Below are 144179 nucleotides of genomic sequence, written 5' to 3' on the forward strand. Positions count from 1 at the left end.
TTCTTCCTTCGTATTTTTTTTTCAACTTCTGCGTTCGTCGATGTTCTCCTTTTTTTTTTCTTTCTCAAACTAATTATGTATTAAAATTTACAAACCCTACTAACCTATTTTAATAAATATAAGAAAAGTGGTATAGGGTATTAAATAAATTAACACTTTAGCCCACCAATTAAATTAATTCTCTAAAATTATCTCTCAACTAATTAATCGAAGTTATCGAAAAGTCCAAAATTTTCAACTTTAATTTACAAAAAGGGTCTTCTATGAAAGAAGGAAGACTCGTTCTCAAAATTACCTAACGGGTCATTACATTGCCTCTATTATTAAAGGATGACAAAGTTAAATATTTTCACAAAATTTAATGATATATTTAAATTTTTTCCTTTGAACTTTTAGAGAATGAAAATTTGTCTTTTTAAAGAAAAAAATTATTTAGTCATGAGAAAATTCTACAACATTTTTATAAAGCTGGTGAGCAAACTGATTTTGAAAATTTGTGGTTTGAATTCTTGTGTACCTTGAAAACTAAAGTAAATGGTTGTCTTTTGTGGGCAAATTCATGTATCCAAAGTGTCAATTTTTGCTTCTTTTGTTTTTTCGATTCACGATGGGGTAACACTATATATTGACCAAAGATGATAATCAAATACTCTATTCGTGTTTTTCTTTTATTACGCGTTTTTAAAAAAGATATTTAAAATTGCTTTCAATTTTTAAACCCTTGCTATTATTAAAATCTTCCTCAAAGGGCATCAAGAAAATTGATTTTTTTATATTAACGGAATATAATTTTTCAGCGATAGAAAACTCAATTGAATCTTTTATTGACACCTAGTTACAACCCCTTCACTTCCCTTCTTCATGAGATTTTTTATTTATTAATTAATTTATTTTTTGCAAATTTGAATAGGTCTAGTTCTTTCCATTTCCTATATTCACTGATTTTTATTTTATTAAGCTTAATAAATTCTCAAATTTACAAATAAAATATTCCAATGACTTGTCTAAATTTTAAACATTGCACTTTAATATGACTACTATGCATTAAACATCTCAAACTTTACAAGTAATCGACCAAGTCTAAGAAATAAAATAATTATACTGCGTGGAATATTAGAGAGAGATCAGAAATTGATATTATAATTATTTAATCATGAACAATAAGATATCGTTTAATGAAACTTTAGGTAATGATCAACGTTTTATTCATTTGATAGATCTAATTGAGGGCATAAGAGAAAGAAAATAAAATGAAAAATGACTAGCTATGACAACAGTATTATCTAAGAAAAATTCTCTAAAAGCTATGTCTTGGACCATAATGAACAATTTTTATACATATAAATATGAACAAAATTAAATATTCAGTGCACAAAATATTCTGTATTCATGCAAAGTTTGAGAAAGGACTGTGTTATAGATATTCTATCCTAATACAAGCATTAGTGATTGTTTTTACGGCTTTAATTCGTAACTACATAACACAATTTTATTATTGCTCTCCCTGACTCCCCCTTCAAAAATAAGAACAATAACAACAACAAAAAATATTCAAAATAATATGAAGTTTCTTTAGTCCTCAGTGAGCAAAAATATTTTCTGTATTATCATGTATATATATTGTATCTGATTTTTCTTTTTCTTTTTTCAAATTTGAAAAAAAATATATGTAGAAACACCAAACCTAGATAGAATCTCTCTTGAATCACTCAAATCTACTAATTAATCGAGAAAATGTGGAATATTAGATATTTTATAAGACTCTTATTGACAAGTGACAACACATCATACCTCCAATTATAATCACGATTAAGTCAAACTTTATTTATTTAATGAAATACATTTGACATTTTCTTGTCAAGATTTGTAGATAATTTAAGGAAATGGTTTGTCTTTCAAAATATATGGATAAAGTTAAGTACTTATTATCCACTTTTACGTGAAAGATTCAATACATGCATAAAATTAAATGGTGAGAAATTACTCGTATCCGATATTTGCACTAAATTATATTATATTATTATGATTAAATAAAAAATAAGATTAGAATGAGTAGTAATTAACTATTCCCTCATTTTATCTTTAGTGGTTCTTTTGTTCTTGAAAATTAGTATCTCAATATTCATGATATATAAATAAAATATATATTTAATCAAGCAGGATTAAATCTTAAGACATAAAACGGGTAAAATAGTCGGACACTTCTTTTAATTACTTTCTCCATTCATTTTTATTTATCACACTTGACTAGACACACCTATTAAGAAAACAATGATTATTATGACTATTTAAGCACACTACCTATATTAATTTATGTTTAATATTAAGTGTCAAAAAATGATTTAGGGAATAAGTAATTAATATTAAAGGTAAAATATGAAGAAAAAAAATGTCTATTCTTTACATACTAAAGATGACAAGTATAAGTAAAAATTTATTTTTGAAATAGTGGATAAGTAAAAATGGACAAAGGGAGTAGTAATATTTTCTTGAGGGTGTGTAAATGAAAAACATAATAAATATTTTGAAACAGAGAAAATATAATTTAATAATAAAACCGTGTTTAAGATATATATCATGTATTTATTAAATTATATAAATATCGAGTGCGAATAATTCTTTATCAAATAAATTCATTATACTTTTCAGCCATTCCAAGCTACAATGAACCTTAACCTTCTTATATACATAAAGTCAAGTCAAACGTCAATATTTAAAGGAAGAAAAATGACAAAAACAAATATGAAGATAAAAGTTTCCAACAGCAGTAGTGCATATATGCTGGAACACTCTTTAATTTATCTAAGCGTTTAGTAAATGTCAAAAATATTTATATATCAGCATAAATTAAAAGTCATAAGTTGATGGACCTAAGTTATAATTTTGTGCAGCTTTAATTTTTTTTAATTCGATCTATGATTTTATTTCTAATATATTTTCTAATCTCTGAAACACTCTTCCTAAAACATACTAACTCTTAATTATTCGGCTATTTTATTGTTGTCATTCATTACTTACTAAATTTATATTTTTATGTATAACTTTAAGAACATTTTCAATTGAAAAGGTTTTTATTAACACCAAATACACAAATTATTTATTAGTATTTAACTTCACCATTTTTATCCAAACACATAATTAATTATTTATAATATTAGTTTCAACACCTAATTAAAAATGTACTTCAAATACTTGATGCTTATTAGCTGATTGTAACCCAAATGTGTACTTCACATTAGCTGATTGTAACCAAGAGAACTTAATTTCATGTTCAGTGACTCCAATAGAATGTATCATATATAAATGCTTGAAATGTCTAAAATTCATAACAATACAAAGCAAACAATGTAATTTACATATGGGAGGTTGTGGAAAGGATCATTAAATTGAATAGAATCCTAACTATTTTCACTTTGAGTAAACCAAAGGGGAATCACAAGAATGTGATAAGAATCACCAATTATGGCATTTGGAAATCCTGCAGAGCCTTGAGAGTTTGGTGGTGGCCTATTAACATCACCAGTTTTGGTGTTTGGCAACCCCATAGAGTTTACCATGTATGGTGGCCTGAGGCGTAATAGATGCATCACCGGTTAAGGTGCTTGGCCCTTCCAAGTAGTATCTATGGGAGGGCAGTCCGTCATACACAGTTGCATCACCATGAGATCCACCAACTCGACTCAGAACAACATTGGTGCCTGCTGATATACCTGCTCCAGGACGGTCCAGACCCGGCAACACTTCCCACAGGTCCTGCCAGCGAGCCAACAACATTTTTGTGAATCGAGCCTGCAACAGGTCCATGAAATACCAAAGGGTACATAGAATGATCATAAAAGTGGCCAGCAGTTCCACCACCTTCTAACAAGGTATTGCTTCTATCCACATGATTAACAACTCTCTGTTGTTGTGGCGGACATGGATTAGGAAAATGTGAGTGTTTCACTTCTTTGTTGTTCAACCACTCAGTTTCATCATTTTTTCTCTTTTGTACCATCCTTTGATCACCTTTCAGATTCTTCCTCAATTGAGCAATTTCTCTCTCCAAACTTAGTACTTTCCTACTGATTTGCCACTCAATGTTGTTACGTCCCAAACATTGGATGATAGATTTCAAAGTAGCCAAGTACCTCCTTTTAACTCCAATAATATCTGGAAGAACTGAATTTTGTGATCCTTTCATTTGTTCAAATCTCTGAATTTTATTCAATAATGACACTTCAGACTCATGTAGAAATGATGTCAATAGTCTCTGAGGGTTAAATCTGTCCTCAAGTCGAAAACAAAAGGTATTGCTTCAACATCTCTTCTATTATTTCAAGAATCTTTGCCATGAGAACATTTGATCTCCTGAGAGAACGAGAAACCATCTTGATGTAACTTCGGTGCAGCAAATCCTTGATATCCTCATTTTTAAATGCTTGTGGAATCCCGAAACATCCAATAAACAACAGCAAACCCCGAGCATCATTTTCCTGAGCCTTAAGTATACCTCCTTCGAAATTCAACCGCCTATACCATGCTAAAGCTGCCTGCCCTGCCTCTTCCTTCACTCCATTTTCAATCTCAACTACTCCTCCCTCGCCACCTCCCTCTCCCATTATCTTCAAGAAGCACTCCAACAGCAATACTAAAGCCCGTCTTTCCATGATCAAAGGTGAGCCCTCAACTGTTAACTTGGCAAGCTAACATGGTTAAAGTAGTTAGAATATTGTTAAAAGTAGTTAAAGGTTGTTAGTAAGTTGTTGTAGTTAGTTGAAATGTAGTTGAATGTATAAGTGTATAAATGAGGTATATGTACAAATGGAGAAAATATAAATACATATACTGATGAAAGTAACAAAATCATCAGTTCATTTTCTAAGATATTTTTCACTCCCTACTTCACCTCTCCTCCTTCTCTCTACAATTTCTCTTCTCTTCTGTACATTCTTCTTCATCTTCATTCTTGTTCTTCTTCTTCCGTCTGCTACTACTCTTTTGTTCTCTGGTTCAACTCCACTGGTGCAGTTATCATGGTATCAGAGCCTACAAGATTTGTAGGTTAGAAAAGGCGATCCAAACTCCAGTAGAAGAAGTCAACCGGCGATCTAGGCATTGAAGTTGTCAATAGAGATACATACAGCTGAAGCTATGTCAGGATCCATGGAAACTGGTGGCCCAAACTTGAATGGAGCACATGCAACTGCTGGTCCAACCAACTATGAAGCTCCGATTGTAGGTCACAATCATCCTTTGTATCTTCATCCCAACGACACTCCAGGTAGCTCTCTAATCTCCCTCCAGCTCACAGGTTCCGAGAACTATGCTGTTTGGAGTAGGTCTATGTGCATTGGACTCGTAGGTAAAGGTAAATTAGGTTTTGTGGATGGACGATTTCCTAAGTCTCAATTTGCACCAGAGCTGTTTGACATCTGGGAAAAGTGTAATGTTGTAGTTTTGTCTTGGATAATAAATGCGGTTGCACCTGGTCTGTTAAGTAGTATTGTTTATGCTGGTGATGCACACAAGGTATGGAGTGATCTGAAAGATAGATTTGAAAAAATTAATGGTGCGCATGTATTTCAACTGCACAAAAAAATACATAGTTTTACTCAAAGAACTTTGACTATTACAGAATACTACACACACCTGAGAGGATTGTGGGATGAATTTGATTCCATCATGCCATGCCCAGGGTGTTCTTGTGCTGAATCAAAAAGGTTCCAAGAACATTTTGAACACCAGAGACTGCTTGAATTTTTTATGGGACTAAATGAGTCATATTCAGCTGCCAGAGGTCAGATACTAATGCAGGACCCAATTCCTAACCTTAACAAAGCTTACTCTCTGATAGTTGATCATGAAAGCCAAAGAAACCTGGAAAGTGCATGTCATGAAGGTGTTGCCTCTAAAATGGTGGAATGTACTGCTCTATTCAGTAAAAAGGGGGGAAATGGCCTTAATCAGGGTGGTAGTTTTGGCCATCAACCAGGAGGTGATGGCAACCCAGGAAGAGGGCACTATGACAACCAATACAAGCCACAAAAATTCCAGAAGTCAACTCTTGTGTGCGAGGTCTGTGGTTACAAGGGACACTCTAAGGAACAATGTTTCAAAGTGAAAGGTTATCCAGTTGGGTGGAAGTCTAAGAAAAAGAGGGAACACTTCAATCCTAATTCATATGCCAATCAGGCTGAAGCCACTTAGTGTGGAGGTCCACAATCTGCTGGTGACATACCTACACCTACAGCTTTCTTCACACAGGATCAATACCATCAAATACTGCAGATGCTGGCCAAAGGAAGTGAAAATAGAGGAGAACACTTAGCTAAAACATGTAGTGCTTTATCTGCCTTAGTGTCTAAGTATGTAGATAGAAGCTGGATAGTTGACACTGGAGCAACAAATCATATGACTTCTAAGACTGAACTCCTAAATAACTTTCATACTGTACCACCATCTGAGAGAAGACAAGTAATGTTACCCACTGGAAATGTTGTATCAGTCTCACATATTGGTAACACACACATCCATTGGAATCAATCTATTGGCAATGTTCTGTTTGTTCCTGACTTCAAGTGTAATCTTCTTTCTGTATCACAGCTCACCAAAGAGCTCAAATATATGGCAGCCTTCTTTCCTGACTTCTGTGTTTTCCAGGATCTCTTCAGCGGTCAGGTCAAGGGGATTGGTAAAGAGGATCAAGGGATCTACATTCTGAAGGAAGGAAATTCAAAGGCAGCAGTCAATGGGTGTTCAACTCAGCTTCCAAGTGTAGCTCCTGCACTCTCCATAAGTAGCAGCGTCCATCCAGTTGGCAAACCTGTTTCAGCTACTATATGACATCTAAGACTAGGTCATGTTCCTATAGATATAATAAAGAAGTCCTCCAGTATTGAGGTTCTAGACAATGAACACTCTATCTGTACAGTTTGCCCATTTGCTAAGCAAACTATATTTGAACTAGTTCATTGTGACATTTGGGGTCCCTACAGGGTACCCACTCATGATAGAAAGAAATACTTTATAACTGTGGTTGATATTACTCCAGGTTTACTTGGACCTTTCTTATAGCCTCTAAGTCTGACACAATTGTGGTGTTAAGAATTTTTTTCACACAGGTTCACAACTTATTCTCCACAACAGTGAAGACTCTAAGAACTAATAATGGTAGTGAGTTTCTTAGTGCTGCATTTCAGATGTAATGATCTTGAGGGTGATTTTCAAAAATTTGTACAAAACGTGTGAACAGTAACACGTGTGAACAGTAACACGCGTGAACAGTAACTTTTTGGGCAGAAAATGCCCCTTTCTTCCCATTTCAATAGTTTTCATCATTTGTTTGAGTTCTTGAACTCCTTGAGGTGATTTGAGAAGAGATTTTCGAGGCAAAGTGTTGGGTAAGTGATTTTTGACCTAAAACCTTCCTTTTTCATTAAGTTTTTGACGATTTTAACTCTTAAATTTTAGTTTCAAACCCCAAAAATCCTTGTTTCTTCCCTAATCCGAATTTAAGGAAAATTGTGATTTTCAACTCGTTTTGAGCTCTATTTTTATGGGTTTTTCAACCATGAGTTCCTTATTACCAATAGAATGGGATTGTTCAATAAATTTCCAGATTTGACCCTTTTCGAAAATAGTTAATTTTTGGACTATTTTACCCCCGGTTCCGAAACCTATCAATATGGGTGTCATTGGACTCCTTGTGACGTGTATGTTTCATTGTTGATAGTGGGTTGTCATTCCGGGCGCTGAATTCGAGAGTTGCTTGTCCGGTGGAGGTATTCGAGTGCGGTTTCGGCAATTGAGGTAGGTTTGGCTATCTTTCTTTGAGATTGAGATGGGGTAATTAGTCATTCATATGTTATAGACTTTGGGATGGGGTTGTAGTATGAGTTGAGAATGTTATATATATTGTGATGTCTGTGTGGAGGCTTATTTATTAATGTGTTGCCGTGACGGGGTTTATTTGTATTACATAGCCCGTGTGGGGGCCTTATTTGTTATCTTATTTGCTTTGAGAGCATGTGAATTATGATTTGCCTAAGAGAGAGGCTTGAGTATATTATTTGACTTGTGATGCCGCCTGAGAGATTGAGTTGGGGTTTTGAGCATACTTGAGTATTGAAATATTGTTGAGAAAGGGGTGAATATTTAAATGAAAGTGTGTTCTTCCCGTTACTATTTATTGAGGGTGAATATCATGTGTAGGTTAAGTTTTGAGAACTTTGAACCTTATACCACATGTGAGTTGATTATTACTTCCATGCATATGTGTTTTGATGCATTCATCCTCATTCATCATATCATGAAACATGGGAAGTTGAGAAATATGGAAATTCCTTTTGAGAAAGAAAATGAAACACCTTTAAACCTTTGTATCTTGAGTCCCTGACCGAGGCAGTTTTCCGGCAGGGTAGTGGATGCATTGTGATCCCAACCTTTGTATCTTGAGTCCCTGACCGAGGCAGTTTTCCGGCAGGGTAGTGGATGCATTGTGATCCCAACCTTTGTATCTTGAGTCCCTGACCGAGGCAGTTTTCCGGCAGGGTAGTGGATGCATTGTGATCCTAACCTTTGTATCTTGAGTCCCTGACCGAGGCAGTTTTCCGGCAGGGTAGTGGATGCATTGTGATCCCTTGACCACGAGGAGGTGGCAAGGATAATGACATATTGTGATTGAGTAATATGGTCTGCAAGACCCCCATGTGCCTTGCTTGGTAGCACAGCTCAGCAGGTGTATACGACAGTCTGTGCGACAGTCTTGATTCCACCGTACCACCACATCATTGCATCATCATATTGCATTGCATTGCATTGATATTTGTGCTGCTTGAATTATCTGGTTAATTGTGATTATGAGCTGTTATTATGGGTTTACTTTACTCGCGTCAATATATATATAAATTGGCGGCACCGATGCCGGAGTGGGACTTTTCTGTATGCAAGTGGATGCGTTCCTTAGTTTATTTCATAGGTTTGATTAATTCCTTATACTCAGTCAACTAAAACCTACTGAGTACATGTGAATTGTACTCACCCCTACTTCTGTGTCCCTTTTTGATGCAGATACTAGTCGGGGTACCCCACGTGGCAGTTAATATTCTAGCGGATTGTGTATTCTCAGATTAGTGGTGAGGTCCCAGAATTCGGATCGTCACTAGTCTATCTTTATTTTTCAGTCTTTTGTATCATTCAGAGACTTATGTTGTATCTTCAGATTCGAACCTTGTATTAGATGCTCTTTATACTTATGACACCAGGTTTTGGGATAATTTCTTCATTGTTTTTTTTTCTTCTTTTTATTTAAATCGTGGCATCACTTTCCCCTTTGGGAGTCTTGTATGAGTTTTATTTTTAGGGTTACACATCAGATTGGGTTTTGAGATGTGTGCCATCATGACCTCAGTTTTTGGGTCGTGACAATTGGTATCAGAGCACTAGGTTCACCGGTCTTATAAGTTAAAGAGCAGGGTGTCTAGTAGAGTCTTGCGGATCGGTACGTAGACGTTCGTACTTATCTTCGAGAGGCTACAAGATACTTAATAGAAGAAACTCTTTCCTTTGATTCCTTTCGTGCGAATTATTCATATTAAGTGTTGTATACCTCTAATCTATTCCTTCCGCATTAAAAGTAACTGTCGGGTTCGAAATAGCGGCTCTTGCTTAAGGATGATTTAGTGATGCCCATTCGAGCCTGATTATGAGTATGAAGATGTGGAGCAACAAAAAAAAGTATGGAAAATGGTCGGTTAGACTTTGACGGTTAGATTTCAAATTTTAGATATCTAATTAGCCCACTTTGGATTCCTTTGAGATCTGTGGTTCCACCTATGTCTTCTAGCATTGCTATGTTTACTTAGGAGCAAAAGAGATTTGGAGAGATTCGTCAGGGTATTGTCTCCCAAGTTTGAGGTTATCACTGTTGAGAAGGCTTATATCTTTTTGACCAAGTGTCAGGACAGGTTGTTCAAAATCGGGTATCTTGAAGGCACAGTGAATGTCTTATTTCTCTTTATAATTGCGGGAATGGCTAAGAAGTGATAGAGATCTGTTCTTGCTCATAAACCTATCGGTCCTCCTATGATGAGTTGGGAGTAGTTTACTTGGGTTATTTTGTTATAGTGAGTTTGAATAAGGGGAAAATATGTGATTCTTCTTCTATTCAGCTAGGATCACAAGTTGTCTGCAATACACCAGTTTTAGTTGTTTGAGGTGCTTCATGGAGTACTCGAGGTGGTGGTTGTAGTGGTTCACAGGCTAAGGGTGACCATTAATTATGCTATGCTATACCAGGTAAATTTGAGGCAGAGGCCTCTGATGTGGTTATTACATGTATTGTTCTGGTTTGCCATCATTTTACGTTAGTATTATTTGAACTAGGATCTACTTACTATTATGTGTTGACTTATTTTGATGTGGGTATTGATTATATGAGTGATCTTCTTGCTGTGCCCATTACTAATTTTACCCCGATAGGTGAACTTTTAGTGGTGGATAGAGTAAATAGGGAGTGTGCAGTGATATGTTTGGGTAGAGAGACCCGAGTTGACTTGATCTTATTAGACATGCTTGATTTTGATGTGATACTGGGTATGGACTGGTTATCTCCTTATCATGCTATATTAGATTGTTATGCAAAGACCGTGACCTTAGCTTATCCCGGTTTACCTAGCGTGGTATGGAAAGGTAATCCGAGTTCATATCCTAAGGGGGTGATATCTTATATTCGTGCTCGTCGCTTGATGGATAAGGGTTGTTTGTCTTATTTGGCTCATGTACGTGATCTCACCACGGAGTCATCTCATATAGAGACTACGAGGGTGGTGAGAGAGTTTATGGATGTATTTCCTACAGACTTGCCGGGAGTTCCTACTGACCGTGATATCGATTTTGTGATTGATTTGGAGCATGACACTAAACCCATCTCTATTTCTCCTTATCGGATGGCTCCGGCAGAATTGAAAGAGTTGAAAGAACAATTGGAAGATTTATTGAAGAAAGGGTTTATTAGACCTAGTGTATCACCGTGGGGTGCACCAGTTTTATTTGTGAAGAAGAAAGATGGTACTATGAGGATGTGTATTGACTATCGACAGTTGAACAAAGTCACTATCAAGAACAAGTATCCTCCCCCTCGCATTGATGATTTATTTGACCAGCTTCAAGGTGCATCGGTGTTCTCAAAGATTGATTTGAGGTCGGGTTACCATCAGTTGAGAGTTCGGGAATCTGACATCCCGAAGACTGCATTCAGGACTCGTTATGGGCATTATGAGTTTGTGTTTATGTCCTTCGGGTTGACTAATGCCCCAGCTGCTTTTATGGAGTTGATGAACCGGGTATTTCGACCTTATTTGAACTCGTTTGTGATCGTGTTTATTGATGACATCTTGGTTTATTCCAAGAATGAGGCGGATCATGTTAGGCACCTGAGGACAGTCCTTTAGAGATTGAGAGAGGAGAAGTTGTATGCAAAATTCTCCAAATGTGAGTTTTGGCTTGAGTCTGTGACATTCTTGGGTCATATAGTGACCAAGGATGGTATTATGGTTGATCCAGCTAAAGTTGCAGCGGTTCGTGATTGGGTTAGGCCTACTTCGATTACCGAGATTTGGAGTTTTATTGGGTTGGCAGGCTACTATCGTCGGTTTGTTCAAGGATTCTCTTCTATTGCAGCTCCATTGACTAGGCTAACTCAAAAGACCGTGGCATTTCAGTGGACTGATGAGTGTGAGGCGAGCTTTCAAAAACTCAAGGAATTATTGTCTTCAGCACCTATTCTAGCCTTACCCGAGGAGGGTGTGGCATTTATTGTGTTTAGTGATGCTTCGGGAGTCGGCTTGGGTGGTGTATTGATGCAAAAAGGTAGAGTTATAGCTTATGCTTCTCGACAGTTGAAGGTACATGAGAAGAACTATCCTACCCACGACTTAGAATTAGCAGCGGTGGTGTTTGTTCTGAAGTTGTGGAGGCATTATCTCTATGGAGTGCATTGCGAGGTCTATACTGACCATCGTAGCCTTAAGTATATCTTTTCTCAACCGAATCTGAACATGCGGCAGCGTAGGTGGTTAGAGTTATTGAAAGACTATGACATTACCATACTTTATCATCCGGGCAAAGCTAATGTGGTAGCGGATGCCCTGAGTCGCAAAGCATCTAGCGTGGGTAGTTTGGCCTTTCTTAAGGCTGTGGAGAGGCCTTTGGCATTGGAGGTTCAGTCATTGGCTAGACAGTTGGTCCGACTTGATATTTCTACACATCATGGTATTTTGGCCTTTGTGGAGGCTAGGTCTACTTTGATGGACCAGATTCGTACACACCAGTTTGAAGATGAAAAGTTGAGGGTCATTCGAGACAAAGTGTTAAGTGGTGAAGCAAAATCAGCCTCTCTTGATTCAGAAGGAGTTTTGAGGATTAATGGTCGCATTTGTGTGCCCAAGGTTAGTGAATGGGTACGTATGATATTGGAAGAGGCTCATTGTTCCAAATATTCGATTCACCCGGGAGTGGCAAAGATGTTTCATGACTTGAAACAACACTATTGGTGGTGTGGCATGAAGAGAGACATTATTGATTTTGTGGCTAAGTGTTTAAATTGCCAACAAGTGAAGTATGAGCATCAGAAACCGGGTGGTCCTATGCAAAGGATGCCCATTCCTGAGTGGAAATGGGAGCGTATCACTATGGACTTCGTGTCTGGATTACCCATGGCATTGGGTAAGTATGACTCTGTCTGGGTGATTGTGGATCGATTGACCAAATCAGCCCATTTCCTTCCGGTGAAGACTAGCTACAATGCGGATCAGTTAGCTAGGATCTATCTTCGTGAGATTGTTAGGCTGCATGGGGTGCCTATCTCTATTGTATCGGATCGGGGTTCAGTGTTCACCTCTCACTTTTGGAAGGCATTACAGTGTGGTTTGGGTATGCGGCTAGAGATGAGTTCAGCATTTCATCCCCAAATCGATGGTCAGTCCGAGCGGACTATTCAGGTGTTGGAGGATATGCTTAGGGCCTGTGTGATTGATTTTGGTGCCCGATGGGACCAACACTTGCCCTTAGCAGAGTTTGCCTATAATAACAGTTATCACTCCAGCATTCAAATGGCACCATTTGAGGCATTGTATGGTCGTAGGTGTCGATCACCCATTGGATGGTTTGATTCTGTTGCGGTTGATGCATTGGATACTAACTTACTTAGGGATGCTGTGGAGCGGGTACGTTTGATTCAGGGTCGACTATTGACAGCTCAGAGTCGTCAGAAGAGTTATGCTGATAGGAGGGTTCGTCCCTTAGAGTTCATGGTGGGTGATTGCATGTGGCTTAAAATATCGCCCATGAAGGGTGTGATGAGGTTCGGAAAGAAGGGCAAGCTTAGCCCAAGGTTTGTTGGCCCGTTTGAAATCCTGAGGAGAGTAGGTGGAATGGCGTATAAGCTGGCCTTACCCCCTAAATTGTCAGCTGTCCATCCGGTGTTTCATGTTTCCATGCTTCGCAAGTACATACCGGATGAGTCTCATGTGATTTCTTATGATGCGGTAGAGTTGAGTCCGGATTTGACTTATGAGAAGGAGCCGACAGTTATTCTAGATAGGCGGCTTCGTAGACTCAGGACCAAGGAGGTCGCTTCGGTCAAGGTGCAGTGGCAGCATCGGCCTGCTGAGGAGGTGACTTGGGAGTTAGAGTATGCAGGCTCGGTACCCTCAGCTTTTTGAGACCCCAGGTACTTTATTTTATCTTATGTTCGAGGACGAACATCCTTTTTAGTGGTGGATATTGTAATGATCTTGAGGGTGATTTTCAAAAATTTGTACAAAACGTGTGAACAGTAACACGTGTGAACAGTAACACGCGTGAACAGTAACTTTTTGGGCAGAAAATGCCCCTTTCTTCCCATTTCAATAGTTTTCATCATTTGTTTGAGTTCTTGAACTCCTTGAGGTGATTTGAGAAGAGATTTTCGAGGCAAAGTGTTGGGTAAGTGATTTTTGACCTAAAACCTTCCTTTTTCATTAAGTTTTTGACGATTTTAACTCTTAAATTTTAGTTTCAAACCCCAAAAATCCTTGTTTCTTCCCTAATCCGAATTTAAGGAAAATTGTGATTTTCAACTCGTTTTGAGCTCTATTTTTATGGGTTTTTCAACCATGAGTTCCTTATTACCAATAGAATGGGATTGTTCAATAAATTTCCAGATTTGACCCTTTTCGAAAATAGTTAATTTTTGGACTATTTTACCCCCGGTTCCGAAACCTATCAATATGGGTGTCATTGGACTCCTTGTGACGTGTATGTTTCATTGTTGATAGTGGGTTGTCATTCCGGGCGCTGAATTCGAGAGTTGCTTGTCCGGTGGAGGTATTCGAGTGCGGTTTCGGCAATTGAGGTAGGTTTGGCTATCTTTCTTTGAGATTGAGATGGGGTAATTAGTCATTCATATGTTATAGACTTTGGGATGGGGTTGTAGTATGAGTTGAGAATGTTATATATATTGTGATGTCTGTGTGGAGGCTTATTTATTAATGTGTTGCCGTGACGGGGTTTATTTGTATTACATAGCCCGTGTGGGGGCCTTATTTGTTATCTTATTTGCTTTGAGAGCATGTGAATTATGATTTGCCTAAGAGAGAGGCTTGAGTATATTATTTGACTTGTGATGCCGCCTGAGAGATTGAGTTGGGGTTTTGAGCATACTTGAGTATTGAAATATTGTTGAGAAAGGGGTGAATATTTAAATGAAAGTGTGTTCTTCCCGTTACTATTTATTGAGGGTGAATATCATGTGTAGGTTAAGTTTTGAGAACTTTGAACCTTATACCACATGTGAGTTGATTATTACTTCCATGCATATGTGTTTTGATGCATTCATCCTCATTCATCATATCATGAAACATGGGAAGTTGAGAAATATGGAAATTCCTTTTGAGAAAGAAAATGAAACACCTTTAAACCTTTGTATCTTGAGTCCCTGACCGAGGCAGTTTTCCGGCAGGGTAGTGGATGCATTGTGATCCCAACCTTTGTATCTTGAGTCCCTGACCGAGGCAGTTTTCCGGCAGGGTAGTGGATGCATTGTGATCCCAACCTTTGTATCTTGAGTCCCTGACCGAGGCAGTTTTCCGGCAGGGTAGTGGATGCATTGTGATCCTAACCTTTGTATCTTGAGTCCCTGACCGAGGCAGTTTTCCGGCAGGGTAGTGGATGCATTGTGATCCCTTGACCACGAGGAGGTGGCAAGGATAATGACATATTGTGATTGAGTAATATGGTCTGCAAGACCCCCATGTGCCTTGCTTGGTAGCACAGCTCAGCAGGTGTATACGACAGTCTGTGCGACAGTCTTGATTCCACCGTACCACCACATCATTGCATCATCATATTGCATTGCATTGCATTGATATTTGTGCTGCTTGAATTATCTGGTTAATTGTGATTATGAGCTGTTATTATGGGTTTACTTTACTCGCGTCAATATATATATAAATTGGCGGCACCGATGCCGGAGTGGGACTTTTCTGTATGCAAGTGGATGCGTTCCTTAGTTTATTTCATAGGTTTGATTAATTCCTTATACTCAGTCAACTAAAACCTACTGAGTACATGTGAATTGTACTCACCCCTACTTCTGTGTCCCTTTTTGATGCAGATACTAGTCGGGGTACCCCACGTGGCAGTTAATATTCTAGCGGATTGTGTATTCTCAGATTAGTGGTGAGGTCCCAGAATTCGGATCGTCACTAGTCTATCTTTATTTTTCAGTCTTTTGTATCATTCAGAGACTTATGTTGTATCTTCAGATTCGAACCTTGTATTAGATGCTCTTTATACTTATGACACCAGGTTTTGGGATAATTTCTTCATTGTTTTTTTTTCTTCTTTTTATTTAAATCGTGGCATCACTTTCCCCTTTGGGAGTCTTGTATGAGTTTTATTTTTAGGGTTACACATCAGATTGAGTTTTGAGATGTGTGCCATCATGACCTCAGTTTTTGGGTCGTGACATCAGACCATGCTGTCTACACTTGGCATTCTTCATCAGAGTACCTGTGTTTATACTCCTCAATAAAATGGAGTTGCTGAGCGGAAGCATAGAACTCTCTTGGAGATGGCCAGGGCACTCAGGTTCCAATCCTTTGTACCCTTAAAATTCTGGGGGGAGTGTGTCACTACTGCAGTCTATCTCCTTAATAGAATTCCCTCAAAACTACTACAGTTCAAAACTCCCTTTGAGATGCTTCATCTACATCCACCTTCTTTAGCCCACATCAAAGTCTTTGGCTGCCTCTGCTATGCCACCTACCCTCATATTCATGACAAATTCTCTCCTAGATCCATCCCAGTTGTTCTTATGGGGTACTCCTCATCAAAAAAGGGGTATCTTCTTTATGACCTCCACTCCAAATCTCTCTTTGTTAATAGACATGCAGTATTCAAAGAGGATATTTTCCCTTTCAAGGATGTCCAGACCTCCTCTAATCCCATGTTTCCAGTTCTCACACTTCTAGACCCCTCTCCACATTTATATCCAGAATCCATCCAACCACCTCCTACTCCTGCAACATCTCCTGGTAGCCTCCAGCCTCCACCTCTATCCCCTCCTGTCCCTCCCAAAAAATCTTCCAGACCTAGTAAGCCCCCTTCTTGGCTTCAAGACTTTATCACCACCTCTACAGGCCATCTTGCTCATATCCTATTACAGCACATATATCTTATTCTCATGTCTCTCTTTTCTACAGCTTCTGTCTGGCTGCATACTCAACCATCACTGAACCCACATCATATAAAGCTGCCTCTTTTGATCCTCAATGGGTTCAGGCAATGCAGTTGGAAATTGAGGCCTTGGAGGCTAATCACACCTGGTCACTAGTGGATTTACCACCTGGCAAGAGACCTATTGGCTATAAGTGGGTGTACAAAGTCAAATATAAATCTACAGGTGAAGTTGAAAGGCTGAAAACAAGACTTGTGGCTAAAGGGTTCAATCAACAAGAGGGCCTAGACTACACTGAAACCTTCAGTCCAGTGGCTAAAATGGTCACTGTCAGAGCTGTTGTGGCATTTGCTGCATCTAGGGGTGGTTTATTCATCAAATGGATGTCCATAATGCTTTTCTCAATGGGGAACTACTGGAGGAGGTATACATGACTATCCCAGATGGGTTTGCTAGACAGAGGGACCAAATACCAAGGTCTGCAAACTTCATAAGTCCCTATATGGCCTCAAACAATCCCCCAGACAGTGGAACTTGAAGCTGACTGAGTCCTTACTGAAGTTGGGATTTCATCAAAGTCACTATGACTACTCCCTGTTCACCAGGCAAGTTGAAAATGACATACTTGTAGTACTAGTCTATGTGGATGACTTGCTGGTTACAGGTCGTAACACAAGTCTAGTAGAGGATACAAAAAGAGACTTACAATAGCAATTCAAAATAAAAGACTTAGGTGAGCTGAAGTTTTTCCTAGGCATTGAGTGTGCTAGATCCAACCAAGGGATCCACATGTCTCAGAGAAAATATGCATTGTAGCTGATTGTTGAATGTGGGCTAGGAGGAGCTAATCCTGCTGGAACACCACTAGAGCAAAATAAGAAACACACATCAATAAAATATGATGCACTCATCTCACATGAAGGCAGAGTTGATGATCAACCACTGCAGCATCCTGAAAGGTATCAGAGACTGGTGGGGAGACTCTTGTATCTCACCATGACCAGACCTGATATAGCCTTCCCAGTCCAAGTGTTGACCCAATTCATGCACAATCCTAAGGAGTCACATATGAAATCAGCACTGAGGGTTGTCAGATACCTCAATGAAGCTCCAGGTCTTGGGTTGTTAATGTCATCTCAAGGTACAAATACACTAACTGCCTATTGTGATTCTGATTAGGGTGCATGTCTAGAAACAAGAAGGTCTGTCACTGGATACTTAGTAAAGTTTGGTGGATTACTAATCTCCTAGAAATCAAAGAAACAAGAAACAGTATCCAGGAGCTCTGTAGAGGTTGAGTTTAGAAGTATGGCCAACTGTGCAGCTGAGATCACCTGGCTGGTGAGCCTATTTAAAGAGCTAAGAGTCCAGATTGAATTGCCTGTTGACATATTCTGTGATAGCAAAGCTGCTATTCAAATTGCTGCAAATCCTATCTTTCATGAAAGAACCAAACACATTGATATAGACTGCCATTTTGTAAGGAAAAAATTATGCCAAGGTATGCTGAGAACTAACTTCATACATACCAAAGATCAGCTAGCAGGTATACTCACAAAAAGTCTTGGAAAACCTCAGCATCAACAGTTGCTAAATCAACTTGGAGTTATGAACCTCTTCAAACCATGAGCTTGAGGAGGAGTGTTAACTTGGCAAGCTAACATGGTTAAAGTAGTTAGAATATTGTTAAGAGTAGTTAAAGGTTGTTAGTAAGTTGTTGTAGTTAGTTGAAATGTAGTTGAATGTATAAATGTATAAATGAGGTATATGTACAAATGGAGAAAATATAAATACATCTACTGATGAAAGTAACAAAATCATCAGTTCATTTTCTGAGATATTTTTCTCTCTCTACTTCACCTCTCCTCCTTCTCTCTATAATTTCTCTTCTCTTCTCTTCTGTACATTCTTCTTCATCTTCATTCTTGTTCTTCTTCTTCCGTCTGCTACTACTCTTCTGTTCTCTGGTTCAACTCCACTGGTGGAGTTATCATCAACATAAGGGTTGCTCCCTTGAGTATAAAACATGACGATACATTCCAATACAAGCTTTGCAGGATTAGGCGAGAGTTTCATGCCTTAGGGACTCTTTGTTGCAGCATTTTTAAACATGAGAGACGCCTTATCATGTACTTCCGCAGACCATGACTATTCATTGTTTCGCAGAGGATTTCCACCTCTGAACTAGGCAATTTCCGCTCAGAATGAAGAAGGGATTTCAGCTCTAAACTAGAGGATTTAGGCTCCGAACGAGGAGGGGAATTCAGTAGTTGTTCCTCTCCCTCTTTTAGAGAGGGTTTGGGCTTTGAACGAGGAAGGGATTTCAACTGTTGTTCCCCTTCTTCCTCCTCCTCCTCTCCTTCTTCTTCTTCTTCTTCTTCTTCTTCCTCCTCCTCGGAAGGGTCAGATGGTTCTAGCTCTGAGGCTGGGGCTGCTGACTGAGTGGTATTAGTTGGGCGTTGTAGAAGTAGCATAGAGGAGTGGAATGAGGTCCGAATGGTATCAATGTGTCGGTGTAGCTCACCTAAGCATCGTTGGAATGTGGAGAGGCCGTCAGAAAGTTTGCAGAGACTGGCATTGATCAATTCCGAGAATGTGTTGGAGATTGTTGCAATTTCAATCGTTTCTTCTGCCGCGAAGAGTTTCTTGTTTGATGCTTCTGTTCTGCTCGGAGTAATTGCGTTGCCAACGGTGGCTTAGCCCTGTAATCCGCCGGATTATCCATGGTATTCATTGGAGTAGTAGTGGAGAATGAGAAAAATTGACAATAGAGGAGGAAAAAAAGGATCGTGGCCCTAGCGGAGGAAATGATGTATGACCTGTTAAACTATTAGTGAACATGTCCGCGCTTTCTACAATCATTAAAAAATTAATATTTTCTCTCCGATCAATTTTAATTATATTATCACTTATTTAAATTATATTATAAAAATTGATTTCAAGCGATGAAAGAAAATAAAGCTTAATAAATTTAATATTTTTAAAATAGAAATAATATATTCTTTAACAACAATTTAATTTATTTTACCTTGTTAATGAATATCGATGTTGAAATCACCTAATAAATAGTTTAAAAAAATTTCCAAGCCTATCACCTTCTCGCCGGTTAGGTAAGAACACAAACTTTTTAAATTGAAAAATGAGAGAAAACAAGATAGTAGAACAAAAATCATTTTCAGCAATTAAAATATAATGATAACAAATTAAAAGAGATTATTGATCAGTTTTGCTTTTACCTTCTCAGCAAATAGCGATTTCGGACTCATCAAGTATATAGTTAAAATTCTCTTCCAGGTTTATCACCTTCTCCCGATTTATTAGTTAAGAACTTGTTTTCCTCATTCTAATATGCATTTGATGTTTTTCACTTGTGAGTTGTGATCAAATAAAAATTTATGATGAGGTGTCAAAATTATAAGCAAAATATTATTTGGGGGTTATGGACCTCAAAAGATATTTAGGAGTTATAAAGATGTGAATATCACCACAAGAAAATGATTCGACTACTATTGCCACAAAAGACAAAAAGTCGTCATTAATTATAGTTAGCAACGACATAAGGATTAAAAGTTATTTGTAACCTTCAAAAAGTCGCCACAAAAAATAAAAATATCGTGGCGACTAAGATTGATAATTCAAGCATTCAACTTTTGTAATCTTTGTCAAAAAAATTTCTATATGAAAATAAAAACTCCACTGTCTATTTACTATATTGAGCAAAGTGAAAACCACAAACTAAACTTGTAGCTGTTGTAATCTCAAAAACTAATCAAATCTAAGTAAAACTTAAAAAGTATTAATAAACAATAGCTCTTGACTAAAAAAGATCTAAAATTATAACACATCAACTTTAGACGTTAAAAATAATTATGATAACTCATAACAAATTTTTAAAAGGTAGACAATTTAAGTTCATCTATGTATGAATATTGTATTTGTACTTTCTACAATTCTACCGCCTCCTGCTTCCTCTTCTTCCATGATTGATTTTGCAGTATAAAGATATTTATTCTCTTAATGAAAAATCCATAACTTAAACAAAACTTCACACAAATATATCTCTCACCAACTAATCACAAAATTAAACTTGGAAACGTCTTCATGTTACTATGTAAAGGCGTCCCCTTTCCACCTCTTCCTTTCTTCTACTCCCTCTGTTTCAAATTAATTATCTCGTTTTGATTTGATACAGAGTTTAAGAAAGTTAATTTTTTTTGAATGCCATTATCTTAAATTAAAGATATATATAATGTAGCAAAAAAAAGACATTTTTTTTTGAAATAAACTAAAAGGAATGTATTACAAATAAATTAAAAGAGGAGAAGTTATCGTATACCCTCACAAATAAGAATTTTATGGTACAATAATAAATAAGTGAAATATGCAAACATCTACTGAATGCCTGTCATTCTCGTTGTATTGTGCAAGTAGATGAACTGCATCCGCTCCGACCAATGCCAGAACTTCATGCTCCAAATATTCACAAATTAAATAAGTAACAATATCACCATCGATATAATGATCTAGAAAACAGAAACAAGACTTCATAAGTTCAGGGACTTGAGAATGGAACAAAAAACAGGGATCGTTTCTTTATGGATTCCTATCCCAAACTCTTCGAGATGTGTTTCCGAGTATTCCTTGATTAGTCGCGGTATTTATTTCACTCAAGATTGGATTTCTTTACCAGGTGTTCTACCTGTGGCTTCAGAAGGTATTCACGTTTGGCGAGTAAGAAATTTAGAAACTGTCAAGTAAGAACACATATTCCTCTTCAAATAAGGAGTAATATTAACAATAAATAAGTAATCATAAAAATTATAATCCATCAATTACGTACGATAAAGTAGAAAACAAAATTTATTGTAAACTTTAAAGGTAACAAAATTTCAACGACCGCATTCGATTCTTGAAATGAAAGTATCAAAATTTTACCTTCTTCAAATGTATCCAAAGAAGCCATACTTTCTAAAGATACACTTTTGCAGCATCACCGATCAATTTTTTCAGAAGCGGTGCACAAGATTTCCCTATGGACCATTTCATCAAATATTATATATGTGGGCGTCAAAAGTAAAAAAAATAATCCACAATTTAACACCACTTGGTTCCAATCCTCCAATAACGTGTTTGTAATAGTTGGGAAGATGTGTGGTGATCATTTGAAATGACCATCTATTAACATATTTAGATGGAGAAATGTAGAAGAACCATTAACTTACAGATCAAAATGAAATCCATACAATGAAAAACACATGTAAAAATTAGTGGTAAGAACTATATAAATGCATATAATACATAATCCACTTCGAATACGTGAAAAATAATTGAAAAACACATAATGCATGATTTTGCTCAATTCAATTAATATATGAAATTTTTACTTTTATCTCTCGATTATCAAAAGACATAAAAAAAAAACTGTGTGTAAAATATCAATATCACTATACATGATTAATTTTTTTTGTATTCAACAGAGTTTGTATGAATTTTTAACGCTTTTGAATATGCCAACGAAATCTGATGAAAAAATACATTATTTCAATGCCATTCAAAAATAATACCACTTTGATTGATGCCAGTCTAAACTAATTGATAATGACATTGACGTTATGTGCGAATAAAGATGAAAAGGAAGTGGAGGAAAGAATACTTAAAAGAAGAGTTGTTTCAATATCTTTCACATATAATTTACAAGGCACAATAATGAATATTATCATAAGAGAAAAATACGAATTGACGGTTAGATAAAATTAATAGGAGATTAGAGATGAGGAATTTGAAGAGAAAAAAGAAAAGAAAAGAGGTGAGACGGATATTTATATAGTAACAATTCTTTTTATATTTAAAGTTTAAAAGATATATATAAAAGTATTAAAGATTAAATTTTCTATGAAAGGAAACAAGAATATTTATTTTTAAATGTACAAAGAAAAATTATATTTCAAATTTGTCACTCACATCCACGTTAAGAGATCAATTTTCTTTAAATTCTTCAACACTTTAAAAGTGATGAAAAATTAGAGGAAAGTATGTGTTACTTATTAGATCAAAATTCGAAATTTAATATATAAATTAGAGATTAAAATATTTTTATCATTTGCATATTATGAAAATATTGTTTAAAATTTTTATTAACGTGCGAAGCCCGGTTAAGTTCACTAGTTTTATATAATCTATAAGTAATTAGTAAAAAAATGAGAAAAAAATAAATAGAAATGTTAGCTTTTTAGAAATGTCACATCATCTGGCCTATATTTCTCCTTTATATATATATTAGGTAAAGTACCGACGCTTTGCGCGGTGGTGGAATACCTTAATAAGCTTACCCATAATCATTTGGTATATCTGTGTTTTTGAGTGAGTACACTAAATTATCTAGAATATTCTATCCAAAGGCGAATAGATTAGAGAAGATATTTATTATTTCACTCTATATTTATTGTTTCAAAAAGTGATATAGAGCCCGTTGGGCTTTAAGTTGGTCAAAATCAACTTAAAGCCTCTTTTTAGCTTTTGAACGTGTTTGTCTAATGCTATCTTTAAGCCATAAAGTTCTTAAAGTCAGTCAAAAATGAAAAGTTAGGATTTCTAACTCTTTTTTTCTAAGTGCTTAAAGCCATTTTGTTTGACCATGGAAATTACTTTTATATCCCTTATATTTTAACTAAATTCTCAAACTACCCTTTTTATTCTTTTAACCTTAAAATTCAAACACTTATTTTCAACATAAGCACTTTTATCCAAACACTCAACTGCTTATTTATAAAAATAACTTTCAGCACTTCAAAGTTCTAAAAGCACTTTATACATAAAAATTATTTTTTTTAAGCCTATCCAAACGGGCTCATAATCATTTCCAGAGTTTTTCTCTTGTTCAAGGGTTCTATATTTTTTATTGTTTTTGTTTCCATCACTACAGTCAAAAGTTCAATTTCTTTGTGAATTTTAATCTCATGTTTAGAATGAGATCTTTATTTCTTTAGGATTTGATTAATCAGAATTCTCTCTACATTTACGGGAAATTCGTTGATTCAATTTCCAAAATTTGAACTCCAAAGTTTCAAGTACATCACCTTGTAAATAAATCTTTTTAACACTCTGAACTGTACAATCAAAATCATTTATTTTATCATGACATCAATAATCTAATGATTAAACTAAACTATTAAATAACACATTCTTACTCCAATCTGATGAATAAAAACATCAACAAATATGTACACTGCTCTGCCAAAAATGTCAAGAAATAATTGGCTCAATAAATGCTCATAGCACAAGTTCATTTAACTTAGATAATTCTAAGCCATGATAGACAAACTCTTAGTTCAATTAATCAAGAGGGCAAATACTCGAATAAACGTCAAAACACTTACCACCTCTGCGTTTGAAACAAATTATGAAAGACATGTAATTTCATGTAATGTTGACATTGATGTATGTGAGAAGTGGAGACATCAAATGAATGGAAGTAAGGATACAAATATATTTGCTTGGTCATCAATGAAGTCAAATTGTAGTTGTTGGATACGTCATATATATATATATATATTGCCTTTTTTTATTAGGTAAAGTAGTCTTTCGTGAAAATTTGGGGAGCTGATGAGATCCAAGAACATAAGGGAATTTGCTACATTGAAAAAATTACACCAAGCAAGAAGTCTGACTTAATATCTAAACTTTAGAACATTTACTCGAGTTGTAACTCTACAAAGACGCCTTTATTTTCATCATCTTGCAACTTTTCTGGATTTGCAATATAGGATACAAAAAGAAATAATAATATCATTTTATGTATGTCTCAACTACATCAGATAACGGAAGTAAATCAGAAATACCTCACTCGAGGATAGTAAATTAGTCAAATATATATTCGTTATTTTCTCCTTTCCTTCCTCCTAAAAATCAGACTCACACGTTCAATGAGACTAATCACGCAAGTTCTTTAGCCCTCAGAATATAAGGTTGCTTCAAGCATGGCATTCACATTGTAGTGAACTATTCTTCTATTACCATTTAATTTAATTCTCCTGTTACCATTTAATTTAAATGGCAGCAGCGTTTATGTGAGTCTTTATTTGAATTTCTGACTTTTCTTTTCAACTTTACTACGTTGGATATTACTATTCAAATGTGTTCTTGATTCTTATTGACCCCAATTGCAAGAGGCAAGAGATATTGGATATGGGCCTAATATCAATTAATAGAGATGATTCATTTGTAACATACAAAAAAATCGCCACCAACTAAAAATCTATGCAAGACTTTACCATTAAATACCTTGATTATAATATTAAGTCATTGAATTTCACTTGCAATCGAAGTAAATTCCACTTGATTATGTAATGGATCATTCAATCCAGTGAATTCCACTTGTTATAATGTAGTCTTTGTGATTGTGAAAGATTTTTTCTTTAATGTGATAGAGAGATAGAGGAAGAAAAAATTAGTGGAACGTAAAACGTTGTACCTTCAATTGTCGTTCACAAACATAAGTGTATAAAGTTTTTGTGAATGAAAAAATTGGATACTTGATTGTTTGTAGGTAATTTGTGTCGAGTGCTTGTTATTTGCTTAGTGTGTGCTTGGATAAAAATTTGAGCTGGTAATTCTGGTACTCTAGCTGTTGCTTCTCGCAATGTGGCTATGCTTTTAAATTTTTAAATTTTAGTTTAGCGCTTCAAGTTCCTCATTTTTCTCAGCTTATATGCCATCAACTATTTACTTGTCATTTATTGTTTCGGTTGTTATCTTGCTAGTTTTTCCAAGTTAGAGCTCACCACAATGCTCCCATGTTTAACAAAGCCCCAAACTATGGCCTGCAAAATCACTTGTCAACCCGAACAATCTTCCTTCATAAATTAATAAGGTTCCAATGGTTAAAATTCAACCGAATCAAAGATAAAAAAAAGAGCAATCAAACAGAGAAATTTCAAATATTCTTCTTTTACTACAGATGCATGTTTAGAGATTTTGCATATGATCCTCATTAAATTTACCCATGATCATTCGGTATCCGTTTACCTTTTAGTAGTTGTACACTATTTAAAATTTTTTGTCTACACTTTCAGCTATGCACTTCATAAAAACAGTTTCAATGTAAATATTTATACTTTTATCCATATAACTATCTGTTATGAAGTAATTTTAATTAAACGTTTACAGCGATAGCACTGATTGAATTATGCAAGATACTGAGATCCTGAAATTATGTTATGTCGCACATACAGTAGGGACATCTTTCCTGTGGAATCAGAGCAATGTATAATAATGTTAAAATACACTTTTCTTTATATTTTCAATTTAAATATATTCTTCTCGTTATATTTTCTGACTAAAAATTTAGTTTAGGCTCCTAACAAGAAACGAAAAATTTTAGAATGGTAGAGGCAATCAAACCAACAATAGTTATGTGAGGCTCCATTGTTTGTTCGACACTTGAATAGTGGACCATTTCTTTACCTTTTTACCTTCTCTCTTCCACTCACTCCTCTTTTCTTTCGATTTTTTATTTTTTTTATTCCTAACAAATATCTTTTTACTCTATTTTCTTAAACAGTTAATGAAAATATTGATACATATTTTTTGTCAAAATAATTAAAAACGTTCTTAGGACCGAATATTAAAAATAATCTTATTATTCAATATTTTTAATAATATCAAATTAACTCAGAAAAAAAACAGTTCTTCACAATTATTAGATTTTTCAAATTAATTCAAATTTATTAGTCCATAGCTTTTTTTAATTCTGTTTTAGTTCGTATATCTACAATCATTTTCTTAACAGAGATTGTCAATTATTTTTATTTTTATTTTTTTATAATTTTTTTTAAAATACATAATAGGAAAATGTTGGTAAAAAATATATTGTAAGTGAATGTAAAGACTTGTTGATATATAGTAATAATAATAATAATAATAATAATAATAATAATAATAATAATAATAATAATAATAATAATAATAATAATAATAATAATATAATGAGTAGTTAATTTAAAATTTGTATGGAATTGATTCATTCTTGAAGAATAAATTAAGCATTTTACGTTTTAATTGACAAGAATTAAATTTCGCTGTGTGAGCCACCTTACCCCGCATAATTTTCTGAAAAAACATTTATGAACTGTCACACCCTATCCTGATTTGCTCGGTTGACGTTATTCTTATTTTAAAATATGGTTATGATGGAAAATATTGAACAGTAACCTTATTTTTAGTGTTAACAGTTTTATAAGTGTTTAAATTATTTTAACAAAAATGTTTGTTATCTGTATTTTTTTTATCAAATGTATTAATTATTTAATTATATATTTGAGAATTAGATACTTGTTAGGAGTAAAAAAAATTAAGAAAATGAGAAAAAAGAAGAGTGAGTGCAAGAGAAGTAGTAAATAACATGCAAAAAGTAAAAAAGGGTAAACTTTTCTAGTGTGAAAAGAAGAATGGAGCCTCACACAACCATTGTAAAAATTTTCACTAGAAACACAGGGTGGAATGGCTATGAGGGAATAAGCACAATATCAACAGAAGCAACAACACATTGTAAACAAACTACAATCATCTAATCAAGCAAATCTATCTTAGTACTCTTACTATATTAAGGCCAAACAAAAGGGAAAAAAAAAATACGCCTCAATCCCTGAGTTGGAAGTCTGTTATAGAAATCCTTACTGTTTGTATTGTTTTATTCAAGCTCATTTAAGTACGTCACATCAAAATATTAAACTTCTAGATAAATTTATCATTTTTTTTTATGATTTCAAGTTTTAAATTCTATAAACAAGTGAATTATTCAATTTTTACTTTCAAAAAAGACTGTGACTGACGTACTAAAATAGCTCAATGTCTAGTTTAGTGTCGTAGAAACAGTAGAAGAAAAGCATAATTTGAGAGACTTTCTACTAGTTCAAGATCGTTGATTAAGATCCAAAGACTCAACTAAAGAAGAGGAAGCTAGAAAGGAGAATGCGTATTTTGAATAAGAGAATTTTATTATGAAAGAAGACTCTTCGATTTGGGTTTTGGTTGAATATAAATGTACAAGACCAACCCGTATTTATAATCATCTACTAATTTAGTGTACGTGTTTTGCACGTGTGTCTCACATCGATCAATAAAATTATATATATATTTAAAAGCATGCAACTCTTTATGAGCGCTAACAATTGAAGATCTTAAGCAGGGGCGGCTCTATGCCTACAAAATAAGAAACTTGCCTTACGGTAGGACAAAATATTCAATCAATATTTTAAGAGTCTTCATATTTTTAATATAGTACAGATTAATAAAAAAGAAGTGCTAGTCGTATAATCTCCTCATATAGTTAGGACATAGGAGATTTAGGAGTAACCCAATTAGTTGATGATTTAGGAGTCTCTCGATACATATCCACGGGCATCTCCTCATATAGTTCGGATTAATTCTTATTATCTTTCAATATTTAATATCATTAAAATAATAAAATAATAATTAAAAAAAATAGTGAAAAAACGATATTGTCTAAAATGGAGAAGGGCAAAAAGTTCAATCAATATTTTAAGAGTCTTCATTCTTTTAATATAGTAGTAGTTTAAATTACGCGTTTTGCGTCATTTAATAAAAAATGTATATAAAATGAATAAATTATTATTTGTGTAGCTCATATATTGAGTACACAATTTTCAAAAAATTACGTAAATATTTAATAATATATTTGAGTTACAAGATAAATATCAAGGAAAATGTTTAAGTTTTTAAAATGAATTAATAAAATTATATAAAAAAATCAAATTATTAAAACATAGCAATTGACGTTGAAATCTAAAACCTAACCATAGGAGAGACATTAACCTAACCAGAATAAAGGTGGAAATTGGAAGAGAGGCGTTGATGGAGTACAATACAAGTATACAACGCTAATTAATGGGATCCCTTAATTAGTTTATTCTTTGTATATATATAAAAGAGTCCTAAACCTAATGTGAATCCTAAACCTAAACTTAAATCTAAAAAAAAGACGTACTTAATAAAAACAGAAAGAAATTATTAGTGTTTACAATTACAATTTTATCCAACTTAAATAAATAAAGAATAATTGAAGAAAAATAGTGAAAAGACGATTTGGTCTAAACATAATTCTTTCAGTGAAGAAAAAAAAATTCAAACAATATTATTAAGATTTTCATGCTTTTAATATAGCATAAATATTATAAGATAATTAAACAATAATTTGATAAAAATGATGAAAAGATTTGTCTAAAGCGGAATTTTTTAATGAAGGACAAAAAGTTCAATCAATATTTTGAGGGTCTTTGTGCTTTTAATATAGTATAGATAGATGAATGATTCTAGATACTACAAAATATAGACAAGCATGTGATTTTCTACAAATATCATCTCTAGAATATTTACAAGAAAATTCTAGTAACTTTATCTTTTAACTCTAAAATATTTAGATATTTCAACAAGATGCTTATCTTAGATACTATACTAGATTATTCTAGAAATTTTACTGAAACAATCTATGATATTTCAAAAAATCATCTTTAACTTTTTCATAAGTGGATATAAAATCAATATTAGACCAATTATATCACTCTATATAGTTCAACATCAAGAAATAATCATGCTATTAAAGAGAGAAAACAACATATCCAAAAAGAAGAAAAAAAATAATCTATTAAAATTTTTGCCAAAATATATCGAGAGAGATATTTGGCCTAAGAATGTAACACCATTAACAGGAACTATATTTACATCAAAATATAACAAAGAATATATTCAAACTATTTCTGGACATACTCCCAACCGTACCATAAAAATGACTAAAATGATTCTTAATGTATGAGTAATGCTTTATTTTGATCTTTGTTCTTCATGTATAATAAAGGGTATTCATTTTGCTTCTTTGGCTTAAACCTAATATATTAACCAAAAACAATAATAAATTTAACTATGGACTCTACATGATTAACAAAATATATCATTGTTATTTTCTTCGTTAGCTCCAAAGAAAAACTTCATGAAATCTAACAATAATGTTTTTACTTTCTTTAACAAAAAATGGTGAATTTTCTTAAAAGACCAAAATGAACACATTTTATTATACTTTAAAGACTATTTCAATTAATTGAAATATATGAAAGAGCAAAATAAAATAGTAGGGATACATTAAGCATCATTTTGGTCATTTTCTCCAATAGTAGGCGCTGTTTCTTTTCCCGTAAACTCCGTTAAATCACTCTTCTTTTCAAAATACTGCCTTCGGAGGGAGAACAAGAAAAAGCCCTAAACTTTGGTCTTCTAGTATAGGGAGGGTCTGGACAGTCGACAATGGTGGATGAGTCGAAAAACGTGGATGTGGAGAAGCTGATCTCCTTCAGTAAGGATCTTGTTCAGTTCTTGAAAGAAGATAAAGATGTCAGCTTCTTGAAACAGTGTAAAGAACAATCTAATGCCCTTCAATCACACTGCCACACTGAGTACCAGGCCCTTCACAGTTCCATTCAAGGTGGGGTTCTTGTATTTCCTTTTCAATTCTGTTAGTTTTAGCGATTGGGGGCTTAAAGTTTGATTCTTTCCCAGTTGGAGTTTTCCTTAATCCCCATAAATTATTATGTGAGAAAGAATAAGTTAGATTAAGTTCAAATTAACAATCTGCTTACTGTTGATTTTTATTTTTTTTGTGGAAATGGTAGGATGGTGACTGAGTGAACCTCTTTCTGTGTGTTACTTAAGGGGTCCTTTGGCTTTGTAAACTTTGAGTAGTTGAAAAAAAGTAGTTTTTGTTTTCAAAGTGAAAAATGATATTTGAAATTTTGGTGTTGGGTTTGGCCATGAATACAATTCTGAATTGTTTTTGAATTTTTGTGAGTTATTTGGAGTGAAAAAAGCTTTTTGGTGTTTTTCAAATTCCTGAAAATTCAAGTTAAATTCCCGAATCTTATGGCCAAGTGTGTTAACTTCAACTCCGGGAAAGGTAAAAAAAATTCATGGCCAAATGCTCCCTGGAGGGTACAATTTAAGCTGCAGATCTCACAAGTTAGCTAAGTAGTGCCTGACTGGACCTTCCCTACTTCCTATGAACAATTTGTTCGAAAAAACACAGTTGGCTTAAAGATTGCAACTTTAAATCTGATATAAGCAGAGTTTATGATGTACTTTGCTGTTGGATGCAGTTTTTTTTTCTCATAGCACTTCTGCTTTATAGATACCTCTTTACTCTTGAAAACTTGCTTTTTAATGATATCGTTATTTCTGGATGTTTCATTTAGTAACATGGGGGTTGAGTCAACTTCATCCTAGATTATTTAGTTTAATGATTCTTCCCAAGGGACATCCCGTTGCCAAGAAGCTATATATTCAACCACAATCCACAAGTTCAAACCTCAGGGCCACCACTGTGCAATAGGATCTCCTTTGCTCCTTGTAAACTATGTAGTGGAAAAAATAAGTTCTTTGCCTGAGATTGCATTTTTGAATCAACGTAGACAAACTGTACAATGTTCTTGCAGCTGGATGATTGTTTTTTTAAGTACCAGTTATTAGTGGATAATTCTTTTTAAATGCAACTGAAACACCATTTTCTGTTTGTTTGTGTACTGGAGTGTCAGGTCAAAATTGCTTCTTACAAAATTATCGTGATTTCTGGATGTTTCTTTTATTACTAAAATTTTGGGGATTGTGGAGTCTTGTCTCTGTCTTTTGTACTTTTACATGAGTACTACTGCTGGAATCTGGATGCTCTCATGCCAACCCTCATGGATTTTGTAGTATGTATTATATGTAGTGTAAAATTGGTGCTATTACCTACTTATTCCTGATAGTTTCGGTGATACTTTTACTTTTGGTATAGTTTGTTTCCGAGGTGAAGTCCTTTTAGCCAATTATAATGCAAAAATAAGTGCAGAGGCCCAGTATGTGTATCCGTGTGTTTTGTTTAATAGTTAGCTCAACAGACCACTACTTTGGTTTCTTTCGAGGTCCAAGCACTGCTCCTATGAATTCCCTCAGTCATGCATGTTCTTTTTTTGTTATATAAGTTGAAAATCGGAATTATGTTGCATGGTATTTAGTGGCTTCGTTCGAGCATTAATTTATGATTGTAAAGGGAGATGTCCAGATTTCTGAATTTGGAAGTATTAAATAACTAATTTCATGTCATTACATATACTCAGATTATGAAGGAAAGATAAATGCATGCAAGCAGAGAACAACAGAAGCACAATTTGAAGCTGCTGCAGATGCTGAGATAGATAAGCTGCAGACAGAGTTAGAGCAGGAGATCCAGAGAGAACAACTGCTAAGAGAAGAACTTAGATAAGTATATTTAAAAACGTTAGATACATGTATTTGTATTTCTCAGATAATTTAGAGTTATGCTTACTGATTTGACACTTTTTTTAAACACAGTTATAACCGATGAGATCAATGATTTAGATCATCAAAGAGACTCTATTGAGGAGCAAAGGAAATTGCTCAAGAAACTTGACCAAGATCAGCTTCGAGCAGAGTAAGTAATCAGAACCTCTTGTAGTTCTTTAATATGTTTATGATTGTGACATACATTTACTTCCAACATACTACTATAATATTTCATTGAAACAATCCCATCGTTACATTGATATGTTGACTCCTCCTCATCCTCTGAGTTTCAAACTATGCCCGCTGGCCCTTGGGGTTTCTCCGTTATCAAAAATTAAAAGATATTCATATGTTGACTCAGTAAGCTTTTGCAACTTTATGCTGTCAAAGTATGTCAAGAGGTTGCGAGGGTCTAACATGTTTACATCATATTCTGTGCATAATTTGCCAACTCAGTTCGGTATGGCTACGTGGTACAAATATTTGAATGTATCTGTCATACGCCAATCACTGTTAAGATAGTCCAGTAACATCCCATCTTGTGAGATCAAGCTCTACCACAGTACATCTTTGGATGTCTAGTTGTAACTATTGCCCAATTAAGAGCCCGTTTGGATGGGTAAAGTTGGTCAAAACCAACTTAAAGCCCCTTTTTAGCTTTTGGACGTGTTTGCCTAATGCTAACTTTAAGCCATAAAGTTCTTAAAGTCAGTCAAAAATGAAAAGTTAGGATTTCTAACTTTTTTTTTTCTAAGTGCTTAAAACCATTTTGTTTAACCATGAAAATTACTTTTATATTCCTTATATTTTAACTAAATTCCCAAACTACCCTTTTTATTCTTTTAACCCTAAAATTCAAATACTTATTTTCAACATAAGCACTTTTATCCAAACACTCAACTGCTTATTTATAAAAATAACTTTCAGCACTTCAAAATTTTAAAATCACTTCATACATAAAAGTTACTTTTTCTTAAGCCCATCCAAACGGGCTCTAAGTATTTCTACAAAGTGAATATACACATGATTTGGCATTATCTGGATGCAACAAAACGTATCTCTTCTTTCCACTTTATGGGATACACTTTTCTTTTTACCCTGTTCCGAAAGAAAGACACATTTCTAAATTTGTAAACAATTAACTTTACACTTCCCATTTGACCCTTAATGAGAAGTTTTTATGACCATCCAAATTTTATGTCATTTAAGACCACAAGTTTCGAAAACCTTCATTTCTTTCTTTAAACTCTATGACAATTCAAACTATATCACATAATTTGGAACTAAAGGAGTAGTATTTTTTAAAGTTTTACCTCTGCTGCAGCGTTACCTCGTGAACATCATCTGAGGATTGAAACTTATTAGCCGTGTTACTTTTTTTCATTAGTGGTTTACACTCTGTAGACACAGCCGCTTGCAGAATATCCTGTTGCAAGGATACTAGTGCTTTTATCCAGAAAGTTCCTTTTCCTCTTTTTTTCTTTAAAATGGTTATTATTAAAGTTGTACTCCCAGTGTGCAATTGATGTTTGGTAATTTGTTGAAACAAGCAACATTTAGTGATATTTTCTTGTCTCTGTCTAGCTACTACTATTGTTTGTAATGCTTCTTTAAGGGCTGTTTCATGTATATGTTTGATTTTTAGCAATTTTCGTCTCTTATTTTGTAGGATGAAGCTATCACTGTATGCCTCTGTTACAAGTATCATCCCGAACTTGGATGATCAATCCAAAATATCAGGCCGTATCCTAATTACTTTGCTTGCTAAACTAACATTTTCTGATTCTTTTCTTATTTCACCTCGTGTGTGTTTTTCGAGGTTGTGTATCATTCAGCAGCAATTCACTTCACCTTGACCTATCCTAGATATTGTGGAGAGAGATAAGAAGGTGGTTGAAAATTTCGAGTTTGATTCATCAAAGGAGACTGCCTTTGACACTTGTAACAACATCTGGAAGATGATTAATTTGTAAGAAGCATCATTGTTCAGGCTTAGTTATCACTTGGATTGTTAAAAGTACCTCATCCCCTAGGCTGATCAGATTTAATCTAATCATACGAGATTTCATTGCCATTTTGCGTTTACAGCATGTTTCATTTGAAGCACAATCTTGTATTTGTATATTATATTTGTTATTCCAGAATCCAAATCATTTCTAATGCTTTCACAAGTCTTAGTCTGTAACTGCTCAAGCTATGTTCCATCGATATACTTGCTGAAATCCCAATGTCAATTCATACATAATCATTGAACTGTTGTCTCTATTATACAGCTCATTCAAGCCAAAAGCCAAGAAATTAATTATAAACATTAAACTGCACTCCTCATTTGATGTTTCTTGTCACTTTTAAAGATTTATTTGGAATTGTTGCACTTCAGTATATTCATTATACACACATTTTCATAGAATTTTAATTGTTCCAACAAATCTATAAAAATTTACATGGAACACCCGTCCAGAAACTAGAATATACTAAATGTTAGAACACCTTTAGCAAAATCCTCCGACTTCAATAACAATGCTGGACTGCATAGAAAAACACAATTACCTTAATGAAGTCAAACTTCACCAAAGGTACGAAATACAGAAATAAAAACAAAGACAAATCGTAAATATGGTTTCCACATAATGTATATCTGCAAGCCCAGAAACTAAGATGCAAAGTTAGAATAAAAGAAATTGAATATAACACACTCGACCACCTACTTAAGCAACAAAGAAACAGACATGAAAATTGATCCTCAAATCCCAAGTCAAAAGGATTGATTCATAAGTCGAAGGTCAACTACAGAAAATATCTTCTAGACAATATATATGCAAATCACACAGGTTGAATGGCGAAAGATCAAACAATTCGCAGCAAAGCAATAAACTACAACCTTGGGTAGACTATCCATACAAGAAAATCTTGAAACTAAATGCAAGAAGACTATATCATTTCATAACATCAAGGGAGCAAATAAAAAGATGCAGGTCCAACATTTACACATACGAATGGAGAGACAAACAAGATATACAAGTGCGTGTGCCTACAGGGACTCCAGTCAACAATTGAGCAGATCATCAAAACAACAAACAACATATGAATCCTCATGCTCCATTTAATTTCATCTCAGGCGAAAATTACAAGAATGTCATACTTGGGAAAAGAGGAAGATGCATGTTTTTGAGGAATTGAACCCATGACCTTGGATTTTCCAAGGAACCAGTGTGACCTGCTGGACTGGATGAGGAAAGGAAAAACAAAGAAATGTTAGAAAATCATGCTCAGGAAGGGAAGAGAAAGCAAATGGAAGTTAATCAGTTACTTATCTCGTTTGCCTTTATTTTAAATATTGTAATTTTTTGAAATCTTTCCAAGCAAATGAAAATTTTTCAGGTTGAATTTAGACATCACTATGCTAAGCCTAACATTGGCCAGAGCTTTTTAGTAGCTAATGAAACACAAACTTCTCCAAGACCATGTGGGCGAGATCACTTCTAGACTGGGTATACTACAAAAGGGAAACTAAGTTAGAAATAATGCCTGCCCAATGCAAAACTATCTCTTCCAGTACAAGGAGGATGAAGGATGAGCAAGGGCAGCAGATGGAACAGCATCAACTGCTCGTGAGCCATTGCTTTGGTATAGTTCAGTTGCTGGAATAGTTTCAGTAAACTGATATGGTGCAGGTATGGTGTTTGGCAACCCCGTAGTGCCTTCCAAATATGGTGGAGGCCTATAAGCATCACCAGGCATGGTATTTGGCAACCCCAGAGAGCCAGATGCTTCCAAGTAGGATGACGGCCTATAAGCATAGGTGTGGGAGGCCAGTCTGTCATGCACAGCTGCATCACCATGCGGTCCATATAACTGACCAGTATAACTTCCTATTAGACCGTTTGTATGATCAACTAGAGTCCCTCCATGAACTCCAACACATGAACCTCCGTTCACTGATGTACCTGCTCCAGCTCCAGCCCCATCCATGGCCAGAACACCTCCCACAGGGCCTGTCAGTGAGCCAACAACATTTTGATGTATTGAGCCTGCAACAGCTCCATGCAATACTGTCGGGGACTGAGAATAGCCATAAATGTGGCCGGCAGTTCCACCATGTTCTAACAAGGTGTTATTGCTATCATAAACATGATTAACAACTCTATGTTGTTGTAGAGGCCACGGATTTGGATTTGGAAAATGTGAGGGTTTCATTTCTTTGTTGCTGAAACTACCGGACGACTCAGCCTCATCAATTTTTCTCTTTTGTGCCATCTTCTGATCAACTGTATGCCTAGTCAATTCAGCATGTTCTTTCTCACCTATATGCTTAATTAAATCAGTAATATCTTTCTCTAAGTTCATTATTCTCACATCGATTTGCCAACCAGGAAGGAGTTTCAAAGGATCAATCTTGTGACATTCCAAACATTCTTCGACAGATTTCAGATCAGACAAGTGCTTCTTTTTACCTGCACACACAGCAATACTTTGTTGTTCAAGTCCCTTAGTATTGTTCAAATATGACACTTCAGAGTTATGTAAAAATGATGTCAAGATACTACGAGGGTTAAATTTGTCCTCCATTCCAAAAGTATAGGCAATATCAATGGCCCCAACTACTAAATAGTTCTTCAGCATCCACTCTAGTATTCTTGGAATCCTTTCCATGAGAGCGCTTGATCTCCTAAGAGCACCAGATATCTTCGAGGCGCCACTTACTTGAATCAAATATCTAATATCCCGGTCTAAAAATCCTAGTGGAATCCCAAAACACCCAATGAGCAACAGCAAACCCCGGGCATCCATTTCATGAGCCTTTGATACACCTCCTTGGGATAACATCCTCGCCCGCCATGCTGAAGCTGCCTGCTCCGCCTCTTCTTTCACCCATTTTTCAATCTTAACTACTCTTCCCTCTCCCATCGTCAGCAAGAGGCATTCCAAAGCCAATAGAGAAGCCTTTCCTTTTAAGCTATCAACACGCTTCCTGGACCCCTTGTTGATACATTTCCATACAAGCGTTGCTGGATTGGGTGAAAGTTTCAATGCCTTAGGAACTTGTTCACGCAATCCATCTATATCTGAGATATGCGTTATAATGTACCTCTTCAGATCAACAATTTTCATTGTTTCACACAGAAATTCCAGCTCTGAACGAGAAGAGGGTTTCAATTCCTCCTCCTCCTCCTCATCTTCCTCTTCCTCCTCCTCCTCCTCCTCATCATCATCATCGTCGTCTTCGCCTTCCTCTTCCTCCTCCTCCTCCTCCTCTTCATCTTCAGAGGCGTCAGACTCGCAAGATGGATCTGGCTCTGGATCTAGGGTTGGGAGTGTCACTGGTGGCGGAGTGGTATTAGCTGTGTGTGGAGGTGGAGTGAGCAGTAGTAGAACAGCGGAGTCAATTGAGGTCCGGACGGCATCAATGTGTTGTTCTACGTCAGTCAAGCATCGCTGGAACGCAGAGAGTCCGTCGGATAGTTTGCTGAGATTGGCAATGACCAATTCCTGGGAATTTTTTGCTTGACATTCCGACTGTTGAGCTTGCTCTTCTACTAATTTGGTGTTCAGTGGTGGTTCTGACCGTGGCGTAGCACCGGCGGAATCCGTTGGTTTTTTCATCTTATTCATCGGAGTAAAATGGGGAGAACAGAGGAAAATTGACCAAACAGAAGAAGGGAGAAAGTGACAAAATAAGTCCTTTAAGTATTAGGTTAGGTTCAAAATTGTCCTTTGTATTTACATCTGAGGAAATTAAGTCCTTTTAGTTTTTTATATATATATTTTGGTGTTCGATTTATATAAAAAGAATTCAAATCAAAAAATTTAATTAAATCGGTTAAATAAATTAATTTTTTTTAAAAAAAATAGCTGAACGGATAAATATATATATATATATATATATTTTTATAATTATATATATAATATAATATTTTTATAATTAATTATATAATATATTATTTTTATAAATAATTTAAAATATTTTTTTTATATATTTTCATCAAAATTTATTTATGCTTGAAAAAAATCAAAAAATTGCACTTTCGGCAATGATAAAGCGGAAAAGTTTACATTATTTTTTCTAAATGGTATAAGAACGATGTGTTTTTTTTTAAAAAAAAAAAAATGCTATATAATAAACAATGTGTAAAAGCTTATACACTTTATTTTGTTTGTTTTTTTTAAAAAAAATGCTATATAATAAACAATGTGTAAAAGCTTATACACTTTATTGTTAATATATCATTTGAATAACTGAAATTATCTCATCACCCCTAAAGATTCTGTAGTTACACTACCTTATTCAGAAATTTGTATGTAGCTAGAATTTTAATTTTATGGGTTCTTAAATTTACAATAACAATTTTAAGTGATAATAACTGAATTTTAAATTTAATATTTATTGAATTTATTAGCATAAATATATTATTTGAGTAAAATCTACTAAGTTCGTCTGAATTTGCATGTGGGATACTAGCTCCGCCCTTGGCACTAACATCTTCATACATTATAATTTTTTATGCAGAACTCAAACTCGTGACGTTTAATTAAGAGAATGGGGATAAATAACAGATTGACTTCCTTTTGCTTTCACCTCTCATTTCATTTCCCCACCTTCCAACAAACATTATTTTCTGGTTTCTGTAATCTGTTGCTTGAAGACAAATGCAGAGTGAATTTGTGTATATTTTATTTATTGTTGTTTCTCTTGTAACCATGTGCATACATATTATCTTATTATTGATATTGATATAGTTGCCATGATAATTTATTTTAAATTAGTTTAATTCATCTTTCAAGTATTCAAGAAAGACACAATGTCTCTTCTTAATTAGTTTAACTATACAATAAGTTAAACATACTAAGTAAAAGCCGACTTCTTTTATCGAGTGACTTTTTCTATTAGTCATAAAAGAGATGATTTGAGCGGAAGCTTTCTGAAATATCGTAATTTATTAATTTCTTTGTAAAAGTAAAAATTAATTATTATTTATAAAAATTTTGGTGGTGTTCGGCAATGCTTATGTCCATTATTCAAAGGTTACTATTCTAATTTTTATTACATAAAAAATATTTTTGTTTGACTATTACAAAATAACTAATTGAATTGGGTAAAGCTCCACCCAAAAGTGAGAAAAAATGACAAAAATTTGAGGTAGGTTTAAAATTCAAATAATTTTGTATAACGATCTTAATTGAAATGATTAAGAAATATCAAGCAATCTTAGAAAGAAATATTTGTTTAAATTACATTAGTAGGCATTAAACTATGTTAATTTGACTTCTTTTTATTGTTATATTCAAATTATGTTATTTGATTGAAATTGTAAAAATTTCAGGTATTTGTTTTTTAAAAAATCTCATACCTAAATGAGTCATTAATTTTAATAAAAATAGAGAAAAAGGTCTGGTATACTCTCCAACTTTATCATTTAGAGATGATATAGAACCATTAAATTATTGGCTTATTGTCTATCAATTATTGATTATTATCAGTTAGATTATCGATTTAATCATTAAGATTTGATACAAAAAATCATTTAAAATCATTTAGAAACAAAGTGACAAACCAAATGAACTATACAAATGAACTGACAGATTGCATCTTACTCAAAAACAAACACCGACACATTGTATAATAACCGAAAGTTTTGAGACAACCAAAAATGAAAAAATGAAACAAAACTCTAAGTCAAGAACTATATATACTGCATGACACATACACACACATATATATATAATTTATTAATTTACTATCAGGTTATAAATTAACTTATTAAAAAAATTTAAAATTATTAATAATAGATAATTCGATAATAACAAAAATCAAAATCATTATTAACATCGCTAAATTTATAATCCTATCATCGATTTTGATTCAAATTTCAAAGAGGCCTAATTTCATGGGAGTATCTTCTTGCCGTACGGACATAGAACCATTAAGTTATTGACTTATTTCAAAATGGTCCCAATATTCACAGTACAATTCGAATTTCTAATAAAAGAAACAAACCAACTACCTCTTACAAAGTCAAATGTAACAATTTATCATTAAAAAATCTCAAGTGAAATTAACTTTTTTTCTTTTTTCAAAAAAATAAAAAAAAAATGAAGAAAGAAAGAAAGAAACAAACAGAAGCCATTGTTGTTGTTTGTCCCTTTTCTTGTCAACCCTTTCCCTTTCCCTTTCCCAACGAATCTCTCAGAATCATAAATTCAAAAATAAAAAAAAAAAAATAGGCCAAATCTCACAACTGTCACCACTACCATTGCATTAACCCCAGCTCAACTCCCATAGTAATACATTATACATATGCCCCAGATCTGTTCTGACATTTCCAATCATTATTTCTCTAAGGTTCGCTCAGAATACCACCACCACCACTAATTTCTATGCTGTTTTGGGGCTAAAGATTTTATCTTTTGTTCAAGAACTTATTTGGGTTTTCATTTTCTTGGATTTTTGTTTCAGGGTATATGTTGTAATGTGTGTTTGTTGTATGTAGATCTTGAGCTGGAAATTTCATAATTGAGAGTTTTGGATTGAGGGAAAAGCTAAGGGGGTGTTATATATTTGAAAAGGGGTAAAAAGAATGGTGTTTTGGGAGGGTTATGTGAGTGATGAATTGATGGGGACATTTGCCCCAATAGTGGTGTATTGGTTGTATGCAGGGTTTTATCAGCTATTGCCTCCAATGGATAGATACCGTCTTCACACAAGGAAAGAGGAAGATACCAAGAATTTAGTTCCGCTGAGTTCTGTTGTTAAAGGGGTTCTTATCCAGCAGTTTTTTCAGGCAACTGTTGCTCATCTGCTCTTCGTGGTAAATTCCTCAGCTAATTCTGTTTCTGAAATCTGTCTATCTTGGTTGGAATTATTTTGATTAATTAGGTAGCTGTGTGTGACTGGGTGGGCAAAGCCTGTAGGAGTGGATAGGTAGAGCTGCTCCTTTGATGGCATGTAGATCACACATTTGAGGTTTTGTAGAAATGCAAACAGAAGGATGTGTACGACATACACCCTCCTCCTACTAACACTAGTTGGGAGCAGTTTATGCATGGACTAAATTGATTTATAGCGAATTGTTCAGATTATATTGCTGTCAGACTTCCAATTATAACCAACTTGTTGTTTGCATTTAGCCATTTACTTAAGAGGATAACTAACAATTGCATGGCTTCTCATGTGGTGTGATCTAATTAGAGCAGTGGTTATTTGATTTAGATTCGAGATTCTTCTATTTAATGTGTCAATCAGCCTTAGCTTATGCTGTGTTTACTTTCTTCGACAACACTGACCAGCGACAGACGTGCTCCCCCCTCCCCTTCATATTTTACATCCATATAACATTCAAATGCTAATTCCATCATGATACTTGGTATTGTCCGTCAAAGAATACCGTGTCTCATGAAATTGATAGAAAAGGAGTCAGAAAGGAGGAAAGAAAGTACAGAAAAAAAAATCTAAAGCATAGTAACCATTATGTCATATCCTAAGATGATGAAAGTATTTTCTTAACAAGTCAATGAATGCAGGAATGGTGACTTTCAATCTTTTCAGCTAGAAGCGTTGTTAAGTTCTACAAAGACGGTCCAATAGTGGCCATCGGCAAATGTGCTCCCCCTCCAATACACATAATAGTATAATCTTTGATCGTTCAAAGGATTGACTACATTGAACATTTTCTTCATGAAATTGATAGAAGTGGACAGAGAGGGAAAGAAGTCTATAATAAAGTATCTAAAGCCCGCAAAACTGATCATCATGTTATATTCTCCTGAGTGAATGCAGCATTTTTTTAACAAGTTAATGAACAAAGGTTTGGGCAAGTTTCAAATTTTGTGTGTTGCAAGAAGCATAAGAAAGTTAGATAAAGAATGTTATATTAGATTGTACGCATTTGTAGATGACGTTAAATCAATTTGTGTATTTGACCTAACCTATAAGCACGAGGAAGTGAAATGAAGAGCTAAGTAGCTTTTCTGGTCTTACTGAAAGGCATGCCTCAAATGTGCCCATTTTTCACTTCAAGTACGCCAATTTAGGGACACGTAAGAATTGGATGAGCTTCAAGGAGACACCAAATGGTGACTTCTCATCTCACATCAGATATTAGAATTTTAAAGGAAAACTATCTGAAAGATCAGTTGCTCCCGCCTCCCATAATGGTCAAAGTAGGACATATGGTGTTTGGCTTACTAGCATTCTGTTGTATGTTCCAAATCAGGGTGTTGTAATATGTGTGGCCAAATATGGAAATGCCAGATTTACTTGTTCAAACTTGACCTTGTGTGTTGCTTCCTTTTTTTTCTACATTGATGCGTTTATTGAGTTATTGTTCTTGTCTTGTAAAGTTTGCATAGCTTTTCGCTTTATTGCCATTATGCTATATATATTGTTTTTCTCTCTTACTTGGGACTGTGACTTTTGAGCCGAGGGTCTTTCGGAAACAACCTCTCTATCTCCATGAGGTAGTGGTAAGGTCTGCGTACATCCTACCCTCCCCAGACCCCACTTGTGGGATTTCATTGGGTATGCTGTTATTGTTGTTGTTGATACGTTTATTGAACTATCAACTTCTAGAATGAACTTGCAGAATTTGTAATTTCAAAAGGTTTTAGGGACACTATTTTCTATCATGTAGAGAGTTCAAGTCTTGCTATATTTTAGTCATCACTGAGCTGATCAACCTAACAATAAACATGGTGCCAATATTGTTTCCCAGATGACTATAATAACAAAACATGCTTATTCAATGGGTAGCTACTCCCTGGGTTTCCTCGATGTAACCATTGGATAACACCAATATAATTTAGCCATGTGGACGAACTCTTCCATACCTTCTCCCTCTGTTAGGCCACAACTTTCATATTGGTCTTATAGCATCTGTGGACGTATATTATTGAAGAAAACGCATATGTTTTGGGAGCTTGTTTGCTCCAAAAGAGTGAAATCTTATTTATTGCGAAATGCCTGTTTGCTCTATTGTGCTGGATAATGAATGAAGAACCGGTGACCACTTCTTCCTACGGACATCTTTCAGTATGGGCGACCAGGGTTCAAAATCCTAACGAAGGCAAAAAACACTAAGAGGTTTCTTTTCACTTGTCTAAGCCTTGTTGGGCACAATTACTTGGTGCCTTTGTTGGTGAGAGGCGGTTGGTACCTAGTGAAATAATCAAGTGGTGCAAGCTGGCTTGAGCACCACAATTATCATTTAGAAAAAAATTCCAGTTAAATTTCTTTCCCCCCCCCCCCCCCCCCCCCCCTTTAAAGATGGCGAAATTGCACATTAATGGGGCTGTCTTTAATATGTATTTTTTCCTCTTTGTTTCTTCAACTTTTTAATTCCCCATGCTAATAACTTGTATGAGCATTTCTTGAATTTGGATAAACCTTGAATGACATAACATTTCGGAAGAGGTCGAACAATATGTGTGGTTATCACTCACCTTTTTATTTATACATAGGGTTGGGAATTTGTCCTTATTTTGTCCAGAAACCTACAAATCCTCCTGCTTTCTCTTTATCCTAATTAATTAAATTAACATGGTTATTGAGTTTTTGCACTGGGGTTCCATTAGCTGATAGGGTCACAGGATAAAGGTGATCTTTTGCCTTTTAGTGAAGTTTTACAGCTATCAAAAGTCTTCACCCATGACCTATCAGTAAAAATGAAGTATTGACCTAACTATTTTATGGTTGAGACACGTGGAATGATCTGTGTCCTCCAATATAGGGTGTTGGGCTGTTAATGCAACAAACTTTTTCTGGTACAGTCGTATTTGCTGTGGCATACAGATAGTTTCAAAGATGTCATCTATATGACTTGACTTCTCTTCGAGCAATTATCATGGATAGATCGCGGGGCAATTGTGTAGCAAATGGTTAATGATCTAACAGGAACTAATAAACAGAGTAGTTCTTAAAATTCATACTTACATGTTGGACTTTAGAGATTTCTACAAATGCTTATTTTGCTCATCAACTGTCAGTGAATTAAGTTTTTGTCTCATGATCTGATATTGTGAGCTTGCTGAAGTTGTATTCTCTTCTCTTCTTTTTTACCTTGTCATTTTTTTGGTTTATAATTGGTCACATTTTATTCATGAAATGGCAGATGACAGAGCGTGTGAGTTTGGCTCAAAAGATTGGGCAGTTAGAATTCAAATTCAAATTCTACCTGGTGACTTTGAGACTTGGAGGTTACCTCCCACATTATTGAGGCTATTGGACTGTTTGTGATTATCACATCTTTTACCATGTTTAGATTGGCCGCAGGTCATGGATTACCTCATTCATCTTATCCCCGTCTTTATCGTTGATCTTTAGTGACACAATGTTGAAAGTAGATACAGTCCAAACAACCACAATTCTCAACCTTGCTTCAAATTCATCAGCTAACACATCTTTTGGTCCAGTGACAATTCCTACCACTTGTCTACCCAAGCGTGTTATGAATATCTGAGTCAATGACCAATTTGTAAAACTTATTTGATATAACATCAGAGCGCCAAGACCAACATCATGTCTTTAATATACTTGTTTGCCTAAATCCATCACCTGGAGGCAAAAGTGCCTGTCTGGTTTCTCCAATAATATGACTCAGTCCTTAGTGTATTTGTATAGATGTTTTAGAAGCACTGCAGTTGGCTCAATCAGAACAGTGAGCAAGCAACAAATACTGGAAACTACAGTCATTTACTGTAAAGGATAATTTCGGGTAGGAAATCACTAGGCCAAACTGTTCTGTTATCACTATTCATTCATCTTTTCAAGTTTCCCTAGTGCAACTGTCATTGATCAACAACGGCTATTCAGAAAGGAGTAAGTAGAATAGAGATTGTGGCTTTGTATAGTTTGATAGGTTACAGAGTGGGAAACTAAAAGATGGGGAAGATAGGGGTTGCATGAGCAACAAGAAATTCGGAGAAAAGCATAGATAGGAAAATTGGTAGGGCAAAGGGGAGAGTAAAGGGACCTCGGGTGTGAGTTGATGTCTGAGTGTAAAATTACAAAGTCGTCGATCTGGGTGGTGGAAGTGGGCTGAGGATGGATGGATTTTTAACAGAGTACTTTACTTTACTTTTCGTTCTTCTTGTAATTCAATATTCTGGTTGATTTTATTAAATGTACTGCACTTTGTGTTATTAAGTCTGCTCTTTCTGTGCTTAAACTCTGTTCTTATTGAGGCATATGTTAAGAAAATAGCATGTTGAGCATAAGTGGAAAATCAAGACCAGCTGGTAGAGTTAATGAGTTCATAAACATAGAAACTATTTTACTCTTTGAGGCTAGCCCCATCCTGCATTAACTTCGAACTTAGAAGGGTAAAGCTGCTAGCTAGCACGAAATAGTGTTGCATGGGTTCTTAGAGTGCTGATTGAAAGAAAATCATGAGGTTGTGTAATAAGGTTATCTGAAGTTCAATTTCACTTTGAGTAAAGATTTTGGCGCTTAAAAGCTATTCAATGGAAGAAGTATTAGTTTCCTGTACCAGCTACATATATCTATAGTAGAGTAGCTAGTGATTGTTATAGTTGGGAGGATATATCTCGTTTCTGCAAAGCCAGATAAAATAGTTACAGAGTCTATTGTTTTAAATAGGCTGGGAATGAAGATTGTTGATCCTATTTCTTTATGATATTGATTAGCTTTTGCAATTTATAGACAATAACTTAAAGTTTCTGGTTTTCTATTGCAGTTAACTTGTAAGGTAACTACATCAGAAACTGTAGTCCAGCCCTCAATTCCTGTTCAGATTGTGCAGATCATTATCGCGATGCTGGTCATGGACACATGGCAGTACTTTGTGCATCGCTACATGCATCAGAACAAGTTTCTGTACCGCCATATTCATTCCCAGCATCATCGGTTGGTTGTGCCTTACGCGATTGGTGCCCTTTATAACCACCCACTTGAAGGTCTCCTCCTGGATACCTTTGGTGGTGCTCTTTCGTTTCTTGTTGCTGGAATGACCGCACGTACTGCTGTAATCTTTTTCTGCTTTGCTGTGGTCAAAACAGTTGATGATCATTGTGGACTTTGGCTACCTGGTAATATCTTCCATTTGTTTTTCCAAAATAACACTGCTTACCATGACATTCATCATCAGCTCCAAGGCACAAAGTTCAATTATTCTCAGCCATTCTTTGCCATTTGGGACAAACTTCTTGGAACATACAGGCCATACAGACTTGTAAAAAGGCCTGAGGGTGGTTTCGAGGCACGACTGATGAAGGATTAGTTGGTTTGATCATTAGTCTTCTGTATGCAATCAACGTCTTTTGTAGGGATAGCTACCAAGTTGAGGTTGTTCTCTCTAGCAGCTGCCTTGGAAGATCTACATTCATCAAGTCTTGAATGTGCTTCAGAAATTAGAAATGTTCATTCTTTTCTTTTCGGTTGACCGTGGTTATTCGTAATTTTTGTCTAACCTCTTGATGATTTGTAAGCCTATTGTTTCTGAGCTCTTACTTTGTGCAGTATTACTTTTTTAACTATTGCAACTTGCTTAGCAGGTTGTTTTTGTATTGCCTTTCGAGAGTTGTGAGAAATCAAGATCATGTAATTAAAATTGTTAAAACTATGTAGTGTAAAATTTCATGGCCATTGGAGTTATTTCAATCACCCTTGTGCTATTTTATTTGAAGCCTTTGTGACATCCTATATAAGGAGTTATGAAGATTTTTATCCTTAGTTCTTCGTTGATAAACTCTCATTTGTTCGACTAGTCGTGGTGCCTGCCCTAGCACCAATCAAAGACTCAAAATGTTGCTGCTTCGCCACAACATTCCATTTGCTCAAGCAATAGAGAACAGGGTATTCGTCTTTGTTTATTGATTAGTGCATACAAGTAAAGCCAAAAGTACATTGAATCAACAGCAAAACATATGTCAAAAGTTGATTTTCTCTAAAGCTCCTCTTTTCATGACATTATATAAAACAGATTCCTCATCACAAATTTCTGCAAGAGGAACAAGCTCTTTGCTTGAGATTTTTGAAAATGAATCAATTCTCTTGTGAGAGTGACTTGGTATAATGGTAGAGTTGCTCTTTTGGTGACCTGTAGGTCTCGACTTCTACAGTGTCTGAGATGAAATGCAAAGTAATAATGCATATGACAAAGGCCCATTCTCCCCCATCTCTCAAACTTGAGGAGAACTTGGTGCACAAGGCGAGCCCTTCTCATCATATACACAGGATTTTCTGTGCTACGTCAAACTAATTTGCTTTATCCACAAAATTTAGATCAACCTCACCAGTACTCTTTACAAGAACAAGCCCCATCTTTGAATCTGTGGAAACGAGTCCTGTCCCTCACAATAATCTCCCGCTCGTATATCTTTGATATGAGCTTAATTACAACATGGCAATCCCCACATATCCTAAGATTCTTATTGACGCTAATGCATGTTCTATCAGGTGTACTAATCAAACCAAAGGCCACAGCCAGCTTCTCACTATGGTAACACAGTGCATTCTCCTTCTCCTCCGGTCCAATATCATGAAACACGTAATTAGTTTCTGCCACATACCCGTATTCCCTAATCCTTAACGAAACCTCATCAAGCTTCCAATAAATCTCATTCCACTTTGGATGGTTCTTATCACCATTCATAAACTTGTATATCGTTCCACCAACCTCAATATAGCTAAATCCAGGTACCTTCTTTACATCTTGATCTTTCATGGCCTCCCTTACTCTTCTCACATCATGCCACCTCCCTTGTGCTGCATAAAGATTGGATAGCAACACGAAATCCCCACAATGATTTGATCCCATTTCAACGAGCTTCTTGGACGCTATCTCTGCCATTTCCACATTACTGTACGTCTTGGAAGCCCCTAAGAGAGTTTGCCATAAAACCACATCAGGAACTGTAGGCATTGACTGTACAATTTTATAAGCTTCATCCAACCGCCCAGCTCTTCCCAACAAGTCCACCATACTACCATAATGCTTTACATTCTTACTCATTCCACATCTATCCATGTCATCAAACAATTTCATTCCTTCCTCCACCATTCCTGCATGGTTACAAGCACAGATTGCAGCTAAGTAACTCACACTATCTGGCTCAATCCCATCTTGGCTCATTCTTTCAAAAAGCTCAAGTGCTTGCTCTCCATCTCCATACATCGCGAGTGCCATAATCATGGTATTCCACGTGACACGAGTCCTCAAGCATTTCATCTCATTAAACACTTCATAAGCTCTTCCAACAAGACCACATTTTGCATACATATCAATAACCGCATTGCAAACATTCACTTTACAATCAAGATTCGTACTTTTGATAAATTCATGAACAAGTTCGCCTTCTTTGTTCGCCCCCAACTGCGAACAAGCAGAGAGAGCACCAAGCACAGTGACCTCATTTGGTTCCATATTATCCTCTCTCATTTTCTTAAAAAGCAGTAAAGCTTCCGTGGGTCGATTCCCTTGAGCTAAACCAGCAATTAACGCATTCCAACTCGCAATATCTCTAACACCCATTTCGTCAAACACTTTGTATGCACAATCCAAATCACCACATTTTGAGTACGCATCCAGCAAAGTTGTGCGCAACAGGACATCTGCAGCAAACCCAAATCGAATCACATGGGCATGGAGTTGTGGGGTTTCTGAACGGGCCAATGCACGGGCACAGGCTTTGAGGGTGAAAGAGCAGGTGAGAGCGTCGGGCTTACAAAGGGAATGAGACATTGAGACATAAAAAGTGAGAGCATCAATGGGGTTGTGGCTTTGGGCAAGGCCGCGAATGATAGCATTCCATTCATTTTTGTAAGGGAAAGTGATGTGGCGGAAGATATGGGCGGCGTAAGGGAAGTTTCCGGAGGAAGATACAGCGCAGAAATCCAAGAATTTGGCGCGGCAAGTGTAGAATTGAAAATTGCCGGTGATAATGAGATGGGCTTGGAGTTGTTTGAGTTTGGAGAAACAAGTGCATTTTGACAGTAACGAATCAACATAGGCCATACCACACAAATGTTGCTTGGGGGCACTTTTAAATGGAAACACTTGTAATCCGACAACCTTGATGTGATTGGTAAAGTAACGAGGTGGTCATAAATTTGAGCTATATAAATAATATCTTGTAATACAGGGTAAAATTGTATGCAATAGAGTTTGTGGTTCGATCTTGACTCCATACATAATAAAAGTTTAGGTCATTGAGTTGTCCTTTTTATTGTAGCTCCGTAAGAACTCAACGGTCATTTGGTTTAGAGACTAGTTATATTTGGATTCGTTATGATGAGATTAGTTATATTGATTTTATTTCTTAATGATAGTTTGATTGTTAAAAATAATATGTTTCTCATAAGTTCTAAGAAGAAGTTATTTGTTTACAAAAATATCGTCCACTTTATTTAGTAGCAAAAAAGGATTCGAAGGACCTCGAGGTATTTTTGTCATTTTCATTATTTTATACATAAATAATCCATCAGTAATCACAACACTATTATTTTATTTGCTGACAAATTAACTTATTCCAATATCAACTACTAATCCTGATATAATTTGCCCATCATAATAAACGACCTTAAAGAAACAAGCCCAAGAGAGCGATGACATGAAACAAGTTGGGCTTACCGCCTTTGCTCACACAAGACGTGAACTTTGGTGTGAAGTGGTTCACGAATCTTGGTGATGAAGTGGTACTTAGTTCAGTGGATCAATATTGGAAGTTGATAAGAGAAGTGGTTTTTTTTAGCAGTTGGTGGTTGTATGACTAATCATGATGCTTATGGGTGTTAATTAGGGATGGTGTTAGCTAATAAGTGTACGTAATTAGTAGTTAGTGATGATGGTAACTGACAGTAATGGCTGATAGTTATGGTGGACGATAGTAATAACTAATAATTGTGGTGAATGATGATGATAATTAGTGATATAAAATAATAAATAATAGCGGTGATTATAGATAGTGATTTATTATAGTTATAGTAATAATTACGCATGATGATAATTATAAATAGTGATTAGTAAATATATTATTGGGTGGGATAGTTAATAAGGATGGATGACAATTGATAACAATAGGTAGGTGATGGTGGTAGTGAAAAATGGGTGGACACTTACATTTTCATAGAAAAAAATTATTTTATTACAAATCTTAATTATTCATATTATAACATAAAAAAACATATTTTAATGAATAAGATTTGAAAAATCCAAATAAATAAATAAATTTAATAACTGAAATTCAAAACAAATGAGACATTTTTTGAAAAACAAAAAACAAAAGAGAAATACCTGAAATATAGCTTTCACAAAATGAAGGACCCAGAAGTATCTAGACATTTCCAGAAGCCACACTCCTTACCCCTCCATATATATACACATCAACTGCCATTTGTATAAATTTTTTAGACGCAGTGTTGTATACACACAAATATCTCTCAATTTCCCCTTTCTGTATTACTATAATCATGAGGTATGTTCTTCAATCTCTGTTTTAATATGTCTATTTTATCTGTTGTGTTATGAGTCGTTTGTGGTCTTCTCAATTTTTCTGTCGAAATGGTTGAATTAAACCCTAAAATTTTAGAGTTCTGAACCTCGCTCTAGCTGGCGGATTTAGCCTGGTGTTGGAATTTTACGAAAAGGAATTTTTTTTATTCGAGTTTTACATACGGATTTAGTGCGAGGGCGGAGTCAGGGAGGGTCAAGAGGATTTATTTTGACAGAAATTATGAGGTTTAAACATGTATGCTTAAATTTTATTTTTTTATGTATTTACTATACTAGATCTTTGTATGTTTACTTCTTCACGCAGACCAAGAATTAAGAATTATTTTCACTAAGGTGCTTTAAAAATTAAAAATGTAGTTGCTCTTGCCAATATACATTCCCCAGCTTTCTATTAACCTTACTCATAAAGTTATGATCGTTCTAAGAGTAGGCATGGAGAGCCTAGGCCGTGTTAGTAAACTGTATTGAAAACAAATGATGAAACAATAACAATAAATTTTAAAATATAAAACAGAATTAGAACAGAAACTGAAAATAATAACAGTGTCTGAAAAAATTATGTAAAAAAAATAAATTGAGCCCACTGAATGCATAGTGTGTACTTAAGGAAATTATTCCCCTCAATGTACTTAAGGTTTTGGAATCTTTCCTCCCAGAATAGAACGATTTACTCACCAGAATAGCGGTACAATAAATTATGGTGACTGCGAACCACTCGAATGCAGTATATCACACGAGTTTTTAAGAAGTGCAGAAAAGAAGAAGAGGAAGATGTCTATCAGAAAAATTCGTAAGGAACATTCTGAGGATCAACAGATATATATAGGCTGTTAGTAGCTTTTAAGAAAAAGTATCTGTTGGGAAAATGTTTGCCTGTTGGAAAAAGGTTTGCAACTTTTTGGACAAGGTTGCAACCTTTCAGAAAAATTTCGTTGGAAAAATGGAGGGAAATATTTTAAATTAATCCAGGAAAGAAAGAAACGGGTTGGGTCACAGGTCATAATTTTTAATTAATTAATTAAATAAATAAATAATTTTAATTAATTAAAAAATTAAAGAAAATTTGGTTCAAAAAAATTATCAATCAATTGACCAAATCCGAAGCCGAAGCCGAGCCGAGCGAGCGGCGACGACGGTGCGAGGGAAGGCCCTCTTCTTAACCCTTTAGCAACATGAAGGAGTGCTTCTACTTTTAAATAAGAGACTTTTTCTTTCCACCACCTATGTGGGACAAATGCTATTTCATAAAGCAAGAGAGAACAAATCATTTTTTCATCCACTTCTTTTTCCTCCATTTCCTATTCAACCTATCAATTAAACCCAATAATTCCCACATGAATGGGGAATGGCTATAAGATAAAGGAATGCACAGATAAGTGTGTGATATACAAGCGAAGATTAATTGCATCTGGATAAGTAGGTTTTTCTTTGAACTTTCCATAGTAAACTTATATAGGATATACTCGATCAATCGGTAGATGCGATATCTTTGAACCGTCGAACTTTGTTATATAACTAGACAACATAAGTCACACAATTAACCCTCAACCATCTATGGTTCTCACGGTTGTGTTCGTTTCAGCTATGAACACCGCCTGATTTCGTGAATGCATAGAGAATGGGCTTTTACCGTCATTCCCTTTGAAGCGGCTTATACTTCACACTCACATAGGTGATTTCTAAACGTGTAGTCTTATAGACACACTATCTAGACTTAGATAATCATTGAAAAAAACTTTAATGCTTTATTAACTCATTAAAAAGCCTTAAGGTTTTATCCTTGTTTCTGAACATTGTCATCATCAGGAGAATAGGTTGAGTTATTTGACAATGTTGAACCGCCATTCATAACGTTGTTTGATCTCTTTGAACCTAGTTCTTGGGATCTCCAGTCTACTAGGTAGAGTTACCGCCATGATGACTTGTCCTAGGCCTTAACCCTATTTCCTTCGATTATCTTCAACCGCCTCTCTAGATAGGCCTTTTGTTAGTGGATCCGATACGTTATCTCTTGACTTTACGTAGTCAATAGTGATAACCCCACTAAAGAGTAGTTTTCTAACAGTATTGTGTCGCCGTCGAATGTGACAGAATTTTCTGTTATACATAACGCTTCCTGCCCTACCTATTGCCGCTTGGCTATCACAATGTATACATATAGGTGCCAAAGGTTTGGGCCAAAATGGAATATCTTTCAAGAAAATTCGGAGCCATTCAGCTTCTTCACCGGCCTTGTCTAAAGCTAGAGCGGGCGATGCATGTCTGTTTTGATGATTTTCAAGACACTGCTCCTCCGCCAACGGTGAAAACATATTCACTCGTGGATTTAACTTCAGATGATCTGGTGATCCAGCTTGCATCACTATATTCCTCAATTACTGCGGGATATTTATTATAATGCAAAGCATAGTTTTGGGTGTGTTTTAAATATCCCAAGACTCGTTTCATTGCCATCCAATGAGTTTGATTAGGATTACTCGCGAATCAGTTTGCTAATAGCACATGCTATATCTGGTCGTGTACAATTCATAATATACATTAAACTTCCCAAACTCGTGCATAATCCAATTGTGAGTCACTTTCACCTTCATTCTTTTGAAGTGCAAAACTTACATCAATTGGAGTTTTTGCAACATTGAAATTTAAATATTTGAACTTATCAAGTATTTTTTCAATATAATGTGACTGTGATAATGCTAGACCTTGTGGAGTTTTATGGATTCTAATTCCTAAGATCAAATCAACAACCCCTAAATATTTCATGTCAAATTTGCTAGCAAGCATACGCTTCGTAGCATTCACATCGGCAATATCTCTACTCATTATCAACATGTCATCAACATATAAACAAACAACGACTTCATGATTTAGAGTATTTTTAATGTAAACACATTTGTCATACTCATTAATTTTAAATCTATTTGTCAATATTGTTTGGTCAAATTTCGCATGCCATTGTTTAAGTGGTTGTTTAAGTCCATAAAGTGACTTAACAAGTTTGCACACTTTCCTTTCTTTATCAGGAACTACGAAACCCTCAGGTTGTTCTATGTAAATTTCTTCCTCTAATTCTCCGTTTAAGAAAGCCGTCTTGACATCTATTTGATGGATTTCAAGACTATATACAGATGCTAGTGCCACTAACACCCGAATAGATGTTATCCTTGTTACCGACGAATATGTGTCAAAGTAATCAAGGCCTTCTTTCTGTCTATATCTTTTGACCACAAGTCTTGCCTTATATTTGTCAATAGTGTCATCAGCTTTCATTTTTCTTTTAAAAATCCATTTTGATCCTAAAGGTTTATTTCTGGGAGGAAGATCTACCAATTCCTATGTATGGTTATTCAAAATTGATTGAATCTCACTATTGACTGTCTCTTTCCAAAATGCTGAATCAGAAAAAAACATTGCTGGTTTAAATGTTTGAGGCTCATTTTCAAGCAAGAATGTCACAAAATCTGGTCCAAAGGAAGTAGATATCCTTCGACGTTTGTTATGTCTTGGATCTTCTTCGGTAGATTTACTTTCCTTTGGTTCTTGCAGTCGTTTAGATCGTTCACTTGAGGACTCACATTCTGTTTTATACGAATAAATGTTTTCAAAGAATTCAACATTATCTGATTCAATTGCCATATTAATATGAATTTCGGGATTGTCCGATTTGTGAATCAAAAATTGACAAGCTTTGTTATTTGTAGCATAGCCAGTAAAAATACAATCCACGGTCTTTGGTTCGATTTTTACCCTTTTTGGCAAAGGAACTTGGACTTTTGCTAAACACCCACACTTTGAAATATTTCAAGTTGGGTTTTCTTCCTTTCCATAGTTCATATGGAATAGATTGTGTTTTGCTGTGGGACACCTTGTTGAGTATTCGATTAGCTGTAAGGATAGCTATCCCCCACAAGTTTTGTGGTAAATCGGAACTTATTAATAAAGCATTCATCATTTCTTTTAATGTTCAATTTTTTTTTCCGCAATTCCATTTGATTGTGGTGTGTAGGGGGCAGTAGTTTGATGAATAATTCCATATTTAAACATATCTCTGCAAAAAGAGATTCGTACCCCTATCACTTCTAATCATTTTTATCTTTTTTTTTCAATTGATTTTCTACTTCGTTCTTGTATTGCTTAAATGCATCAATTGCTTCATCCTTACTATTAAGCAAATACACATAATAATATCGAGTGCAATTGTCAATAAAAGTTATAAAATATTTTTTTCCACCACGTGTTGGTGTTGACTTCATATCACAAATATCTGTGTGAATCAATTTTAAGGGACTAGAATTATTTTCAATAGATTTATAAGGATGATTAGCATGCTTAGATTCAACACATACTTGACATTTTTATTTATTGCACTCAAAGTTAGGCAATACATTTAAGTTAATCAGTTTTCGCAAGGTTTTATGATTGACATGTCCTAAACGTGAATGCTATAAATTATTCGAATCAAATAAGTAAGAAGAAGCTTGAACTTTATTATCATCAACAACTATTACATTTAGTTTGAAAAGATTTTCAGTGAGGTAGCCTTTTCCTAAATACATTTCATTCTTACTGACAACTACTTTGTCTGAAACTAGAACACACTTGAATCCATTCTTGATAAGAAGATCGGAAGAAACCAATTCTTTCGCATTTCTGGAACATGATAAACTTTGTTTAGCGTCAGCATCTTGCTGGATGTCATTTTCAGAAATACTCTACCATATTCTTCAACCTTAGCCGTTGCAAAATTTCTCATATAGATAGTCGCATCAGGTGCAATAGGGGAATAAGTAGCGAAGGCTTCACGGACTGCACAAACATGCGACATAGCTCCTGAATCAAGCCATCATTCTTTGGGATTTCCACCAGGTTACATTCCGATAGCATTGCACACAGATCATCCATGCCTTCTTTATTCTCCACCATATTGGCTTGTCCCTTTCCCTTGTCCTTTTTCGGGAGACGACAATCTGGGACTTTGTGGCCAGCTTTTCCACAATTGTAACAATTGCCCTTGAACTTTTTCTTGTTTTACTCCTTATTCATTCCAAAATGTTTCTTCCTTTTCTTATTCTTTGGAGCAGCATCTTCAACAATGTTCGCTCCCATAATCATAGAATTTTCACGCGACTTCTTTTCGGCTGTTTTGTTATCTTCCTCAAACTTGAGATGAATCACAAGATCTTTCAACTTCATTTTCTTGCGTTTGTGCTTTAGATAATTTTTGAAATCTCTCCACGAAGCAGACAACTTTTCTATCATTGTAGCCACTTGAAATGCTTCATTAACCACCATGCCTTCAACAATAAGGTCATGAAAAATAAGTTGAAGTTCTTGAACTTGGGTTCCAACGGTTCTGCTATCTATCATTTTATAATCTAGAAACTTGGCAACCACAAATTTTTTCAAGCATGCGTCTTCAGTCTTATACTTCTTCTCAAGTGCATCCCACGGTTCTTTAGGAGTTTTCATAGCACTGTAGACATTGTACAAATCATTATTCAAAGCACTTAGGATGTAACCCTTGCATAGAAAATTTGCATGTGTCCATGCCTCAGTAATCATAATTTTTTCATTGGCCAGCATATCAGTAGCAGGCACAGGAGGGTCTTCGTTGGTGAACTTCTGCATACCAAAAGTGGTAAGCCAAAAGAACACCATTTTCTATCATCCTTTGAAGTTGGCTCCGAAATTTTTTTCCGATTTTTCCGTCGATGGCATAGCAGTGCGGCTTGTTGCAGCAACAGTAACAGAAGTAGTAGCAGTTTCACTTGCCATTTCTTTTCACTGTTGAGAAAATGTTTGCAACTTTTCGGACAAGGTTGCAACCTTTCAGAAAAATTTCGTTGGAAAAACGGAGGAAAATATTTTAAATTAATCCGGAAAAGAAAGAAACAGGTCGGTTCATGGGTCAGAATTTTCAATTAATTAATTAAATAAATAAATAATATTAATTAATTAAAAAATTAAAGAAAATTTGGTCCAAAAAGATTATCAATTGACCAAATCCAAATCCGAAGCCGAGCCGAGCGAGCGACAACGGCGGCGGCGAGAGGGGAGACCCTCTTCTTGACCTTTTAGCAACATGAAGGAGTGCTTCTACTTTTAAGTAAGAGACTTTTTCTTTCCACCACCTATGTGGACAAGTGTTTATTTCATAAAGTGAGAGAGAACAAATCATTTTTCCCTCCACTTCTTTTCTCTCCATTTCCCATTCAACCTATCAATTAAATCCAACAAGCCGTAAACAACTAACCATCCTACTGTAAAAGTTGGATAGGTTTGATCTATACTCATTAGTCTAGAACCATCTAATAAGTTTATCGAGTTGTTCCAAATGTCTCTGTAAACCATTGATTCAAGGCCTAGTTGAATTACGGGTACTTTTCACTAGTCTTTATTTCCCTTCTCATCTTGAGATTTAAACTTGGAACTTCGAGGTGAATTTTAAACTCTTAAATCACTAAATAAACCTTTAATTTTATGTTTAGGAGGTTCAAAATATAGATATATATACATACAAAAAAAAAATTATAAAAATACGAACCCTCTGGATCCACCCATGCTCTTCTATATTGGAACCCTTTAGTGTGCTTGTCTCTTGAACCAGGGACAGAGCTATGTAGGGCCAAGAGGGTTCATCCAAACCCCCCTCCGACAAAAAAATAGTATTTGAATCTTATGATAGTATTTAGTATGCTTGTCCCTTGAACTAGGGGCAGAGCCAGGTAGGGCCAAGAGAGTTTATCTAAGGTTCAAACCCCCCTTTGATAGAAAATTATACGATTTGTATATAGGTGATGGAACTCTTTTGAATTCTTCCTGTGTTTGCTTTTACGTATTTTGAAATTCCTTAGTGAAAATTCCAGCTCCACCACTGTGTTGAACTTGGTTTGATGTGGTTCTTGGTTCAGAATAAATAAATTTTTTCTTCTGCATTTAGCCATATAGCAATTCGGGACCTGCTATAACGAGTCAACTTCCAATTTCTTACATCTTGAATATAGTGGGATAGTTTGATGCAGACAAAAATGACAAAGGACATAGTTAAACATATGATGAATCACAGAGAAAAAACTCCACCACTGTGTTGAACTTGGTTTGATGTGGTTCTTGGTTCAGAATAAATAAATTTTTTCTTCTGCATTTAGCCATATAGCAATTCGGGACCTGCTATAACGAGTCAACTTCCAATTTCTTACATCTTGAATATAGTGGGATAGTTTGATGCAGACAAAAATGACAAAGGACATAGTTAAACATATGATGAATCACAGAGAAAAAAATAGTGATAATTTGTTTTCTTATCTCCTTAAAATTTCTTGTTTCGAAATACATTTTGTGACTTCTAGATTGGCTTTTTATAACTAGAGACATCCTGCTACTTGTCTCTACCTGGTTTTATCTTTGATTATGGCTGTGATTTTATGATTTAGTTGATGCCCATTTGTTTTCTGCTTCTCTATCTCAGCCGACATCCTACTGTCAAGTGGGCCCAGAGATCTGATAAGTTGTTTATCACAGTCGAGTTGCCGGATGCCAAGAATGTGAAGCTGAAACTGGAACCAGAAGGAAAATTCTTCTTTTCTGCAACTGCACGAGCTGATAATGTACCATATGAAGTGGATCTCGATCTATTCGATAAAATCAAAGTTGATGTAAGTGAATTTCCTTCAGTTCGCTTCATCTGCGAGAATCGATGTTAGTTTTACTGTTGAATGATCATTCAGGAGAGCAAAAGTAGTAGTACTTCTAGAAATATCATGTATCTAGTGAAGAAGGCAGAAGACAAATGGTGGAGCAGACTGATAAAGCAGGCAGGTTTACGTCCGGTGTTTTTGAAAGTTGACTGGGACAAATGGGTTGATGAAGACGAAGAAGATGGCAAACGTAAGTATAATGTTACCAGCAATATCTTTAGTGTTGATATTAACCACTTGGTATATTTGCTAACCATGATGCTAATATTTCAGTTGGGCCGGATATGGATTTCGGTGACATGGACTTTTCGGTAAGCGGCTCTAGAGATGTTTAATTGGCAATGGTGTTTATTTGCGTCTATATTTATGCTGAAGTTTTAACATTATCCCTTCTGTTATTCTCTCAGAAACTCAACATGGGAGAAGGTCCTAGCGATTTTGATGCTGATGTGCCTGAGGGTAAGTCTGCTTTGCTTCTGCGGCAACTGAGCAATTGCTGATATTCTCAGCTTCAAATGTCTGCTTTCAACTTGATCGGAAAGTTGTGATTTGCATCCTTGTCTAATATAAGTTTATCGTTTCTGCAGGAGACGATGATGGCAGTGACACTGAAGAAGTTGAGGAGGAAGAAGATTCTGCACATAGTGAACCTAAGGCAGCAGTGCCTCCAGGCGCCGAACCCAAAGCAAAAGCTTTATGATTTTGTAACATTTGAACACTTATAACTGCTTGAGGTTTAGTGTAGAGAACGGAACAAAATAAAGTTGGGTCGAATGAATAAATGGATAGGGCTCTGGCTGAATATTTTATGTATCGTGAACGACTAGTTGTGGTTAGAGCTATAGAGCAGGAAATGTTTGATGATCAGTTCATGATATATCTGAAGGATCTCTAAGTGTTGGTGTGGTCCTTGAATTTTATAATCATGTACTCAGCTTGCATCATCAGTCTGAATTGTCCAACGTAATCTGCTCTGTATCTTCTGAAGGATTGTGTTTCAAAACGAAAATCATTTGAAGTTGACTGGAAATTAGTCTCTGTTTTTGCTTGTTTCTTTTTCTCAAATACTCGTGAGAGTTTGAAAAGAAGAAAAAGCTTTGTTCTGGTATTAGTTTGGATGAATAAAAAGATATATAAATTCGAGCGCAAGTGGTTCACCTCCTACTACATCTGTAGACTAAATAAACTTGGTGATTGCAAAAGGTTGTAGAAGAAGGGGTGACTACGATCTACTTGTACTTGGTAGGTTAGGCCTAACCTACTAAGTAAAATAAAATATCAAAACTTATAAAATAAACTACGAAAGCTTCCATCGCACCTTTTATTCTAAATCTTTGAATCAAGACCCTAACATAGAAAACAATGAGCAAGCGAAAAGATAGGCTAGGTGTAGTAGTCACTTCAGAGGAAGTTTCTCTAGAGAAGAGAGGATAGCCAGAATTGTATGAAATGACAGGAACTCGTCTTCCCAAACAAAGCACTTTGGCTCAGGAGCTACACTACAAAGCCTCAGCTTTGGGAATAAGAAGACACTCAGGAAAAAACTAACAAGAAAAATATATCTTATGACAGGTGGGAAAACTGGTTTTGCATATTGGTCTGTGCGTTACGTACTTAAAACTTGGATAACTAATATAACGACTACTACAGATATAGAACTATGTAATACTAGCTAGTGCAACTTCAGTTTGCACAATGACGTATGGAAATCTCTGTATCATTATAAAGAAAAAATTACTTTTGAAATAACAAAGCAAATCTTTGTATCATCATATGACCTATCACAGTCTCTGCATTTTCATAGTACAAATTCACTTTTTTTTAACACTATAACAACACTTGCACCGAGTCCAACTAAACAACTACTTGTAATAAAACACTGTCGATTGTCCACTTCTTTTTTCGGATGAAGTTTTTCCATTTCTCACCCCTTCTTTTGCTCCTTTCTCCTTGATCTTTTCAGTAAATCATTGGTACTTGCTTTAGTAGGCCTAGGTCCTTTTTCCCAGAAATAGGGGGTGGTTTTCATGTAGGCGCAAGTCACGTGCTCAAACCTTGGAGTAGACAAGCCTAGTATTTAAGTAGAGAAAGGTTGATGCATAAGCCAGAAAAAGATCTCAAACATAAAAAAGCTCTTTCAAGATCAATTGGCACTGAAACTCACACTGACTTAGTTGCAACAAGGGAAGAATGTGGGAGACTCTATCTTTTCAGTGTTCCGTCTGCAAATTGGAACTGATGGGGAAAAGTGAGAAGAGGTAAGAGAACAAAGATAGAAGTACAAACATCATTAGCCAAAGGCTTCTAATAATCACCATGGAACACGGGTAGACACAGTTCCATCAGAAAGTATATAGGTCATCCAACGATCTCCAAAATAATTGTTGGTATACAGGAGACCCCAACTAATAGCCATCTCATTCTAATCCAAGAGAACAAGAAATATTCCATGCAATTCACTAAAACCTAGAATGAAATTTATGAGTAAAGTTCCCAAGTGCAATGAGATCCCTTCTTTCATCACCTATAAATGAAGATGTATTCTCACAGAATGCTCTTGTTTTATTAGTACATATGATCCGAAAGATGGTCAAGGGTCAAGGATATCAAAACCAAAAACAGTACCTTCTATAGGGAAACTTTCTTTGCAAATAAGGAACTAGGAGAACTGAATATCAGCTAAAAACATACAAATATCTGAACATAGTGATGAGAATGAACAGATAGAGAGAGGCAGGTGGTTCTGGCTAAACATACCTAGTGGTCCAATATCTCCTTTGCAACTTTTTTCAGCTCCATGACAGGTAGCTACAGGCGTGGAGTAGACACTGGAGCCATGAATAATTTTCAATTTCCATGCATGTCGGAGTATCAATTCCGGCTCAAAGAGCTAGCTACTCAAGACTGACAAGGAGCAGAAAATCACATCTGGAGTGCCAATCAGAACACAATTTCCTGATCTTTTAAATTTTATCAGCAGGGCAGCAGGGGTCAGTTAGGCATGTAAATAAAGGAAAGAGGATATGGAAATAACATGCATGGTCATTCCTTCAATCAGAGGGAATATTTTTTGATACCTGAAAGAATTAATCCAGGCCAACCCACTTCCTAAAGTGCCTAACATGCTCAATCCTCTGAATTTGTCCGTCATTCTTAGCGTCAGATACTTTTATCCTTAGGTAAAGACCCTTGTGATATTTCAAGAACTCACGTCTATACATCCACTTGTCCAAATACATGCCATTATCTTTCATCAAACCAATAGTCTCCATCACCCTATGAAAATAACCGCCTCGAAGAAAATTCAACAGCAAGAACTCGTATAAATTCCTGGTATTCAAGTCTTTACAACTTCCCATGTTCCTTTTAATATCTCCCCACAAGATTGTAATTTCACGATACATACCTAAAGAAGAATACCCATTAAGCAGATTCATGAAAGTTGACACTGTAGGATGGATCTTCATTGCCTGCATTTTTCGATAAGCCCTTACGGCATCTTCAACCATGTGAGCCTTCATAAAAAAGTAGATAGAAAAATTTAAATCATACATCATAAAATAAGCCTCATTTTCTTCTGCTCTCATTTCTTCAGCAATATGGTAAGCCAGCTCCCCTTTCGCCAGAGAGCCTAATTCTTTCAGCTTATTCTTTCTTTCATTTTCCAGTTCACACACAGATGCAGGAGCTAACAATGGATCAGATGCATTTATGACCACACCTGATTTTCTTAATTGCTTTAGTAGTGCCTCTGCCTCCCTTAGCTTATTTTTGTTGCAATATGCAGTCAGCAGAGATATGTATGAATTAGTGTCCAGCGGATTTCCTTCAGAATCCAAATCATCCAAAATATCATGAGCAGTTTCAAACCAACCCATGCAAATGCAAGCAGCAACCACAACAGAGCACATTCTACTAGATTCAACTGAGCCCTTCTTCTGGATACTACAGAGAAGCTTTGACAGCTCATTAATTCTCCCACCCCTCTTGTACTGTATAATAAGCCTGGCCAATGCTCTGTTGCTAAGGACAAGTTTCCCATTCTTATACATAACAAGCACCTGATTCCGTCCCACATTGAAAACAGAATCCCTTGATATTAAATGAGGAAAAAGTCGTAATTTCAATCCTGTTCTCAGATTATCAGAGCCAATAGCAACAAGGCACGGTTTAGGTGGTTGTGTTTCATCTCCGTGCTCGTGATGGGACACTTGAAATCCATAAATATCTTGTACAAGATCAGAAGCAGCATCAATATCATTAAACTTGAAATGTAAACTCAGGAGACTTTCATAGAATTGCTGATAGTGGGAAACCAATGGAGCTGAAACCTGATCTATATGTTTCTTAAATTTCTTTAATTCATCCCGCATACCATTCATCTCATGGATCAAGGAAATAATTGAAATACTATGAGCATCAGCTGCAACTCCAACTTGGGCCATTAACTCGATAATCTGATGGCCTTTACTGGATGATCCAAATCTTGCACAAGCATCAAGAACAAGATTAAAAAGAAGTGTATTATGTTTATTTAACTCAGTGCAAGTGGATTTCTTTGTGGCTAATTGTTGAGAGCTGCCATACATCTCAATCAAAATGTTTGATGACACAATCATTCCAGTATCAGTCTTCACCATGTGAAATATTATCATCCCTAGCATGTCAATAGGTGGGAGATTTCCTTTGTCCAACATCAGTCTGAGAATTGATGATGCTTGAACGGGCATTTGAGCTCTAGCCAACGATAGGCAGAGCTTGGTCATTAACTCTGTGCGTAGCAACTCCCTTTTCTCTTTCAAAATAGATCCTGCCATATTGCATGCCTTTTTAAGCCATCCAGGATCAGATGAGTACGACAACTCAGTGAGAAGCTTATCTACAAGTAAGGGGTCAGGAAAACCGTAAAGACGTTTGAAATCCTTGTAGGTTTCCCAAGCCTCTTCCAAGTTGTGATTCCTCAATGCACTTTCAAGCTTTCCCAGCAAAACAATGTCAGATGACACACCCCAAGATAATGTCTCTGGCTCTCTACTGGAACAGAACTGTCGAGAAAACATCACACCTCCTGGTTTATAGTTTTCATATGAAATTGAGGAATCTGTGGACACACATGTGCTATTGCAGGTCAATCTGATGGCATTTGAAGCGACAGCAAGAATAGAAGAGTAGCTTTTTCTGAAGACAAAGCAAACTGCGATAGCTTTTCTTAAGGAGCATGCCATAAAGATAACACTATCCAGAAAACCACGAGTAATACTATTATGACATTATATCCTGGAAATAATAGAACATTATACTAAAATCTGCACAAACCCACCCATAAATGCCAAAGAATGAGGAAGGAAAAATAGTGCAATAGCCTCAAAACTAAATTCACCACTAAACTATATGACAAACCAATTGCTTAAAACTTTTGGAGAGTCTGAGCAATATAGCTTAAAACTATATAACAAGCAGCGAAAATGCTTTTCTTACTATTTCGGAAAATTGACTGATATGGAAAGCAAATAATTATGTAAAAAAATAATGAAAGAGAACAATTACAAATGCATTGCAGCACAGTTCACAATTAGTATTTCAAAACAAGAAATTATTGGTTTAGGGTTTACAGAAAAGAGAGTGCAACAAGGAAACTAACAGCTCTAAGTTCGCTTCGAACGGAGGTTGGCCGTAGAAACAGCGGTTGTTCGGAAATTGGATTCCGGTTGTGTTTTTCTACTTTGCTGGACGGGCCAGGTGCACAAATAGCCATTGCCGGCTATAAGTTAAGCTATCTCTACTTTCTTCTATCTTCAAACCGGATGTTTTCGGGCCTAAAAACAATGGGCTGCATTAACTGGAAATTATTTGCTTCAACTATAACAAGAATAGTGTTACGAGTCTATATTACAAAAATTTCTTAAATGTGGTGGAATTCAGATACAACCCAAAAATATCTTGATAATATCGCGTCTAAATTTTGGATACATCCTTCAACGTTCCGATATATCACGTCTCTGTTTCGAATACATCACTCAGCGTTCCAGTACATCACATATGTCCCAATACATCACGTAAAGTTATGTATCATATCGATATATCACGTAAAGTGATGTATCATATCGATACATCACGTAAAGTAATATATTCGACAGATACATCGCGTAAAATGATGTATTTGAGAATAGGAGAATAATAAATTTTGTATATTTTTTTTCAAATGGTAGAAAATTTTAAAAAATATGGTAAAATAAGTTGTATATTTAGATAATTTTTTCTATAATGTAAGTTCTTTCTTTTTCTTTTTCTTTTTCTCTTTTTTGAAATTTCATAAACAACTAATTAAGACTAGAAAAATACTCAGGCTCCTTAGCTAATATTTTTCTAATTATAAATCGTAGTTACAATTTGATTAGCCACCAAATTTAGTAATTGTATTTTTTGCATATTTTTAATCAGGCTCCTTGATTGACGCGGCAAATTCAATTTTTAAATAAAAAGAATCCCACAAGTCATGCACAATATATTTCATTATACTTTCTAATCAAAATGAACTCGTCAAGCTCCGAACTTCTTGATTCTTTACTAGAATTTCATCAATTGAAAAAATTGCTTGATTTCTTCGTCCAAAATATAATAATAGGTATTTTTCAATTAACAACGAATAATTCAATTAAATTTTGCTTTAGTTTCAAATCATGATCTCTCAAATTTGATTTCTAACATTTAGTTTCTAACATTGTAATCTAACAAATTTATTGTTTAATGCTTCTCGACATTTCGATTTGTATTTATGAAATTAGATTGAATTGTAATTGCATCAATAATATTTTTTGATCTACTGGTTAATTTTCTCTACGTAGCAATTGAGTTTTTTCCGAACATAAAGATTTGTATTTTTTATGTATTGGATCTGGAGATTCAACAAATTTGCTGATTTCAAGGTTAAATTATGCTTGTGGTGTAATTTGTATTTGTATCTTTTGAAATTTTTGATACATTTCCTATTTAATTTGAATTTTCTGCATATATGATGATTTGCATAAATATAAAATATACAAATACACATGGGTTAGAGTATGTAGAAACATACAAATCAAATGTATACAAAAATTATTAACAGATAAAATCGTATAAGATATACAAATGAGAAATGCTAGACAATTATTGTATATATACAACTGATGCATATACACAAACAAGTAATTGTATATAATTACTGAAAATATATAAATAAAACTTAAATTTTCATATATGGGTTAAAAATACAACAATATATAAATCAAATGTACATAAATAACATTTATAGATAGGTCTCGGACTCTAATCCAAACATTCAATCTAATTTCATAAATACAAATCAAAATGTCGAGAAGCATTAACCAATGTGCCATCTTGATATAATCCAAACAGTAAAAATTTTGTGTCATCTCGATTTAATGTGTGTCTCTTTTTTCAATATTTGTCTTCTGCTTTTTTAAACACTTTATTTGATTCAAGTCTCGGACTCTAATTTCTCTTGGCTTGACGAGCCTATATATTTTCTTATCTCCATTTTTTATCCTTAGTTCACCATATAAGCATTCAAAAACTGTTGTTTAAGCTATCTGTCGTAATCAATAACTTCGCTAATTTATACTTCTTCCTATTAGACATTTCTTTATTTAGAAAATTTTAAATTGTCAATCAATTTTGAATGCTATGAAGGGTATATTTTTTTATTTTATTTTATTTTATTTTTATTTTTATTTTTTGGGAAGGGACCCTATACGAGGCTCCCACCTCTCGTGCACAGTCAGGGGTTGAGCAGCACCCAAGCCTTATCATACATAAAATATAAAGATACAAGAAGGGGAACATAACATTACCTCCGAACTTAAGGTGGTTCATAAGTCTGCAGACCTACTAAGGTCGGCTAACTCATCCCCGATACTAGAAAGTTCTTCCTAAATACTAGAAAAGCAGTAAACCTATGAGAGGACTCCTCTTGATACAATGCGACTAGGAAAAATCATAAATGAGGGAGACTCTCCCCTTCCATGTGACTACAAGAAAGAAACCTACACTAGTCCTATTCAAATAAGCTACATTTTATACATAGCTAATTGAAGAAGATCAAGTATACGAAACTTCTAATTTCTATGGATCGAGATTGTTCTTTTCATCTTTGTTCTTCCCAGTCTTGTCATACCGATTTTGTCCAAGTATCTTTTAGTAGTTATTGAGAATACTCCAAGATTAGCTAAATTTTGTGGATGGTTATGTAGCTGATCTTATAATTGCATCTCTGTAGTGTTGTTGAAGTTCTGCAAGCTGTTGTATCTTGTTTTCGGATGCTTCAGCTATGTATTGTACCTCTTATCAGCTGGAAAATTAGAGGCAACATAGAGAAATTGTTGCTGAAGACAGCATCCTTCACATTAGAGGCAACATGGAGGAATTGCAGTTTTGCAATTCCCTGCTACAACTCTGTTTTGCTGCTCCTTTATGTTGTATCTGCACAAAGGAGTTAAACCAGAATAGAAGTCCAATTGTTGACTCCTGTGTTGCAGTCCTGTAGTACCTGCACAGTAAGCCATAGACAAAACACCTAATCTAGTTTTACTTCTAATGGTAAGATGATTAATCTATAGAAGCAATACACGAGGGAGACTCTCCTTTTTACAATATTCCTAACAGTGGAGACTTTAAAATAGATATATCTATGAATTAGAGACATCCAAACTACAATATAAGTTAGGAACATTAGAGATAAGAAATGTTCAAGGAGGTTGTTTGATCCTTTTTAATCTTCTTCTCCTGAAGCTTGCCATTCCTATCTTGTCTAGCTTTATGTAGCCCTTGGTTTCTTGTGGAAGTTGTTGAAGGTTGTAGAAGTGCTGTGTATTATCAAGTTTATGGCTATACTTAGTTAATGTATCAGCTGGAAAATTTGATTCTCGAAAAACATGTTTGCATTGGAAGAATTCTAGCATTTGGACCAGTTGTTGGAGTTCCTTAACGTAGTTTTGAAAGCTCCAGGGTGGTTTGATGTCCAGATTCAGCCACTTGATCACAAGTTCAGAATCTACTTCCAATATTACTCTATTATAACCATGTTGAAGGCACCAATTAATGCCAAAACTGGCTGTCTGCACTTCAGCTTGATTATTGGTTCCAACTCCCAAAGGAGAGGCAAAAGCATATATCAGATTACCCTTATGATCCCTTACTATGCCTCCTGCTCCTATTTTTCCTGGGTTGCCTATGGCACTCCCATCTGTTAAGTTTAACAATGTTAGGGGGGGAGGGGGTTGAGCCATTTAACCTGGGTTACTTTTATGTCATGCTTACAGTTTTCTATCCAAATAATGAGATCCTTCCAAGCTGGTGGCCATGGGATATATGGAAAAGCTGTAGTAATCAGCATGTATATTTCCTTGATTATATTGAACTTCACTCTAGTAGTACTAGATTTCTTTCCTCCATATTTACTTGCACAACTGTTCTTCCAGACATTCCAGCAAATAAATATAAGGATGGCTTGCAACATGAGTTTATGTACAGCATTGTTTGGTTTGTAGGTCCACCATCTCATCAAGATGCTTCTAATGGAGTTGTGGTCCTGCATGATTCCCCCACAGTTGGAGAAATATGTCCAGATGTGTTTAGCAAAGCTTCCAGAGACAAAAATGTGATCTATGTTGTCCAAACCAGGCCTGTAGCAGCATGAGCACTCTGCAGTTTCTCTCCCCAAAGAAATCAGTTTATCATTGGTTGGCAGTTTGTGTCTCAATGCTCTCCAAAGCAAGAATGAAGCCTTGAAAGGAATGTTAGTATGCCATGTCATCCTATCAGTCAATGTCTTATTTTTTTTCTTCCTCACATGTTCCCAAGCTGATTTACAAGTGAAATTTCAATGTGACTGCAGCTTCCATTGATGGTTCATTTGAATTGCTTAAGTTAAGTAGGGATAAATTGCCTAAGTATATCTGAGATCCCCTATTTTTAAATTTAAATCAATATTATATGTGGGCGATAAATAGTGTAAGTATTTTTTAGAATTTTTTTTGGCAAAATCTATTCGGTCGTAGAATTTGTCTAGTTTGAATTTTCGGCAAAAACTCAAAATCAACAAAAAAAAACTTTGTTTTAGGCCAAAATATATTCATGGAGTTCTTTTAAAAAATTTAAAATTTACATCAAACTTTTATATTTTATAAAAGTCCATTTATTTATGAGTCCAACTAATTCGGAATTTTTAATTAAGATCGACAAAAAAATGTTAGAATTTAAAAATTCTCTCTCCCATTCACCCTCATTAAATACACTGCTGATCTATAAGAACAGAGCTAAATTGCGCACACAAAGAAGAAGAGGAGGAGGAGGAACTCCTAGCAAAAATTGTTCTATCAACTGTCGCAGTTCACTATGAAGACAAAATTCGAAGGTAATTTACTAAAATCTACTAACATTTTGAATTTTCTTCAGATTGATTTTGCTTGATTTAATTTGTTCTGATTTTTGAATAATGCATTATCTAGTTCATTTAAAAATAATAATTTTGTGCCAAACTAATGATATTTTTAATAGTTTTTAGAATTTATGAATATAAATCATCATGTGTCATCCTCTTTTCTCTTTAGAAGTGAATTATATTTTAACAAATTATGGCCAAACACACATTGAAATTTCAATCCAACTTCACCTAAAATTAGAAAGAAAAAAAACCGTTGCTAAGCAGTAGTTGTAGTACTAATAATTACATCCCTGATATACTGGGATGAAAAGACTCTAGTTTTCCTATTTAGAATATCTTTTCTTTCTATATTAAATTTGTCCTAATTAGATAGTAAAAGGGATATTAAAACTGCAATATACTTAATCCTACGCAATTTAGAATTGTAATCCTAATCATTCTCAAATCTAGTTTTTGACATCTATATATGCCCTCCTCTATAGACACGATCTCTAAACATACACACACTATTAACTAAATAAATCTTCCTATTGATCTTGATCATGGCTGGTGGGAACTTTATCGCTGCTAATGAAGAGGGTGGCGAGTACCCAGGGAAGCTAACACGTTACGTGGCGCTTACTTGTATCATGGCAGCCATGGGAGGATTGATCTTTGGTTACGACATTGGAATTTCTGGGGGAGCTACTTCTATGCATCCTTTTCTCAAACTCTTCTTCCCTTCTGTTTACCGCAATCAGGCCATCAACACCTCCACCAATCAGTACTGCAAGTTCGACAGCCAGTTGCTCACCCTTTTCACCTCTTCTCTCTACGTGGCTGCCTTCGTTGCCTCCTTTGTCGCTTCCAAAGTTAGTAAGGAACGCGGTAGAAAAGTGACCATGTTCCTTGGAGGTCTATTCTTCTTGTTTGGTGCTGCACTCAATGCTGTTGCTGTCCACATTACCATGCTTATCTTGGGTCGTATCCTCTCAGGTTTGGTGTTGGATTTGCTAATCAGTCGGTCCCTATTTATTTGTCTGAGATTGCTCCCTACAAGTACAGGGGTACATTCAACGTCCTCTTTCAATTGGCCATCACCCTCGGCATCTTGATAGCCAATATCGTCAATTTCCTTACTAACAAGATCTCTGCCGGTTGGGGCTGGAGAGTCAGCCTAGGAGGTGCAGCCGTGCCAGCGCTAGTCATCTTGATTTCGTCCGTCTTTCTCTCCGATAGTCCCAGTTCCCTGATCGATAGGGGAAAATCAGAGGAGGCAGAGAAATATTGAAAAATATCAGGGGAGTCGACAACGTGAAGGCTGAATTAAAGGACCTTGTGGAGGCGAGTGAAGCATCAAAGAAAGTAGAAAACCCATGGACAGACCTTTTGAGAGTCCGAAAGTACAAACCCCAGTTGATTTTATCAGCTCTGATTCCGACATTCCAGCAGCTCACAGGGATTAACGTGGTCATGTTCTATGCTCCCGTGCTTTTCGAAACACTAGGCTTTAAGGCGAACGTTTTCCTCATGTCCGCTGTCATCACCGGGGCTGTCAACGTGGGTGCAACTTTTATTTCAGTCTATTGTACAGACAGGTACGGCAGGAGGGTACTTCTCCTCACGGGTGGCGTCCTAATGTGTGTATTTCAGGCATTAGTGGCAGGTCTTATTGGTTGGAAATTCGAAACTACAGGGGTAGTCGCCACCGTTTTGCCCCAGAGCTACGCAATATTAGTGGTTCTGTGCATCTGCGTATTCGTGGCTGCGTTTGCATTCTCATGGGGTCCATTGGGATGGTTGATTCCAAGTGAGATTTCTCCACTGGAAATTCGATCTGCAGCACAAAGCGTGACAGTGTCGATGAACATGTTATTCACGTTTGGGGTGGCACAAATATTCTTGAAGATGCTGTGTTGGATGAAGTTTGGGTTGTTTATCTTCTTTGCTGCCTTTGTTTTTATAATGACTCTATTTGTCTACTTTTATGTGCCCGAAACAAAGAATATACCCATTGAAGAGATGTCCCGAGTCTGGACAGAGCATTGGTACTGGAAGAATTACGTCGATGATGGTCATGCACAATCCCCTGTGAAGAAATAGAATTAACACATAGTTTATTGTTTTAGTATAGGCTTTCTTTATTTTATTTTATTTTTAATCAATATACATTCTTTCTGTTTTTTTTTATGTTCTGGAAAATTGGGTGCTTTGTTAATTTTACATAGTAGTGTTCTTTCTATGCAATATATTAGAGTTTTTAATTCCCACTTAACTAGTCTAAGGTTACAAATAAAAGTAATTTGGTTCAAGAAAAAGAGACTAAGGTGAAAATTGTTTGTGCATATGCCCCCAAAAAAGAACTAAGTTGACACTGAATCCCGAGAAATTTCAAATGCCTGAATACACAGCCAAATGATGACAATGTGATAATTTAATTTTGTTTGAAAGCATAAACTTGTCAAGAAAGTCATCTCCGCATGACTTGCAAAGTAGGAACTTGAGGTTACTCAATGCTTCTCGTGTAGTATGTAGTCTGATAAATAATTGTTGGGTTTTAAAGATGAAGTATAGTATGAATTGGTAAATTGAGGAAAATTAAATCGGAATAAAGTTTATCTGTCCTCTTTGGATAGGTAGAGGAAGATTTACAAAAAATAACAACAATTATAGCAAATGTCAACGAAAGATGTACATTCATTTCCCAAGTCACCAAACTGTCCTACTTTATGAAGATAATGTAACTGTGTGTCAACACGAGAGAAGGCTTAATACAATTAGTTGGTCCACTAATATAATCTTTTTGGTTTTCATGGTGTTATATTATATTCGTTGGGGTCATATGAATTCGAGAAATAATAGACCTTTTGAGATAATTTCAAAGGAAAGAAATACAAAATATTTTCTGAAACGCTTGTAGCAGGTTGGAATTATGTATAAAAACAAGAAACACTATGCAATTAGACAAACATCCTTACTATACCTAATAAATTCTATTATCGCCCGCATCACCAGATACACAGATACATTAGATACATTGTCCGAGTTTGCTCCAGATACTTGTATCCAATACAAAGTACATTCAATAATTGATACAGAATACACGGAATGAAATTGATTTTGAATACACGAATACATGAAATTGATACTGAATACATATATTCATGAAATTGTACAACTCAAATACATTGTAAAATATTGATAAAAAAAAGAGAGACGAGCGAGAGAATCAGTGTATCCCAAATACATGTAAATCACGCTTTGGATATAGTGCATCTGAAATAAATTACACCTAATCTGACTCGCATATATCGAAGCTGTCAGATACATGTATTCAAAACAATTAACTGGCGGAAAATGTAAGTTTGGACCAATAATAGTTTGTTTTATGTTATTTTCTGAAAAGACAATGGGCAAAGCCGGTTGGTGATATGAACTGAAGTGCAATAGAAGTACAATCCTTATTAAGAGTAGGAGAAATCATATCACGATGTATAAATTAATGCTACCAAGAAGATAAAATTAGAAACAGACAGTCATTTCATCTCCCCCTAATTCACTTTCTATCTTGGCATTCCATTCCAGCTCATGCTTCCAGCTTTTTACGCCGCTCTTCATATGATGCTGGAAAATGTTCAAGGTTAGTTTAGATCAAAGGTACGATTATCATCATAATGTGTAGAGAAAATACATGAGGTTCCCTCTTGAGGTAGACACCTAAAGTTTGCAGGTTCTTATTACCCCACGGAACCATTGATGTGTGATTTGCACATAGTTTTCCACAACGGGGAATGACCCAAAAAGGAGATATATATGCTACTTTATAATAGTTTCGTGGGGGTAATAGGACCCCCCCACAAACTTTAGATGTCCACTTAAAAAAAGGTATTTTCTTTTATTTGTATATACACAAAGTTTGCACGTAAATGGATGTGTATACGTGCATCTGGATTATGAAGCACACAAAAAGGAAGGTACTAGGAGTCAACTGACAAAGTTATGATCCATGGATTTGACAAGACAAAGAAATATGTTTTTTTTCCCTCTCTCAAAAAAAAGAGCCTTCTTTTCCATGATTTTTAACCAGTGAGTTCCTTTTTCTCAAGGAGTGGCACAGAGAGTGCTTGATGTCCCTTCAGCTAGCTTTGCGTGATATCAGTGAAACAAGAAAGCATTTGTAAAAAACAGGAAAACTATTCAACATTTCTATGGTAAATAACCTCATAGCAAAGATAAGTCACCATCACAATCGTTAATCAAGAAGACAAGAACGAGACAGTTCATATGATACATACTTTAAGACGCTAAACAAGAACAAAGTTCGCTCGGAGACACAAATTATTATTTCAACATTGTTCATTTTTCAGAGAGATAATGGTCAAAAACACACCTAAACTATGCGAGTTTCATAACACAACTATCTCATGTTCCCTTTTCCTGCCTGAAGTATCACTAGCTGCTCAATTTTCCAATGTGAACTATCTCCATCTATGTATTAAAACACACATAGTTGAGTAGATGGTAATAGTTCAGGTAGGAAAAAGGAACAGTTGGACAGTTGGTCTAATCAACTTCGAGGTGTGTTTTGATATATCGGTGATAGTTCAGATAGAAAAAGGGAATAACTGATAGCTGGGGTATGAAACTCGCGTAAAAGTGATAGTCGAGGTGCTTTTGACCATTTAACTCTTTCAAGAACATGTTAATATTGATGTTTATAGCACTGTCAAAAGTCCCAAATTCAAGCAAGTTTTATCAAATGATTGAAAAGAGATAGAAGATCCAGAGGAAGAAGAACTCACGCTCAGTTGGTCGAGTCAATAGAGGAATGTGGGAAGCTCCTTTCTTCTTAGTATGGTCACTTGATATATTGTTGTCTGAAATTGAAAAATTCAATCAGGATTATTTTACTTACTAAGAAAAAACAAGTTTTGTATCTTAGAAATATGTTATAGGTGGAAAATGTGTATAAAAATTTGCAAGTACAAGTACTGAATAACCTACCAATTTCAATACATGATGAGTTTAGCAAAGCTTCATGAAAAATTGCGGAATGAAGTTTATAACTTCGGCATTCCCGCTCCAAATGCTCATTCAAAGCCTGCTTTGAATCTGGGAAAAAATTCCACAAAAATGTTTGTAGGTTATCCAATTAGTGCAATGTCTAACAAAAAAAAACATGTGGTATAAATCACAACCAGGAACAAATATCAAATATTGATGTCTATTTCCCCCCCAAAAGTCACAGGGAAAGGAGAGGAGAGACTTGAGTAAAATGAAATCATAATCACAAAAGCACTCTTTTTGAATATTATATATAATCACAAAAAGCAATCTTTTGAAGAGAGGCTACTATGTTGTGACACCCAATAAAAGAAAAGAAAAGGATGTATGTTGGGCGAACTACAGCTCCTTATGGAACAAGTCCAGAAAAGAACAACTATTGATGAAAACCATTCTGTTACAAAATGTACACAGTTATATCTACTCATAATATTCATAGCATAATCATAGAGATATTTAGGGATCTTTTCTGATTTTGTTTCCTTAGATATATTTACGTGAACACCTACAAATAGCTCTTATTCTTGGAATAATATAACAAGGAAATTGATCCATTGGCTCTGTATTTCACATGGTCAGAGTGGGTTATCCTGCTTTGTCCGAGTTAGATCAGAAAAAAAAATACGACTCATCCGAACTTGCTAGAGCTGGGTTAGTGTACGTACGTGAAAGAGGTTCTATACCTGAAGTTTAACTGCTGGCACCAATCTAGGGAGGAATGCCTCCTCCGATATACAAAACTCCAGAATTCAATAGTCAGAGGGAAGAGCGTGAGACACGCATCGGCAAAGCTGTCGGAGACATTGAAGATCTTGAAGTGCGGATATGTTACGAAGTCTTGACATTTCTAGACGATTTGTGGTGGTTCTCTATCATTGGACCATATTTTAGAGAAGAGAATCCTTGAAATAGAATTTGTGCACTCTCTTTGGTCAGGTTTGACACTTTTCTGTTTATTGCTATTTACTCTTTCATTTTGGTATATGGTTGGAGGCTGTCTGCGAAGTGCAACAGTGAGTTGAATGATTGCTCAACAATTTGTGAACTTGGTATTGTTTTGGAGGCTATCTGTTGCCTGCTTATTTGTAAAATTGTTTTACAATGCAACTTCGAGTTTGGTTGTCAACCTTTTGATTTGGTCTGTGCCCATTAGCTACTGTTTGTCTTTCTTTTTGGGTATAGTGTGACTTTCAGATGTAGCCTACTTGGTATGTTCTATTAGTTTCAACATCAATTTGTTCTGATACAGTGAGCATTAGTTGGAAAGAAAAAATGACTGTTCAGGGTGAGGTTGCTGCTTCTAGTCCATTTTCTGACAAAATGGTTTTGATTTTCAGTTGAGGAGTTTGCTAAATTCTCTCAATATAAGCAATTATTGAAGGAATCCACTTCGGTCAATGCTTTTGCCAGGTCAGATAAAGCATGTCTTATCACCTCTTCAAATAAATGGGTGATTGATTCAGGTGCCACCAATCATATGACAAGTAATCCTAATATTTTTTCTAGTTTTCAACCAAACAAAGCACCCTCTCCCGTTACCGTATCTGATGGATCAACCTGTAACAGTGTTGGATCTGTAACCGTTAAATCTACCTCCTCTATTACCCCATCATATGTATTAAGTTTACCAAAATTGGCCTTTTAGTCTGATTTCTGTTAGTAAAGTTACAAGAGACCTTCATTGTTATATCTCTTTCTTTCCCGATCATTGTTTGTTTTGTGATCTTAGGACAAATTAGGTTTTTTGTTTCGTGATCTTACGACAAATTAGGTTTTTTGTTTCGTGATCTTACGACAAATCAGGTTATTGGTAAAGGACATGTATCTGATGATCTCTATATCCTTGATGAATGGGAATCTCGATTTGTTGCTTGCTCAAGTGTCGTGTCTCTATTTGAAGCACATTGTCGATTAGGACATCCTTCTCTAACTGAAGAAGCTTTGTCCTCAGTTTCAGAATAGTTCCTCATTGGAATGTGAGTCATGTAAATTTGCAAAACACCATCTTATCTCAATAGGTCCAAGGGTTAATAAGCGAGTTGTGTCTGCTTTTGAGTTAGTACATTCAGATGTTTGGGGACCACGCCCTGTTGTTTCTAAAATTGGCCATAATTACTTTGTCACTTTTGTGGATAATTTTTCTCGAATGACTTGAATTTACTTTATGAAAAGTCGATCTGAAGTGTTTACTCAATTTACTGCCTTCTGCGCTGAAGTTAAAACTCAATTCAGTGCCTCAATACAGATTCTAAGGAGTGAAAATGTTAAAGAATATATGTCAGAATTATTTCGGTCTTACATGAGAAACCACGATATTCTTCGTCAGTCTTCATGTGTTGATACACCTTCTCAAAATGGAGTTGTTGAGAGGAAGAATAGGCATCTACTTGAGATAGCTCGGGCAATTTTGTTCTAATTGAAAGTCCCTAAACAATTTTGGGCTGATGCAGTCTCTACAACTTGTTTTCTAATCAATCGCATGTCGTCAACTGTGTTGGCAGGTAATATGCCTTATAGTGTTCTTTTTCCAAACAAATCATTATTCTCGATGGAACCTAAGGTGTTTGGAAGCACATGTTATGTTCGAGATGTTCGACCATCTATTACAAAATTGGATCCAAAGGCATTAAAATGTGTTTTCTTGAGCTATTCTCGACTTCAAAAAGGATATATGTGTTACTCTGTTGAACTTGGCAAATACCTAGTGTCAACTGATGTGGTATTTTCAGAGGCTACACCATACTTCTATGCACCTCCCATTTCTACAAGTCAGGTTGCGGAAGATGAGAGGTTAGTCTATCAGGTTACTCGTGTTGTAACAGAACAATCAGATGATGTTGTTCTTCCATCTTCTATTTCGTTTATTGAGAATCAATCAACTATTATGCCTCCAGAACCTGTTGTTCCAGCAAGACCGCCAATTGTTCAAGTTTACTCAAGGAGGCAAGGTAATGATGATACTTGTCCTAAATCAACTCCTTCATTATTAGCTCCTTCTCCACTTGATTCTTCAGGAAATCTTGACCTTCCTATTGTAAATCCACATATTCCACTGCTAACTTTGTTTCTTATGACCACTTATCTCCTGCATTTAGTTGTTTGATTGGCTCTCTAGACTCTATCTCTATTCCCAAAACAGTGAAAGAAGCCTTAACTAATCCTAGATGGCATGATGCAATGTTTGAAGAGATACATGCTCTGGATGAAAATCACACTTAGAATTTGGTGGATTTACCCAAGGGAAAGAAAGCAGTAGGATGCAAATGGGTCTTCACATTCAAAGTTAATCCTGGTGATTCTGTTGCAAGACTTAAGGCTACACTTGTGGCTAAAGGTTATGCTCATACTTATGGGGTAGATTATGCGAACACTTTCTCCCCCGAAGCTAAGACCACCTCTGTTCGTTTGTTTATTTCTTTGGCTACTTCTCAACATTGGCCTTTACATCAGTTGGATATCAAGAATGCTTTCCTTCATGGCGATCTCCATGAAGAGGTGTATATGGAGCAACCGCCTGGGTTTGTTGCTCGGGAGGAGTATGGAAAAGTTTGTCATCTGGAAAAATCTCTATATGGTCTAAAGCAGAGTCCTCGTGCCTGGTTTAGAAAATTTAGAGGTGTAATTCAGGAATTTGGGTTGAAGAAAAGCAAGTGTGATCACTCAGTCTTTTACAAACAGTCAGTGATGGAAATTATTCTTCTAGTTGTCTATATTGACGATATTGCTATCACAGGAGATGATTGTACTGGAATTTCTTCTATCAAGCAGTTTTTACATGCCAAGTTTCATACCAAAGATTTGGGACAACTGAAATACTTCTTGGGTATAGAAGTAGCTAGAAGCAAGAATGGGATTTTCTTATCTCAAAGAGCCCGTTTGGATGGCTTAAAAAAGTAACTTTTATGTATGAAGTGCTTTTAAAACTTTGAAATGCTGAAAGTTATTTTTATAAATAAGCATTTGAGTGTTTGGATAAAAGTGCTTAAATGAGGAAAATGATGTGAATTTTAGGGTTAAAAGAATAAAAAGGGTAGTTTGGGAATTTAGTTAAAATATAAGGGATATAAAAGTAATTTCCATGGTCAAAGAAAATGACTTTAAGCACTTAGAAAAAAAAGTTAGGAATCCTAACTTTTCATTTTTGACTGACTTTAAGAACTTTATGGCTTAAAGTTAGCATTAGGCAAACACGTCCAAAAGCTAAAAAGAGATTTAAGTTGGTTTTGACCAACTTAAAGCCCATCCAAACGGGCTCAAAGAAAGTATGTACTTGACCTACTCGCAGATACTGGAAAGTTGGGAGCGAAACCGTGTGGCACACCAATGGTTCCTAATGTAAATCTTACTAAGGATGATGCCGACCCTTTTGATGATCCGGGAAAATACAGGTTAGTTGGGAATTTGAACTACCTTACTATGACTCATCAAAATATTGCCTATGCAGTCAGTATTGTTAGTCAATTCATGTCTGTACCAACAGTCAAACATTGGGCTGCCTTGGAACAAATTCTATGTTATTTGAAAGGAGCTCCTGGCTTGGCATATTGTATAGTGACCACAAACATACTCGTGTTGAATGTTTTGCATATGCAGATTGGGCTGGATCAAGAATTGATGGAAGATCGACTACTGGCTATTGCCTTTTTGTTGGTGGAAATCTAGAATCTTGGAAGAGTAAGAAACAAAATGTTGTATCTCGATCTAGTGCAGAGTCCGAGTATACAACTATGGCTTAGTCCACATGTGAAATACTATGGATACAACACCTTTTAGCCGAGGTTAGTTTGAATCCTTCTTTTCGAGTAAAACTTTGGTGTGATAATCAAGCTGCTCTACACATTGCCTAAAATCTAGTGTATCATGAACGGACAAATCATATTGAGGTCGATTGTCACTTTGTCCGTTAGAAGATTCAAGAGAACGCCATTTCTACTGGCTACGTGAAGACAGGAGAGCAACTGGGTGATATATTCACAAAGGTTTTGAATGGAACTCGGGTGAAATATCTTTGTAACAAGTTGGGCATGATTAATATCTATGTTCCAACTTGAGGGGGAGTGTTACAAAATGTACAGTCATATCTACTCATAATATTCATAGCATAATCATAGAGATATTTAGGGATCTTTTCTGATTTTGTTTCCTTAGATAGATTTACTTGTACACCTACAAATAGCTCTTATTCTTGGAATAATATAACAAGGAAATTGATCCATTGGCTTTGTATTTCACACATTCAAAGACATTTTTTATTATTTGGTACTACTACTTCAACCTAATAGACTCGTAATCAAGTTCCCTTATCAAACAAAGGGGAAAAAAAGACTAACGATCATGTTGGCAATATCATCAGTCTACCGTGAATACAAAACAGCAAATGAAATAGTGACAAAGCTCCTCAATGAGACTAGAGTGCTGCTAATAGCAATTCATTGAGTTAATACCAGGTTATGTTAGGGACAAATGGCTAAAGTTGATAACTCATACAGCTATGCTGACAAGATCCAGGAAAAGAGAATGAACCATAAGAAACAATAAAATTAAAACATGATTACCCTGATCTAACAACACGTAAAATAAAAACAGAGGAAATATAGTTTTCAAGGATCCTAAAATTTCTTAGAAAGAAAACTGGAACTGACATAAGACTAAAGAATTCTGGATATAAATACCATTCAATTCAAGTACCTGATGAACAAATAAATTTAAGACCTTCGAATTCACAGGATTGAAGAACTAGAGGTATTTCTGGAGCCATTGGGAACTGAGGTTTCCGTGGTGTTCTTTCTATATCCAGTAGCAAATCAATTACCTACAATTTCATAATTGAAAATGCCTTATGATAAGATACATGAATTAGAAAACATCACCATAAGGTCCATCAACACAAAGGTTTTACATAGACAACCCTGAAAGCTATGTCCAATTAGGACGTTGAGGAAAATTTGAGAAACACGAGCAGTGTTTAGGACATGGGTGTGTGCATTTTACATATATCATAGAATCACAATTAAGACTGAGACATCAAAGAGATTTTCACAGGGCAGAAAGCCCAACCTGCCCAAACCTCAATGGCATCAATTGACTCAGAACAAACTGAAAATGTCCACCAGATTCAAGAAGCATACAAGAATAACCCTGATGCTACTCACACGGTGGTGAGGACACAAAAAGGCATTCTATTACAAGGTTGAGTAGACTTGGTTGACCAGTGATCTGGTATTATATACAATTATGGCAAACTCCACAAGTTGCTTCAGTTTTCATCACAAGATTGACAAAACTTTAGTTATTGTTCTAAAAGAAGAAAAAGGAAAATCTTAAGTTCTCCAGAAAATGGATCACATCAATTGAAAGGTTGCAGTAACAGGTTTCAGAGAAAATATTGTTAGGACATGAATATTCATACATTAGGGGACTCAAGACCCTGGCCAATCAGAAATAGTACAGCAACCATGCACCGGACTTGATGCCAAAGGAAAGCACTGCCTTTGATTTTCATAATCATGAGTTGATCAGCTTTGTCACTACAATTAAAAAATACGTAAAGGCGTGAAAAGCATTTCAATATGTATATCAGTATATGTATAGTATTACAAAAGCCAATAACCGGTTTCAGTAAGAAATTTTAGATGATGAGCAAAAGAGCATCATTTAAGAAGCTGCTCTAAATTGCTGATAACAAACTAGATAGAGTTCTTGTCCCAATTAGTACTGACCATATCAACAAACTTAACACTACAGAATTACGAAAATAACTAGACAAACGATACACATTTAAGGAGAAATACCCAAAAACTTAAAGGCACTTGCAAAACGAAGACAAAAGGACAGAGATTTCGCTAGATTCAAGATCTCGAGATATTCATAAAATGTTACCGATAGTTACTAAAAGAAGGAAAATGAAAAAAAAAAATAATCACTAATCCAACTATAAAACCCAAGTGCATATTCACAAGTATTTGCAAATATTTCTGCATAATGTATGTCAAGTGACAACGCCATCAGGGAAAAGCAGTATCTAGGATTTCTCAATCTTCACATCGCATGCCATCTGAAAATATAGCTTAATGCTTCTTAATATCAACTTTCATGGGAACAGGTATAGTATTCCCTAAAATCACTTATCTACTTAATGTAGCAACTTTCTTTGACATTTTAAAACAAGCGTACCACAGATTCAAAGAAGACAATTACATAATTACGACCAAATCAGGAGAGGAAACAAGTCAAAGCGTCATAAAATTTCAAGAAGATCACACTGGTCAATTTATTAATCCTCTCTCTACAAGTAGAGAATAAGTAGAAAAAGGGACACAAAGTAGAAAAAGTCGAGTGTCAAGCTAATAGTAGAAAACCTTTCATTGAAGGGGAGAATTTCAAATGATATTATGTGCCGCCGGTAGTTGTGCACATTGCCTGCATCCATTTTGCAAAAATTTCTGAAATCATGTTCCCCTAAGAATTTCTCAGCAGCAGTCTCCATGGCCTGTTGAGCAATTTAAGAGTGTTAAGCTGAAAATTGGTGGAGTAAATCAGCATAACCAGGTCAACTGATTTCAGAAGGAAAGGTACACACTGTTATATTCAAGTTTCCCTGCCAAAAGAAGTAGTTGTACACCCTGCTCAAACAACTGAACCTGCAATTATTAAAAGGCAAAAAGGCTGTGAAACTATAATGAAGAACTGAAAAAACTATGTTATAACTTCTCAACTTTGAGGAGATAAGGATGTCAAATATGACTTCAAGGGGATCCAGGACATACTTTTTTCAGGTTTAGTTACGAGTGCACCTAATATACCTAGAGACTACATCAACTTGATAAATTCCTATGATAAGTTACCAAATAGAGTTTAGTACTGCTCATTTTCACAAGAAGCTGAGATCGTTATAAGATTTCATATGAAGGTTTTAAGAGTTCCCCCCCCCCCCCATTTTAAATTCAATTTGTTTCTACAACAACAACAAACCGAGTGTAATCCCACAGGTGGGGTCAGAGGAGGGTAAAGTGTACACAAACCTTACCCCCTACCTCGTGGATTGTATTCAAAACCTCATAATCTACTTGCATGCTCTTTTTTGGTTTGGGTACTGGTGATGCCCGGACAATCTTGTGCACATCTCAACTATTGGACCTTGCTCTCCAAGGTTTGCACTCACTTTACCAACCACTAGGCCACACCATGGTAAATGCAAAATATTTCTGTCCTAGGTATTATCAAAAGGATGATACTATGAAGTCCAGTATACATACTGAAAGAAAGCATGACATTTTAGAAAGAGTTAAGTATTTTTAAATGCTTTTAACAAACAAACTCTAACTATCTTAAAGATAGCTGGGAGCAAAAGTTATACAACGCATTACAAACCTTGCACTGAAACCAACTGGAATAGGAGACCAACCCATAATGCGAATGTCATTTGGCAGGACTCGGTTTAGTACTCTTACATAGTCTATTTCTCCTTGGTGAAGAAAATGTAAAACTGTGTCAAAAGGTTAGTAATAACTGAACATGAAAGCAACAAACTGATATTAGAGAAGCCATAGCTAAAAGAATTAGGAAGATTTGAAGCTTCACTTTCTTTTTGCACATCTTTAGTAGTCAACGTGAATTGGAAATATCTGTTTTGGTTTTCGTGAAAGATACAAGGTCATTTATCAAAGTGCAATCTAAGTACTCCAACATAATCAAACTCCATAAATGGCCACCTAACAGCCGTAAAACTACACCAGAACTTGCATAGAAAGAAAATAAGAGGCAATGCCGGGAGAAAGGAAGATGTGTGCCAAATCGCATTACAGTAAGTACATGGCAGATGACAATCAGAAAGGCTAAACATAGTAGTACATTGAAAGGAGATATCAGCAGACCACATGATTCTTCAAGAGAAATTTCCCCAGAATACTTATTGTCCCGTCTTGATTCCCTATGGTTTGACCTTAAGAACAGAGTAATCACCTGCAACAAGTATTTCTCATGTTTTAAAAGACATAAAAAAGAGTGTTATCAAAGATGAGAAACGCAAAAAAGGGACAAGTTAGGTCGAGGCTTTAAACCAAAGCACATATAAAGTGCGGGCTTTAATAAAGGAAGCGGCAAATGATGAAAAAGAATGAAAATGAAACTAAAGAATAATAATTACAATCATAAATAACAATTATATGGATAAAAGAATTAAGCTTCATGTTTTCTCTCTCTCTTGAGATATGCGCCAAATTATTAAAACAAAAAAATCCATTGCCAAAATATAGGTTACCTTTTAGTAAACAAACATACAACAAATTAATTGCTCTATTCAACTTACTTGGCCAACAGAGGAAACTCCCTTATCGGTTCTACCACATCGTGAGTATTGCAATTCCTTCTTGTCTCCAAATATGAGTCTTGTCCTCTCTAGAGCTTTGAAAAGTTCACCCTGCATGAAGAAAACCATCAGCATGTGCAAACAAAATACTCTATTGAGATACTAAAGTGCGGACGATAGAGTCACCCAAGCGCTACCACTGGAGAGAAGAGGCACCAAAACAACTTGTAAAAAGATTAAATAGTTCAAATTGTGCAATACATGCAAGGAAACATTGTTCTCCCAGAAAAGCACCAGATCATACTCTTTCAGTAGCTTAAGTCTCTCAATTTAAAGGACGGGAAACATGGACTATGATTTTTAAAAAGGAGTAAGATCAAAACATGTAGAACGTATTGTTGCATGTACTTGGTTAATCTATGTCCGTCACATTAAATGCTGGCCCAATTCTTAAAAGAAAATCATCTCAGAGGAGAACATAAGACCTCAACAGTGGGATCCATTTGAGCCTCCGAAGCAAAACCAAAAAACCTGTAATGCAGCATGAGAACACAGTTACAGTATAAACAAGGACTTGCTAATATTTGCATAAAGTAAAAAATGCAGACCCCAACTAAAATAGAATGGTAGAAACGCAATGTACATGCACCTTCAGTTTAGTTAATACTTAAACCACACTTAATCTGCATAAGATGGAAAAAGGTGAAAGATCAACCTGCAACCATTAGCATTCCAGAATGAAATAAGGAGCTCCATCCTAATACTTCAGGGAACCACTAGACAAATCTATGCAGAGTTATTAACAAGGCCATCTAGAGTAAGGATCAGGATGCAGTTTAAGTTGGTTTACATAACCCTTTTTCCAGGTGACATAGATGTCTTCATCTCTGCTTCTAGATGAAATGTTATAGAAGAAATTACTATAACAAAAGTGAAGTATGCCAGATAAAAACATCAAAAATGTATTCCATGAATTAATCCACCTCTTTCAATATTCTATCTGATGAATTAGAACCATGCAATTCTTCTTCTTTTTTTTCCCAATCTCAAATTGGAAGTTTTTTTCTAAATATGATTGGAACTACTTCATGAAATTATATACCAAAGTATAAATACCTTCTGATACGTGGCTCACTTTTGGCTGAAGTCAAATGTCAAATAACAAAATATTATCAGACAAGATGATGTTTGGTTAATGGATAAGATATCTTTTGTAATATTCTTATTGTTGGGAACTAAGAAGGACAAAGCCTGTGAATAAATCCAAATAACATAAGTACCAACTTTGTTGCTTAAATTTAAAGTATTCATTGGTTAAACCCAACTTAACGATTAGATGCTTCCTAAAGAAGGCTGTGTTTTAAGTATTGTCTTGTTGGAGGCTCTTTTAAAACTGAAATAACCTCTCCTGTACGAGAAATCTTGTCGAGGTCAATGTAAGATAAGCTTAACAGGAAATCAAGAATACATTCCCCTTTTTCTTCCAGGTGCATTTAGCTTTTCTTCAACTGTTTCCAATGTTTACAACTCCTTTATAGCCTAATCTTATGCTATATATAACGCTTACATCTATGGTCTGACGAAGACAGTAATGCCTTAAAGAGTTTATGAACTTACATTTAGTAATCCGCCGAAATTGCGTGATCTCTTTGTTACCTCTTATTTTCTTCTTTAACAATCCACTGAAATTTGTGTGATCTCTTTTTTACCTCTTATTTTCTTCTTTTGGACCCTTTTGAGATCTTACATCCTTTGTGCTTAAGACTAACGAGATGATTTTACAGGGTTCAAATAAATTTAAAGACAAGTAAAAAGCCCAAATTTATCTTGTCCAAATAATTTTTTTATCAGTAAGCCGACAATTATCTAGCCCGAAATATTTTAAACCACTTTTAGCCCTTTTGCTTACACAACTGCTACTGATGAAGAGCTAATCCAACACAAATAGAATATGAAAGTCTTTTGCATGTTCTCGACTAAGAACTTTCTTCCTCTTTTTTCAGTGGCCACATTGACAATGCAATCCTACTAAACTACTAGCAAGATGTATACCTCAGACCAAAATACATGACTTTCAAAGCAACATATCTTTTCGAGTGATGCATCATTGCTCCATAACCTATAAACAAAACAGGAATGTTTCAGCAACTCCATTTCGAATTACAGTATCAAAATTAAAGAGGAACATTTCTGCAGATTTCCAATTCAAATTACAGTATCAACTTGTAAAGATAGCTGACACATTACACTTAGAAATAAAGTGATAACTCATTCAGTACATAAAAAAGCCCGTAGTTAAACCAAGGGTGTGGTCTAGTGGTCAAAAGTGGGTAGAGCACATAAGGTCTCAGGTTCAAATTCCAGCATAGACAAAAAATACTAGGTGATTTCTTCCCATTTGTTCGAGCATTGGTGAACAGAGTTACCTGCTATCTGTGTTGGTAGTGGGAGTTTGCAGGTATCTCGTGAAATTAGTCAAGATGCACACAAGCTGGGCCCGGACACCACATTTATTTAAAAAAAAAGTAGCTAAATGAATTAACTCTCTTAACTAATTTTAGCACTTAAATTACCATTGGACACCCTCTTGGGCCTTGGCTTTCACATTGCATATAAAACTACAGCAACACATTCCAAATTCCAATCACAAAAAATTTCTCTACACAAACCTAAATCTCTGAGCTTATTTTTCTTCTTTCCATGACCATCCAAAACTCCGTTCTTCATAAAGCTGTCATTACCTTTCTCCTTTTTCTACATAGCAATAACAGCACATTAAAATTCACATCGAAAATTACAAATATAACTGAATACTATACCTTATAAACAAAATGAATATTATGTTGAAGAAGCAATAACCTCTTGGCAACTGCAATTCGAAAGCTGAGCAGATAATTTAGCGTTTTGAGATTCCAATTCCTGTTTTTCCAGTGGAAGATTTCAACACAATAAACGAAGTAGATTTTTTAAAAATTATCAACAAAAGTTTACCTTTATCCTGCTTCGAAGAATCTCGAGTTCCGACTGTAGGGTTGATACGAGGTCCATCTCCGGCTCCGGATATTTTGTGGAGCTCCACACTTCAGATTCGGAGCTCCGACTATTTATTTGGAGTTTGAGTAAACGTTTATCTTGATGCAGCTTTTTAAGTTAGCTATAAGCCTATAACACAATGGATCCATAAAGTGACTTTAATTTAATTTGGCCGCCTAATTGATATTTATATCCTCCCACACAATTTATTTTATTGGTGCATACTCAAAATCAAAATTAAAAGACATTAATTATCAATTAAAGTAAAATTAAAAAATACGTTTATATAATATGCCTAACACAAATGTAAAATCAGACAATTATGATGAAATATTTTTGCGTTTAGACATGTATTATTTTCTAAAGAAGAATATAATATATGTAATTATTTTAGTTTTAGTTGAAATTTAAATACAAAGATTATAATTAATTTTTCTAGTATTTGTTTGTAATTAATAATAGAGTTAATTCATTTAATCTTTCTTAAATTATTGATTTTATTTAAGACTTTATTAATGAGATAAGTGCCAAAAACACACCTAAACTATTCCTCTTTTTTGAGTTTCATATCTAAACTATTGGGAGTGTGAGTTTCATACATAAACTATCACTTTTCAGTTTGAGAAACACACATCAGTGGTGTGTGTAATACACTCTCTCTACTCTCTATATTTTTTGATTTTTTTTTGCCACGTGATTAAAATATTCTATATTGATAAAAATTAAATAACTATTAATATCAGTTAAAAGTTAAAACTAAAGTATTTCTATCCCCCAAAAAAGAAATTCTTTTTTTAAAAAAGTTATTTTTTTAAAAAAAGTTTAAAATATTTTTTTCAATCATATGTATGTATCTAACACAAAACGACAAAAAAAATTGGAAGCGGAGGGTTAGGTGTGGCGGAATAGAATTTTTTTAAAATATATATATAAAAATAATATCTAAATTATTATTTGAAGGGGGAGGGGGGAGATGAAGTAAGAATTTTTTAAAAAAAACTTTTATAAAAGAAATTTAGAAAATAAAAATAAAACAAAAAAATTGGGGGTGGGGGTGGGGAGGGGGGTATGGTGAGAAAAAGTGGTGGAGTGGGTAATAAAAATATTTTATATTTTTTTTTACGATGGATAGTAATACTTTAATATTTAATTTTAACTAATTCTAAAAATTTATTTAATTTTTGTCTAAGTGGAATATTTTGTCTATGTGAAGTATGATGTAACAATTTTTTTAAAATGAAAGAGAGAGTGTAGCACACACACCATGGTGAGAGCGGAATAAAAGAGAGGTGTGTTTTTCAAACTAAGAAGTGATAATTTAGTCATGAAACCTATTCTCCCAATAGTTTAGGTATGAAACTCAAAAAAGAAAGATAGTTTAAGTGTCTTTTTGACACTTATCTCTTTATTAATTTTAGGGATAATACACAAATATCCCCCTCAACTATAACCGAAATCGTTAGGACACACTTTAACTATATATGACTCCTATTACCCTCCTTGAATTATTTTAAAATGTAATAACACTCTCTTTAAGGCATGTGAGAGACGAAAAAGAAGTATAATATCTAATTAATTTGGACACATGTCCATTTTCAATTGGACAATTTCATTATTAATTAATACACATAAGTAGTTAACATTAAAACTTAAGTTGATATCTTTTAATTAAAATTTCTTTTTTTCATTATGAAACCCAATTTTATTGTTTTTAGAAATATAAATATTTTTTTCACAATATACTTAAATTGTCGGTGATCTTTTTACAGATATTTCATCAATTTGTATAATATTGAAAGATTTTTTTTTTTACTCAAACACTTAACATGAAATTCAAAAAAAAAATTGCATATTAGAGATTTAGTTTAGACAATATATGGTGAGCATAATTTTAAATTAAATTCCTTTTTTAAAAAATAATAATTTTTTTAGATCTGATGATTTTTATTTTTTTTTAGATCTGACAATTTTTTTTAGATCTAAGAATTTTTTAATTCTGTTTTTTAGATCTGACGTGGCGCCGACGTGTCATTGAAATGGCGTTGACGTAGAGGCGAGTGTAAAACACCTCCCTTTATGTAAGTGATTATATAAGTTTTTGGATGTGTTTATTACACTTTAAAATAATCGAGGGGGTAATAGAATCCATGTATAGTTAAGGTGTGTCCTAGCGATTTTAATTATAGTTGAGGGGTACTTGTTGTTATATCCCATATTTTTTTTAATTTTCACAATAGGACATTTTTGGAATAACGGTAACAAGTCAAGGGCAAGGCTATGTTTGATTTTATTGGATACATAATTCTTATGACTAAATTAGGATGTGAAAACATTGGAAAAGATTAAGGACAAAATTGAAATTTCTCATGTGGAAATACCATAAAAGGTTAAGGACAAAATTGGAATTACTCATGTGGAAATACTATAAAAGGTTGAGGACAAAATTGGAATTTCACATGTGGAAATACTATAAAAGGTTGAGGACAAAATTGGAATTTCACATGTGGAAAAACTATAAAAGGTTAAGGGCATAATTGGAATTTCAACTTGGAAATATTAGAAAAGGTGAGGGGCAAATTGGTAATTTCACTTAGAAGTCTTTATGTCTTCCAACTCTTAAAACTTTCAAGACAATTCAAGAAAGAAGAAAAAAAAAGGAAAAGAAAATAAGGGGAAAATCGATCAAGGAAAAAAATAGGAAGAAAATTGAAATCTTGCTTCAAAAATTATTTTCTCCTAGTATTCCTACTAATTCAAGGATTCTCTACAATATGATAAAGTTATTTTGGAAAATAGGAGGCTTGTTTGGTTGATTTGAAGCTTTGGTAAAGTGAAGAAGTTGGAAGGAAAAGGTAAGAATTAATCCAATTTCTTTGTGTTATGAAGGTTGTTTATGTTGTAGTATGTGGAGATGTGTAGAATTTATGAAAATATGGAAGTTTTCATGGTGGGTTTTACATATGTATAAATCCATGTATATGAAGATTGTGGGGGAAGATGAATTAAATTTTTGTGTAGTATTTTTGTGTAGTATTTTTAGTGTAGTATTTGAATAGTAGTATGATAAATATTTGATGTTGAAAATGGAAGTTGGATGAAATTAATTGAAGTTGGAAATATGGGTTAGGTGATGAAATGGAAAAAAAATAAGTTTGTATAATTTGTTAGTTGTTGTTATGATTTTTGGGATATAAATAAAGTTTATATGGTGTAAGTTGGTATTAAAATGGTTTGTAGGAATTATGTAATTTTAGTATGATATTATAAGAATATGGAGGTAAGTTATTAAAAGTATGGATTCTTGTTGTTGATTATGAAGTTGAAAGAAGGAAATGAATTTGATTATGAAGTTGAAAGAAGGAAATGAATTTGATTATGAAGTTGAAAGAAGAAAATGAATTGTAATAGTTTTGTTGCATTTATGGAATTTTTGGGTGAAATATGGAATTGATGAATATTGAATAGTTTACTTGGAATATTTTTCACCTATGTTGGAATGAGTTGAAATTAATTATGAACATGAAATATTCATATTTATTTGGAAATGCAAAGCTTGGTTGAAAGTTGTTGCACTAATTGGAAAATTACATCAATTTATGTTATGGTGTGTTTAAGTTGATTATTGATGGAATTGGTATTGATGTTGGCTTGGTTGTTGATATTGTGGCCGAGTTGTAATCTCGGGGTTGTCATATATATAGGGGAGATGCTGCCGAAATTTTTGTAGACAAGTATTGGAAAAATTGAGTTCTTAAAGTCTTATGAATAGTAATTGGTAAATGTGACCAATTGTAGATTTTGGAGGAAACGGGAATTGAATTTGGACAACCGTAAAACGTCAAAAAGGTATGTAAAGTTTTATATTTTCTTCTCTTGGCATGTCCTAGATGTAATAGGAGTGAATACGAACCTCGGGGATCAATCTACTCTTCGAAATCGACGCTCGAAAATTTTCCTTTTCTATTCAATAGAATTGAATTAGGTAATTATGAATAATTTTGGAAAAATTGTCTAAACTTCTAGATTTTGCACAAATAAATTTCGAATACCTTGAAACTCTTCTAAATAATATTATGAAGTCCAACGCACGTGATTTGTATACGCCGCCTCATTTGACCGAGGTGGGCCCCACTATTCTGAAATTTTCTTCGTTATTCCGTTTGAATTACGGTAGGTAGAATTGAAAGAAACTCTTTGCTATGCTTTCTAATATTATATGAATAATTATTTCGTTAATTTCCATAATATATTTTGAAAGTACGGAGGCGATTTGGAAAATACTATTTTTACGTAGACTATTGTGATATTGAAAGTACTTGTATTATTATTATTATTCAAGTTTCATTTTATGTTTTGTTATCGAAATTATGCCATTGAGTCTGTATAAATGTTTTGTAATTTAAATTGCATTTAGTTTCTCACTACTCCACTCGTGGATGCCTCAATGCTTCTTTCACTGAGCCTGGGCCAGGATATGTTTTCGTGCGTATTTCTCTGCATTGTTCGTCGTGTCCCGACGTGAGGGGGCAGGTATGACATGTAAATGGGGTGGTAAATGTTATGCCACGGAGTTATGCTGTGTCATGTACATATATGTTTGTGATATGATATGATTTGATATGGCCATCTGATATGATATGATTTGTTACGGAGATATTCCCTACTCTGGTGTTATGATGTGCTGTGGCGCCAATGACAGGAGGGCGACCACGTTTTGTTCACCGAGTCCCATAAAATGGGGCCGGATACGGCATATGTATTTGCATATATGATTTGGGATTATGAAAAGTATTTTGAAATTCTGAACATTTATTTTATTTTCTGCACATACTATTCAGATTATGATTTTATTTATTACAATTCATGCTTTACATATTCGGTACATTTTTCGTACTGACCCCCTTTCTTCGGGGGGGATGCGTTACATGCCCGCAGGTACCGAAGTTCGATTTGCTGATCCACCTGTTTAGGATATTTGCTGCGTCGTTGACAGTGCTCCCTTATTCAGAGCTTGTATTTTGCTACTGACTTTATCTCTATATATTTGGATATGTTGGTCAGGGGTACGACGGGGCCTTGTCCCGTCATATGACTATGCTATCATCTGTAGAGGTCTGTAGACAGAGTTATGTTGTGGGTTTTGTATATATGGTTTGGATTTTTGTGTGTTTTGTGATAACCTTTCAACTCTCGTGCGTATATCTACTTTTATGATATATTTAGCAATTTCTACTAATCACTACATTTGTTTATTCGAAAAAAAAAGAGACTAAATTGGGATAAGGGTACGTTTGGGTGCTCAAAATTGGGCACTAGTCACGGCCCACGGGGTTGGGTCGTGACACTTGTGTATTATCCCTTAATTTTAATTTTTTTTATAAAAAAAATATTCAATTGAAGCAAGGAATTGTTAACATTATAATGCATAAGTACCACCCTCAACTGTGACCGAAATTTCAGCGACATACCTTAACTTTACTAGGGTCCTATTACCCCCTGAACTCATTTTTTTTTAGCATTTTCGTGCACCTTTTATGTTGTCGTGGCACATTCATGTTTGTATACACTCGCCTCCACGTCAACAATTAATTTATTTATTAATTTTTTAAAAATAATTTATTTATTTTTTAAGTTTTTAATTCTTTTTAAATCTTTTTATTTTAATAAAAAATCTTGTATTTAAATTTCTTTTTACCTTCATTCATTATATTTTCTCTTTTATTTTTCTGTTGATTTTATTTACTCCTTTTATTTTCTTTGTCTTTCCTTTTTGATCTGATTTAAAATTTAAGTCGAAATGCTTGTATTTAAAATTATTTAATTTCATATGGATATCAAAATAATTGAAAAAAATCAAATAAATTATAAAAAAACTAAAACGTTAAAATTAAAGAACACTTTTTAATTATTTTTTTTAAAGAATCCACATAATTTTTTAAAAATAATTAAAAGAGAAAAGATAAGAAATTAATGAAAGAAAAAAATAAAAAATTTAAAGTGAGGAAGAAATTAAAATAAATATTTTACATAGAAAGAAATGATAATAATTAAATGTATATGTAAGTTTTAATATCAATAATTATGTGTAATAACTAATTATAAAGTTACCAATTAAAAAAGGACATGTGTTCAATTTTTTCACCCATCACTTGCTTTCAAGTGAGATTTGCTTAAGATATCACTTTTCTCTTTCATTTTCATGTGAGATTCACCTAAAATATCATGTGCATCTCATCTTCAGAAGCTTGTCAGCCTAAAAGTCTGACAGTCTTGCTAGACTTGCCCTCATTAGCCCGCCTTCCATCAGAAGCTCACACAAATATTGTGTTGGAGTTCGAACTCATGGACAAAATCATTGAGTTCTCGAACTCAAACTTCATAATCGATTCACGGAGTTTAAATCTTTATAAATTCTAACCTCCAAAAGCAATTCATGAGGTTTAAATTTTTCAAGTATGAGAATTTGTTACATCATGAAATCCTATGAATTTACGGAGTTTAACCTTTATAAGTTCAAACACGGGAAACAAATCATGGATTTCAATAAGATACAGAAAGAACCAAAGAAAAGTTTAGCTTTTTTAATTTAGGCGCATCTTTTTTTGTTCAACTTATCATAAAGTGATTAAATGTCAATTACTTTTGAAAATGTGTCATATTCCTCATCACTGTACGAAAAGTGGTTATTTACTATTTTATCAGTTTCAATTGCCCCTAATCGGGCAGGTGGACGTCAAATATCATATGGTTAAACTAGAAAAGAAAAAAGAACTTTAGGATAAAGAAAAGAAAAAGAAGAAGAATCAATGTTTTTTCTGTTATAATGACAGTTAATAGACCATAACTTCCCGTTTCAAAAGGCGCAACCTTAGTAATCTCTGTCTATTTCTGCCCCATTAAGTCTTTATCAGATCTCGTTAATTTGTTGTCTAACTGTTCCCATAATGACTATTTCTAAGCTAAACACACAATTATTTTAACCAAAAAGTTGTATAGTACATTAATACTCCAAGAATTTGAGCTTGTTTTCTCTATTGCATATCTATTTTGTTGCAGTTTAGGTACATTTACTATTCTGTGTCATATATATAGCGTCTTAAGTGGAATGGCCAAGTTATTGTACTCCAACTTGTAACAATATGTACGAATTATCGATCAATTTTTAGCAATCTCAAGGTTGATCTCCTTTTTTTTCCCTTGTTGACATTTTTAGGATCATTGAAGCCCAAATTTTAATCAACGGATCGATCTAGATGAACATTGCAAAACTTTGTACTGCTTGGAGTTGATTTAGCAGAAAGATGGATATTCCTGGCTCGTTATCATACAATTAGTTATTCACAAACTCTGTCTGGAAGTATAATTTTCCTGATATGATATTTCCTATATACTACTTACAGGATTAAGTAGTTCACAATATTTCTGCGGTGAAATTGGTTGTTTTTTAGGATGGATTTTACAGCAGGAAAGTTATCAAATGAGCATAAAGAACAACTCCGATCTGCTTCAGAAAGTGCAGATCCATTAACAGTATCTCCATTACAGATATCTCCAAAATCACCGCGCTCTCCGAAATCCCCAAAATCTCCCAAGTCTCCAAGGTCTCCCGGTGATCGCCACAGCAAGCATGGTTCAGATAGGGGAAGTCCACTTAAAAATAAAAAAAGTTCACATTCTCCACGAGATGGTCGTCCAAAGAAAGGTAAGTTGATAAAATCTCGCAATTGCACATTACATACATGATAGTATTCCTGTGACAGGACTATTCAGATCATCGCGTTTAAACTATGGTAGAAAAATAAGTAACATTGGATCAAGTTGTACTTCTCGTGATGGTCCTTTTATTTAAAACATTGTATTCCAGTAAATATTAGATTCTGAACGCATAATTTCAAAAGTACCATGAGTTTTTCTTATATAACTTTCTTGCTGCTTCTTCGTTATGTCACTGAACTGCACATGTGAAGATTTTTTACTTATGGTATTTCGATCTATTTTCAACCGACTCTTCGCATAATATTTATGATCATACAGGAGGTTGTGGAGGAAAAGGCACTTGGGGCGGATTAATGGATACCGATGATATCCATGCTATTGACCCCAATGATCCAAACTACACCAGTAGTGAGGTATTTTAAGCTATCATTCTTCAAAGTTCCATGAAATTAGTATTTTTGAGAAATAACATATCAAATTGAGGAAGAGGAGCCTAGACATAACTGGTAAAATTGTTGTCATGTGACCAGAAGGTCACAGGTTCGAGCTGTAGAAAACAGCCTCTTGCAAAAATGAAGGATCGCGCATAGCAGAAACTTAGTGCACCGGGCTGCCCTTTTTTTAACACATCAAATTGAGTTAGCCCTTCTTTTTTTCAGGATACTGAGAGAACAAGTACTAAAGATATGGTTGCAGCATTTGAGGAATACAAAAAGAAGTCTATAATATTAGTAGAAGAATATTTCCAGAATGACGATATGACATCCACAGCTAATGAATTAAGAGAACTTGGGATGTCTTGTTATGACTTCTACTTTATTAAAAAGTTAGTATCAATGGCTATGGATAGACATGACAAAGAAAAAGAAATGGCAGCTGTTTTATTATCTGCTCTATATGCTGAAGTTATCAAACCCCAACAAGTCTACAAAGGTTTCAGTAAACTCTTGGAATCTGCTGATGATTTCATTGTTGATATACCAGATGCAATCGACATTCTCGCGTTATTCATTGCAAGAGCAGTAGTTGATGATATACTTCCTCCTGCATTTTTAGCAAAAGCAAATTCTTCTCTACCTAAAGATTCAAAGGGAATTGAGGTTATAAAAAGAGCTGAAAAAAGTTACCTATCAGCTCCTTTACATGCTGAAATCATCGAGTGTCGATGGGGTGGAAGTAAGAATAAAACAGTTGAAGATGTGAAGGACAAGATCAACAATTTGCTTATTGAGTATGTTGTAAGTGGAGAAAAGAATGAGGCTTGTAGATGCATTAACGATTTGAATATGCGTTTTTTCCATCATGAAATTGTTAAGAGGGCTATTATCATGGCAATGGAAAAGCAACAAGCCGAAAATCGCCTTTTGGACTTACTAAAGAAGACTACAGAAGAAGGGTTGATAAATTCAAGTCAATTATCAAAGGGGTTCAATAGGATTATTGACAATATCGATGACTTGTCACTTGACATACCAAATGCAAGGGTGGTTTTTCAGTCTATAATTTCTAAGGGAGCATCAGAGGGTTGGTTATGTATTTCATCTTTAAAGTCATTATCGACACAACTAGAAAAACAAGAAGTTGATGAGAAACTTGTGAAAGAATTCAAATTGAAAGCTCAATCCATGATCAAAGAGTACTTTTTGTCAGGTGATATTGTAGAAGTAAGTAGGATTTTAGAGTCAGAGAACAGTTCATGTTTGGCAGAACTAAACGCCATATTCGTTAAGAAGTTAATCACTTTAGCAATGGACAGGAAAAACAGAGAAAAAGAAATGGCTTCTGTTCTGTTATCATCTGTTTGCTTTCCAGCAGATGATGTGGTAAATGGCTTTGTAATGCTAATAGAAGCAGCAGATGATACAGCTTTAGACATTCCAATTGTCGTTGAGGACTTAGCGATGTTTTTGGCTAGAGCAGAAGTAGATGAAGTTTTAACTCCACAACACATGGAAGAGATTGGTAATCAATTTTTCGAACCGGATTCAATAGGTAACAAAGTTGTACTAATGGCAAAATCTTTGCTAAAAGGTAGATTATCTGGTGAGAGAATACTAAGGTGTTGGGGTGGTGGTGGAAGTAGTACAAATGGCTGGGCGATTGAAGATGTTAAGGATAAAATAAGAAAATTATTAGAGGAATTTGAATCTGGAGGAGATGCAAAAGAAGCATATACATGTATAAAGGAACTAGGGATGCCATTTTTTCATCATGAAGTTGTGAAGAAATCATTGGTAATTATTATTGAGAAGAAAAGTGAGAGGTTATGGGGTTTTCTCAAAGAATGTTTTAGTATGGGACTTATAACAATGTATCAAATGACAAAAGGTTTTGCTAGAGTTGCAGAATCACTTGATGATTTGGCTTTAGATGTACCAGATGCTGAAAAACAATTTAAAGTTTATGTTGAAAGAGCTGAGGTTGAAGGATGGTTAGATTCCACTTTTAGTTTCAACAGACTTGGACATAATTCCATTGAAAATGGATTTTGTTGAATGATTTCTAAGGTACATTCTATTCTTTTACTTAGTTACTACTCCTGAGCTTTGTAAATGTTGCTCGGTCTCTTCAAAAATGTGACAGACTCTCCAAAAAAATTGCATTATATTTGGAGGATCTGACACACCCCCATCGACATTTTTGAAGAGTCCGAAGATTTGACATGCATCAATCCATATATTAAACTTCAAGTGGTTCAATTCATATATTTCACTAACTCATATTTTAGGTTTATCTTCTCTTTTTCTTTCCAGGACCATATAATGTTTAGCAACATCATCCAAATTGTTGTAGCAAAATGGATTTTCTTTACATGGACAATAGAGAGATTATAAAGGTGGAGACCACCACCATGAATATGTTCTAAATTAATTAATGTTGAGGAATTGCAGAGATGAAAACCCCCCAAAAGTGCTCAGCAGATGAGATCAACTTGCATCATCTTTATATATATATGTCCATGCCTATTTTTCTCTTATCTAGACCCCATTATGAGACTACATTGGGCATGTTGTTGTTGTTCGATTTTTGTCTTGAGACTAATAAATTGTTTCGTAGTGTGATTGAATTGTTACATGTACGTACTATTGAATCTTTTAAAATTTAAATTTTACCATTATATTGAGCCAAATACACTGTTTTTTTCTTCTTGCATTCCAATAAGAAAGGCTAGATAGGAACAACTATACAGATAGGAAATAATTATCAAGAATTGTACAATTCTTATCTCTCTCTCTCTCACACATATTTTTCACGTAAAAATTATTTATCCAATCTTTTATATAAATGCCATTAGTAAATTTATTTCATATAGATGCTTGATTTTATTTTGAAGAATAACAATGAACAACATCCATGAGCTTAAAAACATCATAGTTTAAAAGCTATATATTATATCTTTTAACTTTAGACAAGCGTTTATTCGTGTTGAAATAGGACTTGGAGGAGCTTTAATTGGATTTGAATCTTTAGGGACATGTCTCTTGATGTCAAATTCGTACAGTTTCTTTATATTTAATAAATCTTGTTTGAAAATCGGAGTTGAAGGAGATTTAACTGAATTTGAACCTTTAGGAACATGTCTCTTGACATCAAACTCGTAAAATTTCTCTATATTTGACAAATGTTTTTTGGAAACTGGAGTTGGAGGAGATTTAATTGGATCTGAACCTATGGAACCACGTCTCTTGATATTAAACTCGTACATGTCCTCTAAATTTGAAGGATATTTTTTAAAAATTAAAGTAGGAGGAGATTTAATTGGATCTGAACCACTAGTAACACGTCTCTTGACATCAAACTCATATAACTTCTCTATATTTGATGGATGATTTTTGAAAACTGAAGTTGGGGGAGATTTAATAGGATCAAAACCTTTAGGCGCATGTTGTTCGATAGAAACACAATTGCAAGATGCTAAAGATAACATAATAAGGCTGATAATTGCAAGCATCTTTGCTATGACAAGCTCCATTTACTATAGGAAGCTTTAGCTTTTGAATGAGTGTATCAATATTTCTACATTTCTTATATAGCACTTATTTGCAAATTCTACTAAAACTTTCAAAGGTAATTAAGTAGATTGACAAAATTTACTTAAATGAAATTATAATAATTTATTTAAACTCCAATTTCTAAAGAAAAAATTGGCCTGACATTTAGTATACATCATCATTTAATTTAATGCTAATAATCATTTAACCTCATGTTCTCATATGGAATGGAGCGAAAAAATATTTAACTCATTGACCACTTAAGTTTTTAAAATTTGAAATAAAGAAAAGTAAAATAATTTTAGAGACCTTCTTTCGAATTTTGCTCTATAATACTTATTTCTCTCGTGATTTACGATATTGTGTATTCCTCCCTTATTTTTTTGATTTTCAAGACTCATTAGTTTAGTACTTTGAAAAATTAAAAGCTCAAAAAAGAGGCAACATTTCTGGGTCTTTAATCCTGAAACAAGCAGCATATTCAAAGAAGTGCACAATTTAAAATGCAAAATTATATCTAATACATAGGATGGAGTACCTATTTTAGCATGTCCACTGATCCATTGCAAAATATACTATTTTTTGATTAATTATCGATAAAAAAGATTATTTTGCCAAAATTACAAGTACCAATTTGAACACAGAATGAATTTTCTACCTTTAAATTAAGAATAAGGTGGACATGGAAAATTCTCTGACTATTATGAAAGTGGATTGTCCACTTATCATAATATTCTATATTAGTGGGGCCCACTCAAAGTGGGCAACTAACCCACTTGTTTTTCTTCATCTTTGATGGCTATAAAATGCCATCAAATTGGCACAAATTGATCATCCGAAGAAAGAAAAAATACATACTGCAATCACTCTCTTCTGTTTTATTTTTCTTACTCTATCCGTCTAATTAATTGTTAAGGTAGTATATTCATAACACGTTATCAGCACGAGGCTCCGGCTAATTTTTCAAGGTAACAAAAAGTGGTAAGAGTTTTATTTAAATTTATTTTCATAAAATGGCAAATATTTCAAAAATTGAATTTGTTGCTTTGGATATCTCTCGAAAAGATTACTCTTCATGGGCACTAGATGCCGAAATTCATCTTGAATCGATGGGTCTGGCAGACACCATCAAAGATGATAACACGGCATCTAGTCAAGACCGTGCAAAAGCTATGATTTTCCTCCGCCACCATCTTGACGAGGGTCTTAAATTACAATATCTTACATTAAAAGATCCCTTGAAATTGTGGAAAAATTTAAAAGAAAGGTATGACCACCTGAAGTTGGTCATGCTTCCACAAGCACGTTATGACTGGTTAAATCTGAGACTGATGGACTTTAAAAATATAAGTGAATATAATTCTGCTTTATTTAGAATTATAGCTCAGTTAACTTTATGCGGAGATGAAATCACGGAACAAGATAAACTTGAAAAAACATACTCCACATTTCCACCCGCGAATATGCTCCTGCAGCAGCAATATCGCGAAAAAGGCTTTACAAAATATTCTGAATTATTATCTCACTTACTTATTGCTGAACGCCATAATGAATTATTAATGAAAAATCATGATAGTCGGCCCGTTGGTTCTTTGCCACTCCCTGAAGTGAATCAGGCAAATTCTAACCAACGAGAAAGAGGCCATGGCCCCAGTCGTGGTCGTGGTCGTGGCCGTAGTCAAAGAAGAATTTTTAATCATGATGCTCGGCTGGCACCGAGAAATAACCAGCAATATAAAAGGCAGGGTAAAAAGCCAGAAGCTTTACCGAAGAATAATTCAGAAACAATATGTCATAGATGTGGAGGTGTGGGGCACTGGTCGCGGATTTGCCGGTCATCAAAACGCTTGGTTCAGCTATATCAGGCATCGTTAAAAAGGGCAGAAAATAATCCAGAGACAAATTTTATCTCTGAGGACAATATTGAGCCCATGCATCTAGATGTAGCTGATTTCTTTAATTTTCCAGAAGTAAATATGAATGTTGATAAGCCCGATAATATTTAAATAATTCTCTTTGTTGTTGTATGTATTAAATATTATGTTTGTATTTTTCTAGCTCAATGTAATGAAATAAAACTTTGTATAATAAATTATGTATTAATTATAATATTTACTTTCTTTCTTTGTGAAGAAAATATGGAAATGCCTCAAATCTTGTTTGGATCAATGATAAATCACGAGGATATTTGTGTAATTGATAGTGGAACAACCCATGCTATATTTAAAGACGAGAAATATTTTTCCAATTTACTTAGAAGAAAAGCTAATGTTACTACAATTTCTGGTAATTCAAAAATGATAGAAGGCTTCGGAAGAGCTACTATAATTCTACCTAAGGGGACAAAAATTGTTATAGAAGATGCACTATTTTCTTCTAAATCCCCAAGAAACTTGTTAAGTTTTAAAGATATTCGCAGAAATGGATATCATGTTGAGACATTAAATAAAATGAATATTGAATATCTTGGTATAACCAAGAGTGTCTCAGGCCAGAAATATATTTTGGAAAAATTACCAACTCTGTCATCTGGCCTATATTATGCAAAAATTAGTGCAATTGAAGCAAATATGATCGTAAACCAGAAGTTTACTGATCCAAATATATTTGTGCTATGGCATGATCGAATAGGTCATCCTGGATCAATAATGATGAGACGAATTCTTGAAAATTCAACTGGACATCCGTTAAAAAACCAGAAGATTCTTACAAATGATGAATTTTCATGTGCTGCTTGTTATCAAGGCAAATTAATTGCCAGGCCATCGACCCTGAAGGTTGGCATCGAATCTCCTGATTTTTAGAGCGTATACATGGAGATATATGTGGACCTATTCATCCACCAAGTGGATTGTTTAGATATTTTATGGTTCTAATAGATGCATCATCTAGATGGTCTCATGTGTGCCTGTTATCATCTCGCAACCTGGCGTTTGCGAAGTTGTTAGCACAAATAATAAGATTGAGAGCGCAATTCCCAGATTATCCAATTAAGGCCATTCGCCTTGATAATGCTGGAGAATTTACATCCCAAGCATTTAATGATTATTGCTTATCAATTGGGATAAAAATTGAACATCCTGTTGCACATGTTCATACTCAAAATGGCCTTGCAGAGTCATTTATAAAGCGCCTACAATTGATAGCAAGACCTCTACTAATGAAAACAAAATTGTCAATTACTGTTTGGGGTCATGCTATTTTACATGCAGCAGCACTTGTACGTCTAAGACCGACACATTATAATAAATACTCTCCGTCATAATTAGTATTTGGTCATGAACCAAATATAGCCCATTTAAGAATTTTTGGTTGTGCAGTATACGTGCCTGTAGCACCACCACAACGTACAAAAATGGGCCCTCAACGAAGGTTGGGCATATATGTTGGGTTTGACTCACCCTCCATAATTCGATACCTTGAACCGTTGACTGGAGATTTATTCACTGCACGATTTGCAGATTGTCGGTTTGATGAAACAATTTTCCCGCCATTAGGGGGAGAGAAAAAGGAACCCAAAAAAGAAAAAGAAATTGCGTGGAAAGTTTCATCACTATCACATTTTGATCCACGCACCCGCACATGTGAGCAGGAGGTCCAGAAGATCATCCACTTACAGAAAATAGCAAATCAAATGCCAGATGCATTTACTGATTTGAAACGGATAACTAAGTCACATATCCCTGCAGTGAATGTACCTATCCGAATTGATGTCCCAAAAGGACCATCTACAAGTATCATAGCTTCTGAATCTCAAACACGCCAGAAGCGTGGTAGACCGTTGGGTTCAAAGGATAAAAATCCTAGAAAAAGAAGCGTAAGAAATAATAAAGATGATACTACAATAGAACCTCCTAAAGAAGGCCAAGATTTGAGTAATCTTGATATTCCTGAAGAAATCAGTGAACCCGAGACTCAAGTGAATGAAGAAATTTCAATAAGTTCTTTCGGTGATGAGATAAAGTTAGATCGATCTAAAATCACGGTTGATAATGTTTTTGCATATAATGTTGCAATTAACCTTATGCAAGATAGTGAAAGTCTTGAACCTAAATCCGTCGAAGATTGTCGACGTAGATGTGATTGGCCAGAATGGCAAAAGGCAATTCAATCAGAATTAGACTCACTTGCTAAACGTGAGGTTTTTGGACCTGTAGTCCAAACCCCTGAAGGTGTAAAACCAGTTGGCTATAAATGGGTTTTTGTTAGAAAACGAAATGAGAGAAATGAAATTGTAAGATATAAGGCACGCCTTGTTGCACAAGGATTCTCTCAAAGACCCGGAGTCAACTATGAAGAAACATATTCACCGGTTATGGATGGAATAACATTTCGATATCTCATCAGTTTAGCTGTACATAAAAATCTTGAAATACACCTAATGGATGTGGTTGCAGCTTACCTTTATGGTTCACTTGATAATAAAATTTACATGAAAATCCCAGAAGGATTAAAATTGCCTGAAACATGCAAAAAGTCTCGGGAAGTATACTCAATAAAACTCCAAAGATCATTATATGGTCTAAAACAATCAGGGCGTATGTGGTATAATCGCCTCAGTGAGTACTTGATAAATGAAGGCTATATAAATGATGTCATTTGTCCATGTGTTTTTATTAAGAAAATGGAATCAGAGTTTGTTATACTCGCCGTTTATGTTGATGACATAAATCTCATTGGAACCCCTAAAGAGGTCCAAAAGGCAATTGAATATCTAAAGAAAGAATTTGAAATGAAAGACCTTGGAAAGACAAAACTTTGTCTAGGTCTGCAAATTGAACATTTAGCAGACGGAGTTTTTGTCCATCAATCTGCCTACACTGAGAAAATCTTAAAAAGATTTTACATGGACAAAGCACATCCATTAAGTACTCCAATGATTGTTCGATCACTTGAAGTGGAAAAAGATCAATTTCGACCTCCAGAAAAGGATGAAGAAATTCTTGGTCCTGAAGTACCATATCTCAGTGCTATTGGTGCACTTATGTATCTTGCTAATGCAACTAGACCTGACATAACATTTTCTGTTAATTTGCTAGCAAGGTATAGTTCATCCCCAACGCGAAGGCATTGGAACGGTATCAAACATATTTTGCGATACCTGAAGGGTACTATTGATATGGGTTTGTTTTATACTAACAAAGGTTACGCAGACCTTATTGGTTATGCAGATGCAGGTTATTTATCAGACCCACATAAAGCTCGATCTCAGACAGGTTATCTGTTTACACACGGAGGGACTGCTATATCATGGCGATCTACAAAACAGTCCATTGTTGCTACTTCTTCAAATCATGCTGAAATAATAGCAATTCATGAAGCAAGTAGAGAATGTGTGTGGTTGAGATCGATGATACAGTTCATCAAAGAAAGATGTGGTCTGGAAAATAATGTTAAAGTACCCACAATTATATTCGAAGACAATGCCGTGTGTATAGCTCAATTGAAAGGTGGCTTCATAAAAGGAGACAGAACGAAACACATTTCACCAAAATTATTCTTCACACATGATCTTTAGAAGAACGGTGAAATTGATGTACAACAAGTTCGTTCAAGTGATAATCTTGCAGATTTATTCACAAAGGCATTACCAACATCAACTTTTGAGAAGCTAAGGCATAAGGTTGGAATGCGCCGTCTCCAAAATATCAAATGAAGTTTTCATCAGGGGGAGTAAAATACGCGCTGCACTCTTTTTCCCTTAACCAAGGTTTTGTCCCACTGGGTTTTCCTGGTAAGGTTTTTAATGAGGCAGCAATCAAGGCGTATTACCAGATATGTAGACACAAGCTTTATGGATATTCATGATAAATATGTATATTATGTTTTGTAAAATTTTATTTTACACGTGGACATCCAAGGGGGAGTATTATGAAAGTGGATTGTCCACTTATCATAATATTCTATATTAGTGGGGCCCACTCAAAGTGGGCAACTAACCCACTTGTTTTTCTTCATCTTTGATGGCTATAAAATGCCATCAAATTGGCACAAATTGATCATCCGAAGAAAGAAAAAATACATACTGCAATCACTCTCTTCTGTTTTATTTTTCTTACTCTATCCGTCTAATTAATTGTTAAGGTAGTATATTCATAACACTGACTTTATTTTCATTGCTTAGTGTGGTTTGTTATATACTTGTACGTAGGTAACGATGACAAATGTTTTTTATTCTTAAGAGTTTAAGGGTAACACTGTCATATAGTAAATTTTTAACATTAATAGTAACTTAATAAAAGAATTGTTACCAAGAAAATCAAAATAAGAGAGGTAATGTTTTCGCAGTAGATTTTGGAGGTAAATTTTGAAAATTTATCTTTTACGCACAAAATTTTAATTTTATTCCAAGTAAAATGCATGTCCAAATATAACTTCAAATTTCAAAAATAACAACTTAAAAAGATCAAATTTTCAATTTTCAATTTTTAACTCAAAATATATATGATCAAAAGGAAACTTAGTATTAAATTGGTACAAAACTTTAGGGAAAAGAACACTTGTACCGCAAAACGAGAACTATTTACAAACGGCTACCTCTTACTTTCATACCCCCTATTTTTAACTGTTGATTCACGTTTTTAGTGAAAAGACTACTCAATTATTTCTTGATCATCAAAGTATATAGATACTATTAGATTATATATATAGATACCATCAGAGTATATATACTTCGATAGAGCAAGGATGAAAAAACAGTGGTTCGTATAGAACAAGGGGACAGTCAGGTAAATAGTTGGGCCGTAGATTCAATTCGAATAAATAGTTTGGATTTGATCCAATTTGAGTAAATATTTTACCTAATAAGTGTAATTTGTGTAGTTTTTCCAAAACTTCATAGGAATTAAGCCCGGTCTTAGCCGAAACTTCTCCCAGCTAATATATATATATTCGCGATATAGAATTTTATTTTTTTTGTGTAAAGATTACTTATTCAACTTTTCATATAAATGCTTGATTTCATTTTTTAAGAGCAAAAAATGAAAGGAAAATGCTTCTTGATGCTAGTAAATAAACACACACTTCTATTTTTGAAGAATAGCAACTATCAACATTCAGGAGTTTAAACATCATAGTATAAAACTATAGCTTTTAATTTTTTTTGAACATCTCTTTCTATTCTTCTAATGTAATGTTATCAGTCACCTCGTACTACCCCCATTGCACCCACCCGAAAACAAAGATTCCATTTTTAAAAGTTTCAAAGGCTTGAATGAGCGTAGTCGATCGTGGTGAAGTCAGCAATGAATTCAGCGGATCATCCACATCACGAATTGGATGGCTCTCCTCTTGCTCGACGAACCAACTTCAGGCCTTGATTCGTCCTCCGCAAGGAAGAAAGGAGACGGTTCCCCTTTCTGAAAAGAAAAAAGAATAATAAAAAAAGAAATTGCTCTTGTGACTCGGGATGAACCTTTATCTTTTCAAGAATAGGGGAGTACAAAATAAGGGGTTTGCAAGACAAAAGATAAAACAATGCTTCCTAATAGAAACAGAAGTTGGAGGAGTTTTAATTGGATCTGAACCTTTATGAATATGTCTCTTGATATTAAACTCACACAATTTCTCTATATTTGACGGGTTTTTTTGAAAGTTGAAGTTGCAGAAGGTTCTTGTTCATTTGGACCATCAGGAACACGTCTCTTAATATCAAACTCATACAATTTCTCTAAATTATACAAATATTTTCTGAAAACTAGAGTTGAAGGAGGTTCTTAATCATTTAGGCTATCAGGAACACGCCTCTTAATATCAAACTCGTACAATTTCTCTATAATTGACATATGTTTTTTTGAAACTAAAGTTGAAGAAAGTTCTTGTTCATTTGGACCATAAAAAATATGCCTCTTAATACCAAACTCGCATAATTTCTTTATATTTGAAGGATGTTTTTTGAAAAACTGAAATTGGAGAAGGTTTTTGTTCATTTGAACCATCGGGAACACACCTCTTCATATCAAACTCGTACAAGAGATTTTTTAAATATTAGAGTTAAAGGAGATTTAATTGGACCTTTAACCTTTAGGAACACTCAATTCAATAGAAGCACAATAGCAAGATGTAAAAGATAACATTATAAGGCTGAGAATTGCAAGCATATTTGCTATTACATCTTTTTATATTATATATATATATATAATATTTTATTTTTAAATCTTTTTATTTATAGATTTTTATTTAAGTTCATTAACGTTATAAGGAGAATAATTCTTTTATAAGTTATTTTTTTAAAATGTAAAATCTGATATTTTTTTTATGATTATTATTTTAATATTACATACATTGTACGTATGTATGAATGTATAATATGCATAAATACTTAAGTTTCACTTATCTCTTAGATATACATTAATGTGTTTTTTAACTTGACCTCAACTGTCATCTATATTTTTTAACTTATGAATATGCACAAATACACATTTAAACTTATATAAAATTGAACAAGTTAATACTGATAAGAAATATATATATAAAAGATTACTCGATTTGTACTATAAATGCAAGTATGATGACATGCCACAATATATTGATATAAAATTCGCATCATAGCAAATAAAAAATTTATTGAAACAAATAACACATGTCGGAAAACTCAAAGTTCACTAGTATAAACATTTTATGAGTTGGCATGAACAATTTGGATGTCACGATTTAAAACGATGTACATATTAAGTATTCTACATATATAAGGAATTAGAAAATTCTTCTAAGTATTTATTTATGTTACTTATTCTCCTGATAAGTTGATTATATTAGCTAATATTAGAATCAAATAAAAAATAAAAAAGTTGAATATGAGTACATTCACCTACTATGTGATATCTCAAATGAATTTCATTTATGAGTTGATTATTTATGAGCTTATTGTCGACCTACAGATTGTTATTTGTGTAATTATTTATTTAAAGAAATTGAGTTAAGAGCACAATTTTCACAATTTTCAAATGATGTAATCATGAAAAAAAATTATTTTATACTAGTAATTTGTATTCAAGTTAGTTTTGCGTTGAATGTCTTCGATAAATAACTAAACATTGCTTATAATAATAATTTTTAGTGTGTTAATCTGAAATATGATATATACTGCATACAATATTGTGAATTCTATGCACCAAATCGATAAACTTTGATAAATTTTTTCTTCATAATTTATTTAGTATCGAGAATCAAATATTTTTTATCTAATAGTTTTTATGTACATTATATAATTATTTTTCATCAATGTATTAAGCTTTGAATAGTTGAATTTTTTTTTGGTAATTTTGGAAGAAAAAGAAATAACCTACTATTACGAACTTGAAAATATTTTATTGCCACGTATTGAACTCCAAAAAGCCTTTTAATTGACGCTTCCTCCCCCCCCCCCCGCCGCTCCCGCCCCACTCAAACACCCCTCCTCTCCTCGGAGTTCTCTCCTTTTTCTCCGTGTCATCGCCGGCCACCCAACGACGATCTCAAACATGGTAGAGATCGAAGAAGCATCCACCGGCTCCGATGATTTGTCCCCACTGTTATCTAACCGGAAAACCGATCCGATTCCGTCAACCAGGACTAAGTCGGTTAAGGCCAAGGTCCCGGAGGTCAAGGTCCACCTGTATAAGCAAGGCAAGGGTCCGATCGACGAATTCACATCGTCCTTAGGTGGATGGGAGCAAGACCAGCTGGAGGTTCGTGATATTCTAGACAAATACGGGTTCAAATCGGTGTATGCATTCAAACCGGAGACGGGACGGGGTGTTCCTATCAGATTCAATCCCCGTAACGGACGATCGATTCTTACCTATAGAGATGGAACCGAGATCTATATTGATGGAGAACCTAAGGTAACAATCATCTCACACAATTTACAATTAAGTAAATGGCATGTTATAATGTGTGCGCCTTATTGTTTTCTTTTGGATTTTATTGCACTATTGTTAGCTTCTCGTGATGTTTGTGTTAGATGTGATGAATTCATGGTCTCCGACCAATATAGGTATTGGGTAACTCTATCCAACAAGTCTTCCAAAGACGGGAAGAAATCACATAGTAGTATTTTTTGACCTCATGGTTCTTATTCCATGACTCTAACCACATGCTTGGTGCAAAAATTCATATAGATTTCTTATCGACTTAGTAATAGTTTTGTTAGCGCTATAGTTATATAGGATTATTATAACTAATAAATTGCCACACAATAAATATTTAATGTAGCTTTTGTTATATAGTGAATAATATGTGTGGATTGTTATATGATTTATGATATTACATGAATAGTTGTGAAGGGATTGCCTAGATTAAGTGCATTTTTTGTCCTGTTAATACACTTATAGTAAACCCCTGTTTTTATTATAGATAAAATGATACATAGATTTTCACATAACTCATGCAGGTACTATCAATGCGGTAGTTTAATATTGCAAACTTATGCAGAGTTCTATACCAAAAATCAAACCTTTTCTATTAGTTTCCATTAAATTAGTATTGCATCGGTGTATGTTGCCAAACAAATGTTATAGTATTAGTTATGTAGAATTTTATGTTGTTACTGTTTTTTGCTTATTGAGCCTACCGGCTACCAGACAACCCATAAGTGTCTCTCTAACTCTCTGTGAACTAGCATAGAGTTTGGCCGACTTTGAAAATTTATGAATTAGGAGAACTTGTCTCTGTGGAGACAAAATGCTAATATTGAATGAAATGACACGGAGAAGATGAAATTTGTAAAAACATGATGTACTTTTGGGCAAATTGACATTTGGGATTGACACCAAAGGTTTTACCATCAGTTTTTTGGCGATTAAGTTTGGTGACAAATATAGTGCTTGGATATGATAGATCTTAAGTCTCTCAGTCTCAGAGGAAGTGGATTTGGTATTTAAAAAGCTAAAGCAGGTGTAGGAGTTATCTGTATTTTGCATTTTATTTTTTTCCAACTGGTAAATTTTGGAAAAGAGTTATTAGTTGATGACTGAAATTTAAATTAATTGTATAATGATACTCCTATGAAGTTTTGCTTACTCTATTACAGCCTGACCGTGAGTGGTGAAGCTTTTATTTTTTTTAATCTTCTCCTGTTTTTGAAAAATGTTGTCTTGTTCATCTTACTTAAACAAGACCAAACTAGATCTTATTTGAGAAGTGTTGAGATTGGGTGGTTTTCCACTTTATACAGCAGGATGTCACAAGGGTGCTATCCCTTTCAAGAATGTGAGGTTAGAGTCGGACTTGATTGCTCGAGCTTGAGAAAGTGTCTCTGACTTGTATGCCTCTGGTGTGAGGCTTTGATATGTCTTGGAGGTCTTTTCCTTGTTAATGGATAAAGTTGATGTTTAGAGGGGAAATTGATATTCGTTATGGGTTTACCAAGTAAGAAAATATGGAACAGACAATGGAATATTTCCAATTATCCGAGTTGTATGTTCCTAATCAATTTTAAAAAAAGTATTTGACAGCTATGTGATGTCTTACCTGTGTTAATTCGTGTGAATGGAAAAATAATTGTTTCTTAGGCAGGAAATTAACAGCAACAACAACTGCATCTCAGTCCCCAACAAATTGGGGTCGGGCAGAGTGGGAAATTAACAGCTAGGGGAAATGCATTTTCTCTCTAGGGTTAGCAGACAATTAATACGGATCAATGAAACTAAGAATTCCTGCTCCTTCTGATTTATGTTCATTTTCAGTGTACTTTGTATTTCTTTTTAGAAGGCTCAATAGGTATCTATTGATTAGTCATTTGTGTGGATAAACTTTTATTTTCAATGTCCCCATCTAGTTCATTTTCTCTTTTAAAGATTTCTTCCTCGAGCAATTTCCATTTTCTTCTAGTGAGCTTTTTGTGATCAGAGCCCCCACAATACTTAATTTTAACATCAGAAATCAGAACTGAAACCAAGTATCTCTGGAAAGGAAGCAGAAACTGCCTAGTTGAAGAAGGTTAATGTGCCGAGTTTTGCAGTTTGGCATTTCAATGTCGAAAATTGAAATGCCAAAATAGTCGTGCTCTTTGTGTCAAATTGATCTTTCTGTAAGCGTATGAGTAGAAACATGATCTGCAGTTACCCAGTTATATCTTGAATCGTTTGCAAGAGGTTTTCTTGAATTGCAATGTGAATTCTGAACATTGTTGAACATGTTGAAAGGATATCAAATTATGTTACTGCCGGTTCTCCTGAGCGCTTTCATTTGAAAACAAAAATTGACAAACAGGAAGAGCTTATTTTAAGATAAATAAATTCTTCTATAAATCCCTCATCAGGGATTTTTTTTTATATTGATATCCATGTTAAGATAAATAAGGTCTACATTGGCAGGCTCTAACAATGAGAGCATGAAAGGAAATTGAAGTGAGCTCTCTGCGCTCTCCATAGTTAACTCAGAGTAAATTATCCTTTCTATATTCAAGATGCACTTCTCAGTCCAAGAAAGCTGAACTAGATGTGAAAATGTGATAAAATGACTTTACCAAGAAAATCTTGTCACTACAATGACCATATCTATGTGCACATGGTTCTTCACAAAATAGATGGTTGTATGCATAGATGCGATTTTAATAGTTTCTCTTCTTTGTTTATAGGACTCCTTGATCCAACCTATTACCAGGATATTGGTTGGTGTTGCAGTGATCACCATATTGATAGTATTGGTGATGAAAGAGTCTCCAGAATGGGCAAAAAAGTTGAACATCACTGGTGGTAATATCCCACCATTGGTCCTGGCTGCTGCGGTTATCTTGTTCTCACGCGTGAGGAAGAGGACTAAGGATTTCTTTGGAAAACGTCCCTGATGAACTGATTCTTAACCACAGGCGACTGAATTTTCTCAAAATTTTTGCATGCTTTGTTTGTGCTTAATACTATAGTTTCTGGATTCACATGTTATATATAAGTTAATCTAATCTTATAATCCAGTCGTGTACATGCCTTTTTTTTTTTCTTGTTGGAGAATTTTATGTTATCACCCTGAATGGTCTGGCAATGACTGAATTCTAGATTGCTTTCTTGACAGTGTCATCTTTAGATATACGATGGAATATGATCTTAATGATGAGCAATAATATAGGCATAATTTGGCGATCTATTCATGTCATCCATGTAGTAGATGGGATTCAAAAGAGCCCCTTATTTTTTTAACTTAAAATCTTCCGTTTTTTTTTTGGGTCAAATGGACCAACAAGTCGTGGGATCTCAATACTAACAAAACATCATAGCCACACCGACCATTTACCTTACGCTTTTCAAATCGCGGTGCCTTACAAGTCTGATCACACGTCCTTTTCATAAGTCTATCACTTCCGCATCAAAATCAGATTTAATATCAAAATCACCTGATAACATCTTAACTGTATGCACGTAGAACCAAGCACGAGTCATCACTATAAGTAACAACGACAATTTTTTTTTAATTTAAATGGCCAAACGGACGTTTGACACAGCCGTTACCTTTTAGGTAAGTCATTGATAAGCCAGCCATTAATCCCTTTTGGTTATCTCCAGAATATAATGTCCCTTTGTGCATTTGGCTTGAAAAAGTAGTCCGTTTGACTCTGGATTCTTAATTGTTGTGTTTTATCTTTTCTTCTTATATATATATATATGGATCCAAGTTGATCATATAGGTGGAAAAAAAGCTCAAAATCATCTCTTATATTTGGGCTTAGACTTAAAAGTTAATTAATAGTCCTCCGTGTTTAAGAGGAAAGAATCAAATGGGTCAAGTTAATCTCACCTGCCCAAATCGGTCTTGTTAATATGAATGGCACATTTATTAACAAATCGCATTTGACAAATGCGTTTCATAAATGAAGTTTCACAAATGCAATTTACGAGATATGATGTCACATATTTTCTCCTTTTCTTTTTATTTGTTATAATTTCTTTTTTGAGAGTCAAACAATATGAACTATGCCTAACATGTCAGGATGTGTGTGTTTTCATTATATTGATATGAAAATTTTTACTGCAATTTATAGTACTTTTTATATAATTTTTGAATATTTAATTTTTATTTTAAAATATCAAATTAATGTAATCTAATTTAATTTTAAAATTTAGTTAAATTAACTCTCGAAAAACGCAATATGACAACTGAAAAGGAACGGAAAAAATATTTGAAAAGTGGCTTAAAGACTGATTGGATGGACTTATAACTTACTCCCTTTGTCTCTTGAAAATTGAACACTATTAAGCAGATGTAGTATAAGGTTATAGTTGAAAAAACATATTATTTTTTGTCTTGAATTCCTAAGTGACACTTATTTTAAAATAATTTTTCTTTTGCTAAAGTGACACTTATTTGAACGAATGGAATATGAGGTCCGCAGGGAAGAGCAAAGTGATATTATACAAAATATTGGAATAAATTTATATACTCACCCCATTTTATTTTACTTGACTCCTATATTAAAATCAAATGTTTCACTTTAACTTGTTCTTTTTAGTAAGTTAAGAGAGTTTTATTATTTTTTCTTATATTATCCTTAGTATTAAATAACTATATATATAAAAAAGTGATAATTAAATTTAGACCTCTCGTTAAATTTTTTTTTAAAGAGAATATGTCAAATCAACATAGACTAAATAATATAAAACGGAAGTAGAGGATTTTGGGGATCGTTCATTGTCATGGAGTCTTGAAAAAGGTGCACTGTTGATTCTTGTGAATTTTACTTTCACTTTAAATCTTGCATAATTTACATAAATTTTATAGGGTTAAAAGCTAACTATATTATTTGTTTATTCTTTTTTAAATTACAAAATTTCATAAAATTAAATAATTTTGAATACATCAACATATATGCAGATACATAAAAAAAAAGAATGTATTCATCAGATTCATAAGCGATGTTTTTAATTTGTACATACTTCTTAAGAAATTACTCATTTTCAGAAAGTAAAATGTATGTTTACTATTTTTCTTATAAGTGGCATCCATGGACTAGGCAAACTTAAGCAATGCACTCTCACTCATTTATTCTTGTTTATTTATTCTTATTTTTTTCCTTCTTTTTTTTTGAAATCAAACTTAAGCCAGCTAAGAAATATGAATTTGTGGCTGATCTACTTTGACTCACAATGTCAAAGTCTGACTAGTCTGCTGATTGAATTTCTTGCTGAATTTGTATTGGCAACACTATAGGATGTGTCTGCTGTGATGGAAAATATTTTCTAGCAAAATAATCGGGTTAATTCTTTGAACTTATTTTTTTTAATATTTGGTATGAAAATAAAGAATATTATTCTAAAATTATTTGTATATAATTTAGACAATTATTATAAAAAGTGGGGATGGAGGGCAGAGGATGTCGGTGATGGGGTAGCGGTAAAGATTGAGTGTGTTTGGTGTGAAGAAAAATGTTTTTCAATTTTTCATATTTGATTGGTCAAAATATTTTGAAAAATATTTTCTTTAGAAAAACAAACTCTTTAAAAATGATGAAAATGACTTTCCTCATGGAATTAGGAGAACAAGTTTCATAAGTAACTTTCAAGTTCATTGTCTCCTCACCACTTACCCAACGTCCCCAACCCCCATCTCTTGAACATTCCACCTCCCTCCACCCCGAACCCCCACTTTCCACCCTATCCCACTCATCGTAATGATTTGTTAGCTTACATACAAATATTTTTGAGATATTATTTTATTTATTTATTTACAAATCACTAGAAAATAAGTAAGGAATCTACTTGTTTTTCGAGAAAATATTTTCCTTCATATCAAAAACACCTGTGTTGGAAGGTAGGGAAGACATTATCAATGTGAATATCACTTGTTTTCCATATTTTCATTAGAGAAGTCATTTTTCTTATTTTTTAAGAAACTTGTAATTTTAGAGAAAATATTTTTTAAATTTTGACCAACCGGACGCAACAAAGGTCGTATATCTTTCAATTCTCATTTATCATTTATATTTCAAAACATTTCATCAGTTTTTTTAAAATTTTCAAACCGCGTTATTAATTTTGCTTACTGATTTTCTTGCACGTCCATTAGTTACAATCAGTAATTCAATTATTTAATTTTCAGTCTTCTTCTTTTATAAAAAAAGTGATGAATTTTTTCTAATTTTGACCAAGGCCTTCTGTAAAAATGAGCCTAAAAATCTATAATCAAGGAATGAAATCACCTTAACGACCCAGAATTTTCACTTGAAAATTATACAAAAATAAAATAAAATAATTCATTCCGCGCTATTCATAATTAGATAAGCATTGGCAACATTATTCAAATTGTAATTGGTCATAAGAAATTATTTCGACAAATTGTTGTTTCACATACACTCGTTACGGTAATTTGGGTTTGGGACTTTGTCCATTTTACAGGAAGAGTAAGTGTGCTAGGTCCATATATTTTCACTTGGCCCATTAATTATTTTGATTGATCAGTCTCAACTAATTCTTCAGTTGATTTTTGCCAACAATTTGATGTTAACATAGGCTTTTGATCATAAATTTTTAATATTTTTTATTTTATTTTGAAAATTTTTGAAGTTGAATTGAAGAGAAAGTGGTGTTTCATTGTACTTTATGCAAAGGAACGCAAAAAGTATTTTATTTGAAATTTCTAAAGATGGAGTTAGAAAACAGGTTGAAACACTTTTTTAAGAGTTGGATTTGGAAGTTTTATAAATATTGATTCTTAAATAAAGTAAAAAAAAATCTCATAGTCAAACAGCTCCTTGGTATAACCAAAATTATATTATGAGCATATAATAGAGGCAATGGTGAAACTATGGCACCATCATGCACTATTATTATTAGATTATATATATGTTGAACTTTAAAAAATGCGTGTAGTGTAAATTGAGAAACGATATAATAGAAAAATAAAATAGAGAGAAATGAAATTAAACGAAAGTTATTTTTATAAAGACATTGTATCGCTTATCGGTGAGGAAAAACACACTAATGATCTAGGCTTCTACAGAGAACACCGCCGCCTCAACTGGCTTTGCCGATCTCTCTCTTCTTTCCTCTGTAGCCGTTACACTGTAGCCCTACCGGAATGTCGTCGTCAAAGCCGGTGGAACTCTTCAAACCACCGGATCAGTCCCAAAAGTTGCATAATCCTCAATTGATCCAAACCCATCAAGTATTATCCCCTAATTCAAATCATATTTCTTCGAATCTGCAGGAAGAGAACGATATAGCAATTTCGAATGAAGATTTGAACTGTGCACAAAAATGCATTTCTTTACAAGAATCCGGATTTCAACGCCAAAAGGAGCGCTTCAACGAGCTTAGCACTCTCTCTCTGTACAATACTCTTCCTTCTCTCTATACTCAAACGGCGACAGCATATAGAGCTGCCGGAATGGCCCTCCGCAGACCATCGGAATCAGTCCAAGAGGAGCGTCTCTCACCCAGGAACAAGACCCAACTGGAATCAACACCTAGCTTCGGCTACAAAGAGATTTCGAAGGAACAGCTAGCTTGGGCACAAAAAATCATCTCCTGGTCACAAAATAGAAGCAATGGTGAAACTCAGGGTAAAGACGCGAAGTCTGATTCACAACAAATCTCAAACGATTTCACACTCCCAATCGGAAAATCTGGGGATACCCAAGGTGACTCGGATACTGAGAGTGGTTCCTCTGATAAAGAGTTCTCTAACTCAGATGAGAACTTCTTGAATTTGAAGAGATTCGACACAGGTACACAAAATGTGGAGGACTCGGCGAGCGTATCAACTGGTGCTGGAAATGCCTCACAGGAAAGGATCTCGAAACAGTCGAATATCGACAGTGAAGAAACGACAAGGAGCAATATCCAAATCAATCCAGGTAAGAGTGTATCTATTCCGATCGAACATAAGTCGAAAGAGGTAAATAAGGAAAATAAGGGTGAAAATGAGTTGAATCCTATCGCTATAGAAACTGATACTCAGGACAACATAGGAAAAAATGATGCATGTAATAACAGTACCAAGATTAATCATAACAATTCAGCATCTAACAAGACTCAACTCCCTCATGATCTTACCAAGCTAACATCCAACTTTGTTAAACACAACCCTCAGTATAAACTAAATATCCAGAATTCAAATGACAAACCTCCCACAAAACCAAAACAGCTACCTCAGTTGCAGAGCTCCAAAATAGATTCTGTCCCAGAACCAAGTCCATTTACAGTTATACAAACTTATGCGACTAGACTAAGAGTTAACCAAAATAGAACTGAAGCGCCTATTAATATTTCACCTCCTGTCTACACCACAAGACAGGGCCTACCAGCTATAATCTATAAAAAGGAAGACTTTTTTGTGAAACTTGCGTCTAGATGTAAGTATACTTTAATAGGAAAATTCACCATTACAATGCCCAAGATAGAGCTTATCAGAAGAAGCTTTATTCAGCAGACTCAACTCACCGGAGGTGTCAAAATTGCTCATTTCAATGCAAGACACATTTACATTGATCTGGATAATGAGGAAGATCATATTTCAGTCTGGAATAAACAGAAAATGTATATTGATGGGCAACTTATGCGACTACAATTGTGGACTCCAACCTTTAGGCCAGAGGAGGAAACTCCTATCGTACCAGTTTGGGTCATACTACCAGAACTACCGTGGCATTGTTACAATAAAGAGTTTATAACCACCCTTTTAGACCCGATTGGTAAAACCCTGTACCTGGATGCAGCATCTCTTAAAAAAACTAGAGGCAGTGTTGCAAAAGTAAGGATACAAATGGATATCACCAAGGAAAGGCCTCAACATGTATGGTTAGGAATTGATGAAGAGGATCACAATAAAGGCAGATGGCAAGCTATACAATATGAAGGTTTACCTGAATACTGTTCTTACTGTAAGCATCAAGGACATACTATGACAAGATGTAATGTCAAGAAGAGAGATGAAGAAAGGAAAGAAGCTGAAGAAGCAAGGAATAATAAAACCAGGAAAGAAGATGACAACCAGGTATGTCCCTTAACCACTGTACAAATGCCTGAGAATAATATATCTTTAACTAATGCAGGTACAAAAGAAAATCAAGCTGGGAGACAGAGACAACACCAAAATAGGAACAAAAACAAGGAGGAACAACAAGAATGGCAAATTCAGAAAAAACCAAGACAGAAGGAACAACAAAAGAATGTTCAATCAAAGCAGAATCTAGCAAAGCAAACAGGTATTGACTTATCTCTCCCATCCCCCCAAGTCCCCATTAATGGCTTAGATGCTGATGCAAATGACACAATGGATGACGACTGCAACAAAAAAAAAAGGAAGGATTCAGGTATTGACTTATCTCTCCCACACCCCCAAGTCCCCATTAATGATTTAGATGCTAACACAAATGACACACGGGATGATGACTGCAATACGACAAAAAGGAAGGATTCAGGTATTGACTTATCTCTCCCACACCCCCAAGTCCCGATGATTAGTTTAAATGCTGACACAAATGATACACTTGAGGATGACTGCAATATTACAAAAATAAAGGAGTCAGGTATTGACTTATCTCTCCCACAGCCTCATGGCTCCCCCAATAATTTTAATGTTGTGAATGATGTAGCTGTTGTAGTTTATGGAGGTGAGGATGGGGAATACAGGAGGAACCCACTAACTTGCAGGAAGGGGTTACCAGAGGGAGGGAAAGTACTTTGGTTGACCATAAGAATGACATTAGAGCTCCTGCTACCACAGAGGTAACTACTACAACTGTAACCAGAAAGGAGAGGTACAATGAATACTCACAACAAGAAGAGGACTGCTACACAATGGATAAGGAACCTCCGGATCCGAAAAGGCAAAATGAGAGTCCTCAGGCGTTTAACAACAAGTCTACATTAGCACTTAGTAAGAAGAAAAGGGATGCATTAAAGAAAAAAATTATTAAAGAAATGCAATCAGGACAACAGAGCTTACATGATGTACTGGTGGTGGAACATGCAGGCATCCATGTGACAGCTTTGCAAATTCAGAAACCGAATACTGGAAAATGTGCCCTTAACAAGGAAATTACTCCACAAGAACTAACAGATGAATACAGAGTCACACATTCTGAAGATGAGGAAGATCCTGACCAATATGATGAGGTTCAAAAAGAAGAGGAGGAAAGGAGGGCTCTTTCTACCAGGGGTCAGCAAGAAAATAGGAAAAAGAAGCAACAAGATAACACAACAAGTTCTGATAATGCTATTTGCAAAAGTGGCATCAAAACAAGGTCCAAATCAAATAAGTCTCAATGATTAATACCCTATGTTGGAATGCAAGGAGTATTGATACTCAGGGTTCACTAGATAGACTTCAAAAACTCAAAGACTATCACAAAATATCTATGATGGCAATTCTTGAACCATTCTCAAACCAATCACACCTCAATTCGCATAAAATTCAGCTTAATATGGACAGTGCTATTCATAATTCCAACAACAAAATTTGGCTCTTCTGGAATAAAGATGTAGCATGCTCCATTATAGATCAGGATGAGCAGCAGATTACCTGTGAGATCAAACATGTTACATGGCATATTACCTATCTCACAACCTTTGTTTATGCTAAATGTAAAGATCATTTGAGAAGAGATCTTTGGGATAAACTACTGCTATATTCCAGTGTAGGCAAACCATGGTGTACAATAGGGGATTTTAATGTAATCACTGGCATTGAAGAGAAGCTGGGGGGCATACCCTACAACATGAACAAAAGTTTTGAATTCATAAGTACTATTGAAGCTTGTGGACTCATAGACTTGGGTTTTCATGGTGCAAAGTATACATGGTGTAACAACAGAGATAATGATGCCAGGATTTGGAAGAGACTAGATAGAGCTATGGTAAATGATAAGTGGTTAGACATGATGCCCATGACTATTATTACTCATTTAGCTTCCACTGGATCAGACCATTGCCCTTTATTCATGGAGTGTGCAGAGAGACAGAACAATGCCCCTAAGTATTTTAAGTTTCTACATTGCTGGGTTGATAATGATAGCTTCCTTGATGTAGTGAAAACGTGCTGGGGAAAACCTGCCGCAGGAAATCCTATGAGAAGATTTCAGGAAAAAATGAAAAGAGTGCGAAGCACTCTGAGTAAGTGGTCAAGACAAGAATATGGTGATATTTTTTCTTCCATCACTGATTTTGAGACAAAAGTTAGAGAGGCTGAGGATGCAATAATCAGTGATAACTCCGAAGAAAATAGAACCAAGTTGAACTTGATCAATGCCAAATACATCAGGTATCTAAAGATAGAGCAATCCATCCTCAAACAAAAAACTCAACTCCAATGGTTTAAGGAAGGGGATGCCAATTCCAATTACTTCCATGCTATCATTAGAGGGAGAAGGAGAAGACTGTATATTTACAAAATTGAGGATGATCAGGGTAATAGTATTCAGGGAAATGAGGAAATTGCCAAGGCTGCATGTCATTACTTTGAAAAGATATTTACTACAGACAACAAGAAAATCAATGAAGATTTCCTTAAGTACATACCTAGAAAGGTCAGTGACAATCAAAACCACATGTTGCAAAGGGTACCTACTAAAGAGGAGTTACAGAAAGTGATTTTCTCTATGAATGGTACTTCTGCTGCAGGTCCTGATGGGATGAGTGGCAAGTTTTTCCAGGTATGCTGGGACATTATCAGTGAGGACCTTTTGGAGCTGATTCTGTTTTTCTTTAATGGCCATGATATCCCAAAATACGTCTCCCATGCATGTCTGGTTCTACTCCCAAAAGTTGAACATCCTAATAGACTATCTGAATTCAGACCTATATCTCTCAGCAATTTTAGTAGCAAAATAATCTCCAAACTCCTTAGTAGCAGACTGGCTCCCATCCTTCCACATCTTATTTCTGATAATCAGTCTGGATTTGTCCAAGGAAGGAGCATATCTGAGAACATTATGCTGGCTCAAGAAATTATGCATAACATAAACAAACCCAAAATTGGAGATAATGTGGTTATTAAACTTGACATGGCCAAGGCTTATGATAGAGTCTCATGGTCCTTTATCTGTCTTGTCATGAGAAAGATGGGATTTGGGGAAACCTTCATAGACATGGTATGGAGAATAATGTCTAACAATTGGTACTCTGTCATCATAAATGGCAGCATGCATGGTTTTTTCCACTCAACAAGAGGTCTCAAACAGGGAGACCCACTCTCTCCTGCTCTCTTTGTTCTTGGTGCAGAAGTACTGACCAGAATGTTAAACAACCTTCATCAGCACTATCTATACACTGGTTTTCAAATGGAGAAAAGGGGTCCTCAAATTAACCACTTGAGTTTTGCAGATGACATTATTATTTTCACCTCAACTTCCAAGTATTCCCTTCAACTCATCATGAAGACTCTTCAGATGTATGAAGGCATTTCTGGGCAGCTTATTAATAAGGACAAAAGCCAAATCTTAATCCCTACCAATACCCCTGATGATATAATGGATAGAGTAGTGACCATCACTGGTTATAAATGCACTCATGGGCCTATGACATACTTGGGATGTCCATTGTATATAGGAAGACAAAGGGTCATATATTTCACTGGTATAGTTTCAAAAGTGATTGCTAAAATTCAAGGGTGGCAGACAAAGATGCTAAGCTATGGGGGGAGAGCCACTTTGATCAAATCAGTGCTTCAATCACTTCCTATACATCTGTTATCTGCCATAACCCCTACCAGAACCATTTTGAAACAAATAAAATGCCTTATTGCTGACTTCTTCTGGGGTTGGGATAAGGAGAAAAGGAAGTACCATTGGGCCTCTTGGGAAACCCTTAGCTTACCATATGAGGAGGGAGGTATTGGTGTAAAAAACTTGGAAGATATATGTCTGGCAATGCAATACAAACATTGGTGGTTGTTCAGAACTAAGAGATCTTTATGGGGGGATTTCTTGAGAGCTAAATACTGCCAAAGAGCTCACCCTGTCACAAAAAAGTGGCACACAGGTCAATCTCTCATGTGGAAGAACATGATGAAGAACAAAGGTGACATAGAACCTCACATTAAGTGGACCTTATGTTCAGGGAACTGCAGTTTCTGGTGGGATGATTGGCTGGGTATTGGCCCTCTAGCCAATCACTATGAATATATTCCAAGATTCAACAACTCCACTGTCTCCATGTTCTTGACAAATGGAAAATGGAATGAAGAGAAAATCAGGCAACAGGCCCCTCAACACATGATACACACAATTCTCAATACTAAAATCATGTACCAACAAAACACACTAGATCAAGCTCAATGGAAGCTGCAATCACATGGAAATTTCACTTGTAAATCAGCTTGAGAAAATGTGAGAAAGAAAAAAAACAAGACATTGACAGATAGGATGACATGGCATACTAACATCCCTTTCAAGGCTTCATTCTTGCTTTGGAGAGCATTGAGACACAAACTGCCAACCAATGATAAACTGATTTCTTTTGGGAGAGAAACTGCAGAGTGCTCATGCTGCTACAGGCCTGGTTTGGACAACATAGAACACATATTTGTCTCTGGAAGCTTTGCTAAATACATCTGGACATATTTCTCCAACTGGGGGGGAATCAGGCAGGACCACAACTCCATTAGAGACATCTTGATGAGATGGTGGACCTACAAACCAAACAATGCTATACATAAACTCATGTTGCAAGCCCTCCCTATATTTATTTGCTGGAATGTCTGGAAGAACAGGTGTACAAGTAAATATGGAGGAAAGAAATCTAGTACTACTAGGGTGAAGTTCAATATAATCAAAGAAATATACATGCTTATTACCACAGTTTTTCCATATATCCAATGGCCACCAGCTTGGAAAGATCTAATTATTTGGATAGAAAACTGTAAGCATGACATAAAAGTAACCCAGGTTAAATGGCTCAAACCCCCCCTAACATAGTTAAACTTAACACTGATGGGAGTGCCATAGGCAACCCAGGAAAGATAGGAGCAGGAGGCATAGTAAGGGATCATAAGGGTAATTTGATATATGCTTTTGCCTCTCCTTTGGGAGTTGGAACAAATAATCAAGCGGAAGTGCAGGCAACCAGTTTTGGCATTAATTGGTGCATTCAACAAGGTTATAATAGAGTAATATTGGAAGTAGATTCGGAACTTGTGATCAAGTGGCTGAATCTGGACATCAAACCACCCTGGAACATTCAAAACTACGTTAATGAACTCCAACAACTGGTCCAACTGCTAGAATACTTCCAATGCAAACATGTTTTTCGGGAAGCAAATTTTCCAGCTGATACATTATCTAAGTACAGCCATACACTTGATAATACACAACACTTCTACAACCTTCAACAACTTCCACAAGAAATCAAGGGCTACATAAAGCTAGACAAGATAGGAATGGCAAGCTTCAGGAGAAGAAGATTAAAAAGGATAAAACAACCTTCTTGAACATGTTTATCTCTAATTTTCCCAACTTGGCTACGATTGGTGTTGCTGCAACTTTCCTTGGACCTACTTGGTACGACATGTCTAAAAAGAGCAAAGATGAAAAGAATTTCCCCAACCCATGCGAGATAGAAGGTTCGTATACTTGTTCTTGAATAGGACTAGTGTAGGCTACTTTCTTGTATTCTCATGGAAGGGGAGAGTCTCCCTCATTTATGCTTTCTTAGTTGATTTGTACCGAGAGGAGTCCTCTCACAGGTTTAATGCTTTCTAGTTATAGTTAGTCTCTTTTTGTATCGGAGATGAGTTAGCCGACCTTAAGAGGTTAGCCGACTTATGAACCACCATAGGATCGGAGGTAAGGTTTATGTCCCCCTCCTTGTATTTTATTTTGATTATTTATGGTAAGGCTTGGGGGTGCTTCTCAACCCCTGACTGTGCACGAGAGGTGGGAGCCTCGTGTAGGGTCTGTTCTCAAAAAAAAAAAAAAAAAAAAAAAAAAAAACACTAATGTAAAAAAAATAACTCGGTGTACTAAAACTCCCGCTATGCGCACCGCCTTTTCGCATTTGTTAAGTCTCCAACTACTAATTATAAATTTTCAAAAAGTTCAACATAATTTCGCTATTATATTTGAAACTTTTAAATTCTCCTCTTATGTATCGTGTAATTTTCTCCGCCATTTGAGTTCACCCGAATTCTATAATTTACATTACATCTATGTTCACATACTGTAGCTAATGTCAATTAAGGAAAATTACTTGGATGATTCCTTATTTTGTCATATATACCTTTGAATTTTCCTTGTCAACCACTACTCTAAACCCATCTCGTACGTGAGATTGCGTATACAAAAGAATTTATTTTCCATGTGATACATTATAGATAAAATTTCATATATAGCGATAGATGTGCCTATAAATTATAATGATGAAAAATAGCGATAATTTATGTATTTTTATATAAAATATAGTAACTCTTCTGGTTTCAAAAACCTCTTGTGAGTTTACACAATTCAAAAAATTTCAAAATTTACACAGAATATATTGTATTCACACACAAGTGAAATACACTTATTCGCGCGCAAAGGAGAATACATTGTATTTATGTTATTGTATGACACTTGTATTTTATGACATACACATGAATCATATCACGAGAAACAATCCACCACCATAAAGAAAATTGCATTTATGTCACTGTAATTTATGAGATATAATTGTATTTTGTTCCTCGGTCAAAAAGAGATATTTTGAGCAATTGGAGAAGCACTTTGATAAATAGAATATCAGGAATGATTTTATCAGTGATTATGTACTAGGCTTATCTAATGAATTGAGTCTTCCAAAAAAGTCTTTTTGAATGGGATTTTCTAGATGTCAGACTTGAAATAAGGGGATATGTGTATTGGATATATTTATTACTAAATTCCAATTCACGCGATATATCGATTTTTTAAAAATAGCTCTATCTTGAGTAAATATAGAGATTGTATTCATTGTATCGCGTAATTTTTCCAATGTTCATTTTATTTATATTTTTATAAAACAATTCAAACAAAATAGACCACCATAGGAATCACAAAATCTAAAAGGCATATCATTTAATCACGACTAAATACAAAAAGATTATATGGAAGATACATATGTTTGATATTTAGTTGTTTTGGTACAAAACACTGAATGTGGCCCATGGTTTCAAGTTATTGTCCCTCCTTTGGAAAATACTTAGAAGATGCAAATTAAAGTGAGAATAGACATTATTACTAAACAGCCGTTAATTAAGTGATAATTTATATATATTAACAACATATATCCGACTTTCATTGATTCCGTGTAAATATGATCTACTGGAGATAAGTTTTTTCCCCATTAAAATTGTCAAATATAATGTCACGATCCAACGCACCTACTCTAACACCTAGATCGAAACCCTTACAGAAATAACATGCGAAAGTTTAACAATTGTCAAATACAAACCTAAAAAGTCAGGAATACACCATAATTGAAAATTTTAAAACTCTAAGTTTTATTACTAGAAACATATTAACACCCCCAATGATATTAGTCTAAACAGCTACAAGAGTTTCTAAAGATATAGAGAATAAATAAAGTAATGACACAACTCTCACCATAAGGAAGGAAGAGTAGAAGCTGTTGGTGAATCATTTTTGTATTCACCTAAGAAACATCACTGACCCTGTAACTAGACTATGCCAAATGACATAGCAAGAGTAGTATTAGTACAAACAACACGTACTGGTAAGGCATCATCAGTCAACCTGATACCCACCGCATAATATAAAGAAATCAACGAGAAGAAAACATGCTCTTAAGAAATACACCGCCAAACCTTTATGCGCAACTCTTACTATTCTCGATAATCTCATTAAATTCATTCAAGCCTAACTCTCATTCCTTCTAGTTGGTCCGCTACCAACTCTAATACAAATCAAGGCCTAACCCTTCTATCACATAAATAAGTTTCCAAACTACGAGCCACTACTAACTTTGTTTAACAAGTCTATTACCTTTAGCTTTCACATCAACACATGGACCTAGAATAATTAACATCTCACTTGGAAGAGGTAAACATTTATGTGAACTAAGACTTACTGGCCCACTGTGGCGGGACCTATCCTGCTCTGGCCGACTCGCCAGAGCGGAATTCCTCCCGCCAGAGCGGCTTGGCCGGAGACAATAACTCTGACTGCTCCCCCAATCTCTTTTTTTTCAAATATACCAATAGGACACCATCAATATATGACTCTAAGTCACTCATCTTATTAAATCACACATTAACTGCTCTCCGCTTGTTAGCATGGCCTCACACCTATGATACAAATGCATCTAGCAACCACAACATAATCTAAACATGCATATATATAAAAGCACATTACTAATTTACCATTTTAAGAGCAATATATAGTTTCACCGTGTAAGTCTCAATTACCACTATTAACATGGTAGCACTTGGACCTTTGGTCCTTTCATATCAATTATTACACAGAGTGGGCATGCTCAATTATCATCCAGTCAGTTTCTCTATCATCATACATATAGTCAAGATCAATGTACAGATGATAGCCACACAATGGTTATCTCATGGAACCCATACCCAAATTATTAGTGTGTCGGCGTGACACCAGATCTAATATTTAGTATGTGTCAGAATATGACACCCGATCCAATATATGTGTCGGAATGCAATACCCGATTCAATATATGTGTCGAAATGCAACACAAGATCCAATATCACAATCACAATGCATAATCACAGTCCACAACTGTAACACCTCAAAAATTTCTATGCCAAAACTCGAACCATTCTTCATAGGCGTATAGGCTTGAACTCGATGACTTCTAATTTTAAATATGAGTTAGGATCAATTTCTAAGTATTTAAAGGGTATTAAATGAGGTTTAGGGTCATAAGGGATCTCTAACACCAAGCCAAGTCCAAAGTATTTCAATCGGCTAAGTTTTCGAATGAGTCCGTATAAGGGTCAACTTCAAACAACCATATCACCTAGAATATAAAGAATTATGTGGCCTATGACCTATCAAATTAAAGGTCTTTGAGTCTTCTTTCCAATTCCACCAAGTCTACCTCATTTGGAGTCTGAACTAGAAAGTTATGGTCATTTTACCAAAGCACATCCGGACAGGACAATTCATCGAGCTTAGTAGCCAATTTGGCGACTCGCTGAATTGGTCGGCGAGCAGCGACCTAGCTCGCTGAATAGTGCCCGAAATCCTTTAGAAACTGTTCGATTCGACGAGCTAAAGCACCAATTTGGCAACTCGTCGAATAGGTCAGTGAGCAGTGACCTAGCTCGCCTAATTGTGCTCAAAATCCTTCAGAAACTGTTCGATTCGTCGAGCTAAAGCACCACTTTGGCGACTCGTCGAATGGGTCAGCGAGGAGACCTCCAACTTGCCGATTTGGTCGATGAAACTCATTAAAATATCATTTTTCTAAATCTTATAACCTAACAACATTCTTATACTCTCAAATCTCCTCCTACAAAAAAATTCTCTCACACTCAAGAGATTTAAGGCTCATTATTGAAGATCAAATATCAAGATTTCTTCAAACCTTACTCTAAGGTATATGGGTTTTCATCCATGGGTTCTTCCACCCATAGAACCCAAATATTTTCTCAACTTAGTATTTCAATTTTAAATGATGAAATCCTATGGAATTTTACATGATGGTTCCAAATGCATAGATTATGGTATATTTGAAGTTTATTTACTTATATATATATATATATATATATATATATATATATATATATATATTGACTCTCAATTTCAAGTGATGAGTTTTTATGGGTTTTCATACTACGATTCTGAATGTATAGATTCTTGAATATTTGAAGTTTAATTGTCTATATTGACTTATGTTGATTCTTATTTACATGAAATTGATGATTTATCAAGTTCCTTATATGAAGGCTTGAAAGTAGTTGTAAACTATATTAGTGGGTTATTTTAAGATGTTTAAATGATGAATTCTTCCAGTCTCATGCATTCAAGAAGTCTTTAAAGGCATTGAAAGATTTTTTGTGAAATGAACCTACCTAGTTTCTTATGATAAAGAAAAGTTGAAATGAAGTTTGACTCCAAATAAATGTTATGGAGTAAATACTTATGGAAGGGAGTCTTGTGAAATGATTGAATGATGATGAAAGAGCTCTTAGCCAAAGAAAGGATTCAATGTGAAAGGACAATTCTCACATATTTGAATCAAATGAAATGTTTTAATGAGTTATTCCATCGATGATGATTTGATGTCTAAAGTTATACAATGCTTATGTTATTATGATATTTAAATGTTATTCTGTGAGATTGACCTAACACCGAATGTAGCATGTTGATGGGGACTCGATCTAAGAGATCCTTAAATAAAATCTCATGTTGCATTAACTATGCGCCAACATAGGATCCCTTGTAGGCTATTTAGGCTAGTGGATCCACAATTAACCCTTAAAGTCAAAGTTAAAGAATAATTGTAAAGTTGACGGAGTTCTACCTGGTAAGTAGTCTCCCCGTGCCAACGTAGGGGGTTATGTTGGATTCCATGTAATAACTCGCATGGTCTTAAGTATCGGTTATGGTCACTTCTCCACCATAATGAATGTTTTAAGGTTTCATATGATGATGTCTAATGCATGCATTCACTTATGCATATTGCTTACTCATGTCTCTCTTATGTTCTTCATTTCATAGCATACTCACATACTTAGTATATTCAAAGTACTAACGTATATTTTTCCCTACATGATATCACTATGTAGGAACCGGCGTCGCTCCTCACTCTCCTCCCTATGGCTAAGTCGATCGTTGAAGGATACCACTTTGATGAGTTCCCATGTTTCAGAAACGACACTCCTATCTTAACTAGCTTATGTTATGTTTAGACTCTTACGTTGAATTTTGGTATTTTGACTAAATCTTGAGGGTGAGATGGGAACATGTCTTAGCCTCCGCTAAGTCTATTAGTAGAGATATGTTGGACATAAATATATGATGATCTAAGGTTGATGATGACTCTTAAGTTTTGATGTTCTCCCTTAGTCCCTCTTTTTTTTTCGCTTGATTGTTTATCATTACCAATGAAATGCCTAATGAATGCTAAGAGGCTTAGGTGAGGTACCTCCGGGTGTTTCATTCGCCATATCACGTTTAGACCCTAGGCTTGAATTGTGAAAACAACGAATAGTTCACATACTTGAACAATCAAGTAATCAGGTTCATTGCATGTATTTGTTCATAAATAGTCATTTCACTAGTTTTATTTCATCTTATTGCATGAACGCGCACTACTCAATCATTTTACTGGACCCTCCTTGATTATCACAAGTCTCATAATCGCACTCTAACCCAGCAATTTTCTTACACATTAACTTTACTGTAACGACCCATTATGTCGTTTTGAGTACTAGAGATTTTTATTTTATGAAAGATTCATCTCGAAAATTTTAATGGATATTTTGGGACTATTCGATAATCATGATGAATTAGTTAAGGGATAAATTTAAATAATTAATTTAATTAGTGGGTTAAGTTGATAATTTATTTAATACCCTATACCATTTTATTTATTTAAAATAAGTTAGTAGGGTTGACACTTTTGGATCAGAATTTAAAAGAAAATAAAAAGAGAGTTTGGCAAAAACTCTCGACTTAGCTGCGGCGACAAGGAATATTTATGTGCTTCAGGTAAATCTTCAATCTAAATGTGTATTGATTTATAGGATAGTAGTTCACTTTATATTGTTGCAAGGTGTTTAATTGGTTGTTGAAACTATTAGTTAGTGGACAATATAATTATTCAAGATAACGATTAGGTCATCATGATAGGGCAAGAGAAAGATTGTCATCTTGTTATATAGTAATGTCTCAAATTTTAGATTATTTTAAATATGTACAGGGGGTTAGGTTTAAAGGTGAAGGTCAATGGATGGTGTTGATTTAATGGTTGTCACCACTGCTTTCTTGATCGGTTTCAATTTTAATTAAGTATTATTTTGTTATCATAATATAAGTTAAGTTTTGATATATTGAGATAGGTAATTAAATATTTAGTGTATTACATTATATGAATACAATTAGAGTTGTGTTATTTGGATGAATTAAGACTTAACCCTAAGCTTGAGATTTTAAGAAATTAATTATAGAATTGGGAGAGTTGTTGGGTCTAGGCTAGACATATAGTAATATGGGTGTCTACAGACTCATGTACTTATGAATATTATATATTTGATAGATTGGAAACATTTTGAGGCATCGAAAAAAGGAAAGACACTGGTGGATTAGCTTGCTTGACTTGGGTTCTTCGATTGAGGTAGGTTATGGTTTTACTCTATATCATAGATGAACTCTTAATAGTGATTGATAGTCATTGAGTAATGTTTTAAGTTTACTATGCATTTAATTATTGTGGTTTGGATGATTGATATGTTGTTGTGATTGGTCTGAAATTCTAAGACCATGAAATCCATAATCTTGAACTTGCCCTATCAAAAATGGTGCCTTGAATAAAAAAAACTTAATGAAATATTGTTAATGAAGTGGAATGTAATAATAAAAAATGATAAATTAATTATATTTGGATCGGATGTCACGTTCCGATACGGTATATTTGGATCGGATGTCATATTCCAACATCGTGTATTTGGATCGAGTGTCACATTCCGATACGATATATTTGGATCGGGTGTCATGTTCTGGCACGGTAATATTAAAGAAAACAAATTAAAATGATTTAATGTTACCCAATCTCCAATATTTCATTTTCTAAAAGAGCGTGATGTGGAGACCTAAGTCCTCATGTGTGATCTTGATATTGTTGACTGGTTATGTAATTGTTCATTGGTTGTCATCTGTTAAGTGCTATGGTTGATTTTCTCCTACTACTTTATGCAAATTGATTTCTATTTTGAGTCGGCTGATGATACCTACTCAGTACATGTCGTCTTGTATTGACCCCTACTTGTATTTTTTTATTATTATTTTGTGGAGTGCAACGAGTGTTCTACCGACTTCGACTCGACCTCAGCTCTAGTCAGTCTCTAATTCAGAAGATTTCAGGGTGAGCTATCCTTCTAGCTCGTGATGGATTTTCTTAAATATGGCATGATATTTTTAGTTTTCGGACACATTACGCTATTTATTTATTTTGGTGTATGATATTTTCAGATCCAGTATTTTAGAATTAGATGTCCTTGAGGTAATGACTTTCAGGTTTTTGGAAAACATATGTAATTGAGTTTCCGCGTTATTGTCATATTTATTAGTTGGAGTTTGTATCGTTGGTTCTCCTATCTAGGAGGTTAAGTGTGAGTGTCACTCATGGCCCATTTTGGGTCGTGACATTTACAAGGACCATCAACCATATCAACAAGAAGTAGTAAGGTTAACAATCAAGAACTAGACTATCATCACTAGTTACAGCATAATCATAACCCATATAATACATTCCTACCATAAATAACAATAACAACACATTCAGCCATCCAGACTCCGTGCCCAAAGGCCTAAACATTAAATCTTCCGTCAATCTACAATACATAATGCTATGGGAACAGATTTATAACTACTCAATTGAGAAATCTAGCCTACTTGGGCGCCAACTAACTGCTGTAGAATACTGATTGCGAACGTTGACTCCTTTAGTGAAACTTAGCTTGTTCTTGGTCTAAAATAATAGCATAATAGAAAATCAATCACAAATGGCTCATATACTTCCAGATTATATGCAAATTCCAAATTTCAGGCAAGTCCCATGATTTTTTCATCCAAACTAGGGTTTTTCTACCATTAGTTTCAAGCAAAAACCCTCCCTCAATGATCACCTACCAACAATTGCGGGTTCTAGGAATCAAATTACAAGTTTAGGGAGTAAATTACTTATCTTTAGCACAAATTGAAGTGAAAACCAGTGGAAAATCGCCTTAGGTCGCTTCTGGACTTTTAAGACCGAAGTGGGAATAAAATAAACCATTCTGGAGTTTTTTCCAACTTTAAATTCGGTCTGTCCCACCACAGCGGGACCATCCCTCTCTGGCGATCCCGCCATAGCAGCCTAAATCACACCACAGCGGCTTCAGCACAGATAGTTCTTAGTAAAAAGGGCATAACTTTTTACTCCGAACTCCAAATAAGGAAAATCTGGTGGGCTGGAAAGAAGACTCATAGAGTTTTAATTGGATAGGTCATGGGCTACATAATTCATTATAGGCTAAGAGATATGATCGTTTAAAATTGACTCTAGTTTGACATCAAGTCCTAAATCGGAAAGACACTTTCAACCCAACTTTGAGATAGGAGAATAGTACAACCTTAATTCACAACTAATGCACTCGCATATCAAGGAATTGATCCTAGTCTTATGTCGAAAGAGATTTGTATACCTTTACCGCAAATATTTTTAATAACGACGGGCTAGATCATTACATATAAAAAGCTTGTGTATCTTCAATTGTAAATTTATCCCCTTATATGAACAATTCTAGTATGAGCTTAATTTCTCTAATTAGTGACAAACTAACATAACTCTAATAGTTTGTTTGACCAAACTTTTAGAAGGTCAAACATGCTTATTTTTGAAAAGTGGGGCGTTTGACAGAGTTTTTGAAAGAAAATAAGTGTTTTTGGAGAGTAGCAGAAATTGTTTTTTTAGAAACTAAAAGAAATGTTTTTTTCCCAAAACAACTCTTTTGAAAAACACTTGTGAGAAAATTAAACTTAGAAACACTTTAAAAAAAATTTGGTCAAACGCTAATTACTATTCAAAAGTGTTTTGTAAAATTTATTAATCAAACACAAATTATTTTAAAATATGTTAATTTTGAAAATTTGAGCAAACACGTTGCGACAAAGTTAGGCACATTTTGGTCATGTTCACAGTTATAGCAAACAAGTTTACTGGTCAAGTGACCTTGTTTCCTTGGACCTTCTACTTTCACACTCAAAGAATGAAAATTTACGAATGGATATCGAATTTTTTAAAAAAATCAACATGTAAATGATGGAAAAAAGGCATAGGACTATATATGTCATATATAAAATTAATCTGTTTTACATTGAAACTAAACTTATTTACGAGTTAAGTCAAGATATTGATAAGATAAAAACTAAAAAATAGTATTATTTTTTAAATAAAAAAATAGTTATCAATAACATCTCCTTCTGCCAAAGGCTTAAAATTAGTGGTAACTTTAGGTCAAAATTGAAACTAACTAATTTCAAATAAATATTATCTTAACAAAAATCATGTAGAAATCAATAAATACAATAAATTCATAAGATAACACTTATTTTGGAATAAAAATTATTTGCTATGATGACAAATTTATTTTAGGACAGAGGAAGCATTATATTATAAATATATAATTTCAAAAAATTGGTCTTTTTCTGAAAAACATCATGTTTTTTTTCTAATATGACAAGAAGTTCAAGTTGTATCGATATTTTTGTCACGTTTTTGGACTCTTGGTCATGTGTCACACTACTTGTTATCAACTAATACAGTAACTTTCACAAGTGAGCGCCTTTTTGTTGTAGTTGTTGACAAGGAAATTCAAGCAATTTTTTAAGTACACTTAAAGTAAATTTTATTTTAATATAATAGTTTAATAGTCTGCAAATTATATAAAAAGAATAAAATGTGTTACATAAATTTCGTACAATGAGCTCAACTGATACACATACAAAGAATTTTAAATTTAAAACTTTCCATTTAAGGGATGACCTGATCAACTAACTCGATCGACCACCCTCGCACATGATCTTTATTCATCCATAAAACTATTGTTATTATATTCCTTAATTAACTTTTTCTAATTTGTGTGAATCAAGAACATTCTATATAGGGGTAGTTGACCATACAGTTTTTTCCCTTTTCCTCTTTTTTCCCACCTATCTCTGTTTTAATTTTCTAAGGGACGGCCTCATAATTTTCCACAAAACTAGTCTATCCAATTATAATAATATCATAGGTCTAGAAACTCTTGACCAATGACCAAACATGCACTATATTATCCACATCTACTATATGTGCATATAATATAAAAAATATAATTTTAATTAATTTTATTTATTTATTTTACGATTCGAATTCGAGTGTGATGACACTCATTTCAATCCATCGAGATACGTTAGCCTGAAATCCGATGGAAAGTAAATGCGGAAGAAAATAAAATGAATCGAACTTTAAATTAATCAAAACAAGTAAATAAACTTAAATTCCCCAGGATTAATTGGTTGTCACGTGTACAATCCACTAATACATTACCGAAGTACGAAAGGAAATACAGTCACAATGTCTTTGTCTTTAGAATAGGACTAAAACATAATAAAAAAGTAAGAGGTGTCCGCTAGATGGATACAACAGCTACCTCAACACTCGAAATGATAGCTTCAGATGTGGTAGGAAACACTAGGAGATCAATCAAACCAGCCTCATAACATACACAAGTGTAAAAGCAAGGGGTGAGTACCAAACAACACGGCACTCAGCAAGTGGACAACTAAAACTAAGCAAAGCTCAATAATTACAAGTACTCCTGTCATTCCAACCGAACCTCCTTAACTACAACCTATATAAAACCAGTCCAACTATATACTTTGTCAATAATAATAATACAGTACACGAATACTTATCAATAGTTTCATCAAATGAATCATATCAAGTGAAGTTTAGCATATACAGAGTAATAAGAGGTAAACAAGAATTCACAAATATCAAAAAGGTGCGGTGCAATGCAATGAAATGATGCATGTTTGTCCTATCGGTACACATCCATTGAATCACAGTCTGAAACCCATGGGGGATATTTCTGTCCATGTAACCTACCACAAAGCGTGTGGCCCGTCCCCTATATACATATCCTGCCACGGAGTGTGTGGCCTGACCCCTTTGTTTCATAATACCTGTTACGGAGCGTGTGAACCGACCCCTTTGTTTCATATCATTTTCAGTCTTAGCTCAATATATCAGAATCAATACAATCAATTCATGTTCATATAATTCATAATAATAGCATGATATCAACAATAATTTTCACATCTTATATCAATATAGTCACTTCACATGTCCAAAATTAGTCAATAATCTCATCATATCGATCACACCAATACATGTCATTAGATTGTCATTTTATACCCCTCATCTTCATTTTTAAGGTCAACTATATAGTCAATAACCCAGTCCAATTTTCATTAATCCCCAACACACATAACAAGGAAATACTAGCATCTACAAGCTTAAATTGAGGTTTAGAAGTTCACTTGCCTTAGCTAAATCACGATCAATCAACCACTGAAGCCTTCACTTTTCGAATAGTATTCGAAACACCACAATCTAATCAAATAAATAGTCACAATAAGATTTCAAAGCTAACAACACACATATTATTACATGTCTAGCTTAGACCCAAAAACTCACCCAAATTCTATAGTCAATTTCCTACATCTCAAGTTTAGGGTTAAGGATCAATTTCTTCCAACAATGTAAATCTAATTATATTCATATAATATAATACACCTATTATTCAATTACCTAACTCAATATATTAAAACATGAATTATAATTTGATAAAAATTGTGAAAATCAAAACCAGGGCCATAACCACCCATATTAACTACGAACCACTGTATTATAATCTAGACCAAAGCCTCAATTCATTATCATTATTTACTTAACAACCATTTGGCCATCATTACATATTAATTGACCCCAAAGTCCTTTTTCAAAGTCCAAACACACTTGAACCATATACGAAGCAGCATATTGAAGTTTGAGAATTCAATTTTCTCTCATTTATCATACATCACCCATTATTTTAATACTAATACTCGTAAGACTTCTACGCATATATACAATTGCATGAATTAAAGAGTGATAATTCTTACTTGACGTAGTTTGGCCGCCGCTTTGGTTTGGCCGCATCTGGGAACTCCTTTACGGAGGTCACCCTTTTTATTTCTTTTCTCAAAAATAATATGAACTAAAAGTGACAAATTCACTAACTTATTTTTAATATATATGGCCAAGTGGTATAAGGTATTAAATAACTTAATAATTTAGTCCATCATTAAATTAATTATCTAAAATCATCTGTCATCTAATTAACCGTGTTACCGAATATTCTAAGATTTTCAATTTAATTATATGAAAAGGGTCTTTTATGAAAAAAAGAGGATTAGTTCTCAAAATGACCTAACAGGTCATTACAATTTATTTATATATTTGACGAAAGAAACTCAAATTAACCCTCATACTCCTCTAGCTATCGCCCTTCTTATTGGATTAGCACTAAATAAACACTATTTTTTCATTGAAATTTGCCACTGAAAAATGTTCATTAATTATTTTTATATATAATTTGATTGAGTCAGTGAAAAAAATAAAAAATAATAGTATTTTCGCACGAAAAATAGGAAGCTTTTCAATATTTCAGTGATAATATATTTTTCACCATGCGTGTTTTTCTAATGAGCTAATTCAATGAAAAATAAATGGAATAATCGTAAGTATTTTATAACATAAACTTTCCATTAATTCGCTATGGAAATAAACCTCAATATCTAGCTGTGGATGTTTACTGTATTATTGTAAAAGTTGAAATTCACTCTCTCTTTTAACTTCTTCTTTCATCTAGATGACATTTCAGACTCATGAGACTTTGATTTTTCTTATTGAAATGTCAACTAAGTTTACTTTTGTCCAAAGTAAATGGAGTAGTTGATTAGTAAAGTCAAAATGTGCGTTAGCTCGATAAGTCTGCCTTTTTGAGCAATTTATATGACATATTTTAGACAAAGAAAAGACAAGAAAAAATATAAAGTCACAAGAATAGTTATACTTCATATATACTAATATATATTATTTATATAATATCAATATATTACACAATTATTTATACAATATCAATATATATGTAATTATTTTATTGGAAAATCTTTTTGTCACCTATACAATTATGTTAGAAACCCTTAAAATTTGAACTCAATTTCATTCTTACATTCATGATACACCATATCACAAAGGAATTTCTCATGTCATTAACAAAGAGATATGCAGTGACAATAAATTTATCTTTTAGTGTTGCCGTAAATTTTTTTAGCGATAATTGCTAAATTCTTTAACGACATTTTTATAGAGTGTTGATTATAAATATTTATATTTATTATTATCGCTAAATATATTATAATGAGAATTATATTATTTTCACTCATTAAATAATAGTTATAAGTGCCTTTATTTATTATTTTATTATAGTGTGCTAGTTATTAAGTTGTGATGAATAGTCACTTTCTATAAATATTTTGAAGCTTAAATTATTAGTATTGTTTAGAGGTAGAAAATAGATGAATTGAGTCAAATTTAAATAAATCAAAATGGATCAAATTAATAAACGAACCGATTATTAATCTATTCAAAAATTACTTAAGTTGAACTTAAGCTATATATATATATATAACTTGCATTAAGACTAAATCACATGTTCAATCATCAACCCGTATTATCATATATATATATAACTTGCATTAAGACTAAATCATGATTGGTTATGAGTTTTAGATTCTAATTTATTTAAGTTGTTGAGTTTTAAGCTAGAAATTTGTACCGATTTAAATAAATTTAAAATCAAATACAAAGTTAAAACTTAAGCTACATTAAATTCGTAGCCAATACGTTAGTTTTTCTGCTGATTGCATTTGCATCTCATAGGTTTTCAACATTTAAGTGCAAGCTTCAATTTCGAAAAAAAAAAAAAAAGTCTCACTTTTCATCTTCTTCTATTTTTTTTTTGTTTCCCACTTGCTGTCTGCATCCCGTGGAGCCTTGACTAAATTTGAATCGCGCTTTGTAGGACCCATTCAGGGGTGACGCTACCAACAAGATTTTTTTTATACCCAGGGCTCGAATCCGAGAGCTCTGATTAAGTGAGGAGTAGTCCCATCACTGCACCACAACTTATGTTGATTTCTTCTTCTACCTCATTATTCACCACGCGTAACGTTCATTCGTACTTAAAAAAAAATGTATTAAAAGTCCACAATTAATGCTTAATAATATGACATATTGAGTCCAATTTGTGTACATATTTTTGGCACGTTTTTTTGTCATGATGTCACACTATTTTTAGCAACAAAAAAACAGTGTAACTGTCACAATTGTGGTCTTTATTATTAATACTTAGAACTTTGTTAATTATTCCTTGAATTTCTCTAATTTTAGTGCATGGACCAAAATCATCTTATTTAAGGGTAGCCGACTTTACTATACATTTTCTTTTTCTTTTAATTTTCTAGCTAATTGTATCCTCATAATTTCCACAAAATTAGTCAATCCAATTATCCTAATATCATAGGTCTAGAAACCCGTTGACCAAACAGATTATTTTAAGTTGAAAATTACACTGATGGAATAATTGGCCTATCCATCTCTCTAAAAAAAAATGCACATTTTCAAACACTTTTGGACATATTTTCCCTAATTTTCATAAAATTGATTAATATATATATTATAATATAATTTTTTTGATGAAAAAAAATTCGAATGAATCCTTCGACTGTTACTATAGCTCCACCCTTGCTTATTAGATTTATTGAATCTTTTTTAAAAAATTTAAAATATGTGAAAGAAATAATTGACTTGATTTTTCCTAAAAAGTCTTGCACGCACATTCTTTCTCTATTTTTTAGTTCTTCTGGCATGTTGGTGACATATGTCATAACTCATGGGAGTTGATTTTTGAATGAAATGTCAACTATGTTTACTTTAAATTGGAGTAATTGATTTATCTTCTTTTTTCAACAAAGTAAATAGTTGATTATCAGTAAAGTTAAAAAATGTGTGTTAACTAGATAAGTTCAGATCATTTTATTATTAACTACTGTCAATTTGACATTTTTTAAGACAAAGAAAAGACTAGAACAGCTAGCAGAAGGTCAATTATCTCTTAAAAACAAAAAAAAATATTTTTATTAATTAATACGATTGGGCTGGGCTGGTCAGTCCAGATCAGCCGACTCTGTTGAGAAATTGAGCCCAAATTTCGTCTATAAAGGTGTTAAATGAATGGATTGAACTGAATTTGAGTTGCATGCCTGAATAAACCTACAAACAATTAAAAGAAAAGAAAAAAGAAAAGAAAAAGCAAAACTACATTGAAATACTGTAGAGTTAAAAATATTAGGTTGTATTTCATAATAATTAATAAAAACCTTTAAAATGACAACAGATAATCAACTTAACACAAAAAGATAAGATCCTTCGTACGTAAGATGAGTTTCTACTGTATATATTTGACCGCTAATAATATTCAATAGACAAATATACAAGAGATACATACAAAATATGCATATTATATATTACATACAAAATTATATATTTATCAGTTATTATTTTAATGAATGCCTATATAGTTTAAAATTTTCGTACTGATTATTGGCATCCAATCATGGACAATGTAGAACAAATTACGCTATTGGGTGACTAATTAGCTTCATTTGTGTAAATAAACAGAATAAGGCATCAAATTCTAGATTATTGGTACATCCCTATTCCCTTTTACAAATTTAGACCTTTTTGGATATAAATACTTGTGGACAAAAAAAAAGAATCTATCAAGTAAATTTAAGTCCATGGCATAATAATTTTTTAATCAATTATGGACAAAAGAAATATTCCAAACTTCTCCTGCTTAATTATTTCATCATATGGTGAAACAAGTAGAATGATACTTATTAGATGACTAACCTATATTTGTGAAAACGGAATAAAGCATCAAATTCTAATATTAACGGTATATATTCATACCCCTTTTTAATAACTTAAATTAAAACCCCTTTAGACATAAATAATATTTTAATATTTACAAGTCCTAGTTAATTTGCTCATAATTAGTATAATATTTTTCAGTATTTGAATTTCAAGTGATATATTTGAATTTCTTAATGAAAGTGTATCTTAGAGTCCGTTTGGATTGGTCTATAAGTTACTTATAAGCTGATTTTAACTTTTTTAAGTGTTTGACTGACCAACTTAAAGTTATTTTGTGCTTAAAATAAGCCCTAATAAATAATTGGGTTTGTTTGGATGAACTTATTTTAAGCAGCTTATAAATTGAAAACAACTTATAAGTGAAAAAAAATAAGTTGGACTGCACCAGTTGAAAACAACTTATAAGTCGAAAAAATAAGTTAGACTGCACCTAATTATTTTTTAAAAAACCTATAAGCAATTTTCAACTTATAAGTTACTTAAAATAAGTACATCCAAACAGGCTCTTTATTCAAGTGAATTATTGGTTTAATTCATTCAAAAAAAATGATCAAGTAAGCAAGCATTCGAATATGAATTGTGTGATATTTGAAACAAAAAATATTTGAATTTGAAGTTAAAATTATGTTTGGACATACTTTTTCAGTTAATAAAAGCTGAAGTTTTGTGAATGGGCGGAAGTTTTTACATGAAAAACTCATCTATAAGTTATAACTAACAAAACATAATTTTTAAAAAATGAAAAAAAGGAATTTATGTTCAAATATAATTTATATACTTTTTGACTCAATAAGGATAATTTCCCCCCAAATTTATACTCTCTTTGTCTCAATTTATATGACTCATTAATTTTACGTTAATGAAATAATTTATAGTCATGCAAATATCTATTAGTATTTTTTTTGGATCACAAGTTTCAAATTTTTTTTCTTTTTTTCTTAAACTCCGTGTTCAAATTAAATTATATCACATAAATTAGGACAGAGAAATAACGGTTTAGTTATTTCGTCATGTGATGACATAAGAAGAATGACACTTCAAAAAGTAGCTTAAGAAACTCCAAAGCTATTGCTAGGAAGGTGGTAAGAAAGCCCATATAATCCCAAGACAGAGATTCACCACAATCTAAATTAAGACTATATAAAACCATACCATATCAACTTATAATAAACACACAAACAAATACATCATATATTCTATCAAGACTCTCTAAAGTCTTTATTCTCTAAATTAAATAAAACTATTAAACCATGTTTGCCTCTTCTACTTTCCAAGAAACAAGCAATGTCATTTCTCATCAATATCAAACTATAAACCCTAATTTTTTTGCCTTTCATGATCCTCTCATCAACATGAATCAAGATCATGTCCACAACTATAATAAGTATCAAGATTTTGACACTTCATTTATTGATATGTTGTTTGATAGTGATCAAGAATATTATTCCAATTACTCAACTAATAGCTACAATAATGCTTCACTTCATTCGGAAAATCCTTTCTTGCAGCAGGAGATAAGTACTAGTACCTATAGTACTAGTGGAAACTCATCAACCTCTAGTTCATTTGAAGCCACACCAAAAAATATTCACATGAATCATGAGTAAGTCACTAAACTCCGTAGACAGAGTCAGAGTTAAGATTTTGAGTTTATCATTCTGAATTTTAGAAAATGCATGTTATTGAATTTCGACTAAATTATTTATACTTAAATGGATCTAGCTATAGCTTTTGATGAGTTTTATTGAACTTGTAATCAAGGTTGTAGTTCTGCCTCTATAATAAGTAGATAGATAATAAGTATTGATAATTATTCAATGATTTTGATGGTTTATTTATTGATTGATTGATTTGCTTGTTTGTTTGATTTTGATTTGTTTTTTAAAGAAATTCAAGCATGGGGATTGAGAAAGAAAAGAAAGGTGAAAAACATGCAATTGCTTTTAGAACAAAGACACAGCTTGAGATCTTGGATGATGGATACAAATGGAGGAAATATGGGAAAAAGAAAGTGAAAACCAACATAAATCTAAGGTAAATAATATTTTAGATGCCTAGATCTATCTACATCAATATGATAAATTATAATGTTTTGGCTCAAATTAAGTCTTATTTCTTGATTCTCCAATTTATACATTATTTGCTATATTTGCTTTTAAAGGTGGACTATTTTAGAAATATATTCTAGGATTATTTTAGAAACACTAAATATAACAAATTAAAAGCCAATTCTTGAGTACTAGAAGCCTTTGATATATAAAAATAGTAAAATTATAATCTCAAACTTGATTGAAATTCAATTTTCCTATCTAGAGAGAGAACTAGCAATAAAGGCATAATGTATAGATTTAGAAAATATTTAACATATTGACATGATGTGGTCCTATATATTATGGTATAATTGGACTGCTCTATTGAGTCACATGATTCTGACAATGTTCTTTTCATCCCCAAAAATTAAACCTGTGCTTATCATCCAAATAAGTAGTTCTTTATTTATAAAAAAAATCAGTTTTAGGGTGTGTTTAGAAAATATTTTCTAATTTTCTTATGTTTGGGTCGGTTAAAAACTTTTTTTAACCCTAAAATAATCTGCAGTCGCTACAATCTCTGTCCTTCGGGTGAGCACTCTGTGATGAACACTTTCTGCGCACTGAGTAAACCTCACTGTGTGATATCCTACAAACCTCATAGGGGATATAATTGGTTAAAAACTTTGAAAAATATTTTCTTTAAGAAAATAAGTTTCTTAAGAAAGATTTTTTTTTTTAATGAAAGTAGGGAAAAATAGTTCCACAAGTAGCATTCTACATAGATTATATACACCCACCTTCCAATACACACCTCGTCTTCCCCCACCCTCGTATGCCCCATCCGTGGCCCTACCCCTACCTCTACCCCTAGTCTCACCATTAATAATATTTGTCTAGATTATATATAAATATATTTAGAATAATATTTATTATTTATATAGCGAACACAAAAAAATAATTTTTAAAAAATTTACTTATAACATTTTTCTTCATACCGAACACGTCCTTAATGTTTAAAAATATTTTTCAATAATAAAGCTATTTACAATCAGCTAATTCAAACGGACATTAAAGAATGAAATGTAAAATAATTCTTAAAGCAGAGATTGAGAAAATATTCTTATTGATCTACTTGTTAATATATAATGGATGTCTTGAAGACTTGACTAGTAAGTCCACCATTAATTTATGCAGATATCTGCTTCATTTATTCTTGTCGGTTACCTATCAGATTTATTCCAATATATTTTAGATTCTTTTGCCAATTGATTAATTTCGTTTTACCTAAATCACGTGAAATGAAATTATATCGAAAGATTTATAATCTTTTGGAATTCATGTAAAGCTTATGAAAAAATAGAATAAACAATAAAAGAATTTTCTTTTACTAATTAGTTATGATTGAATTTTAATCATGTTACTTTATTAGTTCTGTGTACGGTTCATTAGGGGTACTCTTTTACTCTGGTTAGAGATGTGCATAACAATAGAAAATGTAGAGATCTTCTCTATAATATATAGTATTGTTATATAAATCGAATAAGAATTTATAATAGTGCACCAAGATGGACTTAATTGAAGTGACATGAACATCAAGAGTTTATATAGTCTGTTACTTCATTCGATCATCTTGCTATTTTGTTGTCGTTATTTTTCTTTTAATTTTATTTTGATAACACTTCTTTTGAGTTGAACGTCTATTTAAAAAAGTTTATCTACACCACAAAGGTAAAAGTAATTAGATCTGCATACATTCTACATTTTTTAGACCTCACTTATAAAATTATACGGAATATATTGTTTTATAGCCATCACAATTACATAGAAAAAAAGGGTAGAAATGTACTAATAATTTCTTTACAAATTGGGTAAATTAAACAGGAATTACTACAAGTGTTCGAGCAAAGATTGCAAAGTAAAGAAAAAGGTAGAAAGAGATGGAAATGATTCAAGATATTTGCTAAATACATATGAAGGAAGACACAATCATGAAAGTCCCTTTATCATTTGCTGCCATCAAAAGCCAGCAACCAACTTTTTGAATGAATCAGCTTCTTCATAGTGATCTTCTTTACGAGAATAATCAACACTTCTATTAATTTTATAAGAAATACAGTAAGTCTATCTATTTATGTACAATTATATTTATAGGAAGAATAGACCCTTGTGGTCAAGCCCTTTCCTGGATCCCGCGCATAGCTGGAGCTTTAATACACCGGACTGCCTTTTTAAAAAAAAATATTTATAGGAAGAAAATATAAGTATTTTTTTTACTACTCATTTGTGGTACATAATTATGTGAAATATATAATATGTTGCTAATTAGTTGTTATTTATATTTACACTTACAAATAAAGAACTTATTTAGTTAAATATATTGATAGCATAAAAAATATGTAATTTAACTAGCAATGACAAATTATCGATCAATTTATTCTTGAGGTTACATATTATTAATTAAGTTTTATTTGTTTGCATTTAATGGACGTTTGCATCTGAGGTCATTAGGTACCTTTGTTTAACATTAAGAAAATATGATCTGAAAAGGTCTTAATGATTAATATCTCGAACAAAGTGTCACTATTAAAAAACTGTAAAAAATGATGTTTGGTCAAACTCGACGAAAAAATGATACAGTCACTTCCATCGCTTTTTTGCTCGATGCTTTTCAAAAAGCGGCGAACAGGGTCCCAAAATGCGATGAACTGCATCGTCTAATATTTTTTTAATTAAAAATATAAATAAAAAAATGACGGATTCCGTCGGTTTAATTTTTAAAAAACTAATTATTTAATATAAAGCGACGAACTGCGTTGTTTTCTTTTTAAATTAATTTTTTTTCCATAAAAGCGATGGATAAATGGTCTCCGTCCTTCGCTTTTGTTCTTAGTGTTCTTAAAAATTTCCAGAACATCAACGGACATAGAGTCCCTATCCATCGCTTTTCTGCAATATTTTTGATAGCAGAAACCGCATCTGTTGCCCACCTGTAATCAAAATTCAATTCACTTCATATCAATTCAGATCATATCAACACAACTAACAACAAACAAAATACGCAAAATTGATAATAACAAACATAATTAAACAATTAAAATGAATAAAGTCATAATTTCAAAGTTAACAAAAAAATTCAAAATTTTCATAAACTAACATTGGGAACCTAAGGACTATTTGCTATTTATTCATCGTCGGAGTCCTCCAGAGTGAACCCTCTTGAATAATGGGGAGGAGGCTGACGGACCAGGTTGAGCACTTGTTCTTTGATTTGCTCAACTTTTTCATTCATAAGTTTTTGCTCCTCAACCCTTTTGCCTCAGATTCTGCCAATGCGCGTGTAAGTTTTGCAATTTGCTAAGACATAGCAGCTATCTGAACCTCATTAACAGCCTCGGCTTAACGTGACGATTCAATACCTTCTAAACCTGATTGAAGTCGTCGTACGTCATTCCTAGAGCCTATTCCATATATTCGCTCCTTGTGGCTCCCTCCAACCACTTTTTCTGTCCAAGAATAAGGTGAGGCAACATTAGAGAATGGTGTGAAGTCATCTGCACACAACCCCAATCTTATATTTCTTAGTTCACTAGCAAAATCAGGATACGTGTTATCAAAATGTTTCCATGCTTCTCCGTTAGATGGATGAGACAAGACACCCGATGGCTTTTTATATTCACGATGTCATCTCATATGTGGGGCAGACCTCATCGATGCATACAACCTCTTTAATCTAGGAATAAGAGGTAAATAATGCATCGCCTTAATTGGAACTATT

At 34.3% G+C, this 144179-nt stretch overlaps 10 protein-coding genes, 1 long non-coding RNA gene and 1 pseudogene across 20 annotated transcripts; 8 read left to right on the forward strand and 4 right to left on the reverse strand.

Moving 5' to 3' along the window:
- The first annotated feature begins 29886 nt into the window (after positions 1–29886).
- On the forward strand, positions 29887–34229 carry LOC129902543 (kinetochore protein SPC24 homolog). The gene is made up of 5 exons (XM_055977848.1): positions 29887–30191; positions 31858–31999; positions 32091–32192; positions 33714–33787; positions 33911–34229. The coding sequence occupies exons 1-5, from the start codon at positions 30014–30016 to the stop codon at positions 34015–34017; spliced, it is 603 nt and encodes a 200-aa protein (XP_055833823.1). The 5' UTR covers positions 29887–30013; the 3' UTR covers positions 34018–34229.
- A 76-nt stretch (positions 34230–34305) lies between these two features.
- Positions 34306–37706, reverse strand: LOC129902542 (protein FRIGIDA-like). Of its 3 annotated transcripts, XR_008770113.1 has the most exons (3): positions 35573–37706; positions 35187–35269; positions 34323–34572 (listed from the first exon to the last, which is right to left on the reverse strand). XR_008770113.1 is itself a non-coding variant. In XM_055977847.1 (2 exons), exon 1 carries the CDS (start codon positions 37655–37657, stop codon positions 35588–35590), a length of 2070 nt encoding a protein of 689 aa, XP_055833822.1. In that variant the 5' UTR covers positions 37658–37706; the 3' UTR covers positions 34306–35269; positions 35573–35587. The 3 variants fall into 3 exon arrangements, 1 of the variants encoding a protein (XP_055833822.1); XM_055977847.1 differs by having other exon boundaries at positions 34306–35269; XR_008770112.1 differs by having other exon boundaries at positions 34320–34572; positions 35187–37706.
- A 2449-nt stretch (positions 37707–40155) lies between these two features.
- Positions 40156–46655, forward strand: LOC129903349 (very-long-chain aldehyde decarbonylase GL1-9-like). The gene is made up of 3 exons (XM_055978884.1): positions 40156–40385; positions 40500–40851; positions 45733–46655. The coding sequence occupies exons 2-3, from the start codon at positions 40621–40623 to the stop codon at positions 46273–46275; spliced, it is 774 nt and encodes a 257-aa protein (XP_055834859.1). The 5' UTR covers positions 40156–40385; positions 40500–40620; the 3' UTR covers positions 46276–46655.
- Positions 46656–46728: 73 nt separating this feature from the next.
- Positions 46729–49168, reverse strand: LOC129903348 (pentatricopeptide repeat-containing protein At1g34160). Its single transcript, XM_055978883.1, has one exon. The coding sequence runs from the start codon at positions 49009–49011 to the stop codon at positions 47287–47289; it is 1725 nt and encodes a 574-aa protein (XP_055834858.1). The 5' UTR covers positions 49012–49168; the 3' UTR covers positions 46729–47286.
- A 1147-nt stretch (positions 49169–50315) lies between these two features.
- Positions 50316–59082, forward strand: LOC129902259 (co-chaperone protein p23-1-like). The gene is made up of 6 exons (XM_055977412.1): positions 50316–50470; positions 57977–58163; positions 58236–58395; positions 58479–58516; positions 58613–58664; positions 58793–59082. The coding sequence occupies exons 1-6, from the start codon at positions 50466–50468 to the stop codon at positions 58903–58905; spliced, it is 555 nt and encodes a 184-aa protein (XP_055833387.1). The 5' UTR covers positions 50316–50465; the 3' UTR covers positions 58906–59082.
- LOC129902258 (pentatricopeptide repeat-containing protein At4g17616) lies at positions 58055–64050 on the reverse strand. Of its 6 annotated transcripts, XM_055977407.1 has the most exons (5): positions 63847–63932; positions 61283–63482; positions 60963–61165; positions 60370–60440; positions 59229–60275 (listed from the first exon to the last, which is right to left on the reverse strand). In XM_055977407.1, the coding sequence occupies exon 2, from the start codon at positions 63428–63430 to the stop codon at positions 61292–61294; it is 2139 nt and encodes a 712-aa protein (XP_055833382.1). In that variant the 5' UTR covers positions 63431–63482; positions 63847–63932; the 3' UTR covers positions 59229–60275; positions 60370–60440; positions 60963–61165; positions 61283–61291. The 6 variants fall into 6 exon arrangements, with proteins under 6 accessions (XP_055833383.1, XP_055833382.1, XP_055833384.1 ...); XM_055977409.1 differs by having other exon boundaries at positions 60963–63250; positions 63847–64050; XM_055977411.1 differs by having other exon boundaries at positions 60963–63306; positions 63847–63934.
- A 5091-nt stretch (positions 64051–69141) lies between these two features.
- Positions 69142–70766, forward strand: LOC129902586 (sugar carrier protein C-like; annotated as a pseudogene).
- Positions 70767–72048: 1282 nt separating this feature from the next.
- Positions 72049–86168, reverse strand: LOC129902587 (uncharacterized). 2 transcript variants are annotated; one of them, XM_055977912.1, is made up of 15 exons: positions 85988–86168; positions 85856–85879; positions 85666–85750; positions 85049–85115; positions 83482–83527; positions 82997–83107; positions 82563–82650; positions 82060–82153; positions 81269–81329; positions 81048–81178; positions 80099–80216; positions 79378–79501; positions 73630–73737; positions 73428–73502; positions 72049–72249 (listed from the first exon to the last, which is right to left on the reverse strand). In XM_055977912.1, the coding sequence occupies exons 1-15, from the start codon at positions 86042–86044 to the stop codon at positions 72212–72214; spliced, it is 1227 nt and encodes a 408-aa protein (XP_055833887.1). In that variant the 5' UTR covers positions 86045–86168; the 3' UTR covers positions 72049–72211. The 2 variants fall into 2 exon arrangements, with proteins under 2 accessions (XP_055833887.1, XP_055833886.1); XM_055977911.1 differs by having other exon boundaries at positions 85856–85915; positions 85988–86167.
- Positions 86169–88683: 2515 nt separating this feature from the next.
- On the forward strand, positions 88684–91208 carry LOC129903000 (uncharacterized). Of its 2 annotated transcripts, none has more exons than XR_008770178.1 (3): positions 88684–88881; positions 89731–89875; positions 90965–91208. It is a non-coding gene; the product is annotated as an uncharacterized LOC129903000 (long non-coding RNA). The 2 variants fall into 2 exon arrangements; XR_008770179.1 differs by having other exon boundaries at positions 89825–89875.
- Positions 91209–93249: 2041 nt separating this feature from the next.
- LOC129903274 (MA3 DOMAIN-CONTAINING TRANSLATION REGULATORY FACTOR 2) lies at positions 93250–96828 on the forward strand. Its single transcript, XM_055978783.1, has 4 exons — positions 93250–93731; positions 94064–94158; positions 94405–96252; positions 96499–96828. Exons 1-3 carry the CDS (start codon positions 93479–93481, stop codon positions 96238–96240), a joined length of 2184 nt encoding a protein of 727 aa, XP_055834758.1. The 5' UTR covers positions 93250–93478; the 3' UTR covers positions 96241–96252; positions 96499–96828.
- Positions 96829–107074: 10246 nt separating this feature from the next.
- Positions 107075–110637, forward strand: LOC129904232 (uncharacterized). The gene is made up of 2 exons (XM_055979772.1): positions 107075–107561; positions 110297–110637. The coding sequence occupies exons 1-2, from the start codon at positions 107199–107201 to the stop codon at positions 110504–110506; spliced, it is 573 nt and encodes a 190-aa protein (XP_055835747.1). The 5' UTR covers positions 107075–107198; the 3' UTR covers positions 110507–110637.
- A 28913-nt stretch (positions 110638–139550) lies between these two features.
- LOC129902998 (probable WRKY transcription factor 51) lies at positions 139551–142684 on the forward strand. The gene is made up of 3 exons (XM_055978471.1): positions 139551–139974; positions 140259–140405; positions 142286–142684. Exons 1-3 carry the CDS (start codon positions 139622–139624, stop codon positions 142464–142466), a joined length of 681 nt encoding a protein of 226 aa, XP_055834446.1. The 5' UTR covers positions 139551–139621; the 3' UTR covers positions 142467–142684.
- Positions 142685–144179: the final 1495 nt, after the last annotated feature.

The sequence above is a fragment of the Solanum dulcamara genome, chromosome 9, assembly GCF_947179165.1.
Source record: "Solanum dulcamara chromosome 9, daSolDulc1.2, whole genome shotgun sequence".
Classification (NCBI taxonomy): Eukaryota; Viridiplantae; Streptophyta; class Magnoliopsida; order Solanales; family Solanaceae; genus Solanum; species Solanum dulcamara.

Coding starts and splice junctions, on each gene's coding strand:
- LOC129902543 (XM_055977848.1), top strand. CDS start 30,014: ATGGTGGATGAGTCGAAAAACGTGGATGTGGAGAAGCTGATCTCCTTC. Junction 32,193..33,713: donor CAAGATCAGCTTCGAGCAGA/GTAAGTAATCAG, acceptor CTTATTTTGTAG/GATGAAGCTATCACTGTATG. Junction 33,788..33,910: donor TCAATCCAAAATATCAGGCC/GTATCCTAATTA, acceptor GACCTATCCTAG/ATATTGTGGAGAGAGATAAG.
- LOC129902258 (XM_055977408.1), bottom strand. CDS start 63,430: ATGGCATGCTCCTTAAGAAAAGCTATCGCAGTTTGCTTTGTCTTCAGA.
- LOC129903349 (XM_055978884.1), top strand. CDS start 40,621: ATGGTGTTTTGGGAGGGTTATGTGAGTGATGAATTGATGGGGACATTT. Junction 40,852..45,732: donor TTGCTCATCTGCTCTTCGTG/GTAAATTCCTCA, acceptor TTTCTATTGCAG/TTAACTTGTAAGGTAACTAC.
- LOC129902542 (XM_055977847.1), bottom strand. CDS start 37,657: ATGAATAAGATGAAAAAACCAACGGATTCCGCCGGTGCTACGCCACGG.
- LOC129902998 (XM_055978471.1), top strand. CDS start 139,622: ATGTTTGCCTCTTCTACTTTCCAAGAAACAAGCAATGTCATTTCTCAT. Junction 139,975..140,258: donor AATATTCACATGAATCATGA/GTAAGTCACTAA, acceptor TGTTTTTTAAAG/AAATTCAAGCATGGGGATTG. Junction 140,406..142,285: donor AAAACCAACATAAATCTAAG/GTAAATAATATT, acceptor TAAATTAAACAG/GAATTACTACAAGTGTTCGA.
- LOC129903274 (XM_055978783.1), top strand. CDS start 93,479: ATGGATTTTACAGCAGGAAAGTTATCAAATGAGCATAAAGAACAACTC. Junction 93,732..94,063: donor AGATGGTCGTCCAAAGAAAG/GTAAGTTGATAA, acceptor ATGATCATACAG/GAGGTTGTGGAGGAAAAGGC. Junction 94,159..94,404: donor CAAACTACACCAGTAGTGAG/GTATTTTAAGCT, acceptor TCTTTTTTTCAG/GATACTGAGAGAACAAGTAC.
- LOC129903348 (XM_055978883.1), bottom strand. CDS start 49,011: ATGGCCTATGTTGATTCGTTACTGTCAAAATGCACTTGTTTCTCCAAA.
- LOC129904232 (XM_055979772.1), top strand. CDS start 107,199: ATGGTAGAGATCGAAGAAGCATCCACCGGCTCCGATGATTTGTCCCCA. Junction 107,562..110,296: donor ATATTGATGGAGAACCTAAG/GTAACAATCATC, acceptor CTTTGTTTATAG/GACTCCTTGATCCAACCTAT.
- LOC129902587 (XM_055977911.1), bottom strand. CDS start 86,044: ATGGACCTCGTATCAACCCTACAGTCGGAACTCGAGATTCTTCGAAGC. Junction 81,330..82,059: donor CCAGTTGGTTTCAGTGCAAG/GTTTGTAATGCG, acceptor TAATAATTGCAG/GTTCAGTTGTTTGAGCAGGG. Junction 72,250..73,427: donor ATTGACTCGACCAACTGAGC/GTGAGTTCTTCT, acceptor AACATTTTCCAG/CATCATATGAAGAGCGGCGT.
- LOC129902259 (XM_055977412.1), top strand. Junction 58,517..58,612: donor TCGGTGACATGGACTTTTCG/GTAAGCGGCTCT, acceptor TTATTCTCTCAG/AAACTCAACATGGGAGAAGG. Junction 58,665..58,792: donor TGATGCTGATGTGCCTGAGG/GTAAGTCTGCTT, acceptor TCGTTTCTGCAG/GAGACGATGATGGCAGTGAC.